General features: G+C 40.6%; 1 protein-coding gene and 1 long non-coding RNA gene across 8 annotated transcripts; one reads left to right on the forward strand and one right to left on the reverse strand.

Annotated features, from left to right (window-relative positions):
• Positions 1 to 29,836: 29,836 nt before the first annotated feature.
• TECRL (trans-2,3-enoyl-CoA reductase like) lies at positions 29,837 to 96,561 on the reverse strand. Of its 6 annotated transcripts, XR_015794758.1 has the most exons (14): positions 96,161 to 96,556; positions 93,964 to 94,015; positions 90,141 to 90,185; positions 88,307 to 88,410; positions 81,203 to 81,318; positions 78,639 to 78,744; positions 75,971 to 76,043; positions 74,878 to 74,921; positions 73,481 to 73,538; positions 72,965 to 73,050; positions 72,247 to 72,292; positions 38,407 to 38,590; positions 34,960 to 35,112; positions 29,837 to 34,503 (listed from the first exon to the last, which is right to left on the reverse strand). XR_015794758.1 is itself a non-coding variant. In XM_025174688.2 (12 exons), exons 1-12 carry the CDS (start codon positions 96,392 to 96,394, stop codon positions 35,099 to 35,101), a joined length of 978 nt encoding a protein of 325 aa, XP_025030456.1. In that variant the 5' UTR covers positions 96,395 to 96,537; the 3' UTR covers positions 29,837 to 35,098. The 6 variants fall into 6 exon arrangements, 4 of the variants coding, with proteins under 4 accessions (XP_025030456.1, XP_087989897.1, XP_007440719.1 ...); XR_015794752.1 differs by having other exon boundaries at positions 29,837 to 35,112; XM_025174688.2 differs by lacking the exon at positions 38,407 to 38,590 and having other exon boundaries at positions 29,837 to 35,112; positions 96,161 to 96,537.
• Positions 93,462 to 108,919, forward strand: LOC112542265 (uncharacterized). Of its 2 annotated transcripts, XR_015794824.1 has the most exons (4): positions 93,462 to 93,698; positions 93,911 to 94,034; positions 100,201 to 100,269; positions 108,639 to 108,919. It is a non-coding gene; the product is annotated as an uncharacterized LOC112542265 (long non-coding RNA). The 2 variants fall into 2 exon arrangements; XR_015794816.1 differs by lacking the exon at positions 100,201 to 100,269 and having other exon boundaries at positions 93,475 to 93,698.
• Positions 108,920 to 144,179: the final 35,260 nt, after the last annotated feature.

Genomic DNA, 144,179 nt, shown 5'->3' on the forward strand with positions numbered 1-144,179 from the left:
TGGGTCAAAATGAATTCAATACCAGAGAAATGAGAAAATGTGCTTCTTAAATCTAGGTTAGCTTATGATAGAAATTAATTAATATAAATGATAATGGATTTCAAGGTCCTTGAACGGGGACATGAACTTACTCCTTTTTTTTTTCCTCCTGGTAAGTGCTATAGTTCATCTGCTTTCTACACTAGTAGACGTAGGACATCTAGGCCACAATCTGCATAGGGAATAAGGCAATATCAGTATGAAGAAAAATAGTGATGTGAACTTAAACCAATGAAGCCCAGAGTTTTTCATATTACTGCAGCAAACATCTTTAATACATTTGCAAGCAAGCATGCACCAAGTAATTTAGGGTTACCATATTTGGGTTGCAAGATTCCAGGTGACCACTAGGGACATCAAATAATTTCTGTATCACTTTGCTACCATCTAGTAGTAATGCAGACTTTTGCAGCCTGGATTTGGTAGCTCTAATGTATACTAATGAACATTCTTTTATGTTCAAAAGCTTGAATATAAGTATTATAAATAAGTATACACTCAGAAGTTGCCTGCTGAAGGGAGGGTGTCATATTTCTAAATAGTTGGTGATATAATTTTATTTTATATGTTTCTTTTTACTAAGATAAGCAGCCACACACACACATTCTGTCCTTAAAAATCCCCCAAATCTCACTAAATGAGCCACAGATGATCCACTGGGACCCATTTTTGTAGATATCCCTGCTGAGGACCACCCAAGTCTAAAAATCCAATCAATCAACCAAATGCAGAAGTTGGCTGAAAAAGGTTGCTGGAAAAAAACAAAAATAAGAAAAAAAATACAAAATATGGCAACGTGCAAAGACATTCTTTCATAATTCATTTGTTCTATGATATTCATTTTGTAGCAAATATAAATGGAACAAATACTTTGTGTGTGTGGTGTTTCTTTTGTATGTTCTGAAATGAATTCATATTCGTAAATGCATTCTTCACTTGCAGAAGTTCCATGCTTCAATTTCCTTTTGAAAGAAATTCAGGTTGTGGAAGTCTTGAAAAGCTGCTACTATTCAGAACAGACAGTATTGCTCATGTTGGCAGTGTCAGGTTCGGTCAGCATGGGGCTTCAGGGAAGCTCGCAGCCAGACCACGCGGAATCCACCGACGGTAGCTAGCGGGGAAAAGAGGAACTGAAAGCGCCGCTAATTAACGGGCCACCTGCGCCCAGCCAAACCGGAAAACCGCAGCGGAAGCTTTTAACTATAAACTGATAACGGCGCGAGCCAGCAATGAACGGGGCCGCAGGCAGCGAAACAAGATCGCAACGCAGCACAGAACCCGTGGGCTTGCACGTAACGGGGAGGAACCAACCCAGCCGGAGGGGGACTGGCAATCAAGGACAATAGACCCTGACCGATCCTGCCATCATGAACAATCAAGGGGGATTATTGGGGGCCCATAATCCGCAGCTGCAACGTGATCGCGGGGCGGGAAAAAAGCGCGGGAAGGGGGGAATATAACAAGTGATGCAATTGTACCAAGCCAGTCCTGGCTTTGCTTGTGACTACTACGTTACGCATGAGTAAACCTTCTTTGTGAACCACACGTGTCACGAGAGTTTCTCTGTCGAACGGGGCAAACCTTACATAAATCCAGGACTCACCGTTAGCGCTACCCGGTACCACCGAGGAGCGTTTCCTTTTCCAATACAGGCATGACCGACGAGGAATCCGTGGGTCAGCTGGAGCACGAGGAACCCAGGCTCGAGGAGGGACTGTCGGAGCCACCCGGGAGCGACGGGACAGCGGCCAGGACCGGGCGCCCTCCAGCCGAGTGGTGGTCGATGGGCGTGAACCAAGGGCCAGACGGTTCAGGCGTCATGATGACCCGAGGTTCAGGGTCCCGGAACCGCGAGTGGGACGAGAAGTTCGCCCGACTAGAGGAGAGAGTCGAGCGGCGCCTAGACGCCATGGAGGCGATGCTCCAGACCCTGCTACAGAGAGTGGGACCACCTGCGGTGAGCGAGGGGGCGAGCAACAGGGGTGATGGTCCGGCACCTCAGCCGGCACCGCCCACGACGCCCCGGTCGGTGGACCGACGGGCGGCAGACGCCTGAGACTTCGAGGTATCACTGGGAAGTTCTCAGGGGACCCTGAACAGCTGCCGCACTTTTTGACGCACGTTAGGGGGTTCATGCAGAGGGGTGGTCACCTATTCGCTAGGGACAAGGATAGAGTATCCTACGTGGCCGAGCTGCTAGATGGTCAAGCAGCTAGCTGGGTGATCGGACTATACGATGACAACGCGGTGGAACTACGGAGTTTCCCGGACTTCATGCAGGCGCTCCGGGACAGATTCGAGGACACATTGAGCGCCAAGCGGGCGGAGGACGACATCCTGCAGTTCAGACAGCGGGGCAAGTCAGTATCAGAGTACGCCCTGGAGTTCCGGAGATTGGCAGAGAAGCTCACGGATTGGCCGGAGTCCCTGAGGGTGAAGTATTTTAAGAGGGGGCTCAATCCAGAGATCCTGGAGCGGGCACTGGGGCGGGACGACCCGTCCACAGTGAAAGATTGGATCTGGCTGGCCGGAACGGCGGAATCGGCATGGCGGCAGATCCAACAGAGCGTGAGGCGACGGGACCAGACAAGGGACCAGCCGAGGGAGAGAACCCCCGAGGAAAGGCGGAGCAGTCGGCGGCAGTCCACCGGGGTGCGAGAGGCGACCAGAGCCCCGAACCTGTGCTTCCGGTGCGGAGGCAGAGGCCACCGAGCGGCGCAGTGCCCGACGGAGCGGGAAAGAGCCCCACCACGGCCTGAAGTCAAGCCCCCGCGTGCGACTGGGAAAAGGGCCGGCGACCGACCGCGGAAGGGGGCAGTGGCGGCGGTGACCGAGAAAGGACGCGGGGGGTGGTCGACCCCGGAGACGGCGTCCTCCGGAGAGGACTCAGAGCTGGCGGGAAACGAGGCGCGCTCGCACTGAACGGCATCCCAGTGCGAGCAGGGGAGTCGAGGCACACGGACCCAATAGGAGATGAGGACTGCCCTCCATTCCGGGTGAGAATACACATCTGGGGGGTGAGATCCGGAGGGGAGGCACAGCTGCGGGCGCTACTGGATTCAGGCTGCACCCACTGCTTGATGCACCCAGCTGTGGTCTCGGGGCTCGGACTACAGCTGAGGCGCCTCCGGGAGCCCATTGCATTCAGCCAGCTAGACGGCACGCTGGCGGGGGGGGCCAGCTCAGTATTACACCGAGCTGGTCCAGATGACGATCGGGAGTCACCGGGAAGAACTGAGATTTGTGGTGGTCCCGGTGGCCGACTACGCGGTGGTACTCGGCTTGGCGTGGCTGCGACGACGGAACCCACGGGTCGACTGGACGGCGGAGGCAGTGCGGTTTGGGGTCGACAGGCCAGCGAAGTGCAGGAGCCGAGGGGACCGAGCCGTGGAGACGGGTGTGGCCGCAACCACAGACGGGCAAGTGGAGGGTCCGGGACACCGGGAGACGGGGCGAGAGCAGACGGAGCCTGAGACCCGGCCGGCAGCAGCAGCAGCAGCAGCGCCGGGACCCCGGAGACCCGCAACGATCCCGAGGCGTGGGGAGGCAGCGGCGACTGGCGAGACAACCGCAAAGAGAGAGGCCGGGCCCGGGGAACCCACGACGGGCGGCGGAATCCCGAGGCAGTATCGAGACCTGGCGGCAGTGTTCGGGGAGAAGGAGTCCGACCAGCTCCCACCACGCCGGCCCAGTGATTGCGCCATCGAGTTAGAGCCAGGGGCGACCCTGCCTAAGCCGAAAATGTACTCCCTGTCAAGGAGAGAAATGGGGGCTCTGCTGGAGTTCATAGACAAGAACCTGGCGCGGGGATTCATCCAACCCGCGAAGTCGCCATTAGCGGCCCCGGTACTATTCCGGGAGAAGAAGGATGGCTTGCTTCGAATCTGCGTGGACTACCGGGGGCTGAACGCAATCAGCACGGAGTACAAATACCCCCTCCCCCTGATGAAGGACTTGATGTCGCATCTGTCTAAGGGGAGGGTGTTCACAAAACTGGACTTGCGCGAAGCTTACTTCAGAGTCAGGATCCACGCAAAAGATGAGTGGAAGACGGCGTTCAACACGCCGCTCGGAAGCTACCAGTTTTCCGTGATGCCGTTTGGATTAAAAGGGGCCCCGGGGGTATTTATGCAGCTAATAAATGAGGTGCTGCACGACCTACTCTATCGGGGCGTCCTGGTCTACCTGGACGACATCCTCATCTACACCGAAACCCTGGCGGAGCACATGAGCCTGGTGCGCACGGTGCTCCAGAGACTGCTGAAGGCACAGCTGTACGCGAAGCTATCGAAATGCGAGTTCCATCGAGAGCAACTAGACTACCTCGGCTACCGAATATCCAGCCGGGGAATTGAGATGGACCCGGCGAAAGTGAAGGATGTCCTGGGCTGGGAAGCGCCGCGAACCCGGAGGCAACTCCAAAGCTTCCTAGGGTTTGCGAACTTCTATAGACAGTTTATCCCGAACTTCGCCCAAATCGCCCTTCCCCTAACCGACCTGCTAAAGACCAAGGGCACTGGGAAACCCCCCAAGCCCAGCATGGCACTTGCATGGACTGCAGAATGCCAGGGGGCGTTTGAGGAGCTAAAACGGCGGTTCACAGCGGAGCCGATCCTGCGCCATCCTGACCCAGATCGGCAGTTTATAATCCAAGTAGATGCGTCAGACGTGGCAACGGGGGCAGTCCTGCTCCAGCCCAGCCCGGAGGGGGCCATCCACCCATGCGCCTACGCCTCCCGCAAATTCACCGAGACGGAGAGAAGGTGGATGGTGTGGGAGAAAGAGGCGTACGCAGTCAAGTGGGCACTGGCCATGTGGAGGCATCTACTGGAGGGGGCAGCTGAACCGTTCGAGGTGTGGACGGACCATAAGAACCTCGAGGCCCTGAAGACCCCGCATAAGCTATCCCCCAAACAGGCGCGGTGGTCCCAGTACTTCGGGAGGTTCAGGTTCACCCTAAAACACATCCCCGGGAAGTGCAACTTCCTAGCAGATGGACTGTCTCGCATGCCCCAGCACGCCAGCCTACGGGAGGAGATCGTGGACTCCATCATCCCTGCCAGCAGACTGGCTGCAAAGGCGGTGACCCGAAGCCAGACCAAGGGGGAGCGACGGGACACGGCGCCTGAAGTAAGGCAAGGGTTCGCGGAGGCGGCGGAGCGGGACGCTTGGCTCAAGCAGAACCGAGAGGCGCTAACCAGCCAAGAGGGGTTGTGGTGGCACGAAGGAAAGCTGTACGTGCCCGAGGGTTGCCGACGGGAGGTCATGGAAAGAGCCCACGACAGCCGGAGCGCGGGGCATTACGGCTTCGTAAAGAAGCTCCACTTAATCCGGCGGCAATTTTGGTGGCCCACGCTCCGTAAGGACGTGGAGGCGTACTCGGGGGGTTGCCCGGTGTGCGCGACGGCGAAAGGGGCCAAAGGCAAACCTAGAGGGCTACTCCAGTCGGTAGCGGAACCCGACGGCCCATGGCAAGAGGTCGCCATGGACTTCATAGTAGAGCTCCCGGAGAGTAAGGGGAAGACCGCCATTTGGGTGGTTACGGACTTATTCTCTAAACAAGCGCACTTTATAGCGTGCCGGCGAGTCCCCACGGCAGAGGGGTTGGCGAGACTGTTCGCGCAACATGTTTACCGGCTCCACGGCGCGCCCCGACGGGTCGTCAGCGATCGGGGCGGCAACTTCATCGCGCGGTTCTGGAGGGAGTTCCTGAAGCGGGTGGGGACGAAACAAGCCCTTTCTTCCGCGGCGCATCCGCAGATGGACGGAGCCACGGAACGCCTGAACGGGGGGCTCGAACAGTACCTGCGCTGCTACGTGGGGCACCAACAGGACAATTGGGCAGAGCTACTACCATTCGCGGAAGTGGCATACAACAACGCCGTCCACAAGAGTACCGGGTTCTCTCCGTTCAAAGTAGCCACCGGGAGAGACTTCGTCCCCATGCCGGAGTTGCCTCAGCCGGAATCCCAGATCAACTCCCTGGACGCCTGGTTCGCCCAAATCGATGCGACCCGGCGAGCGGCGCACGCGGCATTGCAAAGAGCCAAAGCCGACTACAAGAAACACGCGGACCACAAGAGGCTCCCCGAGGAGCAGTGGAAAGTGGGGGACCAGGTGTATCTGTCAACCAAAAACCTAAAAACGCACCAGGCATCGAAAAAACTCAGCCCGAGGTTTGTGGGGCCGTTCCCCATCGCAGAGGTCATCAATCCAGTAACCGTCAGGCTGACACTCCTGAAAAGCCTCGGGAAGATCCACCCGGTGTTCCACTGCAGCCTGCTAAAGCTGCACCAGCCGGGGAACGCCTGGCACAAGACAGAGGGAGTCCCACCACCCATCATGGTCGGGGGGGAGCAGCATTTCGAGATCAACCAGATACTGGACGCCCGAAGGCACAAGGGGCAGACCCAGCTCCTAGTGCAATGGAAACATTTTCCCAAGTCCCACAGCGAATGGGTGAGTAAAACCCACATAAGGGCACCGGACCTAGTGCGGGACTTTTACAAGAAATACCCCGGGAAGCCGAAATAGAGCCGGGGGGGGGAATTGTCTTCAGGGGGGCGGTATGTCAGGTTCGGTCAGCACGGGGCTTCAGGGAAGCACGGGGCTTCAGGGAAGCTCGCAGCCAGACCACGCGGAATCCACCGACGGTAGCTAGCGGGGAAAAGAGGAACTGAAAGCGCCGCTAATTAACAGGCCACCTGCGCCCAGCCAAACCGGAAAACCGCAGCGGAAGCTTTTAACTATAAACTGATAACGGCGCGAGCCAGCAATGAACGGGGCCGCAGGCAGCGAAACAAGATCGCAACGCAGCACAGAACCCGCGGGCTTGCACGTAACGGGGAGGAACCAACCCAGCCGGAGGGGGACTGGTAATCAAGGACAATAGACCCTGACCGATCCTGCCATCATGAACAATCAAGGGGGATTATTGGGGGCCCATAATCCGCAGCTGCAACGTGATCGCGGGGCGGGAAAAAAGCGCGGGAAGGGGGGAATATAACAAGTGATGCAATTGTACCAAGCCAGTCCTGGCTTTGCTTGTGACTACTACGTTACGCATGAGTAAACCTTCTTTGTGAACCACACGTGTCACGAGAGTTTCTCTGTCGAACGGGGCAAACCTTACAGGCAGCTCCATATGTTCAACTGTTGTTACTGAAATTCACTTTGGTAACCAATAGAAAAACAAGAATTTCTCTTGGCTTTCAAATTGAGTCCAGCTATAAAAAAAACTATTTATCATAATTACAGTCTCTACACCCTAGAGACATCAATTTTAAGTCCCCTTTAGTTAAAATGAGACAATTTAAATAAATGCTTAACTCATTGTAGTCAATAGTATATAATTTTGATTTGACTGAATGTATTATTTATTATTTGTCATATTTAATGAATAGATTTGTGAATTCATAATTCTGTTCATTACTTCATCAACCAAAAGTATTATGAGGTATAAGTTCACACTAGAGTAGCTAGACTACTCTAGTTTTTGACACACTGCAGAAGAAGGAATCAAAATTGTTGGGGTATATTCCTGATTCAATTTCTCCAATGAGCTTTTTAATCCTTTTTTTCTAGACAACTTATCAACATTTTTCACTTGTCTTCAGTACATTAATGGCCTTCTAGAGTATTGGATATTCTCTAAATATCATCTGGAATATTTGCCATATGTAATAATCTCAAGTATTGTAATCTTGTTCCTTGGAAAATGCCAGATGAATTATTTGATGTTGGAAGTGGGAAAGTCAAGCTACTGTAGTGTGAACTTATACCTCATAATACTTTTGGTTGATGAAGTAATCAACAGAATTATGAATTTACAAATCTATTCACTAAATATGACAAATAATAAATAATACACTCAGTCAAATCAAAATTATATACTATTGACTACAGTGAGTTAAGCATTTATTTAAATTGTCTCATTTTAACTAAAGGGGACTTAAAATTGACGTCTCTAGGGTGACATTTAGTGAGGACTCTTTCCTTTATTTCTGACCAATTTACTGGTATAAAATACCATGACAATTGCTATAAAAATTATATTAGGTTTATGTGCCAGTTTTCCTTTACAGAGAAAGGGAACTTGTTCAACTTATATGTTCATCATTGATGCTATGTAATGTGAAAAACCAGTCACAGAAAATTATTTTTAAAGAAACTGCTGACCACAATTTACTATTGGATATGTCTCAAAGTAAATGTTTTAATACAAGTTTCATTTAATGAAGGAAATTTCCACAAAGTTGAACTGTCAAGTTGCAAGACCTCACTGTACATAGGATTTTCCTCCCCACCCTACCTCCATTGCTGACAATATTTTAGGAGTGCTCCACAACCAGAGAAAAAACTGAGGAGTGTTTTCTTGTTGACGTGCTTTTGTACATTTCAGCTTCTCATATTAAACCTATAGTCTTGTCTGCTCTTCAGACTTATGACAAGTTAACCCAAATTTGCATATAGATGCATTCTCTCTGTTACACAAAAGAGGGCAGGAAGAACTTTTTAAAATGTCAGTAGTGAGGTCAGAGGGGTATGAAATGTATGAATTACATGACTTTTCACAAAGTAGTTCTGATTCACCATCTGAACACTGATAATTAATACTTCTAGTTGGATGAAACCCCATACTCTTGATTTGAGCCAAAGGTGAGAGAACTGATAAATGTTGTGCTGGAGTCTTCCTTGGAAATATTTTAATGCAATAACTCCTGACTTTAAGGTAATGGTGACTCTCCTGAGAAAATGAAATCTTTTACTGGCCTCTGAATGTTGCTGATTCTGATAACTGATTGGTTTTATTGTTTACTATAAAGAAATGTCAGAAAATGACAGACACGGGTTCGGTTGTCCAGTAGACAGAAGTTTTTTAATTGGGCACGTTTGCAAAGGTGGGTCCCTCCCGCAGCAATGGAGGAACCCCGAAACAAGGTCTGACAGGTTTTTATACCCCCTATCTGTCCTCCCCTCCTAAGAGGGCTTGGCTCACAATCTCACCTTTTTTTACCGCCCCGGAGCGCCGCTAATTAACCGCAAAACCGCAGACATTCCACTTTCCTAATCCAATCAGCGCAATACACATTGCAATACCCACTTGACCCAACAGCCGCCCCCTGCCATTTCTCTTCACTCTGGTGCGAACGTGCCTCCTGCCCACAGTATTTCCTCCCTCCTGCCGCCCCTCTTCACTCTGGTGCGAACGTGCCTTCTGCCCACAGTATTTCCTCCCTCCTGCCATCCCCCCCAAGGCTGCCCCATGGTGCACAGCACTCTCCCCTAGCAAACATGGTTCGTTTGAGGCCCTCACTTCTCCCTGCCTTCTCACAGAAAGAAGAAAGATACTACTGCTGACACATCACTAATTTCATCATGGACAATAAGCAGATCAAGGTAGCTTGACATTTTGACTGTCCTGTAGCAGTGTTACTTTAGACGTTTTGGGGACAGAATCAACATCTGGGCTTATTGCAAGATCTGCCCTCTGTCTCTGTGACTTTATTGCATAACTTATTACTGGTGAGCAGCTCTGAGATTATAGGTACCGAGATAGCTTGGACCCAACCCTCCCCCCCAAAGTTGGAGCACAGCCAACTTTAAAGGCATGGCAAAACAATTTTCCCCAATTTATCATTTCAAGAATGATGCTCTGACTCTGTTAATCTTCTGTGGGCCTTTAGGGTAACTGAGTTTCATGTAGAAAGCATTAGCTTTAGCTTCATCTGACCATGCCACAATGAATGTTATGGGTGGCAATGAATTTTGAGTTGCTCTGATAATAATAATTGTAGTTCTCTTTGTGGGTTTCATTGTCTGTATTCCTGATTATTACCTGCCTTGAGTTTCCTATGGGTACAGCAGATAGGCTAGTTATACATGGAATGAATGAATGAATGAATGAATGAATGAATGAATGAATATTTGGAAATCCAACATAAAAACTATACAAATACATTATGCCTAAGTTTTTGGAGAGGAAAACTAACTTAATCAGACCTGGCTCCTCTATTGCAAAATATATTCCTCAACAACAGGATTCTGATTAGTTTCCCTGCCCCGTCTGTCTCCACTGCTGTTAGCAAAAACTCAGTGCTCCACATATTCTTCAACAGCAGTTTATATATAGATACTGCAGGTGTTAAATCAAACTGGATATATGCCTTGGAATGAAATGTAATTTGATGAAGTCAAGCTCAAACAAATTGAATGAATTAAATGTTCACAAATAAATGTTAGGTGTAGAAATGTTCATTAATAAAACTGAATTTCTCAGTTGGCATTCAAAGAAAGGCAAAGTGATTTCCCCTTATTTTTTAATTTCCCTTTCTCCTTTGTGAAGTATGGATGTACTTCATTTACAGTATCATAGTGTCACAGTTTTACTAATTTGTGAATTTCTTCCCTGACCACTCTGTGGTTGATATAACATGGAGTTGGATAACTAATTTTTGAAGACTTAAAAACCTCCAAAATATTTTGGTACATTGAAGAACTATGCTGAAAACAACAAAATGAGTATTAAGAGGGCCAAAGCAAAGGTCTTCACTTAAGGAAAAGGGAAAAAAATGTGCAAGTATGAAATGGAAGATCCTTGGCTTGGTAACAATCCATGTGAAAGGGATCAGGACATGCCTGCTAAAAAGACATATGCAACTTTACTCTACATCAAAATTAGTCTCCAAAACATGGAAAATGGAGTTCTGTTCTGTTCTGCATTTATCAGACTCCACTTTAAGTCCTGCCATTCTGGAGACCATAGTTTATGAAACCTTCAGACAAATTGGAAGAAGTGAAGAGAAACCAGGATGATTCAGACACTGGACTAGTCATGAAATCCTATGACAGAGAGAAGGGAGAGAGAATGAGAATTAGATGTGTGCATGTATGTTGTATGTATGTGTGTGTGCGTGTGTGTGGGTGTGTATCTAGGCTATATAGGCTATACACACAGAGAGAGAGTATGTACGTATGTGTATGTATGTGTGTGTGTGTGTGTATGTATATGTGTATATATGCCTTGAGGAAAGGTGACTCTGGGTCAATATCTGTCATCTCAGAATGCTGGACGCAGAATAATACTCTTAAGTTATGGCAAAGTAGATTCTGGCTTAATGTGAAGAAAGAAAATCCTAATTAAAAATTCCTACCAGTAAAAGCAGTTCCTAAGTGGCACCAATTACCAAAGGATGAGGTTGAGCTCCCCATCACTGGGGTTTGTTTCAGTAGAAACTTGGCAGCCAACTGTTGAGGATGGATTCATTTAGATTCACTGATATTCCTCCACTAAGCAAGGGGTTAAACATGGAATTCTTCTATTTCCATATTCTAGTCCAAAGGATGCAGGACACAACCAGAAAATAGCAAAAATATAAAGAAAATTGCAGGTGTACTCACAGCCTCTCTAGAAGCACCAATCTTTTCATGGGTATTACAATCCTTGAAAATGCCAGCTGCTGAAGGCTGAACTGGAGAGGCATGCCACACCACCGTGCCCTCAGCATTAAAGAAATAGAGAGGACTTCCTAGCAATCAAAAGTATAACCAACTGGAACTGTGTGCAGTTCTCTGTTTAAGAAGCAGCAATTAGAATGCTGCTGATTTAAACCTGCTCTAGTATAAGATGCAGGAAAACTGGGGGTGGGCACCATCTGACTCTTTCTTCATGATGGGAATTGGACTTCTCACTGATATTCCAGAAACAGAAAAAGAAATTATGTGGTGCGTATATACCAAGCCTGAATAACTTTGAACTACCATGACATATATTGCCCATCAACCATACATGACAGCTCAGTAATGGCACAATAAATCTCAGGCTTTGGAGGGACTGCAAATAGGGAGTGGGATTGTCAAGCAACCAACAGGCAACAATATACAACTGGTTGGCTGCATTTGGCTTGATAGGTCGTATGATACTCACAGAAAGCTCTCTACGTGTGTAGTAAAAGCTGACAGAATGTAATCTAGAATGAATTTTGGGCAGCAGACCCAAGAGCTGACTTATAAGGTTCATATGTTGTCAAGCTGTTTTCCATCTGCTGCAAAAGATGGCATATTCCAAAGCCTGCCAGCTATTACACTAGATTTTCTTCAGTTCAATTACGTTACACTATTTCTACATCCCTGTTATTGTCTCATCTCAAATCCATGAATCTACTTATCTGCAATCTGACATGACAAAAGCCAGCAACAAATATGACACAAACACTTCCATAGCTCAGTTTACTCATTTATAAGCTTTCTAGCTTGCAGAAGATAAAACAAAAACAAAAAACCTATTGTTCAGCCCACTGAAACTATAATGAAGACATGGAAGCTTATATAGCAAATTTCCCTATCCTGGTCCTTTTCAAATAGGTTGGAATTACAATCACCCTTGCTAAATACATGGTTATTGTAGAACATGAGATTATAGAGCCAGCCTAAATAAAAAGGAAAAGTTTATTGGGAAATTTAATACGAGCTGATTCACATGAAGGTCCCCCCCACCAAAAATGTTATATAATTGTTTCATTAAACAAAATAATGTAGGAACAGTTTGTACTGCTAACATCCTCTAAGTTCGATGTAAAGAAATGTTTCTTAATTACAAAAAATCACTACACTAGCCTCTTTTCTACAATCAAAAGCAGTAATGGACATGTTAATCAAATCCCATTCTGACAAACAGTCCACAGAGAAAAGGTGGCTAGCATAATACTCTAGAATGAATTTTAACTATTCATTTCCCTAGCTTATTAGTCACCATGGAGGTTTTGCCTCCCTATGTTTTAGTAAGGAAGTGTCTAAATTACAATAACCATCACAGTTCTAAGTTCTTAATGTTCCCTACTTGTTAAAATAGGGTGGTTGCTGCTTGTAGTAATGTGCGATCTGTGTTCACAATAACAGCTGCTATTGGCAGCAGCATTCTATGTTTTTATTCTTCTGACAGATGAGCACTGTAGAGTTCATGGAACATCACTAATTAATTTTAAATGAACAAGACATGAAGAATGTGCAGCTTTTTGCTAGTAAAATGAATGCAAAGACCTGATCTGAATCAGGGTATTGGCTGAATAAAACAAAAGGACTATTCTGAATACATTAGGAATGCCACCACATAAGAAGAAAGAAAGATAAAGAAAGACAGGATGTAGGGAGGAACCCTGGTTGTCAGGAATGAGAGAAGATATTACAGCAGAGTAACAAATTATAACTCCCCAAAACTTAGCCCAGCCTTTTCAATTTCCTTTAGGTGCAGAACTTGGCTTCCATTTACAAAGTTTCCAGTTTTCATCATTCAAATAAGAACTGCAAAGCAACTCCAGGTTGCTCTAATGTTTCTTTTCAAAGCAAGAGATTAAAGAGATGCAGTTCAACTTTTGTAATAGTTTAGAATTTGAACTATCTCTACAATTTTATGGCATGTTTCTCAGTGATAAAATTCTGATATGCTAGTGGAGGGTTTGAAAAATCCCCTTTGCATGTATGCCATGTTATGCGTTCCTGCTGTCCACATACAAATGAAAACAAATAAACATTTTCTGAAAAATAAGCAAAGTGAAATCTAACTAATCAAATTAAAGAAGGGAGAAAAGATAACAAAAGATGGTAGACAAAACACTTTTCTCTTTGGTCCTGGATTTCTTTTCAGTAAATATCTAATTCCTTCAATTAACAATTTGAATGTTGGTATATGAGTTACCAATAATCCTTTCCTGACCTTTGGACATGAATCAAAGATTTTAATCAGTAAGGTACTTAATCAGCTGAGCAACGTCTGTTAACTTGGCAAAAACCTCTAGCTCCATCTCTTGAGCTGTGATGCCTATGCTGCTTCTGAGAAAGCAAAGCAGTTCATGGAGCAAAGAACATGAAAATGTTACCCAGAGAAGCCACAGTATTGTCTCCAAACAAGGGCTAATGGTTGTCAGGTAATAGAAGCACCTTTGCATCCTTAAGCCTCATGTGTTCTCAACCAAAAGAATGCCCTGTGTTTTTTAAATGATCAGCAGCTATTTGAACCTAAAATTGAAAGTAAAAACCCTTCCTGAATTCTTTCTGGTTTTGCCATGGGCTGACTCAAAATCATCCAGTTCTTCATTAAAAATGCAAACCTTTTCCTATGCTCTTTTATCTGCAACAAAGGCTCTTCTGGGGTTTGGGGTCTGTGCAGCACCAAGAGCATTCTTGAGGAGGAAAAGGGGCTATCCGAAGTCATGACAACCCTCACTCATGAACAGTCCCCATTAAAAACCAGTTCACTCAGGACATTCTCTGGAGAGGGCAAGAGATGGCAACCAACAGTTGGCAACTCCTGCAATAGTTCCTTATCATATTTGTTAAAATTTAGATAATTTTAACAAATATAAAAAGGGAAGAAGCAGAGGGAACAAATACTAATGCTCAGGCACTGACTGCCAGAAAAGGTAAATGTGTCTTCATTGAGCCCTTTAAAAGTAGCCTCCTGAGTACTGTGTCTGCTTCTCCAAATTCATCATCTGCAAATGAAATCTTTATTTCATGTTTATTCAAGGCTACTTCAACTTACTCTGAATGAGGTTATATGTCCTAAAGCAGGCTTGGAATGATGTAGTTCTTTGCAGCCTTAGTCAACATGACTAATTTAGAGTAGAGCTGGGCAACTATCCAGATTCAAAAAGCAAAATGTGATTGACAATATACGTTGGACCAAACAGACCTTTTCCATGCCAAGTAGCAACTGTGGAAGGCAGCTGTGTGAGATGCAGCAGCTTTAAGTTATTCTTGAACCCATGACTAAGTCCATGTGGGCTCCAAATCACATGTTGGCTTTGAATCCAAATCTCTGTACAGCCCTAACAGAGAAGTATGCTAGGAGTAATATTTAGCATGCAACATATTCTCTACTTCTGTCCTCAAGCCTCACAGCTACATTTGGTGCTATAGTTATATTTGGCCTTGTCATGAGTACCTGAAGAAGCTTCCTGGGTCTGAGTAACTTCAAACCACTTTGGCTGGTATGCCTGCTATAATCACTCCTCAACAGAGACAACCTGCCCAGTTATTTAGCCAATAACATTTTCCTATGCCCATTAAAATTAGGATGTGACCAAAGAGTGGGTCTTGTTGGATGATACAGTCTGTCAAAACCATTTTTAGTACCAAAAGAAGAACTTTTTACAATTGCTGGGTTTTGATGTTTTCTCTTCTTTTTCCCTTCATGTTATTGTTTTGCTTTAATTGTTCAATGTCCCTTGTGTTATTTTTGATATTTGTGGTAATGCTATTACTGATGACGTTATTATTGTTATTGTTGTTTGGCTATTGACTGGCTTTGGTGTGTAAGCTCGATTTGGCATCACTGTAGAGCTAGTATAAATGCTATTCTATTCTTGATTTAGATTTAGACATTCTGGTATGAAATCTGGAATTCAAGAGAAATTACACACAGAGCAAAGCATTACCATGGAGCAATAGGTGAACATAATTCACTGGATTGTCTATCACTGGTGCTGAGAGCACCTAGACCTTCTTGTGTCCTGTAGATGCTCTGGAAACTACAGGAAGAGTTCTGTCTTTTCTCATTCCCTGTCAGTCTCCCCCAACTAGGTCCAACATTAATTCCCATCTCCTTTTACTACATAATTGAACTCATCTTCTCAGCTTGACTTGGCAGTAGAATCACTGGAAAGTCTTAGCTAAATAAGAATGTTTATTGCAAACAAAAATGAAGTGAGAATGTACAAGTGATTTTTATACTCTCAGTAGTTTACATTCTTTGTTTCTTCTTCCTTCCCTTCCCACAAATTAATGGAGTCATAGTGCAGTGCTTGGTAGCTTTCAAGCAGAGTAATCATCATATGTTTTCATAGCTGTCATCTCTGACCTGTGAGCCACTGGTTCCTGCTTCATTCCTCATATTCCCTACTCACTACAAGTAGGGATTGTAGTGGATGTAAGGTTTGCCCCGTTCGACAGAGAAACTCCCATGACACGTGCGGTTCACAAAAGAGGTTTACTCATGCATAACGTAGCAGTCACAAGCAAAGCCAGGACTGGTTTGGTACAATTGCATCACTTGTTATATTCCCCCCTTCCCGCGCTTTTTCCGGCCCGCGATCGCGTTACCGCTGCGGATTATCGGCCCCCCAATAATCCCTCTTAATTGTCCATGATGGCACGTTCGGTCAGGGTCCATTGTCCTTGATTGACAGTCCCCCCCCCGGTTTGGGTTGGTCCCCCCCCGTTACGTGTAAGCCCGAGGGTTCTGCGTTTCGCGGTGCTCTTGTTTCACTGCCTGCGGCCCCGTTCATTGTTGGCTCACGCCATTATCAGTGTAGAGTTAAAACTTCTGCTGCGGTTTTCCTGTTTGGCTGGGCGCAGGTGGCCCATTAATTAGCGGCGCTTTCAGTTCCTCTTTCCCTCAGCTAGCTAATGCTGGTGGAGTTCGCGTGGTGTGGCTGAGAGATTCCCTGAAGCCCCTTGCTGACCGAACCTGACATACCGCCCCCCTGAAAACATATCCCCCCCCCCGACTTTATTTCGGTTTCCCGGGGTATTTGTTGTAAAAGTCCCGCACTAGGTCCGGCGCTCTTATGTGGGTTTCGCTTACCCATTCGCTGGGAAAATGTTTCCATTGCACTAGGAGCTGGACCTGCCCCTTGTGCCTCCTGGCGTCCAGTATCTGGTTGATCTCGAAATGCTGCTCCCCACCGACCATGATGGGTGGTGGCACCCCCTCTGCCTTGTGCCAGGCGTTCCCCGGCTGGTGCAGCTTTAGCAGGCTGCAGTGGAACACCGGGTGGATCTTCCCGAGGCTTTTCAGGAGTGTCAGCCTGACGGTTACTGGATTGATGACCTCTGCGATGGGGAACGGCCCCACAAATCTCGGGCTGAGTTTCTTTGATGTCTGGTGTGTCTTTAGGTTTTTGGTTGACAAATACACCTGGTCCCCCACTTTCCACTGCCCCTCGGGGAGTCTCTTGCGGTCCGCGTGTTTTTTGTAGTCGGCTTTGGCTTTTTGCAATGCCGCGTGCGCCGCTCGCCACGTGGCGTCGATTTGGGCGAACCAGGCATCCAAGGAGTTGATTTGGGACTCCGGCTGAGGCAACTCCGGCATGGGGACGAAGTCTCCCCCGGTGGCTACTTTGAATGGAGAAAAGCCGGTACTTTTATGGACGACGTTATTGTATGCTACTTCCGCGAATGGCAGTAGCTCCACCCAATCATCCTGTTGGTGTCCCACGTAGCAGCGCAGGTACTGCTCGAGCCCCCCGTTCAGGCGTTCCGTGGCTCCGTCCGTCTGCGGGTGCGCCGCGGAGGAAAGGGCTTGCTTCGTCCCCACCCGCTTCAGGAACTTCCTCCAGAACTGCGCTATGAAGTTGCCACCCCGATCGCTGACGACCCGTCGGGGCGTGCCGTGTAGCCGGTAAACATGCTGCACGAACAGCCTCGCCAACCTCTCTGCCGTGGGGACTCTCCGGCACGCTACAAAGTGCACTTGTTTGGAGAATAAGTCCGTAACCACCCAAATGGCGGTCTTCCCCTTACTCTCTACTATGCTCTACTATGAAGTTCATGGCGATCTCTTGCCATGGGCCGTCGGGGTCCGCTACCGACTGGAGTAACCCCCTAGGCTTGCCTTTAGCCCCTTTCGCCGTCGCGCACACCGGGCAACCCCCCGAGTATGCCTCCACGTCCTTCCGGAGCGTTGGCCACCAGAACTGCCGCCGGATTAAGTGGAGCGTCTTCACGAAGACGTAGTGCCCCGCGTTCTGGCTGTCATGGGCTCTTTCCATGACCCCGCGTGGGCACCCCTCGGGTACGTACAACTTCCCTTCGTGCCACCACAAACCCTCTTGGCTGGTTAGCACTTCTCGGTTTTGCTTGAGCCAAGCGTCCCGTTCCGCCGCCTCCGCAAACCCTTGCTTTACCTCGGTCGCCGCGTCCCGTCGCTCCCCCTTGGTCTGGCTCCAGGTCACCACCTTTGCAGCCAGCCTGCTGGCAGGGATGATGGAGTCCACGATCTCCTCTCGCAGGCTGGCGTGCTGGGGCATGTGAGACAACCCGTCTGCTAGGAAGTTGCGTTTCCCGGGGATGTGTTTTAGGGTGAACCTGAACCTCCTGAAGTATTGGGACCACCGCGCCTGTTTGGGGGATAGCTTATGCGGGGCCTTCAGGGCCTCGAGGTTCTTGTGGTCCATCCACACCTCGAATGGTTCGGCTGCCCCCTCCAATAGATGCCTCCACGTGGCTAGCGCCCACTTGACCGCGTACGCCTCTTTCTCCCACACCATCCACCTCCTCTCTGTCTCCGTGAATTTGCAGGAGGCGTAGGCGCATGGGTGGATGGCCCCCTCCAGGCTGGGCTGGAGCAGGACCGCCCCCGTTGCTACGTCTGACGTGTATACTTGTATGATAATCCGCCGATCTGGGTCGGGATGGCACAGGATCGGCTCCGCTGTGAACCACCATTTTAGCTCCTCAAACGCCCCCTGGCATTCCGCAGTCCACGTGAGTGCCATGCTGGGCTTGGGGGGTTTTCCACTGCCCTTGGTTTTTAGTAAGTCTGTCAGGGGAAGGGCGATTTGGGCGAAGTTTGGGATGAACTGTCTGTAGAAGTTCACAAACCCCAAGAAGCTTTGAAGTTGCCTCCGGGTTCGCGGCGCTTCCCAGCCCAGAACATCTTTTACTTTCACCGGGTCCATCTCAATTCCCCGACTGGATATCCGGTAGCTAAGGTAGTCCAGCTGCTCCCGATGAAACTCGCATTTTGATAGCTTCGCGTACAGCTGCGCCTTCAGCAGTCTCTGGAGCACCGTGCACACCAGGCTCACGTGCTCCGCCAGGGTTTTGGTCTAGATGAGGATGTCGTCCAGGTAGACCAGGATGCCCCGGTAGAGTAGGTCATGCACCACCTCATTTATTAGCTGCATAAACACCCCCGGGACCCCTTTTAATCCGAACGGCATCACGGAAAATTGGTAGCTTCCGAGTGGCGTGTTGAACGCCGTCTTCCACTCATCTTTTGCACGGATCCTGACCCTAAAATAAGCTTCGCACAAGTCCAGTTTTGTGAACACCCTCCCCTTGGATAGGTGGGACATTAGGTCCTTCATCAGGGGGAGGGGGTATTTGTATTCGGTGCTGATTGCATTCAGCTCCCGGTAGTCCACGCACATCCGGAGCGAGCCATCCTTCTTCTCCCGGAATAGTACCGGGGCCGCTAATGGTGACTTCGCGGGTTGGATGAATCCCCGCACTAGGTTCTTGTCTATGAACTCCCGCAGAGCCCCCATCTCCCTCATTGACAGGGAGTACATTTTCGGTTTGGGCAGCTTTGCCCCTGGCTCTAGCTCAATGGCGCAGTCACTGGGTCAGTGTGGAGGGAGCTGGTCAGACTCCTTCTCCCCAAACGCCGCCGCCAGGTCTCGATATTGCCTCGGGATTCCGCCGCTCGTCGTGGGTTCCCCGGACTCTGGCCCTAGTTTTGCAGTTGTCCCGCCAGTCGCCGCTGCCTTCCCACGCCTCGGGATCGTTGCGAGTCTCCAGGTCTCTGGCACTGCTGTTGCTGCTGTCGCCGCCCGGGTCTCGGGCTTCGTCTGCTCTCGTCTCGCCTCCCTGTGCCTTGGATCCTCCACTTGCCCGTCTGTGGTTGCGGTCTCGCCCGTCGCCACGGACCGGTCCCGCCTGCTCTCGTGCTCCGCCGGCCTCTTGACCCCGAATCGCACCGCCTCCGCCGTCCAGTCGACCTGTGGGTTCCGTCGTCGCAGCCACGCCAAGCCGAGTACCACCGCGTCGTCGGCAACCGGGACCACCACAAATCTTAGTTCTTCCCAGTGACTCCCGATCGTCATCTGGACCGGCTCGGTGTAATACCAAGCTGCCCCCCCCCCTGCCAGCGAGCCGTCTAGCTGGCTGAATGCAATGGGTTCCCGGAGGCGCCTCAGCTGTAGTCTGAGTCCCGAGACCACAGCTGGGTGCATCAAGCAGTGGGTGCAGCCTGAATCCAGCAGCGCCCGCAGCTGTGCCTCCCCTCCGGATCTCACCCCCCGGATGTGTATCCTCACCCAGAACAGAGGGCAGTCCTCATCCCCGATTGGGTCCGCGTACCTCGGTTCCCCTGCTCGCACTGGGACGCCGTTCAGTGCGAGCGCGCCTCGTTTCCCTCTGGCTCCGAGTCCTCTCCGGAGGACGCCATCTCCGGGGTCGACCACGCCATCCGTCCTCTTTCGGTCACCGCCGCCACTGCACTCTTCCACGGTCGGTCGCCGGCCCTTTTCCCGGTAGGATGCGGGGGCTTGACTTCGGGCCATGGTGAGGCTCCTTCCCGCTCCGTCGGGCACTGCGCCACTCGGTGGCCTCTGCCTCCGCACCGGAAGCACAGGTTCGGGGTTTTGGTTGCCTCTCACCCCCCGGTGGACTGCCGCTGACTGCTCCGCCTTTCCTCTGGGGGTCTCTCCCTCGGCCGGTCCCTCGTCTGGTCCCGTCGCCTCGCGCTTTGTTGAATCTGCCGCCACGCCAATTCCGCCGTTCCGGCCATCCAGATCCAATCTTTCACTGTGGACGGGTCATCCCGCCCCAGCGCCTGCTCCAGGATCTCCGGATTGAGCCCCCTCTTAAAATACTTCACCCTCAGGGACTCCGGCTAGTCTGTGAGCTTCTCTACTAACCTCCGGAACTCCAGGGTGTACTCCGATACCGACCTGTCCCGTTGTCTGAACTGCAGGATGTCCTCAGCCCGCTTGGCGCTCAATGTGTCCTCGAATCTGTCCCAGAGCGCCTGCATGAAGTCCGGGAAACTCCGCAGTTCCGCCGCGTTGGCATCGTACAGTCCGATCACCCAGCCAGCCACTTGGCCGTCTAACAGCTCGGCTACGTAGGATCCTTGTCCCTAGCAAATAGGTGACCACCCCTCTGCATGAAACCCCTGACGTGCGTCAAGAAGTGCGGCAGCTGTTGGGGAGAGGGTGGAGCTGGCGTCGCGGCGATACGGCGGGCGATTCTGGGCTCCCAGGATGGCAGCCGATATCTCCTCCCCTGGACGGTCCCAATGGACCTAAGCCGTCCCGTAGAGATGGCGATCGCAAAGGGCACGTCCCGCGGATCTCAGGGACGCTGCAAGTCCCAGATTGATCCCGGGAGAAGCTCTTGAAGCCGGCGGAGGAGAGCCAGCCAAAATGGCTGCGAAAGCTGGGACAGCTCCAAAGGAAGAAGGAAGAGAAGGGTGTCAACTGGGTGAGATGGACTTTTACTATTCAACTATTCTTAGAGAATACCTTAAGTAACTTAAAGAGATTTTTAAAAGTGAAGAAAAGTGGATTAAGCAGCGAGATCGAGCCTTATAAAAAAAGGGGGGGAAATTCTTTTTTTCTTTTCAACTTTCCCTTTTTAGTGGAATTGGCAAGATGTTTTTCTCTTAAAAAAAAAATATTTTTAACTGGATTGGCTTTTTCTTTTTAATACTCAATAACTCTTTATCTTAAGCCTTTTTTTTTACTAAGATTTCTTTATTGTTATAAGAAATTTATACTTTTTGATTTTGAAATGGGGAAAGTGGAGTTAAGAGAAAGTAAATGAAAGAAAGTTACACTGCCATCTAGAGGCTCGACATAGTGCTCTTTTTCTTCTATTGTGACGCATGCTCAAGGACCCTGTGCTTTCTAAAAAGATAGTGGGATGTGCATGTTTATACAGGTGCCATCCGTAACTATAAACAAGAAAGTGGAGTTGAAAGCGATTTTGAAAATATTAAGATGGAAAGTTTGAGCTAGTCACAAGAGCCCTGATTAGTGGCAGTAGCTTTTCTTTCTGCTAGAAGCTCTGCTTTGCTCTCCATTCCCCCCTCAGTTGGATTTTTTCCCTTCCTCTCCTTTTTTTTTTTTTTTTTCTTATTTTTGGCAAGAACAAAGATAAAGAATCCTTTGACTCAATGAAGGTTTATCAATATAATAAACTATACGAGAAACACAATGCAGAAAAAGATCTTTAAACTATTGAGGATGACTATAAAAAACTGGAAGAAGAGCTGCAGAAATTCCCGCAAAAAAAAAAAGAAAAAAAGATATTAAAGCTAAAATGGACTTAATTAAATATAAAACGGGATCAATGGAAAAGGAAGAAATAGTACAAGAAATCAGAAACATTAAACAGAATTATTGTGAGGCTTATAAACTGAGAATTAAAAGGGTTAATCAACTGATAAATGAAGAGGGACAGACTTGTTCTTGGCACTGAGGGTGAGAAAAAGATTATACAAGATTATAATGGAAAATCGTACTAAGAGAATGCACAAAAAGAAGAAGTAAAACAATATTGAAAGAAACTACTTCAGATGTTTAAAGAAAAAACGAGGGGAATACAACAATGATGGAACTGACAGAAGCTTCAAAAAGCAGAATGTTTGAAAGGACATTTATTATTGCTTTCTCTTATCCAATAATATAGAAAAAGGAATAAACAGCTAGATATTTTGGGATATTGAATGAAAAGGGTGAACTCAAAATTATGCAAGCGCTGGAATAAAGTATAAATCTGAGATGTATAGTTAAAAATTGTATTTGATTGTAAATGTCTTAAGAGATTAGACTAAAATTTATATATGGTTGAATATAGTAACATATAGATTTTAAACTAGAGATATTTTTGTTGAAACATGTAGTGAAGAATCTGGTTAGAACTGTAACCTGGTTAGAACTGTAACTGATATTGTAACTGATACTGGTTAGAACTGTAACTTTTAAGAATTGGAAAAATTAAAAATTACTTATGCAGGAGGAAGTTATTGAAAATTATGAAATGTGCAGAGATGAGTTAAATTGAGATTTGAAATTAGAGTAAGAAGATAAGTAACTTGTTTTTATTAATGATTGGATGAGAAAATATAGTAATGTAATGGATTAGGAAACTTTATAATAGAAATTTGATATTAATTATTATATATATACACATATAATCGATAGATGAAAATGTATTACTAATCCTATTGAAAGTTAAAATTTCTTGTAATAAATGATTCTATAGATTAGCTATGAATGATTAATAATTGTTAATTGATAAGTATACAAGTATATTTTGAATAGATGATATGAGAATTTAAGATTATGAAAGGGGCACCAACGAGTTGGTAACTGGTTGACACACGCTATAAAATGGAAGATGCTTTTTTTTTATGCCTTTTTATGGTTTTGTTTGTTCATGTATGTTTTGTGTTTGTTGTAAAAATAAAAAAATATTTAAAAAAAAAAAAAGAAGTGCGGCAGCTGTTCAGGGTCCCCTGAGAACTTCCCGGTGATGCCTCAAAGTCTCAGGACGTCCGCCGCCCGTCGGTCCACCGATCGGGGCATCGTGGGTGGTGCCAGCTGGGGTGCTGGGTTGCCACCCCTGTTGCTCGTGCCATCACTCACCACCGATGGCCCCGCTCTCCGTAGCAAGGTCTGGAGCATCGCCTCCACGGCGTCTAGGCGCCGCTTGATCCTCTCCTCTAGTCGGGTGAGCTTCTCGTCCCGCTCGCGGTTCTGGGGCCCCAAACCCTGGGTCATTGTGACCCCTGAGCTGTCTGGCCCTTGGTTCACGCACATCGACCACCTCTCCATTGGAGGGTCCCCGGCCCTGGCCGCTGCCCCGTCGCTCCCGGGTGGCTCTGACCGTCCCTCCTCGAGTCCGGGTTCCTCGTGCTCCAGCTGACCCATGGATTCCTCGTCGCTGGTCATGCCTGTATTAGAAAGGGAAACGCTCCTCGGTGGCACCGGGTAGCGCTAACGGTGAGTCCTGGCTTTATGTAAGGTTTGCCCCGTTCGACAGAGAAACTCCCGTGACACGTGTGGTTCACAAAAGAGGTTTACTCATGCGTAACGTAGCAGTCACAAGCAAAGCCAGGACTGGTTTGGTACAATTGCATCACTTGTTATATTCCCCCCTTCCTGCGCTTTTTCCGGCCCGCGATCGCATTACCGCTGCGGATTATTGGCCCCCCAATAATCCCTCTTAATTGTCCATGATGGCATGTTCGGTCAGGGTCCATTGTCCTTGATTGACAGTCCCCCCCCCGGTTTGGGTTGGTCCCCCCCCGTTACGTGCAAGCCCAAGGGTTCTGCGTTGCGTAGCGCTCTTGTTTCACTGCCTGCGGCCCCGTTCATTGTTGGCTTGCGCTGTTATCAGTGTGGAGTTAAAACTTCTGCTGCGGTTTTCCTGTTTGGCTGGGCGCAGGTGGCCCATTAATTAGCAGCGCTTTCAGTTCCTCTTTCCCTCGCTAGCTGCCGCCGGTGGAGTTCGCGTGGTGTGGCTGAGAGCTTCCCCGAAGCCCCGTGCTGACCGAACCTGACAGTGGAAATGCACATATATACATGCAGGACTGGGCACAGATTTTAAAGTACAATAGTACTTTGAGGCCAATCAATGACTACTAAGATGTGTTTTGTTTTGTTTTTTTAAGCAAGGTACTTCCAGATCATAACTTATGTTTTCATTCAATTCCAGCTCAAATAGTCCAGAAAACCCAGTTAGCCCAGACAGTCAAAAAGACTATAAGGAAAAAACATTATTTCAGTTTTATATTTCAATCCTGAGGTCAGTTCTGATAATCAAAGTTCCATAGCGAATGTCATAATGCAATTAAAATAAATCACTTGAATTCTATCTGCATTCAGCTTCAAAAATATTATCTTGAGAAACATGAGATCTTAAAGTGTAGTCTTAACTTTCAAGATTTAGTCACTTCCTTAGCAACTCTGAGGTAAGGTAGCAAATTTCAGATTGAGATGCTGGGGGAAAAAAAAAGTAGCTATTTTTTATCTGTTTCACTTTAAAAGCTCTGTTATTATGGCCTTTGCATATATAGAATATTCTTCACTTTGAGACAAGTCAGTCCTCTGTTCAACCAGATCCCATCTACTGCCAATGCTAAGTTCTGTCCCATCCAATCAGTTCCCCCTATGTAGTCCTCTTACCTATTCCTTAGCTTTCTAATTTCACTTCTGCATCACAGCGTCAAAGTCGTGGGAGTCTCAAAGTCTATCATCATCCTGTCATCTCTTTTCAAATTAATTAAAATAATGACATTTTTTCCCCTGGCCATTAAATCCAAATTCATAAAAAATAGATTTAATTCCAGTAACAATACAACTTTAAAGATTCTATGTTTTAAGTAGAATGGCACATTTATTTCATTCAATTTCTGAGTCAGAACAAGGCAACTGCAATTTTCTTAATTCCAGTCTGCATAATAGACTTGGTTACCCATTAAAAGGCATACAACAGATTGTTTAGAGCTAAACTTTCTTCGTAAAGCTTCTCCATGAATAGTGCAACTTTCTAAGCAAACAAATGACATAGTGTGAAAAAACAAAGACTACAAACTTCTTTTCTCAGATGCTTGGGGCTGGAGGGATGGGAAGCTGCTTCTTCACCCCTCAGAATCAAGGAGAACAAAGACATAGCTGAAAAAACAGCAAGTCAAGCAGAAGAAACATTCAGGAAATGTTCTGAAATTGCCCAAACAATGGTGGTACTCAAATGCATTTTCTATTTGAGCTCAATACGTTTGCACAAGGTGACAGTTATCCAAAATATCTAGTTGAATGTACTCATTTAGCTTTTTTTTTTTTAAAGGGTCTTATGGACCCTGAACCTAACCAGTGCTGTTCTGTATTCTTCTGTAGAACAAACCAAGGCAAATGCATTTTCTTATGGAAGAAGAGGAGCAGGAGCAAGAACAGGAGCAGAAAGAACATATAGTTGCTCAAATGCTGTACAATTATCTATAATAGTGTATGTAGGCAGGTACAGTTAAAAAATTATAGACCTTTAACTTATGCCCCTCTCCCCCACTTCTTTGGACATCCAGTGATACTTAGGAAGAATAACATATGCTTAAAATATCTTGATATTGAAAATATCAGTATATTGTAGATATCTCCTGTTGGTAGGCTGCAGGCAACAATATGCTAGCTTGCAAGGCAGTCTCTAGATTAGATGCATGCATATACAGTAATAGCATGAGATGCTTGGAGTAAAAGTTGGCTTTGGTTGCACTTGTGACAGGCTGTCAAAAATATGCCAAAACTTACCAGTGCTGTCCTTATCATTAGCACGGAATGCTTCATGTGGCACCAGTACAACTAAGGCTGGTAATGTAGCCTGCATCTTCTCTAGTGTATTAAGAAGTTTTTTTATGAAACCCTTGATACTGTAATGTAGTGAAGCTGCTGATGTCAGCTTGACTTCCCTTCCTCTCTATGGAGATGTTGCTAGACCCATCTGCTGACAACTATGGCACAGGAAAATTACAACTTGAAATGTAAGAGAAGTAAATGGTAAAAAGCATAAGATGAAAGGAAACAAAAAAATATGATGTACCTATGAAATTAGAGGAATGGAATGGATGTCTAGTTTGAAATGAAGGTAATCTGATCTTGAGGAGTAAAAGGATGAATACATACCAAAAAGTGAAGGTGTGGATTTCATTATGAATGAAAAGCCTAAAATGTATGTCAGAAAGTATGTATGATATGATTCATACTATGCTGAAGAGTGGAAATGAAACAACTGCTATAAATGTTAATATCCAAGAAAAAAATAATAAAAAAGAAAGTCATAAATGCCATAAGAATGTTGAAAAATAGTGACTGCAGGTATAGATGGTGTAAGTGGAGAAATGTTAACTTTGTATGTGGTTCAATTTATGGAGTGGCTGTAAACTTCTTTGAGATGTGTACAAAGGTTGTATCTCTGCCTGAAAATGTAATTATTATTCCCCAATACAAAGGGAAATGTAGCAGGAGTGAATGCAAAAACATAGGGCAGGGAGGGGATATAGTTTTCCAAATGTCTCTGGGAATGTCTTTGGCAGAATTGTGGCAAGAAGTGACAATCAGCAAACTTTGGGGAGTGCAATGTGGCTTTATTCCAGGTATAAAATTTCAGTCTTCGCTCTGAGAAATGTGTGAATGCCCTGGTAGAAAGAAATATGTGGTGCGTGGCACGTAATTAACATTTGTCAAAATAAATGAAAATGACTATTTATAGGAACATGCTTCTGTCTACCTTCTAATATGGAAATGAGAATTATGTATGTCAGAAGGAACAAGAAAGTGAGTTGAATACAATGGGAATAGGGTAGTGTTGCATACCCATTCTGTTGTAGGGATCCTTTTATTTTTCTTTCTTTCCTCAAAATTAAAATATAGCCCCATTGTTTTCCCCTGATGCTCTTAGATAAAGCAAAAAACGCTATATCCGTTAGGGATTTCCCAGAAAGAGCTGAAAGCCAGTATGATCACAACAAGCTTTATTAAAGGTAAATACTTACAGGCGTAAACACACAATGCTCCCTGTGATGGACAACAGGTACATGTGCTGTGTTCTGCCATGGCACATCCATATCCAGGGGCTGGTTTGTAAAGTTTTATAACCATGCACTAAACAAGATGTCTGAGAAACTAGCATATCAGTGAAATGCTCTTCCTGTGGACTCCTCAGTATCTCTGAACCTGGAATTACTCCCTCAGGCATTCCCAGATATAGTCTGTGTCGTTCTGTGCATCTTACTATTTTTTTATACTAAAAGTTCATGCAGCAGTTAAATATGGTGTTAGCTTGGGTCAAGGTATACACCGATTAACCCAGGGGGATCTTGAAGGACCTCTTGGTTTTCTGCCACTGCCAAACCATTTCCTCATCTGAAAGTTCTTTTGTTTTTCTCTTCTGTTTCTTTATATATGAGGTGACATGAGTGGGGGAATGTGGGGAAGATACAGTCACTTTGTTAACATTTAAACAAACATTGAAACAACTTTTAATAAATAATTTAATTTAAAATGGGTTGTAAACAGGTTCCCTTTAAATTTCCACATATCTATCAGCTCCCTAGCTGATAGATAGATGAAGGTTTCTACTCAATTTCCACATATACTTCTGGAATATGAGGGGAGGTATCCTATGTTAGCATGTTTTGACAGAAAATTCAAATACCCAATTAAGTACTTAAGTGTATGTAGTAAAATATCAGGAGATAGAGTCATGAATGAATAGGTGTTGAATTAGTGCAAATTGAATTCAAAAGTGAGGAATCTGAAAGAAAAACTTGAGGTAGTTTGGTTATATAGAAAGAATAAATTGAACCCAATATACGAAGGAAAAATGAATACAAGTGGTCCTGGATTAATGACAGTAATTGGGACCAGAATTTCCATTGATAAGCAATGCGGTCATAAAACGCAATGTCTTGTGACCACATTGCTTAGCAATGGCAATCCTAGCATTCCCCGTTGCCATCATTAACCAAATCCCACTGGTCATTAGGTGAGGAGCCACTCTGATCCAAGCTATTCCCAGCTTGGTCCCTCCAAGCCCCAAGATTCAGTAAGGTAAAGGACTGCCTCCTCTGCCTCCTCTTGAACTCCCCCCACCTGCTTATCTCCCCACCATTTCTGCCCTTTTGGCCACCCACCTACCCACTGCCACCAGCTACCTCTGCTACCCAGCCCTGCCCTCTGCCACCGCACCCACTGCATCATGTCAGATTCAGCCGGCACGGCATGGCAAGGCGATGCTCAGCTTTGCCTAGTCAATTTCACCGCCCCAGGTGCTAGCAGCAAAAAAGGGGAAGTTAGCCAAGACCGTGAACTGATTACTGGCAGGTGGCGGCGCTTAACTCAAACCGCAAGCGGATACTTTGTATCAGCGCCGGCTTCCCTCAAGCGCTGGAGACAAAGGAATGCGCAGAGACTCTGAAGCGAAGCAATCAATGAGCGATTGAGAACTCCCGGCTTTGCGCGCAAACAGGGAAACCAACAAAGACAACAACAGCACAACCCATGGACAGCAATCAGAAAGACAAAAGCCCTGGACTGAATCTGCCATTTGGGTGAGGGGGGGTTACTGTGGGTAAACTGTAACTAAGCAACAGGTAAAGCGCGGGAATGGGGAAGCTATAAAATACCATGTAAACTATGCCAAGCCAACCCTGGCTTTGTCTGTACTTACTTACCATATTTTTCCGACTATAAGACGATACTTTTTTCTAAAACCCTTACCCTAAAAATTGAAGGGCGTCTTATTCAAGGAAGTCAGCTGAGGAAAGAACCTCGCAGTTGCAAAACTGCCCATACTTTTTTTCTGCAAAGAGGCTTCCTCCTATTGCTAGCCTCCAATCACGAGTGAAATAGCTTGCTCCCAAACAGACTTCCTCCAATCACAAGCCTTATGTAACTGATGCCAGCTGATGCTGAACAAACCAATTAGAGGAAGGCTGTTTGCAGAGACAAGCTATCGGCAGTTTCACTCATGCTTGAATGTAATCAGTTATGCAAAAGAGCATGGAAATAGGCTGCAGAGAGACGGTTTGGACCTCCTCCCACCGAGTGTATCAGGTAAATGTTAACTAATTACTAAATAAAAATGTGTTCTCCACTATCTTTAAAATATTGATTTCTTAATTTTGGGTTGGAAAAGTAGGGGTCGTCTTGTACACGGGGGCGTCTTATTGATGGAAAAATACGGTACTGTATGTTACGCTTGAGTAAACTTCTTTGCTGAACACACGTGTCACGAGGGTTTCTCTGAGACGAACGGGGTAAACCTTACCACTACTGCACCAGCCAGGACCTTCTTTTGCACCACGTTTTTTATGCTGGTGCTTCTCTCATGCCCCGCCCAGGGGCTCTGTTCACATGCTACCCAGGGTCTCTGTTCATGCCCTGCCCAGGTCCTTCTTTTGCAAAAAAAACCTGGTACACGAAAGAAGGTCCTGGCTGTGCTGGTGCAAAAGAAGGACCTGGCTAGAAAGGTCCTGTACGCCAGCATAGCTGGGACCTTTTTTCACATGCCAGGCTTCTTTTACAAAAGAAGGCCCTGGGCAGGATATGAATGGAGGCCCTGGGCAGGGCATGAGAGAAGCCCTGTCTACACTGATGTGAAAGAAGTTGACACAAAAGAAGGCCCCAGCCAGTACAGGAGTGGCGGGTGGAGCAGCAGGGACAGTGGCGGGGGGCAGGGCTGGGCGACAGAGTAGGTGGCAGCAGCAGGTAGGCAAGTGGCCAAAAGGTGGTGATAAATGCAGGTAGGCCCAAGTAGGTCCAAATTTTATTCATGTGACTGTGGGGGCTCTGCAACAGCTGGAACTCGAGGACCAGTCGCAAGTCCCTTGGTTCAGCATTGTCATAACTTCAAATGATTGCTGAGCCAACCAAGTTAATGGACATTAAGCGAGGATTACCTGTAGATCAAGAGGAATGTGTTTGGATCTGGTAAAAGCAAAGATGATATGTAAAGATAAAAAGGTATTGCTATGAGTATGAGAGTATAAGAAAGACATTGAATGGTGCCACTGTAAACTAAGATTTAGCCTATATTTCCTTTTCGTTTTTGTTTTCTTATCTCACCCCTTTAACTTCTTTGGGTTATCATTTTTTCTTTCTCTTTTTCTATAATTTGCATGATGTTCCTTCCCTGAGAGAGAATAGTGTGATGGGCAGGCATGTACTTATGCAAGTATATAAATTAATATTAAAAAAAATTAAATGAATGGATCTCCCCAGCCAGCTATGCTCTGGATACAGAATGTTTAAAATGTCACAAGATAAAGAAAGGAAGGCTGTTGTGGCAAAAGAATACCAGTTGTGGTGGACCTTAATATGGTCATGCCAGCTCATGTGTTGGTGTCAGGACTGCTTCCAGCAGCCCTTATTTACTGACATGTCTAGGTCATCATCTGAGATCTCTTGACTGCATGGACCTAGAGGCTCTCACTTAGTTTAAAAAGAGCAGCTACCTTTCCAACATGCCATTAAAGGACAATATGGGTAAAGTAATAGAAGTAGGTACTAAAGAGATACATCCCAGATGGTCTTTCAGTTGATAAAAAAAAATTAGAAAGTAGTTCTCACTAATAGTAGCTCCAATCATCCCATATGATTTACAGATTGCAAAACTTTGGACCTATTCTGAGGAATGAAATTTTCTCTAGGGCATCTATTTCATGTGGAAGTTCTGGTTATAACCAACAATTAATTGCTTGCATCTCCATATGTTTGATTCCCAGTCACTCCTGGGGCTAAGGTATTTCACAGCTGCACAACTGGCAGATTGTTTGACTGCTTGCCCAGATTAAAATGCCCAGTTTATTAAAAGTTGGGATGGGGGAGGACGATAAAAATAGATTTTCAGGTGGGAAATGCTGTTTCTGAAACAGAATGTATCAATGCACTTTCATTTGATCTGAAATACTAGTTGGTTTAGGAATGTGATGCAAACCATTTTGCCAAGGCACAAGCTTGCTTACTGCTTTATGAATGTGTTTCATTAGATTTCAATGCTGATGAGTTATTGATCTAATTGTTGCATTATTGGTTTTATTGTGTTGCCCAAACAAAAATAACCATGACTACTCCTAATAAACCCTGGCCCTACAAAATCTCACTCAGATGATATCAATCTCCTATGTGCTCAGGGCAGATGTCTGCAGGAGCAACACCTTGGGGCATAGAAGCATATATTGGTTGGCTTCAACTCAAGCAAGCTCACGTTGTTTATCAGCAATGATCACATAGTAATTACTCTTGATTCTGTAAGGCTTGAACAAGGCTATTATTTTTTCCTGAAATGCACATTGCAAACCTTTGTTAAAAGCCACATTATACTTAAAATAAATAATTGGACCTTCCTGGTCACACTTTCTAGTTAATCCAACTGGTTTTCCAAAGGTAGCAATCCAATTTAGAGTTCTTCAGGCTGCTATCAGGATGACTAAGAAACAGTCATGAACACTTAATGAGTCACCACACACCTGGTGGATTGGCTAGACATCTTTTCCCAATGCGTTATAGGAAAGTTGGCTTTCTGTTAGGGCCAAATTAAGGCCAATGATGTCCTAAGCACAGCCCAACAATGGTGCCCTTTGGCTCTTCCATGCTTAATTGACAAGACATTAAGATTCAATAAATGCCGAAAGTACAGTGAAGTATGACTTAACAGTGAAAGAGTTAAGGGCCTGATAGCTAGGGGAAAAAACGCTGTGGTGCCTTCCTTCTCCTAAGTACCCCAAGCACATGCTTATTTGCTTAATGGTTAATCCAGGGCTGGACTCTGTAATCTGGGAGAGAAGCAATTACCACAGACTGCTTATTGCAGCCGACATTGCACATATGCACATATTGCTTTGCTGTCATGATGCAACTGGCAGCATCTCTGCCTCCATCATTTGGATGAGTGGGCAGGGGACATTCCTTAGGTAAGGTAGTGACAGAACTGTGGTGAAGTCTCAGGACAGAATTTTGTGCGAGGCAGCCTGCCCTGGCCAGGCCCCTCATTAACTTGCTTCTCTTAGAGGTGATGGAAGAGTTTCTCCCAAGTGCCAGCAAAAGGTCTTGGATTAGCTCTGGCTGCAGAATACAACACTCCTTACCCATGAAGAATTAGTTAGTGTTAGCCATCCATGTTGCTGGTTCTAAATTAGAGGTTGGGGCCAAGCAGCAATCTTAAACAATGGGTTGCTAATGGCTACATGCAAGCTTCCCTTGTTTTCACAAGGATATTGTGTTATTTCCTTCTCTCTGCACTTACCTCTTATTTCTCAGCAAGGAACTATCATCATCATCATCATCATCATCATCATCATCATCATCATCATCATCCTACAATTTAGCTTCATCAAATTTGCTGCTCAAACTTGGAAACTAAATTAAGAATTCTTTTTGTTGTTAATTGTGTGGGGTGTTTGTTTGTTTGTTTTGGTTGTTAATGGTTCCTTGTTTGACATAAGATATTAGCATCTTTTTGGTTTACCAATAAACTACATGTGCAGAACAACCCAGTAATGTTCTCTATGGGAGTAAGTTCCATTGTGCTCAATAAAGCTTATTCCCAAGTAATTGCAACTGGCCAACTTTCGAAAAGCAATATTGTATTCATGTGTAAATGTGGTTTTATTTATTTAAACGTTCATGGGTATTATAACAGTAAGAAAATGGACATACAAAATGTTTTACAGCAATTTTTGAGAGCAGGTTAAAGTTAGGTCATTATTTTTGCATTTTATAACAATATTAATCCCCAAACTGACACACTTCTGTTTACCTGTCCTGAACTGCGTGACATAATGATTCAGTCCATTAACCTCTGCCTTAGAGCGATTTACCTATTGTTCCCTTTGTGCTTAATGATGTGGACTAAGGTTTTAGCAGAGTTGCCACAAGCAACTATCACTTGTACCAACTGAGTCTACCAGATGGTGACAATTGGCTTATATAATCATGAAGCAGTTTGCTTGTATTTCAAATGATTTAATAACATGCAAAAAGATGTGAGTGCCAACAGAAAACTTGCTGCATAGTAATAAGCAGGTTATATGTGTATAGAAAACAAGCTGATGGGTAGGTTCACACAATACACCAAGCCCAGGCCCCTGATTAACCAACTATTATTTCTATATCCAAACAATATTGTGGCTTAACATTCACACAACATGCTAAAATGACTGCATCCATATATCATACAAAATTATAAGCTACCCCAACCCATTTTAGCCTAGCTTGTAGGAACCTGGTCTATGAACTTGTGCTGATTTAGAAAAAAACATCATTGAATTAAATAACACTTACTTACTGCTAAAGTTGTGGAGTACAGCTGAGCATATTCCAGATGTCCTATCAGTTTCTACATTTTATTCATTTATTTGTTTAATTTCTACTCTGCCTTTCTACTCAAGCAAGTACTAAAAGCTGAAAATCCTTTTGGTGCAGTAGTTGATCTGGTATCCCACAATGTAACAGTGCCCAAGAATAAGGAAGAAAGGATGAATCAAGAGCTCTTTCCAACTTTAACTATGGGGAATTAGTTTGTTAAGTGTGGCCTTTGTGTGGGTATACACAGGAAGGGCAAGTGATGACACATGTAATCATGCAAATGTCAGACAAACTTTATTGTGGATCACTGACCTAGACTTCATTAATTACACAGATACCACAACTGTGTACTTGCATCAAGAGTTGTGATAAAAGTGTATAATTGCAGTGTTTGTGTGATAAAATCATAATGTGTCATCATATTGTTACAGACACGGCTGTGTGTATGGCAAAATTATACAGGAGGAGACAGTATAGTATGGCTTTATTTTGGGCTAGAGCACATACAGACCAACATTTTGCTCTTCAGGAAGTCATTGAAGAATGTAGAATGTGAGATAGAAAGTTTCTTATACCTCTAATGACTAAGTGTTTGACCAATGGGTAGGCTTGAATTATGGAATGTTTTGCACAAATATAGAGTTGAATGTTGGTTGCTGAAAGCGATAAGAGTGGTATGATGGAAGTAAAGCATATATGATAATAAAAGGAATTTTTAGCAAACAGTTCAACATTGAGGAAGGAGTAAGACAAGGATGCATGATATCCCTTTAGTTGTTTAACATATTTATGGATAAATGTATAAGGAATGCTTGTGGTGATGTTAGAGGTGTGTTGGTTGGGGATGTGAATGTATGCACCGTGCTGTTGGTCCCTGCATAGAAAGAGGAAAAAAGACCAGCATAATAAGTATGCATGTAACAGTAAACATTAAATAATTTCTTAACATTTTAAAAGCCCTTTCCTTGATGGGCAAAAATCAAATTAGCAGATTATGTATAGCCATGGGAGTACAGGCTTCATAATGATTCTTAGCCTCTTAACTGCACTACTGAAATCCTGTTTTTCAAAAGTACCGTAATTCTGTATTGGTTAGTGAGGGACAACTAGTTCAAAAAGCTGTTAGATTTGCATATGCCTCTTGAAGAAAATCATTTATAATCCTTTTGGTAGTTTCTGGGGTTTTTTTTGTTTTTTTGTTTTTTTTTTTAATTAGGCATCTTTCATCCACATATACTATCTACCTTTTCCTTATTTTCCCTGGATATTTTTTCTTTCTCCTTTGGTCGTACAAAAGAAAATTTAAAAATAGTTACATAAATATTCTCACCTTGTATAGATGTATAGGAAAGGGAATTTAGTGCAGGAATGTCGCTTTTTCTGAGAAACCTTTGCCTTACCCTGTGGACAGCCTTGATTACACTTCCTGTTGCCATCTTCAATTCTGTCTTAGTCTCCTCTTTCATTCCTTAACCTTTCTTTGCTGTACATGAACAGACACATAAAGCAATTAGCCAATAGTTATACTTCTATTAACAAAAAGAGAAAAGAGAAAAAGCTTTATCACAGTGAGAGGCCAGCAAAACAGACAAACAAATATACAGAGAAATACAAAAAACAGACAAGGTTTATGAGTCGAACTTGATCTTTAGGAGGTGTATTCTGCCACACTGTTGAAGCTAAGTAGCAAATCTTAGAAACATTCTAGGTGACCTGGACGTTTTTGTCAGACAGAAGGAAAACTACATAGTAATCATCTGACTATTCTGGAATTGTTGCTAGAAAAGAATGAATTACATTTTGGTGTAAACCTAAATAAAAACTGAAGTGTAGTAGCATATGTGTGATATTTTCAACTTCCTCCATGACACAAGAGCTGAGGCAGAAAGTTAGCAGAATATTTTAATATCTCCCTTGCAATAATACCAAGGGAAGGGCATTGAAACATGTCATTTTGAAAGTCCAATTACAATGCTATTTACATTTGAACAACATTGAGTCCCTGGTTCAAGTCCCAGAAGATCACAATAAAATTGCATTAGTTACCGTATCTATCTTGCCACATCAGTGAGACCAGTATAATCTTCAGTATCATTAACTGTTGTTTCTGTGGCTTTTTTTTTTTAATATGCCTTCTATTGGCAGAAGAATGGTGATATCAAAGCAGGGACCTCAAGGCAAAACTGTATGAGTAAGTTGAGTGGGGGGTGGGGGGGGGGAAATTGACATCAATACCTTTTACCATTGTAGGTCACACTACAATGTATAATTATCCAAATACATATAATTGAAATGCATGACAAGGCACCAGCAGAGGTAATCAGCAGAATACAATGGGATATAAGTGGTGGGTCTGAGTTCTTTCTTCCCTCCCACACACCAATACACATATTTCTTAGAATTAGCATTTCATGCACATAATGGAGTTTTTCTAGAAGGGAAAAGTGCTTAAGCTATTGCCAGCATGGTCTTTTGAAAATGAATCCCACTCATGGCATCTGTTTGAAAGCTTTTTTTTTCCTGGTGTGTTATTAAGTTGCTATGGTGATTATCCATCTGTTTTTGCATCAACTCAGTGAATTCTATCACAAGCCAACCTGTTTGTCAGCAACTCTCATCCTGTGAACACAAGGTTATTGGATATGGGAGGGGCTGTTTAGGATTTCCAGTTCATTGAAACTTCTCCCTTTGTCAAAATATAATTTTGAGCTATTGGACTCATAAATGAGCTACAGCATCTGTACTGCTGCAGTTAGAAAAAATTAAAAGGAAATCATTAAAAAAAAGACACTGCGTGCATTCCTTGTCTCAGTGATCATTCATAATCTATGTGTCAGGAGCATCTGGATGAGTTTTCTATGTGTTGGATTTTTCCCTATACCTGGAAGCAGCAGCATACACAATGCATAATGGTAGATTCATCTTTCAGAATCAGCCTATGTTAGAGCAGGTTGCTAAAAAGTCTTTGTGATTCAGTGTAGCCTCCAAGTAATCCTACAGAATGAATTGCCCTTTCTGAGACTTTCAAAGTAAAATAAACCTCTGAGATGGAAGTGCATCAGTAGGCTCCACACATGTTTCAACATCTGAAGGCTATGTGGACATGTGAGTAGGTCAGGGCCAAAACCAGCCACAGTGATCCACTCCTCGCCCTTCCCATGTGCAATCGTAAGTGTCATTTTGGGATTGTTTAAGCCTGAGTTCTGCAATTTTAATATTTGGCTAGCACCAACTGATGTGCATCATTAGCAGGAATAGCAGCATGTACCCTCCATCTATTGCCTCAGGAAGGAGAGCCCCACAACTTGCATACTGACATCACCCAATCTTAGATCTCTCTGAAGTGGTGAGTGGAGCATTTGCCATGTGACCCCAGTTCATCCCAGACAGCCACCCCATGACTCCCAGCCCCAGCAGTACTATCCTTCTCTCACCTGTGCTGTAACAAGCCCTCTGTTAAGAAATTGGCAGCACTAATTGAACCCCCAAAAAGAGACACCTAAGAATTTCTTCCTTTGAGGAAGCCATTTTGTGGGTGGAATGAGGGCAGTTTTACCACTCAAATCCACCTGGAAGAGTCTTCCTAAAAACTATGGGAGTGAGGAGGGGGATCCCCTTAGTGTACATAAGGAACTATAGCCCAATAGGTTGGAGACGTTGCCAGACTGATATAGGTTGCCAGGTGGGTTAGATATGTTTTCTTTGTCTTTTCTTATGGTTACTCCCTCACCCAGATGATCCCCACTTATCTCCAAAATATCTGGGTTTGGACAGATATTTCATTGACAGTGGATTGCACGGTCCCACTTAACATTTCAAGCTGGAGAAGAACTTTTGGCGGAAAATGGAAATTAATTTGTAACCAAGCAAATGATATGAGCCATACATGTTTCTGTATGGATTTCAGCATGGCTACCATTAATAAATTACATTTTTTATCTGTTTTATATATTCAAGTACAAAGGAATAAAAGATCGGAAGAACCTTGGCAAGGCAGAAGGAAATCAGAATGGAAATCTGTGCGTAGCATTCATTTTCTGAACACATACTGGTGTGAAGGCAGAAGTGTACTAATGTCACAACCCCATCTGTTTCACAGTGATCCTAAGGGCCTCTTTGAAGTTGTCAGACACATCTTTTGATGTGCAAGTGATGCAATATACCTTCTGAGGGCAATTGTGGCTATGCATCTCAATACAGCTGGATTGTTCACGAATTGCTCATGTGTCCCCTGCTGCCCCACTCCCACCTCTGCTTTCTTCTTCTCTTTTTGGAGAAAACCCACTCTTTTAGGAAAGGAGCTTAGGAGGAAAGATTAAAGCACAGAATAGCCAGTGGTGTATTACACCTTCAAAATAACTAAGATGAGCGTACAAAATAGAAGAATGAGGCTACATCTAAAAAATTATTTAAATGAAGAATTAAATTGAATTTAATGATTCTGGTTGATTGCTCTGGCCATTAGGCTTTACCCTTACCCTTGTAGAGGCTGTATGATTATTTTTAATAGTTTTCAATTACCATCACCAATCTCCTTTTGTCTTTTTGGTCTTTGACCATAAATGGATAAAAAAGCAATTTGATAAGTATCTTCTCCACACACACACACACACAAACACACCTCTCACGCTATTTCTTTTGGGATAAGAAACATTATGCAGAGTGCAAGAAAGGAATAAGAAATAGTAAAGAAATTAAAGATATGAAATAAGAAAAAGAAAAGGAAATATAGCTGAAACTAGTGTGCATCATCATTATTCACTATACCTCTCCATACCTTCTTATCCTTGCAAGCCATCCTTGTTTTACCATGTCCATACACTCCTTCATACAATGCCTTTTGTTCTTTCTCCCCTCTCTCTTTCTGAAGAGAGATCAACCATGATTTTCTCAGCCTTCACCTTCCTTTCAACCTATTTATTCTTCATATATTTCTTTTGAAATTTGATCCTCATTCTTCTCTGAATATGAAAAAAAAACCACATTAACTTATTTCTTTTGTATTCATCACTTAGTTTTGTATTAAATCCACATTTATTCAGTGCACATTAAGGTTAGGACAACAATCTCTTAGCATCAATCCTCTTAGCATCATGTGTTTTATGCTATCATTGTTTATATAAGAAATAAGTACTAAATAATAACATATTGTTGTAATGCAAAGAATAATTAATTAAAAAAGGAGTGCTGATTTTCTTCCAGATTTGTTCAGTGATTTGGATAGCCATTGTCTTCTTCCTTCACTTCATAATTAACTTCAATTAAGTTTTTAACCAACCATAGGATAATATGATCCAATCTGTAATCCAGGACAGCTATGTTGATAATGCAGTTTGGGGCTGCTAGACTGTCTCATTCTTTTGAATCAAAACTAAGTAGGAAAGACTGAAAAAAATAACTTAATTCTATGATGCTTGTAAATTTCATGTTTATTCACTTTGTGTTTTATTTTTTATTTTTTATCTCTTTTTTTTCTTTGTTCTTGTGTGTCTATTTTTCTTTTCTTTTTCTGAAGAAGGAGGAGGAGGACTGTTCTTATATGTTCCCAGCTTCAAATAAGTTCAGAATTATTCAGAATTTCAAGATTTTATGCCCATTGTAAACATTGTTTTTAGACATGCCCATCCCTTAAGACTCTTCTTCCTCTTTCTGGTGCTAGTTGCCACCTGTAGAAACACTAAAAAATGGCACCACAAAAGGATTAGGAAATGGAGGAAGAACAAGTGATAAGTATGGGCCACAGGTTGCTGAAAGAAACACTGTATTTTGGAGTCTGCCACATCTTCACCTCCTTTAATACATTTGTCCATGTAAGTGAACTGTCTGGCAAGGAAACTAACTGGTGGCATGAAAGTCAAGGCTGACAGGTATGAGTCTTCTCCTTATACTGCTATCCTGGCCCCCCAGGGTGTAGTACAGAGATGCAAAGAACTGGGAATCACTGCCTTTCACATCCAACTAAGGGCTACAGGTGGGAATAGATTAAAGAATCCTGAATCTGGAGTCCAGTTAGTTCTTCAGGGTTTGATTCCCTCTAGCATGAAGATTGGGGACTGAGTGTAAGATTTGCCCCGTTCGACAGAGAAACACCCGTGACACGTGTGGTTCACAAAAGAGGTTTACTCATGCGTAACGTAGCAGTCACAAGCAAAGCCAGGACTGGCTTGGTACATTTGCATCACTCGTTATATTCCCCCCTTCCCGCACTTTTTTCGCCCCGTGATCGCGTTACCGCTGCAGATTATCGGCTCCCCAATAATCCCCCTTAATTGTCTATGATGGCAGGTTCAGCCAGGGTCCATTGTCCTTGATTGGCAGTCCCCCCTGGCTTGGGTTGGTCCCCCCTCGTTACGTGCAAGCCCGAGGGTTCTGCGTTGCGTGGCAATCTTTTTTCGCTGCCTGCAGCCCCGTTCATTGTTGGCTCATGCCGTTATCAGTGTGGAGTTAAAACTTCCGCTGCGGTTTTCCTGTTTGGCTGGGCGCAGGTGGCCCATTAATTAGCGGCGCTTTCAGTTCCTCTTTCCCTCAGCTAGCTAATGCTGGTGGAGTTCGTGCGGTGCGGCTGCAGGCTTCCCCAAAGCGCCGTGCCGGCCGAACCTGACATACCACCCCCCTGAAAACAAATCCCCCCCGACTTTATTTCGGTTTCCCGGGGTATTTGTTGTAAAAGTCCCGCACTAGGTCCGGCGCTCTTATGTGGGCTTTGCTTACCCATTCGCTGTGGGACTTGGGAAAATGTTTCCATTGCACCAGGAGCTGGACCTGACCCTTGTGCCTCCTGGCGTCCAGTATCTGGTTGATCTCAAAGTGCTGCTCCCCACCGACCATGATGGGTGGTGGCACCACCTCTGCCTTGTGCCAGGCATTCCCCGGCTGGTGCAGCTTTAGCAGGCTGCAGTGGAACACCGGGTGGATCTTCCCGAGGCTTTTCGGGAATGTCAGCCTGACGGTTACCGGATTGATGACCTCTGTGATGGGGAATGGCCCCACGAATCTTGGGCTGAGTTTCTTCGATGTCTGGTGTGTCTTTAGGTTTTTGGTTGACAAATACACCTGGTCCCCCACTTTCCACTGCCCCTCGGGGAGTCTCTTGTGGTCTGCGTGCACCGCCCGCCGGGTGGCGTCAATTTGGGTGAACCAGGCGTCCAGGGAGTTGATTTGGGATGCCGGCTGAGGCAACTCCGGCATGGGGATGAAGTCTCTCCCAGTGGCTACTTTGAATGGGGAAAAGCTGGTACTTTTGTGGACGGCGTTATTGTATGCTACTTCCGCGAACAGCAGTAGCTCCGCCCAATCGTCCTGTTGGTGTCCCACGTAGCAGCGCAGGTACTGCTCGAGCCCCCCGTTCAGGCGTTCCATGGCTCCGTCCGTCTGCGGGTGTGCCGTGGAGGAAAGGGCTTGCTTCGTCCCCACCCGCTTCAGGAACTCCCTCCAGAACCGCGCGATGAAGTTGCCGCCCCGATCGCTGACGACCCGTCGAGGCGTGCCGTGCAGCCGGTAAACATGCTGCACGAACAGCCTCGCCAGCCTCTCCGCCGTGGGGACTCGCCGCCATGCTACAAAGTGCACTTGTTTGGAGAATAAGTCCATGACCACCCAAATGGCGGTCTTCCCCTTACTCTCCGGGGGCTCTACTATGAAATCCATGGCGATCTCTTCCCATGGGCCGTCGAGGTCTGCTACCGACTGGAGTAACCCCCTAGGCTTGCCTTTAGCCCCTTTCGCCGTCGCGCACACTGGGCAACCCCCCGAGAATGCCTCCACGTCTTTCTGGAGCGTTGGCCACCAGAACTGCCGCCGAATTAGGTGGAGCGTCTTCACGAAGCCGTAATGCCCCGCGTTCTGGCTGTCGTGGGCTCTTTCCATGACCCCCCGTTGGCACTCTTCGGGCACGTACAGCTTCCCTTCGTACCACCACAAACCCCCTTGGCTGGTTAGCATGTCTCGGTTTTGCTCGAGCCAAGCGTCCTGCTCCGCCGCCTCCGCAAACCCTTGCTTTACCTCAGGCGCCGCGTCCCGCCGCTCCCCCTTGGTCTGGCTCCGGGTTACCGCCTTTGCAGCCAGCCTGCTGGCAGGGATGATGGAGTCCACGATCTCCTCTCGCAGGCTGGCGTGCTGGGGCATGCAAGACAACCCGTCTGCCAGGAAGTTACGCTTCCCGGGGATGTGTTTTAGGGTGAAACTGAATCTCCCAAAGTATTGGGACCAACGCGCCTGTTTGGGGGATAGCTTATGCGGGGTCTTCAGGGCCTCGAGGTTCTTGTGGTCTGTCCACACCTCGAATGGTTCGGCTGCCCCCTCCAATAGATACCTCCATGTGGCTAGCGCCCACTTGACTGCATACGCCTCTTTCTCCCACACCATCCACCTTCTCTCCGTCTCTGTGAATTTGCGGGCGGCGTAGGTGCATGGGTGGATGGCCCCCTCCGGGCTGGGTTGGAGCAGGACTGCCCCCGTTGCCACATCTGACGCATCTACTTGGATGACAAACCGCCGATCTGGGTCGGGATGGCACAGGATCGGCTCCGCTGTGAACCGCCATTTTAGCTCCTCAAACGCCCCCTGGCATTCCGCAGTCCACGCGAGTGCCATGCTGGGTTTGGGGGGTTTTCCGCTGCCCTTGGTTTTTAGTAAGTCTGTCAGGGGAAGGGCGATTTGGGCGAAGTTCGGGATGAACTGCCTGTAGAAGTTCGCAAATCCCAAGAAGCTTTGAAGTTGCCTCTGGCGCTTCACGGTGCTTCCCAGCCCAGGACATCTTTCATTTTCGCCGGGTCCATCTCAATCCCCCGACTGGATATATGGTAGCCGAGGTAGTCCAGCCACTCCCGATGAAACTCACATTTTGATAGCTTCGCGTACAGCTGCGCCTTCAGCAGTCTCTGGAGCACCGTGCGCACCAAGCTCACGTGCTCCGCCAGGGTTTCGGTATAGATGAGGATGTCGTCCAGGTAGACCAGGACGCCCTGGTAGAGTAGGTCGTGCACCACCTCGTTTATTAGCTGCATAAACACCCCTGGGGCCCCTTTTAACCCGAACGGCATCATGGAAAATTGGTAGCTTCCGAGCGGCATGTTGAACGCCGTCTTCCACTCATCTTTTGCACGGATCCTAACCCTAAAGTATGCTTCGCGCAAGTCCAGCTTTGTGAACACCCTCCCCTTGGATAGGTGCGACAATAGGTCCTTCATCAGGGGGAGGGGGTATTTGTACTCAGTGCTGATTGCGTTCAGCCCCCGGTAGTCCACGCACATCCGGAGCGAGCCATCCTTCTTCTCCCATCATAGTACCAGGGCCGCTAATGGTGACTTCGCGGGTTGGATGAATCCCCACGCTAGGTTCTTGTCTATGAACTCCCGAAGGGCCCCCATCTCCTTCATTGACAGGGAGTACATTTTCGGTTTGGGCAGCTTTGCCCCGGCTCTAGCTCAATGGCACAGTTACTGGGTCGGTGTGGAGGGAGCTGGTTGGACTCCTTCTCCCCGAACGCCGCCGTCAGGTCTCGATATTGCCTCGGGATGCGGCCACTCGCCGTGGTTTCCCTGGACTCTGGCCCTTGTTCCGCAGTCGTCCCGCTAGTCGCTGCTGCCTTCCCATGCCTCGGGATCGCCACAAGCCTCCGGGTCTTCAGCGCTGCCATTGCTGCAGTCACCGCCCGGGTCCCGAGCTCCGTCTGCTCCTGTCTCGTCTCCCTGTGCCTCAGATCCTTCACTTGGCCGTCTGTGGTCGCGGTCGCGCCCGTCATCGCTGGCCGGTCCCGTCTGCTCTCGCGCTCCGCCGGCTCCTCGACCCCGAATCACACCGCCTCCGCTGCCCAGTCGACATGTGGGTTCCGTTGCCGCAGCCACGCCAAGCCGAGTACCACCGCATAGTCGGCAACCGGGACCACCACGAACCTTAGTTCTTCCCGGTGACTCCCGATCGTCATCTGGACTGGCTCGGTGTAATACTAAGCTGCCCCCCCCCCCGCCAGCAAGCCGTCTAGCTGGCTGAATGCGATGGGTTCCCGGAGGCGCCGCTGCTGTAGGCTGAGTCCCGAGACCACAGCTGCGTGCATCAAGCAGTGGGTGCAGCCTGAATCCAGCAACGCCTGCAGCTATGCCTCCCCTCCGGATCTCACCCCCCGGATGTGTATCCTCACCCGGAACGGAGGGCAGTCCTCATCCCCGATTGGGTCCACGTGCCTCGGTTCCCCTGCTCGCACTGGGACGCCGTTCAGTGCGAGTGCGCCTCTTTTCCCGCTGGCTCCGAATCCTCCCCGGAGGACGCTGTCTCCGGGGTCAACCACCCCATTCGGCCTCTTTCGGTCACCGCCACCACTGCACTCTTCCGCGGTTGGTCGCCTGCCCTTTTCCCAGTAGGACGCGGGGGCTTGACCTCGGGCTGTGGTGGGGCTCCTTCCCGCTCCGTTGGGCACTGCACTGCCCGGTGGCCTCTGCCTCTGCACCGGAAGCACAGGTTCGGGGTTTTGGTTGCCTCTCGCCCCCTGGTGGACTGCCGCCGACTGCTCCGCCTCTCCTCTGCTGGTCTCTCCCTTGGCCGGTCCCTCGTCTAGTCCCGGCACCTCGCGCTTTGTTGAATCTGCTGCCATGCCGATTCCGCTGTTCCGGCCAGCCAGATCCAATCTTTCACTGTGGACGGGTCATCCCGCCCCAGCGCCCGCTCCAGGATCTCCGGATTGAGCCCCCTCTTAAAATACTTCACCCTCAGGGACTCTGGCCAGTCTGTGAGCTTCTCTACTAACCTCCGGAACTCCAAGGCGTACCCCGACACCGACGTGTCCCACTGTCTGAACTGCAGGATGTCATCCTCAGCCCGCTTGGCGCTCAATGTGTCCTCGAATCTGTTCCAGAGTGCCTGCATGAAGTCCAGGAAACTCTGCAGTTCCGCCGCGTTGGTGTCGTACAGTCCGATCACCCAGCTAGCCGCTTGGCCGTCTAACAGCTCGGCCACATAGGATACTCTATCTTCATCCCTAGCGAATAGGTGACCACCCCTCTGCATGAAACCCCTGACGTGCCTCAGGAAGTGCGGCAGCTGTTCAGGATCCCCCAAGAACTTCCCGGTGATGCCTCGAAGTCTCAGGGCGACAGCCGCCCATCGGTCCACCGACCAGGGCACCGGGGGCGGTACCAGCTGGGGTGCCGGGGTGCCACCCCTGTTGCTCACGCCATTGCTCACTGCCGATGGCCACACTCCCCGCAGCAAGGTCTGGAGCATCGCCTCCACGGAGTTTAGGCACCGCTCGATCCTCTCCTCCAGTTGGGCGAACTTTTTGTCCCACTCGCGATTCCGGGGCCCCGAACCCTGGGTCATCATGACCCCCGAGCTGTCTGGCCCCTGGTTCACGCACATCGACCACCACTCCATTGGAGGGTCCCCAGCCCTGGCCTTTGCCCCATCGCTCCCGGGTGGCTCCGACCATCCCTCCTCGAGTCCAGACTCCTCGTGCTCCAGCTGACCCACGGATTCCTCGTCGCTAGTCATGCCTGTGTTAGAAAGGGAAACGTTCCTCGGTGGCACCGGGTAGTGTTAACGGTGAGTCCTGGCTTTATGTAAGATTTGGCCCGTTCGACAGAGAAACTCCCGTGACACGTGTGGTTCACAAAAGAAGTTTACTCATGCGTAACGCAGCAATCACAAGCAAAGCCCGAGGGTTCTGCGTTGCGTGGCAATCTTGTTTTTCTGCCTGCGGCCCCGTTCATTGTTGGCTCGCGTCGTTATCAGTGTGGAGTTAAAACTTCCGCTGCGGTTTTCCTGTTTGGCTGGGCGCAGGTGGCCCATTAATTAGCGGCGCTTTCAGTTTTTTCCCCATTTTGTCAGTCATAGTTGAGGTATACCTATGATGAAAATTACAGGCCTCTCTCATCTTTTTAAGTGGGAGAACTTGCACAATTGGTGGCTGACTAAATACTTCTTTGCCCCACTGTATCAGGTATCCATTTTGGTACCACACATGCCCTACTGCTCCAGCTTTCTAGATGGTACAAATTGATGTTTCTATGTGTAAAGATGAAGTGATATTGCTCTGTCAAAGTGCCACCGTGACATCCTCCTAGCCATTCCTTCTTATGGTAGGTGCCCTGATGTCTCCCATATCAGGCTATAACTTGTTGCAGGTGGACTCCAACTTTTTATAGGCAATTATTGTTTCTGCTTTTCCCCCTCTGCACCTTACAAACTACTTGATCAGATCACTTCCATAGGGGTTGCAATATCATGGCTCCTTCTTCCAAATCCCAGTAATTCTTTGTATGCTTATTTTAACTGAGTCCTGCCTTTGAACTCTCCAACTGAAGAGTTCTGCTCTTCAGATAGAGCAGAGTTGGCACTGCTTTAATGCATTTAATGCAAACTCCCATCCAAGATGATCTTACTGACACAACTGCTCATGTACCAATGTTAAAGAACACCCTGAGATCATCAGTAGTGTTCTAATCTCAAGAGTCATTCTGAATTAAGGTTAAATGAATCCAATCCTTACCCTTCCTTTCTTCTCACATGGTGTATTACACAACTAGTGAAAAGGTTTGGGGGTTTGGGAGGGATCACAGAAGGTGGGGGAAGGAGAGATTATATATTTGCTTTCAGTACAATTACACATCGGTATGTTTGTTTGTTTAATGATTCTATGTGTAATGGTATAACCTATTGTGAATGGCCAATTTATTTTTTTTCAATTCATCATCTTCATTTGCATTTGACCCCATCTCATTTGATCCTTCTTCTGTTAGTTTTTTTAATCCAACTTTCCATTCCTCTCCTCTTCCATCCCTTCCTTTCATCCCAGCCTTTCACAACATAAATATTTTATTCCAATTTTTATTTTAAAACAATAATGTTTTAATTATACTTTTTACATACTTCTCTTCATTTATCTTTCATGCAAATCATTTATTATTCTCTATTATTCTTTTGTGAATATGAATCAATAATATAGCTTTGTGTGTGTGTGTTTTCTTCCCATTAAGTATTTCCACATCTAGACAGGGAGTAATACAGGTAGTCCTTGGTTAACAACGGTAATTGGGGCCAGAATTTCTGTCGCTAAGTGATGTGGTTGTAAACGCAATGTCACATGACTGCATTGCTTAGTGACGGCAATCTTGGCAGTCCCTGTTGCCATCGTTAAGCAAGGACTTTGTGGTTAGTTAAGCAAGGTCCTCACATGACCATGACATGGGAAGAAGCAGGAATCCAGAAGTGTTTGCTTACGCCACTGAAACCATGTCGCAGGCCAGCAGGCTAGCAGGTGAGAGCTATGGGCGGGTGGTTTGGTGCTATGGGGTATGGGCAGGCACTATGGAATAAGGGCAGTTGGGCACTGTGGAGTATGGGTAGGCGGGTGGGTGTCATGGGTCTAGAGCTGCAGAGTTTGGGCAGGTGGGTAGGTTCTGCAGGTGGCCACTACAGAGTACAGGCAGGCTGGTGGGTGCTATGGAGTATGAGATCCCCATGCCACCCCGGGGCTCCTCAGGAGAAAAAGCAGGGATAGCAGGAACAACTTGTAGAAACAACTTGCAACCTCCTGCTGGCTTCCCCATTGACTTTGTTTGTGGGAAGCCAGCAGGGAAGGTTGCAAATGGTGATCACGTGACCCTGGGATGCTGCAACCATTGGAATTGTGAGCTGATTGCCAAGTGCCCAGATCACAATCATGTGACCACAGGGACACTGCAATGGCCACAACTTCAGGGATTGGTAGTAAGCCCCCCTCATTCAGCACCATTATAAGTTCAAATAGTTGCTGAACAAGGGGTTGTAACCCAAGAACTACCTGTACTAGAAGTGTGTGTGGATTATGGACAGGCTGTTCACAGACAGTATAAGAGTGGAGGGAATGTGAAGTGGAGCTAAGTCTCAGTCAAACTGCACTACAAAAGATCAGATTAGAAGTGTACAAGTGGCTGAAAGAAGTAATTGATACTGTCAACAAACCATATACTGTACATTGAAAAGGCCTGTATCAATTTCTATGGAATTTGGTGCCTTTGAAGCATAATGGTCTAACTTCTGAAAAAAATTCTCCCTTTCTGTTACACACTTGATAGGAGCTACACTATTACCTTTTTCCTATGTGGCAAAATGGGATAGAGGTCTGTTTTTCCTGAATCATGGTTCAGAATTAGAAACAAGCCAGGATGAGTTATTGGATGCTGTATGAAGCATCTTGTTACAACAATGCACAACAGCACATGTTTATATCATAAAGCATTGCACAAAACATAATGTAATTAAATGTATGCATTGTTTAATGTACTTTTTTAATTTTTTGGTCATTGCACATGTGGAATTATAACATAGGGTACGATGATGCAAATTAGTCAAAACAACAGAAAAATCTGATTTTTAAATTCTGAGATTGATTTTAGTCTGATTATCCTAGAAAAATAAGAAGATGAGAGAAGGAAAACACAAAATAGAACAAGTTTAAGCTACATTTAATAACAGAAAGAAGTTTTTTTTAATCTCTTCCTAACTTCAAACTGTATGAATATGATTGCAAAATGTAAAGGTTTTCATTACTCACTTATCAAATGCATATACCAGTTTAACATCCCATTTATAGGCAACAAATTATTTCATTCACAAAGATGCATCCCTGGAATTTCATTCATCATATTATTCATATTTTCTTTTACATTCAACCCATATATTCTACTCATATAAGTCAAGATAAGAGTGATCACTGCTATCAATACTTCCTGCATTGTTTATTTATATGTAGTCACAACAGGCTTACATAGTTTTGGCCATCAGAACATAGAATACATTTTCATGATACACATTAATTCAGACATTGGTTTATTTATTTATCTATTATGCTGCCCAAAAGCCAAATCTCTTGGGTGGCTTAAGATTGAATTTAAAACTTGGAGTGTGCATCAGTTTCAGATGAACCAAAAATCAAATTGAGTTGATTCTGACAGAATCAATAGAGGTCAGAAGCTTGATATGTTGATCCCTAAAGTTCATGCCCAACAATTTGTAAAGCTACTGACATCTGGGACTTGATCTGATTCTCCCTCCAGGTTTAGATTTAGATAAGTCTGTCTAGAAACTAGTTTTGATCTAAGGTAAGTCTCATTGCAATGTGTACAGTATTAAATATTATTTCAAGATATACCCCTCTTTCAGATAAAGTGCTAAAAATGTAGGCAGTGCTTAGCATTCTGGCTGTACATATTTGATAAGGAAAATAACTTTTATTTATTTTTTTAAAATGCACGCAGATTTAGTTATTACCACAATGGCTTTCTGTTGGTGACAGTGATGTATAACTAATGTGTACATCATTTAAGTACAATTTATTAAATTCATATTTTGCATTTAGACAGAATATTTATCTTTCTGACTATGTTAGTCACAAAATTCATTTTAAAAAAATAGAAAAATCCCTTAATTTTGTTATCCATAGAAGATAACATTTTTCTTCTACGTTGTTTTTCCAATGAGACAAAGTTACTATTTCTCTAACAACCATGCTTATATTAATTACAACTTTCATTAGAAAAACAATTTTCAATGCCTTTGGAATAAGAATAATCCTGTCTTGTATAACTACTATATTATTTTGTAAGCTTATTGTACTACTGAATTTAAAGCTAGCTATTGTGTTTTTTTGAAAGGATGATCCTCACTTTAAAATGGCCCCTTACCTCTGCTGATCAAAAGTGAACTAAGCTATAAGATATAGGAAATAACTAAAATTGAATATTACTAATACAAAACTGTAAAACTATGTGTAAAACTTATGAACACCATGACAAATGGGCAGAAAAATGAGAATGTATCCATGTCTACCAACTAGTACTCAAAGACATGAGTCTCCACCCAAACAACCTAGGACATAACTTCAGCTGGTAAATAGCAAAACTTTTAGAAGAAGCCAGATCAATAAATGCAAGCAAATTCTAATAAGCATGGGCCTCCAACAAAGTCATAATCAGCAGATGTGTGAATTAAAACCTATCAAATTGCCTATAAAAAATTCACAAGCAAATTAACTGCCACCCATGGATCTCCCCCACCCAAGTATATAAATAACTGACATGATAGAAAGATACATGTTACCCTTGCCAGCCAACAAACTTCACTAGGGTCATAATAATGTGACACAGCAAAAAATACAATAAATGAAAATAATAGGAATTAAAAGAAAATTATAAAAAGAGTGCTAAATATACGAATACTGGATCAAATTAAAACCAGGGCTACATTTAAAAACTTAAAACTTCCTTTTTAAGTTTAAATGACAGCAAAGCAAGTGTAGCAACTGGACTGCTAACTACCAGAAAGAGGATAATTCAGTTGTTCAGGTTCACCTACCATCAATAGTTTGGTTAAGATTTCATTGGAGATGGGGCATTAGAGGACATAGTAAGTAACATCCTCCACTTGACCAGCACCACATTGACAGAAATGTTTTTCAACAGAGTGCTTACAAAAACTCCCTTCAAGTTATCCCTGCAGTCCATTCAAGGTCTGCAGGCAAAGGGGTGTAAAAGTCTTTCTCAGTTATTAACCAGATACTGGGAGAGGGTTCTGTGTTTTTATAATAATGGTATGTTGTTGTTGTTCAATTGTTAAGTCGTGTCCAACTCTTCATGACCCCATGAACCATATTGTGCCAGGTACAATAATAATAATGATGGTATGTACCAGGATGAAAATTTAGATGTCTGTACTGCAACAGCATCTTTACTTGCATCCTTCTCAAGAAGCCTATCTCTAAATTCTCCCAGAGGGGGTAGGGAATATGTACATTTGGAGAACAGGAGACAAAAGTTTGGTCCACTGATTCTCAACTGTATAAGGAAGAAAACAAAATCTGGTTATGTGGGATTCTTGAAGGCTTTCTAGTTTGTTTTTTTTTAATAAGAAACCAGTATGGTAATAAAACATTTGCAACCCAAAAAGCTACCTCAGAAACTCTGACAACACAATACACCAACCCCGAGCTCTGTACATAATTTCACCACCAGGGATTGCTTCCAAGAAGATTGGAATCTCTCCTCCAAAATGAGAGGATCTGGGACCAAAGGAAAAAAATATAATTTTAGCCAATATTTATTACATGTATCCATGATCCAGCCCAAACTTTCCCTGTGTGAGCCTCTAGGCTCAGGCTGGCATTTTTAATACAGTGGGTGACCTACATTGCAATCTTAAAAATCCAACTTGGACTTGGTCCAATGCACCAAAGTTAGGATGAGGACCTAGCTGTGCACTATGGAGCATTTGTGCTAGTGTTTTTGCTTTAAATAGTCTGCAAGAATTTAAAGATGGCAGGTGAGCACTTAGGTAATTCATCTAGTCATATCTATATCTATTTAAAGCACCAATAAACCTAAAGCAGATACCTACTAGATAGAGAGCCAGTTTGGTCTAGTGGTTAAGGCACCAAAGTAGAAACTAGGAGACCATGAATTGTAGTCCTTAGGCACGAAGCCAACTTTGGTCCTGTCTTGAGAATATTCTTGAAAATTTAAGAATAATTGCAGTGCATCCACTTTTTTTCAGGACTGCCGTTTGTAGGAAACTTTAATTCCCCCCCCTCCCCAAACCAGGATCGTGGGCTAGTCCCTGTGGTTTTCTAGGCCAGATATAGATATAGATACTGTATAGATATAGATATAGATATAGATATAGATATAGATATAGATATAGATATAGATATAGGTATAGGTATAGATATAGGTATAGGTATAGGTATAGGTATAGGTATAGGTATAGGTATAGGTATACGTATACGTATACGTATACGTATACATACATTAAATAATAATAGAGCTAAGATATAGTGTCACTTGTCCCTTTTTGGGTTGGTACAGCAACATGTTAAATAATCCTACAGATTTCACCCAACTTTCTTCATTGTTTCTTCATGAGAAATGCCTCTCCATCCATAGAAAAGATAAAATATTTTCCCCTTCAAAGGCATTATTTTGGGGAGAGGAATTCATCTTTCTTTCAGATAAATGGAGTATGAATAGATACATAAATAAATAAATAAATAAATACATGCATCACAGCAATGCACTTATCTAGATATCTGTTCAAATATAAAACTCATCAAGTTAGGAAAAATGGCAGAGAAGCTAAATGTGTGTGTGCGCACGTGTGTGTGTGTTTAGCATTTACCTTGTAATGAATATGGATTTTCAAATGGTGTACATAGTGTACCTCAAAAATAAGTTAATAAGATAATTTAAAGCACCAATAAACCTAAAGCAGATACCTACTAGATAGAGAGCCAGTTTGGTCTAGTGGTTAAGGCACCAAAGTAGAAACTAGGAGACCATGAATTGTAGTCCTTAGGCACGAACAACTTTGGGCCTGTCATTCTCTCTCAGCCCTAGGAAGAAGGCAATGGCAAACCATTTCTGAAAATCTGGCCTAGAAAACCACAGGGACTAGCCCACGATCCTGGTTCGGGGAGGGGGGGAATTAAAGTTTCCTACAAACGGCAGTCCTGAAAAAAAGTGGATGCACTGCAATTATTCTTAAATTTTCAAGAATATTCTCAAGACATTTATGTGTATACTACGCATATAATATAATTTCTTATTAACAAACCATATAGTTTATTGGGCCAATCACTAGGTTTGCAAGAATCGCATTTTCAACCAGAGATTCTGCTTCCCAATCCAGACCTGAGGAGGGCATAGCTGTCATTCTTCTCTTGTTCTCCCCTCACCCCAGCAACTTTCAGGGGAGAAGAATCTGAAAGAAGCAACAGCTGAAGCAAGGCTTACACGGCAAATGAGGTCACTTTTCTCTTTATTATGATAAATGGCACACCAGAAAGTAAAGTTTGAAATAAATTCAAGACTAGTTGCTCTATGACAATTAAACAGGTGAAATGATTATTTTAATCAATCTAGTTGCAATTAATTTACTTTCCTGATTGGGGTGGATGTCCCCATTTTCAAAATCATAATCCTCAGACTATTTGCATTTAGTCCAAGAGGCTTATTATTTTGTAATACATGAAAAGGGGCTTTGGTCTTTGATTTACTTTTTATTTTTTTAATGATCTTTTTAAAAAATATATTTTTAGAGAAAGCTCATTGTTTCATTTTCAGTCATTGCCTGATTTATAAATGTTACTTCAATGTCTTTTTTATTACCTTCCATCCAATACATTGACATTTAATCTCTCAGTTTTTAAAGTAACCTTTAAAAATTCTCATCGCAACTTCTAATCATGTATTGCTTCAAATCTTCTGGAGGAGTGTGAGAGTTAAGAAAGAAAAATAATTAATTACATTGTAATTGTAAGCCTGCTTTTTAATAACAATAAAAATAAAATATGGGATTCCCAATATTTGCATGGACTTTTTAAAATGAAATTGTGGCTGTTCTAGTAGACACGGTAATTTTTTTGAGAGCAACATGCTGTTATTCTGGTTCTCTGAATATTTAAAATCACTTTGCAACTATTCCCATAAAGTACACAAGCAAAAGCAATTGAGCAAAAATAGCAGCCATTAAGTCTCAAGATGTACTAAGCACAGCAGGTAACATATCAGATTCAAATTCAAATTCAAATTTCTGCTCTTCAGGAAGCAAAGACTGAAATATAGTTTCAGAAATCAACACACAGATTTAAAAGAAGGAATTTGATAATGAAAAAAGTAGATTGTTCCAACAAACCTTTGTACAGACATTTTCAAAAAATAGTAAACTGGAGGAATATTAATAGCATTCTTTTGGGTTACATTAAAAAACCCCAACTTTTCCAATACTCTGGCTTGGAATTTTTTTTCCCCCCCATTTATATAAGAGTTATTCATTTGGTGTCATTTTAGTGGATCTTATTTGGGACATTGTCATGCAGGAAAATCTGATTCTAGTCTTGTAATATTAGCTGAGTCTCTGGTTGGGCCACAGAACACAAATGGTCCACCATTCCCTCTCCCTCATCAACCAGACAGTAACACACCACCCAAGACAGCTGGATTTGTCATGCAGCAGCCACTTTCTAGTCCATCACCACTCCTTTCTGAACCTTTTTCACCCTTAGTGTGGTTATAGAGATTGGTAAACTAAGGAAACAGAAATAGGAGATGATGTCATCTTAGTCTTAGGGGAGGGAAGGAGGGAGAGAGAGAGAGAGAAAGACACACACACACAGAGAGAGAGAGAGAAATGTAACAAACAAACTAGCAAAAATGATACATCAATGATAGTACATTAAATACACTATACACGTTACAGTGATTTAAAAAATCAAACATGGGGAAGGGGGAACTATGTAAAAAAGAAAAAGGAGTCCATAAGATATCAATATGAAATTAATTCAATTCTTAAACTTATTAAATCTAGACAAAATAGAAACTTATTGCTCCATCTTCTCATTTTTAGAATATAAAGGCATATTCAAAATATGTTCTGAACACATATCTTTAAGTCATAGCTTAACATCAGGAGTATAAATTTCTTTCTATTTAGGTAAAATAATTCCTTTTGATGAGCCCCAGGCTTGAAAAAACCAAAGTTCTTCATAAAATGTCAAAATCCATATTTCAGACATATAATTCAGCATCACATTTACATCTTCAACTACTGTATTTTTTCCTCAAGACTGTATTAGCATACATTGTAACTTGAAACAGAAAGTTAGCCATGATTGGAGTACCAACTCCTGTGAGTCCTCAAATTTCTTACAACATCAGCTTAAGAAATCTGATATCCAACCTTTAAAAAGCATATTTGAAGAGTCTAATGAACACTAAACATTATCTTCTAATGAATTAACTACATTCTTAAGTCATAACAGATATATTTTACATTTCTTAAAACTTGGACCAAGTGATATTCAAAATTGGATATTCCAGTTGCTCATTCCTCATTTCATATATATTGCAAACACTAACCTTCAACCTATTTTTTAATTTAATAGAAAACTGAATTGTTTTTATTTCAAATATAGCGTATCTTAAAGATTGTAGGATTTCAAATACTCCTAAAGCTGCTAAAGCATCTAGACCATATTGTTTTGTAAATACATGTTTAAATTGTAAATATGTTACCAAGTAGATGCTGCTGGTAACTCATTGTCAGGACATAATTTCTCAAATTTCTTAAAATAATCATTAAATTCAGTTGGTTTAAGGTATTTATCCCTTGTCTACCTTGCAAGTCTTGTAAATTAAAACTGCCACCATCATAGGACAACCTAATTTGGTCAAGGAAATTTGAAGGGTCTTAACCTGTCATAAAATTATTTTTCGCCCCTGTGGCTGTAGCCCCATTGGTTCTCAGAGACCATTTTAAACCACCAATCTTTAGGTCTCTCTTTGGACAGTCATCAGGGTTTAAAAATGCCAGGAATCATCTTGTGCAGTGTTGTCTGGATATAAATTCCCAAACCAGCCTAGGCCTAGTATCCATCCCACAATCCATTGTTTGTTTGTTTGTTTGTTTGTTTGTTTTCCAAATGGGCATGTGCCATTATCTTATATTTCTTCCACTCCAGTTCTGAAATTTCATCAGGCCTTCACCTTGGCCAGGTTGAATTCACTACCTTCTGCAGTTCTGTGGGGACATTATAAAAATCTGTCTCTACATCAGCATTTATCCCCATGTGGGGACAGTTTAGTGGAGTAACTGAGTCACATGATCATCTATTGCTCTCTGTACAGAGAATCTCAAATGACATTCATCTATCCCAGTTTGGAAGAAATACTCTGGCAAAGCTTGTCTGTCTTCTATCTGACTAAAACTCTGATGTATCCTCTCAGGTTGTTTGATTCTGGGCTTCTGTTTAGACAGTAGACTAGAAATCAGGAGACCATGAGTTCTAGGAAGTCAGCCAAATATTCCCCCTCAGCCCTAGGAAGAAGGCCATGGCAAACCATTTCCAAAAATCTTGTCAAGAAAAGTGCAGGGACTAGTCCACGTGGTCACCAGCAGTCTACACTGACTTGAAGGCAGCTCGCAAAAAATGCAAAAACCAAACAAACAAAACCTTGATATACACATTTAATGTATTTTGTGTTTTCTGGATCTAAGGCTATAATAAATATATTTTTCTCAATAATTTATCTACTTATTATCTACAAATAGCAACTGATACTGGAATCCTCTTAAAATATAATCTAGATGTTAATTATGTTAATCTTGCCCTAGAGATTAATGGCAATTAATCAATGGCAATTTTAGTTGCCAATTTATACTGTATCTGCTATAAACATACTGATATATTTAGTCATATGCAACATACAGTACAATCGTTCAAATTCATTTTTTTCTCATTAGTCTACACTCAGTACCCCATAAAGACAACGTGAAAACAGAATTTTAGAAATGTCTATAAATTTATTAAAAAGGAAAAACTGAAATATCACATGTACTTAAGTATTCAGACCCTTTACTCAGTCTTTACTTTGACTTTACCCTTTACTTTACCCTTTACTTTATTGAAGCATCTTTGGCAGCAATTACAGCCTTAAGTTTTTTTCGGTATGACGTGACAAGCTTTGCACACCTGGATTGGGGGATTTTCTGCTGTTCTTCTTTGCAAATCCTCTCAACCTCAGTCAGGTTGGATGGGGACCGTCGGTGGACAGCCATTTTCAGGTCTCTCCAGAGATGTTCAATAGGGTTCAAGTCAGGGCTGTGGCTTGGCCACTTTAGGACATTTACAGAGTTGTCTCCAAGCCATTCCTGTGTTGTCTTGGTTGTGTGCTTAAGATCGTTGTCATGTTGGGAGGTGAACCTTTGGCCCATTCTGAGATCCTGAGTGCTGTGAAACAGGTGTTCGTTGAGGATATCTCTGTACTTTGCTCCATTCAGCTTTCCCTCAACCCTAACCAGTCTCCCAGTCCCTGCTGCTGAAAAACACCCCCACAGCATGATGCTGCCACCACCATGCTTCACTGTTGGGATGGTATTGGGCAGGTGATGAGCGGTGCCTGGTTTCCTCCAGACATAACATTTAGAATTGAGGCCATACAGTTCAATCTTGGTTTCATCAGACCAGAGTATCTTGTTCCTCATAGTCTGAGAGTCCTTCAGGTGCTTTTTGCAAACTCCAAGAGGGCTTTCATGTGTTTTGCACTGAGGAGAGCTTCCGTCTAGCCACTCTGCCATAAAGCCCAGATCAATGGAGTTGTTGTCCTTCTGGAACTTTGTCCCATCTCCACACAGGTTCTCTGGAGCTCAGTCAAAGTGACCACTGGGTTCTTGGTCACCTCTCTTTTTCATCCTCAGTCAAAGAGTTCTTATTTTTCAGGAACCAATCATCATTCTCAAGGGCCTTATTTAGCTTGTTCAACAGTCCATTTTCCGGCACCACTTTTTGCTTTTTGCTCTGTGCTTTTGTAATGCCCAGCAGCACTTCCTGGTTCCTAGAAATTACTGGGGCAACGACTTGCTCTCATTTGCTGTTGTGCTGCAGCAGCCTAGACAAAGCGTCTGCTAGGAAATTTTTTCCCCCAGGAATGTATTTTAACAGAAAGTTAAATCTGCTAAAAAACTGAGCCCAGCATACCTACTTGGGGGATAATTTTCAGGGCACCGTCAGAGTCTCTAAATTTTTATGATCAGTCCAAACTTCAAAAGGGTGGCATAGTCCTTCTAAGAGATGCTGCCAAGTCAGCAAAGCCCAGCAGACCACAAAAGCTTCTTCCTCCCAGACCAGCCAGCGCCTCTCTGTTTCAGGAAATTTTCAGGAAATGTACGCACAAGGTTTCAAGCAGCCCTCCTCCAACTTCTGCAACAAAACTTCTCCGATTGCTACATCAAAGGTGTCAGCGTGAATTATGAATGGCTGGTCGGGATCAGGGTGTTTGAGAATGGGCTTCACCGTAAAAAGGCGTTTTAATTTTTTGAATGCCACCTGGCATTCTTCTGACCAATTCAACAGTGCTCCAGGCTTTTGAGCTTTTGTTGTTTCCTTCCCTTTAGTTTTTAACAAGTCTGTGAGGGGCAAAGCTTCTTGGGCAAAGTTGGGTATGAACTGGCAATAAAAATTAGCAAACCCCAGGAAACTTTGTAGCTGCCGCCGGGTTTTTGGAGGTTCCCAACCAATTACATCTTTCACTTTTGCTGGATCCATTTCAATGCCCTGGTGTGAAATCCTATACCCCAAATAGTCTTCTTGCGTTTTATGGAACTCACATTTTGACAGTTTTGCATACAACTGAGCATCCAACAATTTCCTTAACACTTTCCTTACCAATTTTACATGCTCCTCCAGATTATCAGAATAAATCAAAATGTCATCCAGATACACCAGAACCCCCCTGTACAGAAATTTGTACAGCACCTCATTTATCAATTGCATAAACACCCCGGAGCCCCCAACAACCCAAACGGCATGACTTGGTATTGGAAACAACCCAGGGGGCAGCTGAACGCAGTCTTCCACTCATCCCCTTCCTGGATGTGCACTCGAAAATAAGCGTCTCTCAGGTCCAATTTCATGAATATTTTCCCTTTCGATAATTGTGCCAACAATTATCATCAATGGAAGGGGATATTTGTTTTCCTTGCAAATTGCATTCAAACCCCAATAATCCATACACAAACACAAAGACCCATCTTTCTTCTCCTGGAAGAACACGGGCGCTGCCATGTGTGATTTGGCGGGCTGTAGGAAACCCCTTGCCAAGTTCTTGTCAATGAACTCCCTCAGAGTCTCTAGTTCTCAGGGAGTCATGGAATAAGTTTTCCATTTGGAGAACTTCACCCTGGGCTCAATTTCTATAGCACAGTCTATATCCCTATGGGGGGGGGGGGGTAGCTGGTCTGACTCAGTCTGACTAAAAACTGCTTCCAAATCACGGTATTGCTCCGGGATTGTGGGTTTGGAAGATGGCCATGGACTGTCAGTCCCTACTACCACTACTTCCCCATTTCCCGCCATCTCCCCTGGCCCTGGGTAGACCCCGTCTTCGAACACATTTCTGTCAGTTCCCCAGTCCACCTGTGGGTTCCACTGCCTGAGCCACAAGGCTCCCAAAATCAAACAATGGGCAGCAATGGAGGCCATGAGACATCTTAGTTTCTCTCGATGGGTGCCCAGTCTCAGTTCAAATTCCTCAGTGCAGTATTGCACAGCCCCTCCTCTGGCCAGGGACCCATCTAATTGATTGAACACCACAGGAGTTCCTAATTTCTGCACTTGCAGTCCCAGTCCATTCACCAACACCAGGCTGATTAAGCAGTGGGTGCACCCCGAGTCTATTAAAGCAGTCAAATGGGTGGTGCATGGTGTTCGTAGGGCTCTTACTTTCATCCCCACAGTTAATAAACTCACCCCATCCTCCTCCTTGTCCATTTCCAGCTCCTCATCCTCACACTGCTGCTCACCCACGTGTCCTCCAGCATGCTTTAGGACAGGTGGTTGGCATTTCCCGCTGGCTGAGCCTCTTCCTCCAAAGACCCTTTGTCAAAAATCACCTGGTCTTGAAATCCATCATCCACTCCAGCAACCACAGTTCCCTTTTTCCTCACTCCCAGGCCTTTTGTTGACTTCCCAGATGGTTTAGCTGGGGTGGCCGGTTAAGAAGTACCGGATTTAGGGCAGCCCGCTGCAAAATGCCCTGTCTCCCCACACTTGAAGCAGGTACAGTCTTTCAGCCACTTTTTGGGGATGCCTTCTCTCTGCTTACCAGCTGGTTTCCACTGGGAGGTTAATGGGGTGCTCAGGAATTTCTTGAACCCTGGATCTTGAACAGCCATCCAAACTGTTTCCACTTCTGCTGCCAAAGCGATCCATCACTCAAGGGTTGGTGGGTTTCCCTGTGAGTACACCAGCTGCCATAGGTCCCGTCTCAAGCCCTTCTGGAAATAGGACACCTTGAACTGTTCCAGCCAGTCATGGAGTTTTTCCGCCAGGCTTTGGAACTCCAGGGCATAATCAGCCCTGTGCAGTCTTCCTGCTTGAGACTATGTAGGATCATTCTGGCTCTCATTATTGCACCTGGATCTTCAAATCTCCTTCACAGCACCCTCATAAATCTCAGGAGATGGTGAAGTTCGGGCACTCGAGCTTCGTGCATCTCTATTAGCCATTCTGCCACCTGTCCCACTAACGCCTGGGAAGAAATGACCGCAGTTCTCCATGCAAATGGTCACATGGGCTAGGAAAATGGCCAGCTCCTTTGGGTCCTCCCTGTAGTTCATCATCAGCTCTCATTCCTTCAGCACCTCCACTTGATTTGTGGCCAGCTGTGCTGGTTGGGGTTGAGCTGGCTGCGCTGCGGGTGCCGGCAGTGCTTGTGGGGCAGGCAGAGCTGGCTGGGGTGGTGGTCCTGCCAGGATGCATAGAACCCCTTCTCCAGCTTCCTCCATCATCTGCTCTACCCCTGGCATGCCGGCCATTGCCAGGTCTGGGTATCGAGCTCCCCGCGATCTTTGAACCAGCTCCCCTATCCATCTCAATTCTCCTCTCATGGTAGTGATGTCTTCCTGTACCATGCTCATAGACCCCTCCAGAGCAGTCACCCATGTGGATTCCACTTGACCCGCTGCCATGGACCAATGGTTCCATGCTGAGAAAAGATGCTTCCCCATATTCCTCGGACATCCTCCATGCCTGCGCCTTTCACTACTCCCTGTCCGACCTCAAGGTTAAGCGAGCCATGAGTCTGGGGAGATCCTCTAACTCTTCCTCCATGCCACCAACTGCTCCACATTCAGCGATCTCCTCCTCCATCCCAGACAGCACTCGCTAGCACGGGATTCGGGTTTTCCACGATAGGTGAACCCCTCAGTGGAAACTCCAAAGGTTTGAGGGAGTTTCAGCAAAATGCCAGGCACTGCAACTCTCAGCCCAATAAAAAGAAACCTCTGGAGACTTAGCACTTCCAAAAGAAAATCAGTTTATTGAGGATTAACATACAGTCTATAGTAGAGATTGCTGAAACTGAAAAGCCCGTGCACAGCAATGTTTTCTTAACCCCTCTTCCTTGCTCCCTCTTCCTCCCCTCAGTTCTTCTGGTGCCTTCTCCTACTTTGTGGCTGGTACAACCTTGGCATTCTTGAGAACTAGATAACAAGCCATCTGCTCTAATGGCTATTCACCTAACCTCCCCCCCCGCCCCCCACATTTACTACTATCATGGCAGAACTGAGCAAGCTAGCTATAATGCTGGTTAATCGATTGCAAGGTTCTGACACTTACTAAGACTCTTCTCTCCTGATTGCTCAGTTTGGCCAGGCAACCAACTCTTGGAAGAGTCCTGTGCTCTTGGGAACCTTCAGTGCAGCAGAATTTTTTTTGTAGCCTTCCCCAGATCTGTGCCTTGCAATAATCCTGTCTCTGAGCTCTGCAGGCAGTCCCTTTTACCTCATGGCTTTTGCTCTGGTACAGTATGCATTGTCAGCTGTGAGGCCTTCTATAGAGAGGTGTGTGCCTTTCTAAATCATGTCCAATCAATTTAATTTACCACACGTGGATTCCAATCAAGGTGTAGAAACAGCTCAGCAACAATCAAGAGGTAGTTGAGCTAAATTTCAAGAGTTGTTGCAAAGGGTCTGAATACTTATGCCAATGTGATATTTCAGTTTTTCCTTTTTAGTAAATTTACAGACATTTCTAAAATTCTGTTTTCACTTTGTCATTATGGGGTACTGAATGTAGATTAATAAGAAAAAAAATGAATTTGAACGATTGTAGTATCAGGCTACATAACAAAATTGAAAAAAGTGAAAGGGGTCTGAATACTTTTAGAATGCACTGTACAGTGACATCGTTCAAGAAAAATATAATCCCAACTATTTTATACAATTCATACAAATTATAAAGCCCAGTTTCTCACAAAAGTCTATGGATATTTTTGACAAGAATTAGGAGAGTCAACTAATTCTCCTATTAGTGTGCTGAATTAGTTTATTCCAAAATAAAGTTGGATGTGTCTGGAGCTAAAACTATCCTTCTCTAACTTAGTTAAGTATATCATTTTTGCAGAGTGGAGAGTTCAGATGTCCTGCTTACCTTCTCGCCTAATCCAGGTAGACATGATATGCCAAAGGCTTCTAAGTGATTCACTGGGGTTACTAAACTGACTAATCTTGAAAGTATTCTTTTTTCTCTCTCAGATATATTCACTTTTTTCTTAATTACTTGGTTTTATAATATAACATTATCAGTACAACTAATTAACTTCAGTCAACATGATTATTCAGGAAGAGAAGGATGTCAAAAAAATTAAAACTTTCATGTTTTCAAATGCTTTTCCTCTTAAAATGCACATTTTTATCCATCCAACTCTGTATCTTCCCTATTTTAGCCAAGCCAAATCAATACCATATATTTCAAAGTAAAAGAGAAAATAGATTAGACAAAATTATAGCAACTTTAACCTTTCAAGGTATGATGCACCACAGAGGCTTTTGAATAAGTTAGAAAAATCACCAGCTATGTCGTTGCCTAGCTGTACTTCAAGCAGCAGATCACAGTCTAAAAGTAAAATGCTCTTTTTTGAATTACTTTTAAATGTATAAATATGACTTTTATAAATAAAGTATGCTAATGATCATGAATTTGCTGTTCATCAGTATTCATGCTCACAAACATCTAAATGCTGTTTGTGTATGTGCAAAGCTGTCTTTTTCGCATTACATTGATGATTCTGATTGATTTGATCCATCAAATCAAGTCAGCTATTTGATTCTGATTAAGAGTGATTCAGTCCCCCCTGCCAACTCTTGTTAATTGTTTTGCAGGGTCATAAAATGAAATTGCATGGAAATCTTGAATCTGGAAGGGTGCTCACATCCGCAAAATGTGTTTTCCACTAATTGGAAAGGCAGGAATGTGGGGACTGCAGGTCTGATTTTGAAGAACATCCTACTTAGAACCTGCAGGGCACTTATCCTAGCACTATAGGGAAGGAAGCTGATTCAGAGCATTTATTATAACATTTCTTAAGTTTATAGACATACTCCCACATGCATTACTGTTCAGTGGATGGAAGATGGTATTGTTCACATTAGGATAATGCCTAGTTACCCAAAAGGGGATAAGAAATCCACACACCAAATAGCAAGAGATAAATCATGGGGTTTTGCATTGAATATTCAGCCAGCTTCAATCTGACATATGAGTCATGTGAAGACTTTCCATGATACAGTTTGGAATATCTTGCTTCTGGAGGAGAGATTGGCCCCCTCACTCCTGGACTTTCAGAGGGATCTGAAGACCTGGCTCTGCCATCTGGCCTGGGGCGGGGAGGGAAGTCATCAAGTGTGGGGTTGGCTAGTCCCTTAGAGGCCTGGCGCTGCTGCCCTGAACCATCGGCCTCCTGGACTTTTTCCTTCATCTTTATAACTGTGTATGTAGACTTTTAATTGTATATTTATTTATTGTTTTTAGTGAGTTGTGAGCCACCCAGAGTCCCCCATTGGGGGGAGATGGGCAGGGAATAAATAAATAAACAAACAAACAAACAAACAAATAAATAAATAAATAAATAAATAGTGAAACAACACATTATCTTGCTATTCTCATGATGGGTCCTGAGTTGTCAGGAAATGCTTGGTTGAAACTGTATCATGGAAAGTCTTCACATGACTCATATGTCAGATTGAAGCTGCGCCACACTCGAAGTCTAACTTGGAATGAATCCAAGCAATTTTATCCTGCTGATGCTCTGAAAATTCCTCCACACGGCCTGCAAATGAATCCCCAGATCCCCCCTACCAAGGAGGGAACTAGTGATCCCAAACAGGGCCACCGGGTGGCACTCTGCGGACATGATAAGGGCAGAGAAGTATTGGTGCTTTGCCGCTCTTATCGCTACAATGTAGGCCTTGATAGCGGCTCTAAATTGTGTTCGGTCAGATTCGGTCTTTGTCTTCCCCCAGCGGCGCTCTAGACGTCTCTTGACCCTCTTCAGCACCCTCAACTCCTCCGTAAACCAAGGGGAATGTTGGGGCTGATGTGGCAAGAGAGGTCACACAGGCGCGATCTATACCAATCTTCTTATTACCAGCTGCCAGGACAAATGCTATATTGGGAGAGTCTCTCTCCAGTCTTTCCTTTCTGTAATCCCTTTTTCAATTCACCTTTTCAATTTTTTAAAATAAATTTAGGAATGATAGTTGTGTCAGATTCAGCCGGCCCGGCCCGGCCCGGCCCGGTGAAGGCACCGCTCAGCTTCGCCTAAGTCAATTTCACCGCCCAGGTGTGAGCAGAGAAAAAGGGGAAGTGAAACCGCGAGCTGATTATTGACAGGTGGCTCAAACTGCAAGCGGATAATTTGTATCAGCGCTGCTTCCCTCGGGCGCTGCAAACAAAGGAAAGCGCAGAGGCTTGGAAGTGAAGCAATCAACGAACAATCGAGAACTCCCAGCTTTGCGCGCAAACAGGCAAACCCAGCAAAGGCAACAACAGCACAACCCATAGACTGCAATCAGAAAGACAAAAGCACCAGACTGAATCTGCCATTTGGGCGAGGGGGGATTACTACGGGTAATCTGTAACTAAACAACGGGTAAAGTGCAGGGAAACTAAACAACGGGTAAACAGGGAAGCTATAAAATACCATGTAAGCTATGCCAAGCCAGCCCTGGCTTTGTTTGTACTTACTTATGTTACACTTGAGTAAACTTCTTTGCTGAACACACGTGTCACAAGAGTTTCTCTGAGACAAATGGGGTAAACCTTACAAGTTGCACATATACCATCTATCTTTCAAAATCTTCTTCCAGTTTTACCAGACCCTTATTCCTCCTTTTTTTCTCCCTTTGTTTTCAGATAAAACTTAATCACTGTACTGCAGAGCAGGCAACATTCTTTATATATCTATTTTTAAAGGAAAAACTCATAGTCCTATCCTTCATTTAGCCTATTTTTATATTTCCCATCTCAAGCTATTGAGAATTTGTGCATATATAACTTAACAATGGTTCTTGCTTTAATGTTCATCTCTATTGATCTCACAGAACAGACTCAATAATTTGTTCTATTTAGAGATCACAGGTAGTCCTTGACTTATGACTACTTCTTCAGCAACCATTCAAAATTACAGTGGTGGTGAATGAGAAGGCCTTACGACCAGTCTGCAAAGTTGTGGCCATCACAATGTCCCAGCAATTATGTGATCGTGATCCAGGCACCTGGCTTGCAATTACAATGTTGCAGTGAGCCACGGTCATGTGATTGCCATTTATGACCTTCTCTACTTGCTTCTTAGAAGCAAAGTCAATGGGGAAGCTGGCAGAGAAGGTTGCAAGTCGTTCCCATAAGTCAATTCTGCTGCTTTTTCAAATATTGTTGCTGTTTAGTCACTTCTAATTCTTCATGATCCTATAGGTATCATATTCACACTTACATAATTTAGCACCTTTTCTTCCTTTGGCTTTCTTTTTGATTGCCTTCAGTTTTCCAAACGTCAGAATCTCCTGATGGAGAATCTTATTCTTACCATCACATTATATGCTTGAAGGATCTAAGCTTTAGCATTACTATTGGTGCTTTCAGTGAGAACTCTGGATTTGCTTCTTCTAGTACTGAATGATTTCTCCTCTTTGCATCTCAATGTGTTCTTTGCAATTTTCTCCAGAACCACACTTCAAAACCATCAGTTTTATTTCATGCGGTCTTTCTGAGAATCCAGCTTTCACAGCCATCTATTACAACTGGACAAATCAGGACCTTAACAATGTGAATCTTTGTTGTAAGTGTAACGTTTCTTCCTTTTAATATTGCTTCTAGATCTGCCATTGTCTTTCTTCCAAGTAGACTCAATCTTCTCCATCTATTTTCATTGGGTTGGTGTTGCCTGTTGACTTCTTATTGTTATTATCATATTCAAGCAGCTGACTAACATTTATATATTTTTTCACCCTCATTCAAGTAATATAAATAATTGCAAATAAAATATCCATAATTATTATTTAAAAATGAATTTAATTTTTTTTTTCTGGGATTGTTACCATAGGGTAGCTGGTGACAACAGTTCTGTGGGGAAGGATGAGTCCAACTGAGCAGTCTTTTGGGATAGTGATAAATTTCCTCCCTCCCTCCTTCATTTATCTCAAAGCCTATCCCCAAACAAAATACAGTCCGGATAATATTGTATGCTTATAATAAAAAGCTGTCTTTCAGTTTACTTTGGCCCCAGATTGTGTTTGTATAGAGAGTTATTATGTTAATGATAAATATTTTAATTGATCAACAGTTCAACATTTTAAGGAGAAAACACTTCCAAGAAATTAATCACCACCATTAAATGTTGCAAGATTATTTTTCAATATGTACTACAGTCATTTGTGTTCAGATAGTGACACCCAGTGGCTGCTAGCTTCTGTCACAGTGTGTTAGTTGGAATCATATTCTAATTCTTCATTTTTTTCTCTTTAAAGAAAGCATTAATGTTACAGAAGACCTAAATATATGCAAGTTTCCTTTAGATTAATCAGGGAATAGCTTCATAATGTTATCAGTTACACTGTAGTACTGGGCATGTCTACTCTGAACTAAGTTCCATTTATTTATTTATTTGTTTGTTTGTTTGTTTGTTTGGTAAATGTATTTAGCTGCCAGTCCCACATACTGTACATGACTGAGCAGCATACAAAGTTAAAAACACAAAAAATATTAAAAAATAACAACAAAATCAACTACATAACTCAAGGTATGTATGTATGTTCTTTCCAAATACCTTCCTACTAAAACGAATAGAAGAGACATTATATAAGCCAGGAATCTGATGTACATTCTTTTCTATGTCTAGGGATGGGGAATTATTGGGTCATGTAGATCTCGCAATTCCCCTAAATGTAATGCACCAAATACTCTGGAAGTTACTATGGGTGTTAGGGTGGGGATGTCTGAGATTGGCCTTCCTTTTCTGAAGGACAATCTATTTTTCTACATTCAAAGAGTGCAACTAAACTTCCTCCTCCTCCTCTTCTTCTGATTTTAGGTATATGTGTTTCTCTATGTAATTGATATATGAGAGCCAGTTTGGTTAAGACATTAGGCTAGAAACCAGGAGACCTTGAGTTCTGCAAGTCAGCTGGGTGACTTTGGGCCAGACATTCCCTCTCAGCCCTAGGAAGAAGGTCATGGCAAACCACTTCCAAAAATCTTGTCAAGAAAACTTCAGGGACTAGTCCACGTAGTCACCAGCAGTCTACACTGACTTGAAGGCATGCCTCAAAAACACAAAAAACAAACAAAACCTTGATATATATATTTCATGTATTTTGTGTTTTCCAGATTTAATTTAATTTCCATTATTGTGATGTTAAATATACCAGACAATATTCGTATTTATTAAAGCATCTTCTAAAATTAGTAGCTAAGCATATTTATATTTGTTGATCCTTCTTATATAATTTTGAATACTTTTAAAAAAACTAGAATTAGATGTAAATGGCATATACAGTGTACACATTATTGGGAAGGTTTTTTTTTTTTCTAAACAGGACAGTTAACATTTAGCATATTTTAGGCACTAGAGGGAGGTGTTGACATAGTTTTAATTCACTTGCCAAATGAGCAGTTTAAAGCCTATATTTTTAAAATGCAAAGTATATTAAAATAACAGAAGAAATTAACTTCTTAACTACTACTTCAGAAGGGCTAAGGACATATGAGAAAACTGGCATAGTGCTTTAAGAGTGAATTGGCCTATTCAAAGCCCAAACTCAGCAATGCATGAGGGGAGAGTCCTTAAGGAGGAGGATCAATTCAGCCAAACTGAATTGGGTTTGCTTGGGTTGAAAATTTAGGCTGATAATTAACACATGCTATCCACACCCATTTTGACTGATGCCAGTCCAGCCCCATGCCAAAGCCTCAACAGCCAGAGACAAAAATATTTTCATCAAATATTGTGATGAAATATTGTGTCAATCGGCTAGTTGTACATATTGTTACATATCCTCCCCTATCCCCCTGTTCCTAAATCATAGTCTAGATATATTTCCTTAGTTTTCAAAATGGGTAGTATTCAGACCATATTTTAGATGTATTGTATTGTAATTTTTTCTGTCATGTTCAACAAGTTGATTTAATTATTTGACATGCTAATTGACATCCTGTGTTTCTACTCTGATGAATACTCATGGCTCAGGCCCAGTTACTCGAAGCCACTTAACTCTGAAGTGAATCTGCCTATCCAGTAAGATCTGAGAGACAGACCTTGCTGATGGTCCTGTTCTAGGAAGAGTTCCATCTACAGGAAGTCTGTAGCAGGACCTTCTCAATGGTGGTGCCCCTCTTATGGACATTGCCTTCATATAAACTAATGAGTTTCTGTAAAGAAATAGAAACTTGACTGGGAGAAAACATCAGAGGATATCAAATTTTGGTCTCTACCCTTGTTGGTCAGTGTCATTATAATGTGTACTGCTTACTACTGTTGCATTGTTTTTAGTCCTCTGGTTTTTCTGAGTATGCCTTTCTGTACACAGAGTCATACAACACAGAAATCTGGTAGTGGTCCTGAATGTGTCATTTAGGAAGTCAATATAAATCCCATCTTTGGAAAAAGGAAATAGCAGATTCTGGGCTGATTGTGAGCAGGCTATTCAAACACTGGCATAAAAAATGAATGGTAACTACAACATTTATCTGTGTAAGGCAGATAATCATGTTTTGTGAATAGTGATTGTAAGCTAGAAGGATCATGTTGGATCAGGTAATCTTAGTATGTTTAGAGTTATAAAATCCTAATGCTTAATGGTTAATCCATGGCTGAATGCAGGTCTCTCTTGCCAGAGGAAGTGCATGAAGGTTTTATATGCAAATAAATCTATCCATTTTCCTCTTATTTGGGTCTACTGTAGTCTTGGAATCATTTAAACTGGGTGGAAAGGATTTCTTGTCCTTGGCATGTTCCTGGAGTACAGCAGTGTGGAAATACTAAGAATGAATGAATGAATGAATGAATGAATGAATGAATGAATGAATGGTAATACATGTTGGCTAACAAAATTTAAATTTTAAAAAGGATAGCCAAAAGTTAAAAACATGACTTAAAAATAGCATTAAAATTAATCAACAATTTAAAATCTGGCAAAAGAGATCATCTTCAAATTTCTAAAAATTGAGAGAGTGAGGGCCAGGAACATGTACAACAAGATTATGTTCCATAGCCTGATAGCAGTACAGGATATAACCAAAGTGTGGAGAACTGAAGTCAGTCTTCAAGTCCAGTTGTCTCTTAACCAGCAACACTTCTGTCTTTCTTGGATTTAATTTCAGTTTGTTCTCTCTTATTCTCTCATTCATAGTGTTCTGTTTACCAAGAATTCTTAACCACTGAAAGAACATATTTTCATCCAAAGTGGATTTCTCTACAAATGCAGCTGTTTCCTCAGTTAGCCAGTTGGCTGGATAATTATAAGGCAACATAAGCAAATTCATTGATTTCTAACTGAAGTCAGGTGGAGAATTAAATATGCATAATATTTGGAGGAGATGGAAGGGAATAGAGCTGTGCATCCCTTCATATGCTAGCATGGCCTAGATGAACTTCATAGCCTAGATAAGAATGTGGCCCAGTTATGGACTAATATACATGCATATGAAGAAAGCTGAACCCATGTCCACTTTCTGAATTGAAGCATGTATTAATGATACCTGATAAACCTGCAAAAGAAAAACGCTATGTATTTAGGAATGTTAATGCATGCTGTTTCCAAAAGTAGCATTTTTTAAAATTTAAAACAACATTCATACAATTTCCAGAACAGGTAGGGAAAGAATATGATTAAATTTATTGATTTAACAGTTTCTGTGTCAAATCAACTCTCAATCAATTTAATAAGAAAAAAATACTTGGATTATAGATAATATACATGCAGAATTTACATGAAATAAGCATTATAACTCCATCAAATTCAAATTCCAAACAATATATATTCCATAATCATCTAATCATACCTCATTACTACAAACAATCTCACCTTATTTCTGGTGCTCATTAAACAAAACGTAACTTTTAGGACATGGAAAATTTGCATTTTCTGATCTTAATCTCATTTTCATTCTTTAAATGTCAAACCTCCGTCCAAATGTTAAACCAAATGTTAAACCTACCATATCAATGCAGATATTGGAAGTAAATTACAGCAGGTTCTGGGAGCTTTCTCCCACATGTGTGCATTAGATTCCATTCGTAATTTTCTTTACTATGAAAGTTTCAAAAGTAGTTACAGAAATAAAGCCAAAAAAAAAAAATCCCTCTAACTAAGGCTTATATAGAGTCAGACAATAAGTGTGGTTCAGCAGAAGTGGCTTTATAAGATGTCAGACCGAAAATAAGGAGTGAGTGGAGCTCCAAAGGGGTGCTTTGCTTCTATGAAGCATGGAGGACAACTGTGAAGCAAAGCAGCTTCTCACTTTTAAGCCATGGACCAGCTACCTCATCTTGACTGTGCATGCACAGAAACCATTTTGAGATGAGACAGCTGGTTGAAGCATACTGGCCTTGATTCACTGCTTTGTGAAATGGAGTAGGTCATCTCTGACACACAAACCAAAGCATTGAAGAGGAATCTGGCATCAAGTCTTTCCCACCAACTAGATGTGCTCTCCCACCAATTCGAGCCTTTCATATATCTGAATTACCTTGATACTGATTGTTCAATTTTTTAAAAAGCATACATATGCATGAATATAAAAGCAATGCTCTACTATGTCTTTCTTGAAGAACTGAATGAATCTTATTACACTGCTTCCAACTGACACAGGTTGGGTACAAACCAATTTGGTGTACATTCATAATATAAAGGGAATCATAGCTTTTCTCCACCTATGTGTAATACATCGCCTCAGGTAGAGTTGGTGCTTCTTTCGAGCCCACTGTGCCATCTGGATTGACATTAGTAGCGCAAAAACACCAACTAAAGAAAGAGGGGGAAATTGCTGATCAACTGGGGCATTGCCAGGAAAGATATTTCCTCCCACCCCCACCCTCACCATCCACACAGGATTATTTTAGGATTGGAGAAGGGTTTACCACAGCATGGGTGGAGGGACAAGAGTCCTAAAAGGGATCTAAGCATTTTTGGAAGTAGATTGATAAGCTTTTGTTTGTTAGTAGCTTCTATGTTTGCTGTTTAAATTGTGCCTGGACTGATAGTGCTGTAGCAGATGCCTTATTTGTCACTCAATCCAGACAGTAGAAAACTGTGGGCTTCTGTATGTTCTTGAACTACAAGTCCCAGCTGGCTCAACCAGCATAACCAATTGTCAGGAAAATTGGAAGTGACAATTCAGAAACATCTCAAGGGTTATCTATTCTCCACCACACCTCTGGCATAAATACAGGCTACTGTCTGTGTTGTTATCTATCAATCCAATCAGTTTTTAAAATAGTTATTACTCCAAAAACCAGGCAGAAGATAAGTACACCTTACTTGTTGCCCAGATGAGAATTTTAGACCCAAAAGATCCATGTAAACCCATGTCAGAGTTCTTTCCTGGACAGGTCAAGATTAGGAGAATTTGTCCAGAACGTTACCAGGAGTCACACTGACTCAATGGCACCTAATTAACTAATTTCTTGGAACAGACAGAATTGTAGACAACATTTCTATTTCCATGATTTATTGAGGAGTTTTCATAGAGCAGAGTGAAATAATCTTACTTTTGAACATTGTCCTCAACTTTAGGTTGTGTAATGATAAGATTCTCACTTGGGCAACTAGACAAGGACAGAAACAGCTAGACAGAAAGGGGTGGTGCATAAGCAGCAGATAGGCTGCAAGTAAGAAGTTCTGTAATTGTTCAGTTATTTCAAGAGTGTATTATTATGCATTCATACTTTTCCTTCTTCCTCCCAAATGCGGTTCTGAGTTGGGAGGAAGCCTTATGCTTCTGGACATGTTCTATGCATTTGTTTTTTGTTCAAAACTCATAAGCACTTTTATTTCTACACATTATAATGAAATCTTTAGAGTTCAAAAGTGACAGGCTTTGAGTCATGTATCTTCAGGATGACAACAGTGATATATATGCGTGGTGTGCCAACCCCTCTTAGTCCCATATATTAGAACTGGAGGAACAATATACATCTCCAAGGAAGAGATTTGAAACAACTATATGCCAAATCTTAGCAAAGACTCCTATCTTTTTACACATCTTCATATTAATTTTGGATACTGAAAATCATATAAGAAAATTGAACATCATCTGTTTAAAAGTAATGCTTGCTCAAATTCCCTCATTTTAATGGAAGAAATTTACTATTGAAATGTTTGATCCATTTTGGATGGATCAAAAATTTATTAATGGAGGGAAATCAAATTAAATAGCTCACATACTGCAAAGTAAATGACTAGCCTTTAATATCATATTTTATAAGATATGCTCTTGGCTTTCCTAAGACAAAATTCATCTTTGGAGGGCTACTTCATTTTCTGGTAAGTGGGCATGTGTATTAACAACCATGGCAATTCATTTCGTGAATAAGCAAGTCTTTTTTGGCAGCCATTTTAAGGCCATTTCCATTGTGTTCTTCCAAAATTCCAAAGGTGTCCCTGTCCAGAAAGGCTAACTAACTCTAAAAAAATTGATGTTTTTGCATTAAGAGAATAATAGAAATAAAGCCTAAACTGATATTTATTCTGCATAGTTCTTTGGAAGGTGAGGAGAATCGACTGATACAAAGTTCCTACCTATGCCAATAATATGAGTTCTTACCTGGCAGAGTCTGTGTCATCACTGTAAAGCTCAACCAAGAGCCGATCTGTTGTAGAAAAAAGAGGGGAAAACCTTCACCACATGGCAATAAAAGTAACTCCCTTGTTCTATTCTGACTGAATTGCAATTGTCAATTGGGCTCACATCAACCTTCCATCAGTGGTAGCTGTATCATTTCCCTTGGCACCATCTAATGAATCAAAGACAAGAAGACCACAAAAAAAGCAGAGGTGGGACTCTTATAAGGCTCACTGTTAATGGAGCAATTCCAGAAAGCTGAAGGAGGAGGGTATGTGAAAAGAAGGTTCAGTCATTTGAGAAAACTGATTGGCATATTGGTGGGACTGTAAGTTGACTGTGTAGGCAAAACATTAACATTATCACTTTGTTAACCATTTTTTATAAAATAAATCCATTTTAAAAGCTAAGACTTTTTCAAACACAGCTTCTCTGGAAGACATGAGTAAACTTCTAGATGAAAGTGGAGTTCACAGAAAGATCCCTGCAGAGCTAATTTGAAACTATGAAGGTGCTTATATCTAACAGAAAAGCCTTGCAAGAATTTACACTCTGAGTTCAGTTGCATTAGCTTGGGAGGGAGGGAGGGAGGGAGGGAGGGAGGGAGGAAGGAAGGAAGGAAGGAAGGAAGGAAGGAAGGAAGGAAGGAAGGAAGGAAGGAAGGAAGGAAGGAAGGAAGGAAGGAAGGAAGGAAGGATACCTCGTATGTATAATTTGGACAGGAAACGAGTGTAAAAATCCATGTGAAAGGATTGAGTGTTGGACTTGGAAAAGATACTTTGTTTCCTGTAGGGAAAAAGAAAAAGGCAAATATTAATTATAACAAGTTCAGAAATTAGGAGAGATTTATTTTATTCCATTATATAAATATCAATTAGTCCTTGTATGGAGGCTTAACTTTGAGAAGTGGTAAGGCTTACCTTTTGTTGGCTTCCAAGATTTTTTAAAAAAGTGTTTATTGCCATACAAGTAATAGATAGACAGATTTATAGATAGACTCAAGAAATTCAGGAACTACAAGAGGCAATTGGCAGGCCTCCTGTGAACATTAAGGGAACCTTAAGCAAGACTCTAGAAAACCAGAAAGAAACATTGCTCTTACCCAGTTTTCTGTTTACGTGCAGGTAGTTTATGGCACTCAAACCCATTTCCTGAAGAACAAGAATAATGCTATGAAAAATATCAAAAGTGAGGAACTGAAAAATACACTACAAACCTGATTGATTTTGATGAACTAAAGCCACATTGATAAAATGGTTCCCAGCTTCACATACCTGCAAAATATTTCAAATATTTTTTCTTAGATTTTGTACAGCTGGACACTGTAATTTTGTAATCATATATTAGCTGGTGAGCCTTAGTAAATTTAGATTAACAAAAAATAGGATAGCCCCATTTATGTTCTCATACTGTGCAAAAATATGAATATCAAGAAAAGCAATTATGCTGCTTACAAAATGTAAAAGGTATGTAACACTAACAATATGAACCGTGTCCTCTAGGCTTTCTTCACTAGTGATTTACGGAGTCCTCACTGCTGTTCTCATTAGAGATATACTGCCATTATAGCTATCAAGGGCTAGTGTGCCTGGCCCCAGAGTTCACTAGCATTTAGCAGTAAATATGTTGAGGGTTCACACCTTCAGTTAAATGGACAAAAGGTCCTAACACTATCAATTACAACCATTATAAAGCTATATATTTCCCTCTTTAAAAAGTGGGGTAGGGGAGAGGAGAAGATGGACCAAACAATGAGAAAACAAACTAATGTTCCAAATGGAAGACAGTGACATCTTGGCCTTTGGTAAAATTCTATTAAGGATGGAGGCACAGTGATTTCAAAACAAAAGTCTCATTTGGAAGCATTCTTGACCTATGCAGTTAGGTCACATGTTGTGACTTATAAAGATAAATGCATGTAATTAGCTAAGCATTTTTTGCTGTCTATTGCATGCCCTGCAATCACCCTGAGTTTTCCTAAGCTAGCAAATTAAAACTTCTTAACCTTAAGAAGCTGCAGTTTATAAAGAAACTCTTTGCATGCTGTAATATACTATTTTTCTTGGTTTAAAAAGTTAAAAACTAAAAGCGTTATCTCTAAATCCTTAGTGTTAAAAAAATTACTATTGCATTTATAGTAATAACATCTGATTGTAATTCAACAATATATTTTTGCAGGAGAATTTTTGGTATGTCCATAAGTTATGTGACCGACTATTATAATTTTGGTATCAACATTAGAATGGCAGCTTTTAAGTTCCAATTCAGAAACAAATTCAAGTAATGCAAAACAAGGAGCCTTCAGAAGGAAGCCTTAAAAAACCCTCCACAAGTGAATTAGGGGCATTTGCCTCCAAGTCTACTAGGTATCAGCCACAGGACATTCATGTTACCATCACACCTTTCTGCAAGGTTAAGATCTATAGAGAATTACTTTTAGTTATCCCTTGTTCATCTAACTGAGGCTGAAATTTTGAATTTCCCAAGATATATGCCAATACTCTATGAAACAGTCTTACATTCACCTAGCATTTTGGGAAGGATAAAGACCTTTATATACACTAGATGTTTTCCACACTCATATTTATTCTCCACCTACTTGCCCATACATACCAGAAACCCAAAGGTAGCCAAAGGAATTTGCTTGTTTCCAAATGCTAGAAAACACAATAAAATCATACATTAGGCTTAGACAATTGTAGATCAACTAGAATGTTTCTCTTGGATATATAATGCATAAGGTTTTGTCTGTTTAGAAACTTCATTCTTTGACATCTCTGCGACTTGTACATCTGTCTGTACTCAAAGCTTTGGACTCAAATGTGGTTATTCCTTTTCTACATTTTATTTACATATACATATATATATCAAATTTGTCACTGCGCATCTCATTAAAAAGCAACTCTGGGTGGTTTACATACTTAACTCACAATATTTAACTTGTATTTCTACATATTTAACCCAACAAAAGGGGAATGAAAATACTGATCCACCTTACATACATAATTATTATATTGCTACAGATTTCCCACAGTTTATTAGATTAGTCCATTACAAATGCAGGTAATCCCCGGGTTAAGAACACCTGGGTTACAAATGACCCACAGTTAAGAATGGAGCCTATTGTAGCAAAATTCAAGTTAAATACACAATGATTTGAGTTAAATACACAATGGTTGAGTTCATTACACAATACTACTTATACGCTGTTCTGGCTTACATACAAATTCAACTTAAGGACAGAACTTGGGAACGGAACTTGTTCTAAAACTGGGGACTACCTGTATACCATTCTGGAGTAAACAGATTAATGTATTAGATGTCTGGTGGGAAGGTTCCCCAAAGACAGAGTCCGGATTGGATCAGTTCAGTGAGAGCAGCCATATTTTTCCTATACCAATGTATCTGGAATTATGTTACAATATTCTATGGCCTCTATATCAAAGGCATTGTGTGGTAGCATGGCCGCAGATCAGAGGGAAAATTCTGATGTTGCTTTCCCACATTAGGAATATCAGATGGAGGGAAGTGGGGGATGGGGGATGCTCTGCGAGTGAAATAAATCTTTTCATTGTAAAAGTTATTTTTAAAAAATGTCAGTGCAAAAGTAGTTTGTGGACTTTTCCAACTCCACATTTTTAAAAACCAATGCCAAAAGAATGCTATCTGTATCTATTATTTCAGCGCATCTATCTCTTCTACTTACATGGAGGAGTATACTGTGGGTGGTTGATGTAGTAAGCAAACCAAGAAGTAAATCCCCAGTAAAAAGCACAGCCCTATAATGGAAAATACAGATAAATATAAATTTATTATAGATAGACATGCATAAATACTTCACATAAATCTAAAGAAATACCAGGCTGAAGGTGTTCTACAGAAAGTTTCCCTGTACATTGAATCAAGCTCTTTCTTTTGACTATCAGATCAGAAAGAACACCACAGGAGCAGAATAAAGATCAGATAGTTCCTGATCCTCCCTCACAATTTTTATTTTTATTTTTTTTTACCCAAAGGGCTGCTGCATCTTTATGAGGGAACTCTGAAAACTACAGAAGAGTTCCGTTTTCTGTCCGAGAGTGTATATCCCAAATTAAACTCAGTGGGGCTTTCTTATTTGGTAAGATTGCTATTAAGTGAAGGGAGATATGCAATCTCTCTGAGGCGAGCAAATAGTGTAGATATTATGATATCTCATATTCACCTGCAATGGAGACACTACATTTAATAAATTGTTATTGCTTCTTTCTTCTCCTCCTATTCCTCCACTGCACTGCTGCAATACTTGCACGTATTTGTACAAAATTTGGTAGGTTCCACTCTCAGGGATATTTTCTCTATATATTTCAACCAATCTTGTCAAAATGGCAAAAGTCCAACTTGGATCAGGGCCAAAACACATGATCCTCCTGAGGTTCTGAGATAGCTCTGCAAAAGATAGTACTTCTCCATATCCCCATACAGCCACTGGAAACTTTCAATATGGGGTCCCTTTCTTTCCTGGCTTCAACTAGCTGTTGCTCACTGAAAATATTCATTTCCAAAACTTGATGTTAACCTTGATTTTTCCTTCCCTATCTTTCAAAGAAAAAAGATGATCATCTCTACCAAAATTCCTAAAAATCAAAGCTTACAGATGGCTATTTTTCAAATGGAGCAGCATAGAACTATCCAATATTTAGGATATTGAAGGATTGTATAGAATGAAATGCACTTGATGTTTGAAATTTGATTACAAAAAATATGCATTTCTATTTTTTTCTGGTGTGTTGATATGTTTGAGGCAAGCTGCAACAAGTTGGCTTTTTTCTTTTCCCCCCTTATTGGGTTGGTTCAAGCCCAGCTGCAGTTGCAGCTGGCTGAGTCGGTTCATTATGTGTAAGTCAGGAAGGTATCAGGAAGATTGCTCTTTCAAAAAAATTTTTTTTTTAATTCCCTGTCCTTATATTGTTTCCAGGTCTGAGATAAAAGTCACTGTGAGAAGTGAAACACTTTAAGTGCATAGTGGACCCCAGGAAGAATGGTTGGGGAAAGTAATAAACAATGCATAAGAGTAGAATTGAAATATTTTTGGGGAACATTAAGGATACAGTCCCTGGACTTCTGGGTAGGTATTTTAGCCATCCAGTTCATTCGGCCTATAGTCTTGTATCTTACAGCATCAGGCCCTTCATCACTTCATCACCCACTCTTCCTAAGTAGGACAAAAGTGCAAACATTGAGATGATGATAATGAAAGGGAATCTTTTATCTTTATCAAACCAACTGTCTCCCACAGCTTCTTTGGTGAAGTAGAATTTATATATATCCTGCCAGGAGCTACTTATAGCAAGATACTTTTAGAAAGTTTTTTTTTTCTCAGTTAATAATAATAATAGTTAGCAAATGGCAAGAACTATGATTTTTCATTAGTTACCAACATTTAGCTATTACTAAGCACCACAGGTTACTCACAGAAAAAAATTGCTCTTAGCAGTTGCCCAGTGGTTCTCCCTCCTCAGCCTTCTAACTTTCCCAAAGTTTTAAAGGTCATTCTAAAACTGAAATACAAATGTTATGTATCTGATGGCATCAGCTTAATCAAATACAATTTTAGAAGACTAATCAGCCATACTGATGACATTTTTTATTATTCTTTCACACTTCATGTCAATAGTGTAATGTAGAACACTCATAGTAACTCACAAGGGACACTTTTTCTATGTAATGGGAGTCAAGCAATTAGCAAGAGTAATCTGTATATTTTTGTTAAGCAGATGGAACTGTATTTCTCCTCTTCTCCTGAGTTTGAGGCATTATTACTTTTCAGTATACTTCAGAGAATGTTTTGCTCAGGACTTCTGAAAACAAAGGAAGTCTTTTGAATGCTGAACTAAGATTAAAAAAAAATTGGGTATGAATATAAGTATGTGTGTATGTGTGTATGTGTGTATGTGTGTATGTACATGTCTGTCTGTCTGTCTGTCTATCTCTCTATCTCTCTATCTCTCTATCTCTCTATCTCTCTATCTCTCTATCTCTCTATCTCTCTATCTCTCTATCTATCTATCTATCTATCTATCTATCTATCTATCTATCTATCTATCTATCTATCTATCTATCTACCTACTGTCTGTCCATCTATTATATTTAAACACTGCTTGCAATTTAAGTTCTCAGGATAGTTCGCTGGATACCATTACAGATGACTTACACCAGTCATTCTCTCTTAGCCTAACCTAAGTTGCAGGGTTTGTTGTGATGATAAAACAAGCGTGCGAATATAATATACCACATGAATAATGAAAACCAGGACAGAAATGCAACAAATAGGCTAATAATACCTTTTTTTATGCTTGTTCATTTCTATAGTATATTTTATGCATTTTAATCACCTTGATCATATTTTTCAGGGGTGTATGTCCTTCTGAAATCTTGTGCACAAAGAGGGTCTCCAGAAGATGCCTGATATAATGTAAACAGTGGCAGATGCAGGCCAAACTGCAGAAATGATCAAGAATAGGAAACAAAGATTTTTTTAAAAAAATCTGATGCTATTCAGGCAGTCATGCTTAAATCTTATCTATTGTAGCAAGGAATCTAAGCACCTTGCTCTGTCCATGATCAGTTTGTTAAGCAGCCTAAAGCAAATCACCCTAATTTTGAAAAGCAGAGATTGTTATAATGCTGATATTTTTTTCATTAATAAGATCATGCAGTTGAAACACTTTGAATATACTAAAAAATAAGTAATTTCAAAGTATTGTTATTAAATGAAGAAATTGTCACCAACTTAAAGGTTCTTCAACTTATTTAACTTGGTTACAGTTACTAAAGGTTGCTGAGAGTATTTTATTGCATCTGCTTTTTATTATGTTCATATGCATTCATACACTGAGATAGTAGTTCCAGAGAAGGCGTGCTCTGGACACGTTTGGCCTATGTGGGTCTGCAACAGTCAAAGTACACATGCATGATTTGAGTTAACAATAAGACCATACAGTTTTATCATTTTAAAAAATCCAGTACATTTCTGCTAACTGTTACCTAGATTGATGCAATTTCCAATTTCAAAAATACAGGGGTACAGAATAGCAAACATAGCTTTTTAAGAGAGTAGAGTATGGAACAAGACAACCATATTAATCGTATCTTTCATCTTATTCAAAATGTGTACATACACACACAACATTTCCCAAATAAATTACTTCAAAAATAAGATAGATAACTATTTAGATTTTATTTTTATTTATTTATGAGTTTATATACCTCTTCGGTCGAGGATACTCTAAGAGTGTTCCGAAACAATAGTCACAGCCAATGCCATAATGATATTAGTGAGGTCATTCATTCGGGGTTCAGTATCATCGGTATGCTGATGATACCCAGCTTTATACCTTGATTCTAGGTTGCACAGGTGAAGCTATTGATGTGCTGTCCCAGTGTCTGGAGGCTGCTCAAATCTGAATAGGGTAGTTCGATCCTGACAAGACTAAGGGTCCCCGAGGTCAGGGACAGTTTCATTATTGGTCTTAAGTAGCACTTCCCCATTTGAGACTGGTATACAACTTGGGTGGTCCTTCTGGACCCACAGTACTGCTTAAAGGGCAGGTGGCAGCTGTATCCAGGAGGGTGTTTGCACAGGTTCATCTTGTGTACCAGTTGTGTCCTTTCCTTGACCAGGAGGCACTTCAGACAATTATTCACATCGCACAAACAGATTATTGCAGCGTGCTCTATATGGGGCTGCCCTTGAAGACCATCCAGAAGCTACAGCTGATTCAAAATATAGCAGCGAGAGCAGTAATGGGTGCTTCTCAGTATGCCCATGTATCACCACTACTTTGCAAGCTGCAATGGTTGCCAGTTGGCTTCCAAGTGCAATTCAAGGTGTTTGTCATTACATATAGAGCCCTTCATGGCATAGGGCCTGGATAGCTGAAGGACCACCTATCTCCAACTGTTTCTGCCTGCCTTGTATGTGCTAACAGAGTGGGTACAGTCCACATCCCCTCTATTAAATGTTGTCAACTTGGGAAGTGTGCCTTCTCTGTCGCACTCCCCTGCCATCCGGAACAGCATCCCCCCAGAGATATGGAGAGCACCCTTTCTCCTGGGGTTCCAGAAAACCCTTAAGACCTGGCTCTGCTCCCAGGCCTGGGGTTAATGTGTTTGCTGGGCCTTTGTGGTGATTTTCTCCTGTAGTTATGGTTATGGTTGTTTCAGTCCAGGCTGCTGGTGTTGTTTTATATTTTTTAATTGTCTTCACTGTTTTCGATTTCGTAAGCCACCTAGAATCTGTTGGAAGAGGCAGCTCTAACAAATCTCAATTAATTAATTAATTAATTAATAATAAATAACAAATACAATTTGAAATTTTGCTAAAAATTGGGAGCTCTACAGCACTTAAGCTCCAAATTTTATGAGGTTCTGGAAAATTAGGGAAATAGGAGCTACCTTTGCTGGGGGGGGGGGAACTTTTTCAAAGGGATAGATAGATAGATAGATAGATAGATAGATAGATAGATAGATAGATAGATAGATATAAAGATCATATTTCCTACAATAAGCAAATATTTTCTGAACAAATAAAAACATTTTCACATTCATGAAAGATCAGATAACATTAGGCTGAGTTCAAAAGTAAACAGGAGCATATGCACGCGACACTGTATTCACACACATATATCTACAACTCTAAATAGTTGTAAAACTACTTTGGGGATTGAGGAAATAAAATGGTGATAAGATGGTAATATCATAGACCTCAGTCAGTAGTTCCCAACACCAGCAATTCATAGTTCACTACAGAACAGGAATCTTAGCTGTTTCCAAGGAGGACTGAAGATATACTCCAAAGAGTCTAGCAAAACCTTATATATAGTTGTTTTTCTATGTGTGTGTGCACACATTTGTGTATGTATATAAATAAATCTTAAGTGTAACCATTCTTACTCACTGAACCACAGGATGGCGTAAACTTCTTGCACTTTCTTTTGCATCATAAATACTTGAGAGACGAAGATAAAACAGCAGATAGATTAGAAGAGGACCTGTATATTCAGTTAGGAAAACCTGGGAAAAAAAATCCAACCAAGAAGGAACAGAGAAAGATTGGTTAACACAATAAGAACAATAAAATAAGGGTGATATTCCTGGGAAGTGTTTTTTAACTTGGCTTGCTCTATTTGTTGAGACAGCATAACGTAGGCCAACCTGAATTTGCTCTTTTGCTGTAGCCAGGCTCTACCTTGTCCCAGTCATAAGGCCAGCAAATGTGACTTTACTAAGAGCTCACTGTGGGACAAATTAAAGCACAAGGATTGATGGAGTGATCCACCAATTGCTCTCCTCAAAGTTAGCTGGTGCTATGGCACAGAGAGAAGGCGGGTTAAGACAGCTGGCTAGAATGATATGGCAGCTATCTGTCAGAACCTTTACGATTTGCTTTAGAGAGGTCCTGATCTGCCACTTAGAGGGATCATCCCTCAGTGGATGCCAAATTTGCTGTGAATTCCCGAATACTGCCAGAAAGCCTCAATACAATATTCTGTCTCCACTGGATTATATACAGAAATCCCTCTCATCTGAGAGTTTTTTAGTAGATGCAGTGCAGGAGTCATGGTCTGTATTCAGTTGTTATCTTGTATTTGCTCCTGCCCTTCAGTTAATGCCAGAAGACTGAGATAAATAGTCTGAGCCTCCCAATGAGGCATCACAAAAATATTGTTACGGAGCTGTTCCTAGGTATGTAGCCCTTTCAGACAGACAGGGAACAGAAACCCAAGTAAGCCTATAGGGTGTCGCAGCCCAGAATTTTGCACATAACTCTCTGGCCTGAGAAATCAAAGAGACATGCAAACAGATAATAAAGACGTAGATTTGCTCCTCCACGTCAGGATTCCAGCAAATTCATAACCAGACACTTAGCCTATGCCAGTCCTCTCCCAGTAACAATTATGGGGACATCATACTTCGTCAGTGATTGAATAGAATATTGTGGGTACTAAATGTTTGGGTCTAGTTTATATATAATCCATCACCAGTTTTACATTCTTTTCATACAAGAATTTTGGATGCTTGACAAATTCTGCAGAAATAATGCTTTGCTCAGTCAGAGAGACGACAGATTCAAATTCAAAGTGGGATTGGAATTGTTTATCTCCACTAATTTGTGACCTGAGGCCATAAAGTTACCCTTTTATGGCATTGTTATTCATTCATCTCTATTTACCACCACTGTGTCTTCATTCACATTTTTTGACAAAATAAAACCATGGAAAACAACAGATCAATAAATATAGAACTGTCTAGAATTACATACTCTTAGTTATGTAGTTATGGTGGATGGCCTGTATCCCAAAATAACAACATGGGATACAACATGGACTTTTTGCACATTTCCACTCTTGGCATCCAGATACAGAGTCCATATCAATACTACCTCCTAGGTCCTCAATTTACCTATACACGTAGATGGGTAACTGTATATCTATGGGGGGACGGGGGCTGGGAATTAGGGTTAGATTTACATGCCCTAAAACTGGCAGACAAATATCTTTCTATCTTGCTCTATGCTGATGATGCTGTCACCCTGTAATAATGCAGGCTGGTCTTGGGACAGCTCTTAAAATCTACAGATGGCACATAGATAATCACAACATGGAACAACTTAAAAAGCTGTATATGTCTCAGAGCTGTTTTCCAAGTTTCTAGAAAGAAAACTGCTCAGACTACCTATTCCTCCTCAGTGGTTCCAAAACAAGAGCTGCAGCAATAAAAAGATTCCACTCAAAGCTGGGAGGGAATTTCATTTTAGCAGCTATTAAACAGCTTGTGAAATCAGTCATTCAGTAATTATAATTAGTACATTAGCATAATTAGGGTATTCCAACTATGACCCCTTCAAAAAAAAAAAAAAAAAGAGCCACGTCTTTAAAGATCTCTTTTTCAATCTCTCAGATATGTCCAATGCAATACAAGACTGCAGGTCAGCCAAAATTGAGGCCAAATTCTGGCTAATTATCCTGACAACCTGGCTAAGGCTTATCTTGGCATCAACTAAGTTGCCGCTATTAATATCATCGGACAACTTTACATCTACAAGGTGGAACAGCACCTCATGTAAACATTTATGTGGCCTTTCACCTGGGGAATTTATTGTCCCTGGCACTAAACAAAGCTAAAGAGGTCATTAAACAGAGAATCTGGGACACAGCATTACAGAATGACTTGGGTCAGTTTAAGTCAAACTTCAAAGATGTATTGACCCCTAAGAGATTTCCCAACACCTAGTCCAGCAGCTTATCTCTGTTCAAGTATCCCAAATATTGTTGGAAATTCTCCAGAGCCCAGTTTAGTGCTCTGGCTTCTGCTCTTTTAGAAGGCAAGTTTGAATCAATTGAATATATTCTGCTATACTGTCAGTGTTACTCTGATTCTTGGTTTAATTTAGGCTTTAATAAGAAATTTTCCACATCATTCAAATAAATTTTACATTTGATTCCTTTTAACTGACAGCAGTGGTTTTCAGTCTTTTTCATCTCATGGTACACATCTCCTACGCAGGACTTCTGGGTCATGAACCCAGAATTCTGTGACATCACAGGGCACTGGGACTTGGGAGCAGAAACGGAGCACTTTCTGTCATTTACTTGTGGCTCATTGATATGGCACAACTGCAGACCTTTTGTGGCACATAAATGTGCTGCGGAACAGCAGTCGAAACCCTCTACTTTAAAGTCACATTTTTAGTTGTCAAATTTTGCTTCTTAGCAACAGGGACTTGCTATATGATTGTAACTCTGTAACACTGATTCAAAGAAGGTACTATCTGAAGTGAAAGTTGGTTTGTGTACATTTCTATTGATATTACTACTACTGTATATTTTTGCTTTCAAAACCAGTGTTTTGACTGTATTTTGGTCTAAAACTGTAATAATATTTGACTGGATTTGATCGACAGCTAGAGTGACAGGTTTAAGTCTCTGTCAGAACCTTTTTTGTGGGAAGAATAGTAGAAGTTGTAGTGTGCAAAATTCCTTCCCTTAAACTTTGCCTTCCAGTGAATTCCTCTGTGGGAATAACCAGATCAGTAAAAATCTTTTTGGTTTTTCTATCCGCATTAGTTGGGAAGTCTGCTGAGTTTTAAAGTTGATTTTTAAAAAAGAAAAATCCATCAAAATATTTTTAAGAATTACGTTTCCAAACATCTAACATAGGGATGTTGCTATTTATTTATTTATTTATTTATTTATTTATTTATTTATTTATTTATCATGTTTATATGGCCGCCAATCTCACAAAAAGCAACTCTGGGTGGAGTACAACAATCCCTATGTATCTTCCCCTAATTTATATAGTTCTAACAGCATAAATTTCCACACACCCCTTTTATAATGTACATTCCTTTGTATTTGCCTTTCTCCAATTCAATCCTCTTTAGCATAAATTTTAAAATGTAATTACCACTATTAGTATGCGACATTCTGGTGTGTATCTTCCTTTATGTATTCTTTTTTCTTTCCTTTTTCTTTTTGGCAGATTAAGGGAAGATAATGTTCAGTGAGATTTTGTTGGCTGCTGCCCTCTATGCCATTGTCAGCTGTTGTTGTTGTTGTCAGCTGTGGTAGGGGTCAAATGCCCAAATTTGCTATTAACTAAATCCTTGCTGAAATTTCTCTGGTGATAAACTAGTAAGAGTGTGAAAATTAGCCAAAGTCTGATTCAGATTTGAAACATGACAGAGACAAGATTCAATTCAAAATTTGGATTTGAGATTTTGAGGCAGCAAAATTCAGTTTGAAGCAATTTGAGAGTAAAGACTACATAGAGTTTCTGCAGTCATTTATGATGGGGAAGCATCAAAATGACTGCAAAGCCTTTAATTTTTATTATTTTTTTTACAAAATGGGATAAAAATATTAGAGATGCTGGACTGTTTACAGACCTTAATTCTGCATTTTCAGTTAAATGCTTTCAAGACTTCTGCCATAGTAAAATGTTGAAGTATTGTATCTCATACCTCTTTTAAAGCAAAGATAACAAAGATGAGAATAGAAAAGCACAACATTTTCCATATTGTCTAACAAAGAGTCTATAGAGAAGTAGCAGTGAGCCAATGCAGAAAGTGTCTCATTCCTATATATAAACAAAAACTTTGAAAAACTATTTAAAAAGTAAGTGCTTACTAAAGCTCAAAAAGATCACCACCCTGAGATTCACTGGCCAGCTTCTCCTGGCATCAACATATCGTGTTGCTTGTGCAACAATATTATTAAAAAAGTTTGAAATGTGTTTATTTTTTATTGCTTACATAATATTTTATGACAGAAAGTAAATGTTTGTATTATAATAGTCTAACAGCAATACTATTATTTATTTATATACTGGATTAGTAAATCTGTCTAATCACCAAATGCCTCAAATTCTGACTCAGTCCCGCTCATGCAGTGAATAAATCTGACCTCCTCTCCCTCTCCCTCTCTCTCTCTCTCTTTCTCCCTTCAGGTGAACTTGCTTAATAAATCCTGGAACCATAGAGTTGGAAGGGACAACAGGTTGCTCCCCAGTTCTAGCTAAAGAGTGAGAAACACCACATCAGAACAGCATGACTTTGAGTGCTCTAATAGACAAGTGATATATCAGAAAGCTGATCAGGCAATTTAATCCCTACATTCAGCTTGGTGCATATGTAGAAGGAAAACTGCATGCAGGTTTGAAACTGTATAAAGACAGTAAATCTGTCACATTTATGAATCACTTTCAAATCTCTACAAAACAATTTGAGGGCAGTTGATTTGGACAACAACAAAGCAGCTACAGTAATCATGGCTGCAGTCAATCACAGAATGCATCTACTGAATCTGAAAGTTAATGAATGAAAACAGTGGTGCAGCTTTGCAGCCTGTGAACAACACGCTGAAGTTAACAGAAAAGATTAGGTATGGCTCTAATTTTTTAAAAAAATATTTGGATTCATACAATAATAATAATATCATAGAACTGAAAAAAAAATAGCAAAAGTTGGCAGTGTCACTGAGTGACTACAATGTTTTTAACTACACAGCTAATTTACTATAATAGCAAATTATAATTAAAATTTCTGTTGGCGTCTGGTAGAGGAGCAGAGGAGTACCTTGTTGCTCCTATTTTTTCAAAGAGAAAAATATCTGCATCTTATATTAACTAATACTCTGGACTTAGTTTCCTAACTGCTGAAACTGGAACATGATGGATATTCACAAAAGAGGCCAAATCTAGCTGATACACAATGTACCGAATGCTAAGTATGCTTCTGTATGCCATCTATTTATATATGACAGAAAGATAGAAGGGGGGCAGGAATGTGTCTCTTAATTCTTGATTCCATGAATACCAGAGATAATATTCAGTTCAGACCACAAGCTTCATATGCCTGGATCATTCATTCAAATTCATCATATAGTAATGTTAATGACTCAGCATTTCTGGTTAGCAGTAAGAAACAAATTGGGGACTGGGAAAATCTTTGTTCCTGAATGCTGGGTGAAATTAGACACCTAATACACCTTTCTCTAACAAATGCATTGAACTGCTGAAAGTTCAGTGCATCTGAGACCAAGGCTTAGCAAAAGATCTTATGGCTGTGACATCTGGTCTAATATTTACAGCATCTTCTTCTTCCCCTATTTGGCTTTTTGTAACATCCTTCCTAAGGAAATTCTGCAAAACCTGAACATATACCTACTTTTGTGTCATTTTAATTGATCCTAGTAAAAAAATTAGTTATGTTATCTAGAATGCTCCATTCTTCATTTATCATATTCTGTAGGCCACCTGAGGCTTCTTGTTGTTACTGTTAGCGGCAATTTGGTTTTAAATTTGATAACCTATAAAAAATTAAAAAACACCTCTTGGTGACCTGGCTAGAATGCTTCTGTAAACAAAGAGGGTTTATTTTCTTAATTTCTTCTTCATCTTGTCATATGATATTATATATATGATATTGATGAGCCAATAGAACTTTTCACAGATTAAGAAATTTTGTGGACATTAAAAAGATTAATTCAAGTCCCTCCAATAAACTGCATTTTCACATGGTACCACCTAACATGGCAGTAGCATAATTTTAAAGCACTTACAGGTATGTGCCATCTACCACAATGCTGCTTTAAACTTATAAAACCAGAGTTCATGCCTAATCTCACCAGTGGATTTTTTGAGAATCAATGGGCAAGTCTGCTCACTTTTCAATTTGAAAATTACAGAAATTATAGTTTTTAAGCTACTTTGAAATGTTAGGATTTGGGGTTTTTGCCTTTTGTTTTGCTTATTCTGTCTGTAATATACAAGTTCATATGGTGACTATTCTCTTTGAATTCCTTTCATATTTTGTCATTTATTTTAAAGCTGGTTTCTCTAGTATTTCTATTGCCACTTGAGTGTTCAGAGGTGCCCATAAAATATTGTTTTGTTATAAACTACTCAATAACCCACAAGAAAGGTCAGGATATTGCAGATGGAGAGGTTGAAGAGAAAATAGTTTGCCTATTGAGTTCTTGGTGAAGGTGATGTTTGAATTGGGATTTCCGATTTGTACATCCAATTTTTTAGCCATTAGAGGTTAATTGCTGAAGTCAACTTCTTGAAGCATCTTGTGATAAGCCAGTTCCAATTTATTAAAAATTCTCTCACAGTCAGGTAAGGTTCTGCATCAGTGTTTCTCAACCTTGCAATTTTAAGTCAGGTGGACTTCAACTCCCAGAATTCCCCAGCCAGCATGCTGAGGAAGTGAGACTATTTAAGCTTAAATAGTGAGACTACTTAAGGGGAAGCTGTCCTCAGTTGATTCCTAGGGTCATTGTTTTTCTGTGTTCCTTGGCTTTAGCTTCTAAGCTAAAGTGCATCTTTTAGTGATGAACAAATCTGGATTTAGTAGGCCAAAAACTATAACCAAACATGCAAATAAATAAATTGCTTGCCTAAACAAATTTAACAAAAGAAAAACCAAGCGGCTTTGAGCTGTTTTAGAACTGAACTGTATCGCTGTGTATATTTGTACTTCTACAAAAGTTATACTTACCGTTGTCCAGCTGACTTGCTGTCCCATGTCTGTGAAATACAGAGTAATGATAGAAGATGCTGCAAGACTCTTTACGTTAACAGAATCTTTTAAATAGGGGCCATCTATAAAAGCAAAGAAGCAAGAAGAGGGGACACATAATTTCATCTTGCATAATGTTTCTCTGATAAATATATAAGCAGAAAGAAAGGTGATTTCTGCTCAAAAAAAAAAAAAAAAGCCTAGCAAATGAAATACTGTTTGCTATTCTATGGTACCAGTGAGATTGTCAAATAATATATACACCAGCAGTCCCTAAACCACCATTGAATGCAAGCATGGGGATATAGCAATTCTGCATCAGGGACACGGTATCTACTTGGGTGCCTTTTAACAGCTACAGGACTTTCTGAATGTGTTTCTGGAGAGTACAGATGTGACGTGAGCAAGAATTAGTGCAGCAGTTCCTTGTAACTTTAACAGAAGGAAGGATTATTAAAGGAAAGAGATGGTGGAGTTGTAGGGGAGAGTTGGCCAACAAAGCCTATCTACTTCCTAACTAGTTACATACATCAGGCAGAGCATCAGACAGCAAGTGTGCTGGGAAGACAAAGGCACCCAGGGAAAGTGAGAGATAAAGGCAGTACACAGAGGAAATTCCTGACGTGTTATCTCTACTGTCACTGCCCTTTGTTGTCAGTAGGCTGAGAGGTGCTACAGAGTCAGTGCAACCGAAGTCATTCTTGTAACAATTTTTACCTGGGTAGTATTCACTCTGAGGAACTAGCCCAAGTTTTCCTACCTCTTTTCCTCTCTCTGGACATGTCTTTGTGCATATATGGCAAAGGACTTGTTGAACTGTGAGTGACCCATACTGAATTCTGCCATCTGTATGGATTTCCCCAACCTTGCTTATCTTATGCTTTGTAATTCTTTCTGACTGCTTTCTTTTCTTAGTTTGAATGTGGTTAGTTATATATGCATCTTCTCCCAGGAAGCCTTTTCACATAATTCCCTATTTCTCTATCTCAAATTTCAGCATGAGTCAGGCACAGATTGCAGAAGAAATTGTGCAGGGCTACTTGGCTAACTTGCCTAAAACTGAAGAATGCTAACCCAGAAGGGACATTCCACATTAGTACATACGAGCTAGGAGGGAATGACCTGACACACATATGGAACATACTTATATAGATCAGTAAGAAGGATGGGCACCCTCTTTGTTGACCTGGCTTGCATTTATGGAACACTTTGACAAAGAATGGATAGTGAAGAAGTGATCTCTCTGTCAGATAGTCTGAATGGAATCAGAATCCTTTATATGTTCCTTCACACCTCCCCCTACTATCAAAAGAATTTGAGGTTCCCATGGAAAGTCCAAGGGGCAATCTCAACCCTTTTTCAACATTCTACTTGACCATCCCTCAGTTAAAAGAGACAGAGACAACTGTTGCCAATAATTAGTGAAAAGCTTAGCAATAGAGTTGCAATCTCAAGAAAACTTTTTTCCCCCCGATTCATAATTAATTAGACAACTGAGGATGTGGGACCATTTTTGTGATGGTGGTGGTGGGGAATATAAATATTGAAGAAGGAACACTTAAATGATGTGCTCCCATTTCCTGGAATGCTTTCACAACTGTTTCAATGAACACAAAAATTTCAGTGATTCATTTTTTGGAGTTGTAATTTCTGAATTTTGGCATGGCCTGTTCTACAAAATAGATATTTATGTACATAGAGTTTTCAACAGAAAATACATGTACCGAAATCTATAAGTAGTAATGTCAGGATAAATTATTTCCCTCAGGGAAAAGAGACTTTAAAAAATTTTGATAGGAAAATGAATACTTACTGCGTTCTAGTCGCAGGCCTATCCGAGATGGGTACCATTGTGGACCTGTTCTCAAATAAGCAAAAAATGTACTTTACTCCCAGGCCTTTTTTTAAAGTAAAGATTCCTATTACTTTGCCACGTCAGTCTGAAGTCTGTTCTGTATATTGCAAGATCTTGCCTGGGGGTTAATAATAACATTCAAAAGCAGTGGGTTTGTTTCAATTATATTTTGAGTGCATCTATTAAAATCATCAGTGCTTGAATCAGTCTTCAGTAAATTAAGTTCCATTGATTTCAGTGGGCCAGCTTGAAATATTACTAAGTTGTGGTACATGACAGCTTATTGCTACCTATAGTGTGATCGAACATTTGATAATCAACACATTATAATTGCTTATTATTTTATGAATAATTCAGAAATTTACATTCTGCTTTGGAGACCAGCTTCTAACCAAATTTTGCTGTTGTACTTACAAATTGTTGTTGGTGCTGTACAGAAAATTGGGATGGAAACAATGGATGAAAGGGGTAATAATCTTTCTGTTGTGGATAATTTAAACCATGTCAATATATTTAAAACTATTAATTTGAATTAATATCATACCTATGAAGTAATTTGCTTTTAAATAGTTATGGTGAATTACCTCCCTCCCCAAAAAGTCACTCCAACGTTTATCCAGTTTCATTAATTGAAGAAATTATATCTCTTTAGCAATCATGAAAAATTAAGATAAAAAGTCTATGTCAGCATCCAAACATAATGTTAAAATATGCTGTTAAAATATGCTGCCTCAAAACTTCTTTGGAATTCTGAATTTCTTACCAAAATTCAAAGTGTTCCAAGTCTCAAATTTTGGGAGTTGTTCCAAAAGGCATGGAATGCTATAGTAAATGCAATAAAGAATATATTTGTTGCTGAGTTTGCAACTTCACTACTCCATAGAAAGAACACAGCCCCCAGCTAGCTCTAGAGTATGTGCATCAAAATCCGAAACATTACTGGAATGGTCAATTGCTATGGTGTCACCAGGAGGAGTAAGAACAGAATGAAGAAAGCAGCATTGTGCCTTCACAGTACAGACCCCACTCCATGAAGGATGGAGCTTTCAGAATGATGACCAATGCTGTGTGTGTGTGTGTGTGTGTGTGTGTGTGTGTGTGTTTACATTTTCTTGTTTAAAGACAAGAGGAACAGAAGGTCAATGTCTGGCTGGTAGTAACTAGTGGATTTGGAAAACATTTACTTCCAACATTTTGGAAATCCCATAGTTTTGAATTAAACTTGATTCAGAGTTAATAAATGCTAGGGTCTGTTTGCATCACTATTTTCCTGTATATAAGATACAAATTCCTCTCAGGCAATTCTTGATGACAGCTAGAGAAAAGTGATGACCATACCTATTAGATAGAGATGATTTTGGGGTGGATGGAGGTTGAATATTGCTAGAATTCTTAAAATAATATTAACTCAAAAATATTGGACCTTATATTTCATACTATCTCAAAAACATACAAATTGAAGTTTAAATGAGAGATAAAGGGACCTCAGCACAATCTCCAGAACAGAAGATTTAAGACCCATGCTTCATGTCAACCAGAGCAGATACATTCTCTGCAAATAAAATAGATCCAGAAATGTCAAGTCCTGGTTAGGGCAGTCTGGAAATAGCAAAGGTCATAATAAATGTCCTTTAAGATGGATGAGACTCTAGCGTCTGAGAAGTCTCAAGAACACTTCTGAATTACTGCAAAACAGATAATGATATCACTTGGCAACCCTGTATTTCTTGGTTGCACAGATTGGAAAATGTTCCTGGAAATGAGCTAAACCATCTGGAGGATTTTTGCCCTCTGATTTGTTTAAGCACAAACCTATCAACTTAAGAAAATGAAGCACGTTTTAAGTTCATTGATTTTAACATGGGAGTGTTACACTTCAGCCTAACTTCTGAATGAAATCAGTGGGATTGATGAGATATATTTCACTGGCTGAATTGTCCTTGTTCACTTGCAATGGTGAAATTGACTGATATTCATAAGAGATCAATAAATATGAGACTTGTTTTTACAAGTTTTTACAACTTCCTTGTTGTAATAAGGAAGACGTCACTAGATTCATATATGAAAGCAAAGGGAAATAATTTGGTGATTCATTATAGAAAATAATGGATTTATTGGCTAGCTTCACACTTTGCACTAACATGTAATATGTTTTGCCTGGCTTGGCTTTTATAAGCTGTTGTAGCTTATACACTATGGAACAGCATTGAGTGTGAACCCCTACCACTGAGATGCTTTTTATTAATGTTAAATACATTAATATGTATACCAATTAATGCTTATAATCCTAATTGATAGGTAATTAATTAAAGCTTGACAGGTGCTAATTTGGATTGGCAGGACTAAGAATTAAAGGCACAAGTCTTTTTATATTGAAGCTGCCCTGAATTTTAATCCATTGTTGTAACGGCAAATGAGAAAACATACTAAAGAACACATTTTCTAGTAACAATGAATGCACTTATTTCAGTGTAAAAAATTGAATTTTATCATTAATTCAAAGCATCTGAAACATGGTAATTTGACATGCTAGATCAGGAGATCAGCTTATGTAGCCTAGTTGCAATTCATCTTGGTGGCAGAAGTTTTCCAAAGATTCAGGCAGAGACCCTTTCCAGCCTGAAGTCTTCCACCAGAACTGTCAGTGACTAAACATGGGACTTTGGGGATTGCAAGGCCTGGACTCTGAACTCTGTGCCATCCTCAAAGCTGCTGGTTCGGGAATTCTGGGAGTTGAAGGCCACACATCTTAAAGTTGCCAAGTTTGAGAAATACTGGTCTAAGGGAAGACTGTTAATTAACTTTTAATTAGTTGACAGAAATGTCATTTGCATCTGCCCTAACGCTTATGCCAGAAAAAGCTCAGGGCAGATGCCAGGGAGGATGGATAAAACTGTGAGGCAAGTGAGGCTGCAAGTGTCAGCTCATAGTTAATCAGGGCAGCAAATTCCCTGGATCCATACATTGAATGATGGTTTTCTACAACATCCTTCTTTTAAAAGGAGGACTATCAGCATACCCCTCAAATATGATGGCAAACGTATAGATCAAGCAATGTATCTGTCCACATGTCTGTTCAGGGAGTATTAAGTCAAATTCATCTTTTTGTGGAAAAGAATGAATTTTAATGTTGGTCTTCCTCTTTCTACCTCTGACGTGAGCTGCATTTCAGGTAACAGAGACACGCTACAGTAGTCACATGCATGAAGTGTTAGTGGAAGGAGGGGCTAAGCATTTTAATTCTGCAATCTCACTCCATTGGACTCTTCAGTCCCTGGCTCTAATCATAATTACCAATGGTGTAGCCTCAATAGTCTCAGCAGGGACGTAGTGAGCAAGGGCATGGAATGTGAACAATTTAATCAGGAAGGAGAAATAGAAGTAGATAAGTACTGTATGAAGGAATGCAAGGTAACAGGCACACAAAGAGTTCTCCATGCTGCAACATTTTTTGGAAGGAGCTATTTCTTATTAACAGATAGAATTATGTCCAAGCTAGGCATCATATGTGGAGAGGTGAGTACACTTAGAATACAAACATTGTATTATCCATAATATTGGGATAGCAGTTGCGCAGTTTATTTTCAACATTACTATCTATTCTTTTCCTGCTTAATTGAAAGTACACATTTCCACCACCACTGATAGCCAGTAAATAATATACCCCATTATCTTTACACTAGCACTTTCTGAAGCATACTCAGTCTGCCAATATTCTATCTTTACAGCTTGCTCTGAACTCTCTGAGGAATTTGTTCCAAACAAATAGTAAGATACTTACATATTTTGTGAAACTTATGTTTTACATCAAGAAGTGTTGATGATGGTGGCATCTGAAAAGAATGGGAAAAGGTAAGTAATCTGTGCATGTTTGCATATGCGTACATGCACACATGTGTGTCCATATATATACATATTCAAAATACTGAATTTTTAAGCATTCAGCATCCAGACAGGAGCTGCACAAGATCAAAAGCCTATTTAATTCAATTTGAGCAGTTTCATACTCAGCAGGCAAAACCAGCCAATCTATAACACCTCTAGGATCTACAGTATTTCTTTCAGCTACAAACATTTAAATATTTGTTAGATATTCTGTTAAGATGGGGTTAATTAATCAAATTGCACCAGCTTTACTATTTTAGAATCAAGTTGTCCATTTTTTCACAATGTTTTCAATTTCTCATTAATATCATTCTGCTATGTCCACTTAATTATATTTAGTGTTACAGCCAAATGCTTAAGACGTGGTGAAATCTAAATGATCCCAATGCAGAAAAACTTCTGATTCAATTTTATGTTGGTTCAGTCATTAAACTCAGGAAGTATTTCAGTACTACTTGCTTCCAGAAGGTCTTGAGATAAAGGAAAAATGGACAAATAAATTAAGCATTGGCATTTGCGACATCACATGAGTTTGGCCCCTATAGGCCCTTAAAAGAGCAAATGTATATACATAATACTCATGTAGTATTTTCTACTCTAAATAGATATTCTGTGTACAATTAAATAGTTGTTACAATACAGGGCCAAAATAGATCTTACTTTAAACATAGCTAGTATCTAGCTCATAGCCAGATCTAGATCTTAGCAAAGGAGAAGGGGAATTTTAATCCTTGGCCTTCTGCTGTAGAATGTATTGGGATCTTTGCTTGGAAAGTATTTGGTCCACTGGTCAGTAGTTTGATTCCATGTTGGAGTTACTGTCAATTTTTTTTTACAACTATATATGGCCATGGAGCTTCCATGTCTCATGGATATATGCTTTCCACAGATCTATGAGGAAGTAAATGTGAAATAACCCTGCTGAGAGTCTAAATACTATAGATAAACTGGTCTCCCAGGAGAATGAGAGACATATCATCCTTGCTTTCTCATCTATTCAACACAAATTATTTGAACAGTATAAAAAATGATCATCTCACTCATGCCTGTAGGCTTTATAAAAGAAAATGAGCAGCTTTTAAAAATATTTTAAGTCACAAGGAGATTTACTTGAGATAATGAATTAATTTTCCCACAGAATTTCTCTAGGCAAATCATCCTGTCAAACTCTGCAACTGGAGGTAGTAATTCTAAATGTTTTACACATTTGCTGCTGTAAGGATTTATAAGAGTTCTGAACATTCTAAAGTGCAGTGCAAATTTGCTTTTCTGTCTCAAAAAGATTATAGCATAATTTATGATATGTTTTTTGTTATAAACATGGATACGATTTTCAGAAAATCAACTATATTCTAAAAGTCAAATTTAAAATACTGTTGCTATGAGAACAGCAAATGTTAAATAGAATTAGATATAAAATATTAGCACTGAATAGTGAAGTAGTAATATTAAGGAAATATTACTTATTTAAAAGTATTGTCCAAACACTGTAGGTACTATACGTCAAAATCTAAGGGGAAGGTCTTTTGCTCCATCTCTTAAGAACCAGAGAGCTCCTGCAGATGATATCTTGTAACATTTAATTAGTGGAAACCAAATAATATTAAAAAATCTACATATATATATATATATATATATATATATATATACACACACACACACACACACACACACACACAAGAGACTTCATTTGGTGGGCTAAGCACAATAGGGTTCCTACAGCAAAGTTTTTGCCACTTTCAAAGGAAGGTCATACATTCATATTTGTTTGATTCATAGCCCTATCTAAAAGTCACAGTGACACATCATTAAAGTGGAGTTTTCATCAAAGCCATAGGGGATAGAGTCTGCCTTGTTTAACACAGAATGTTAAACAAAAGCTGCAGTATAAATATCTCCTATTGGCACTATCTGATTCTGTTGATGAATCAGCAGAACAAATCAGAAACATTTGCAATTTCAGAGGAGAAAAATACATTAAGCCACTGCAATGATTAAAATAAAATAAATTAAAATCTTTCAGACAGCAAAATACTATTAAAAGAAAAGACATGTACTCTGCAATGTGCTGTTAAAAGCACACCTAGACTTACCTTATCCACTACACAGATCTGCTTTTTGCTGTGGGCATCAAGAATTTCCACTTCAACGTAAGTGATTTTTGAATGTCTCAGGACTGGCAGTGGTCTTAGGTGTCCAGCAGAAAGTACAAGCTGGGACAAGTTGAAAAAACTTCTCATGCCATTATGAGGTGCAGGCAATGCAGATCCATGGATGGCAAGGTCTTTCTTGTGCTCAAGAGTGCTGGACTTATGTCTCCTGTACATGGCTGGGAAGAAACACAAGGGCCTGTCATGTCAACACTGGACACCTACAACGGGTGATCTGTTGTCCCTGCATCAGTTAAATACAAACACCGGCTGATGAAAGGTCAAGTGGCATTCCATTTAGAGAGTCTAAGTTTATATGGCAGGATTGGAAACAATGGCTTTCTAATCCATTACTATATTTAGCTGGCTATTGTGATATTCTGTACTACTGTTTTTATTTTAAACACAGTGTTTGAAACAACACACCCTGCTTAGTTTCTTATCTTGCTCCCTAATTATTACAATCCAGTTCCTTAAAAAAAAAAAAGTCCAGGAGCTATAAACGAATCAGAACTGATATGCAATGGAATGCCATTATTATCTATAGAAGCTGGGTATACAAATAGGTCCAGTTATAAAAATGCAAGTCAAATGTCACCCACGTGGTACTTGTTTCTTAATACAGAGCATGTCTATACTAAGCTTGTGATGCCAATCAATTAACTAGTCAAATACTGTCAAATGTCTGCCACATATTATCAAGTATTCCATGAAGCTAAAAATATGCTTGTGTAGGTGGATGACCTTCGATTCAATTGCATCATGTTGTCATCCAATACCAAAAGCAAAAAAAGAGTGAACTCCTCTCACTTCTTCACATTATAGGAGTCAAAGTACACACACACTTCATACATACACTTTGTTCAAACTTCAGTACAGAGGGTGTTACATCTCTGGCCTGGGATGACCCAGCATGAAAAATGTAGAAGTGGTGCTTCCATTTGTTGCCATCAAGGCTTGAATGAATACACTTTTCAGAGTAGAATACATTCAGTCACATGTGTCATATAATGACCTCAGAGACATACAGTATTCTAAATAAATGAGGTTTCCATCATTGCATCTCCATACTAAGCTGCCTAGAGTCACCTATGTAGTGAGATGGACAATGTATAAATTTGATACATACATACATACATAAATATTGAAGACACCACATTTTTACAACAATTAACAAAAGAAGCCAAGCTTGACTGGGATAAACAGTAACATTCTGCATGAATGCATAATAATGATGTGCTCTTGGGACCCACACCTAGAGTAAGTTTAAGGAATGAGCAAAATGTTCCTGGCATGGTCCCTGCCCAAACTAAAACATGCATATTTCATATGTTCTTGATTATATATCAATCAGAACTGTTTTGTTCTTGATATGGAATAAAATGCCATTGTTCCAAGTAGAAGTAGCAATGGTAAGTGTGGGGATAAGTCAAGGCTGAAGGGCTTCCTTGGTGACAGTGTGTGCCCATGACACTAATGGTAATGGAGGAAGCAGTGAAAGATGAAAAGGGAGGGGATAGCCCCTTGCACACTTACTGTGATGTGGGGAAGCCCCTGCCTGTTCCCTGCATGTGCAACACCACCGCTTCCCCATTTTGCAATGTAGACCTCAGCAGCAGCAGCAACAGCAGCAACAGCAGCAGCAGCAGCAGCAGCAGCAGCAGCAGCAGCAGCAGCAGCAGCAGAGATACAGAGAAGGAAAGGTGCTAGAAAGATTGAATAGCTTATGTCATTCTGGGAGCTGCAGAAAGGAACTGCTGTCCAGAGCATGTAAAGCAGGCAATGGCGACTCCATGGAGAATAAAGGAAGGGAGAAAAGGGGCTATGCTCATAAACCTTGCTCTACTCACCTGTAAAATCACTCTGGGGTCCTTCTGGGTTCTGTTTCTGCTAAACTATGTCCACCTTGAATGTTTTGACAGTTTGTTCCAAGCAAGATACATTTTCTGTTTTGTGCGTGCCCCTAATAAATGTATTGCATATTCTACTTGAATGGGCTTGTATTTAAAATGGATTTTCTGTGAGATTCTAAAACGTAAATGAATGTTCTGCATTTTATTATTCTGCAGTCAGCACATTCACATCTGTGTACCCTGATAAGCAGTAGTAGTAAAATTCTACCAACCAATATAACAACTACAGTTTTCAAACATTTCTCAGACTTTGAGATTCTTCAAGGTATATGCCTAGTTTCTATGTTTTAGATTAGATCATATAGCTTTCTTAATAAATGTTGTCCTTTTGGTATCAGTGCCTATATACTCTTAATAAATCTGGTTCTATGTACACATCTATACTTTGTTAATTATGGACCCAAGTGAATGAACTGGATATTTCCTACCAAGCACCTCATTTCTTTCCTTTTTATTATATACTCACAAAATGTGTGAGATAGATGTGAGGGACAGAAAGAACATGCATGTGTGACCAATCTCAGCAATAAGATCCAAAAATCCCCCCCCCCCCCCCCGCTTTTCAAGCACAAGGTTCTTTTTGCATTCAGTAGAGCTCAGCTGAAATGAAAAGGGGATTTTCCAGTAACCAATGCTGAAAATATTATTTTGGCTTTCATGAAACTGTTAGAAAATTTTAGGACCTCATATAATATCTAATGAAATGGCTGTTCCACTTTCACCATTCAGGAATGCAGATCACTTGAGAGTGTCACTGTAGGTCCAGTATGAACACTGTGTGGAATGTTACTTAATGGAAGCCTAATTCTTCCATTCCTCCTCTCTTTATATCTTTCATTCAGTAATATAATTTTCTTCCAGTATGAATTGATCTGAAATAATCAGAATTTGTAATCCTTCTTGTCAAGTCATATCAGTAGCTAAGAAATCAGCAGAGTCTTCACTTGCCTCCTGATTAATACCACAGATTATTTTCTTTTTCTGACCAATAGTGTTCTGCTTTTAATCGCTAGCACTTTTGACAACTAAAAATCTTTGTCATTCCCCTGTCAGTGGGAGATCACCCATCGCTATGTCTTGCATACATTCCAAGCTTCTCCTTAGAAACAAGAGGCTTCTTTCTGTACTTTGATAAGGGAAATCTCAATAAATGCAAACTGGGAAATAAATCTGTAAACACTGATTCTAGACTTAAATGTGCATCACTCCTTAGATAAAGCACCTTGATGCATATTTAGGTCCCAGAATAAATGTCCATGTTCACAGCTGTGCTGATCTTAGGGTAAGAGAAATAGAATCATGATAATTAAAAAAAGTGAGCCAAAGAAAGAGTCAATAAACAGTATGACTAGCAGGCTGGCTGGGGAATTCTTAGAGCTGAAGTCTGTGCATCTTAAAGTTGCTGTGGTTGAGAATCACTGCAATAGAGTGATCAAAATGTGGGCTACAAAGATCCAGCCAACAATTAGATGGGAGGGAAGAGTTAAGAGATTTCTATATATCTTTTCTGCTATCTAGTAGTTATCTGTATTTTTCCATCCCAAATCTGGTAGCTCTGAGTTCACATACCTAGAAAGGATTCTGGATCAACTAAAAGAAGCCCTTCTTTTACTTAGTTGAACTATGAAATTTGCTGTTTCGGGGTGGTGCTGATTACCACTAAAGAAACAAAACGATTCATGGATGAACAAGCCATCAATATTTGCTAATCTTTATGGAGCTATACAACCTCCTGAATCACAGGCAGCATGAAATATCAGTTGCTGGCTAGCACTGGCAGAAGCATTCTTTTGCCTCCCTGTCCATGTTTGTTAGTGTCCCAGTGGCCAATGGGGACTGAGCTACATCAGCTTTTGGTTTCATCTAGCAAGGCTACCTTATTTTCTTATGCTTTTCTGACTGAGTGTCTTACTGATATCAGGAGGCCTTGTAGGTGTAGGGAAAACACTCACCAAGAAGAACATAGCAAAAAGACCACCTTCCAGAAATGTGAAATAATATCCAGACATTTTTAATGATGGTGCAAATAAAGGCAGGTTTTTGAGGGAAAAAATGGATTTTTTTTTCCAGCATGAAATGACCCAACAGAAGGATACATAGATATTGGAATATATACTGGACAATATTGGTATCATCAAGGTGAGCACTCCTTATTTGTATCTATATTCTTCTTACTACTTCATTGCTATCTACCTCTAATTATTGTTGATTATATATGCTATAGAAATTGTAATTACCAAAAATAATGCCTTTGATGATTTCAGTGGGAATCAATCAAAACAAAAACAATTGTAGCTTTGAAAGTTTAGCACCAGAAGTTTTTGAAGCAGAATTTAAATACAGTACTGAGAAAAAGTATTAAAAATCACTAATTCTTTATCATTCCCTCCATTTGGCACATGGGAGGTGGGCAGGCATTTAAGTACTCTAGAGACTATGGAAGGTGCATTTAGCACTGGTGTCATGTTGCATTCTCCATCTTTCTTAAATAAGAGGCAACATTTCAGCAGAGCACTATGAAAATCATCTGATAGGAGGGAGAGAACATTTGAGGCCAAATCCTTCAGCCAAGGCATCAAATGTCATTGCTAGCTCAAATTTCAAAAGAACAAGGAAAGGACTTTTGTCCTTTACAGCATACTACACATATACACAAATGTGTATATACGGGAAATTATCAATGAACAATGAAGTGTCACAACAGCATATCTGCATGCTGAATATTGAAATATAACAAAAATGAACTAAAGACAGGATGCATCAGTCATTGGTGATGTGCCAAAATATAGCTTTTGAGAAACAAAGGGGAAGTACTGGTATGCTAAATGAAATTCCAAGGATTGTGGAAATGTAAGGACAAAATAAGAACAACCATATATGTTTGAGGACTAAGCAAATTCTGTGGTTGCTGAATTGAAGGGATTGAAAATTGGAATTGGGAGCAGGCAGGGGCAGACAACATATAGTATTAACTATCTGGAAAAAAACCCCCTGTAGTTTAGTTGGCCGAAACACTGAGCAAAACAATCCTCACTGGAATCCCCCCCCCCAACTCCTCCTTCTTCGTTTCCTTCTTGGAAGTCTCATCCTCAAAGGATATTGGATCATCTGTGGAAGCAAAAGAAAAACAAGCATAACAAGTTCAGAAAGCAATTCTATATCTACGAAGAAAAGCATTCAAATAACTCCAAATTCTTATGCCTGTCTCACACCATCAAGCAATTATATAACAGAATGAACATTTCACTAATCTGGTTGTTGTTGTTGTTTAGTCGTTAAGTCGTGTCCGACTCTTCGTGACCCCATGAACCATATTGTGCCAGGCCTTCCTGTCCTTCACTGCCTCCCTGAGTTTGCTCAGTTTCATGCTCATTGCTTCAGTGATGCTATCTAACCATCTCATCCTCTGCCGTCCTCTTCTCCTTTTGCCTTCAATCTTTCCCAGCATCAGGGTCTTCTCCAAAGAGATCTCTCTTCGTATTAGGTGGCCAAAATATCTGAGCTTGAGCTTCATTATCGATCCTTCCAATGAGCAATCAGGGTTGATTTCCTTTAAGATTGACTGGTTTGACCTCCTAGCAGTCCAGGGGACTCTCAAGAGTCTTCTCCAGCACCACAGTTCAAAGGCATCAATTCTTCGGCGCTCAGCCTTTTTCATGGTCCAGCTCTCACAGCCATACATTACTACTGGAAAAACCATAGCTTTGACTATGCGGATCTTTGTCGGCAAGGTGACGTCTCTGCTTTTTAATATGCTATCTAGGCTTGCCATAGCTTTCCTCCCAAGGAGCAAGCGTCTTTTAATTTCATGGCTGCAGTCTCCGTCTGCAGTGATCTTGGAGCCCAAATAAATGAAGTCTGTTACTGCTTCCATTTCTACCCCTTCTATTTGCCAGGAATTGATGGGTCCAGATGCCATGATCTTAGTTTTTTTAATGTTGAGTTTCAAGCCAGCTTTTGCACTCTCCTCTTTCACCCTCATCAAGAGGCTCTTTAGTTCTTCTTCACTTTCTGCCATTAGGGTGGTATCGTCCGCATATCTGAGGTTGTTGATGATTCTCCCTGCAATCTTAATTCCGGCTTGTGATTCTTCCAGCCTGGCATTTCTCATGATGTACTCTGCATATAGGTTAAATAAGCAGGGTGACAGTATACAGCCTTGTCGTACACCTTTCCCTATTTTGAACCAATCGGTTGTTCCATGACCGGTTCTAACTGTTGCTTCTTGGCCCGCATACAGATTTCTCAGGAGACAGGTAAGGTGGTCTGGTATTCCCATCTCTTTAAGAATTTGCCACAGTTTGTTGTGATCCACACAATCAAAGGCTTTTGCATAGTCAATGAAGCAGAAGTAGATATTTTTCTGGAACTCTCGTGCTTTCTCCATGATCCAGCGAATGTTGGCGATTTGATCTCTAGTTCCTCTGCCTCTTCGAAACCCAGCTTGTACATCCGGTAGTTCTCGGTTCATGTATTGCTGAAGCCTAGCTTGTAGGATTTTGAGCATAACCTTGCTAGCATGTGAAATGAGTGCAATTGTGCGATAGTTTGAGCATTCTTTGGCGTTGCCCTTCTTTGGAATTGGAAGGTAAACTGACCTTTTCCAATCCCGTGGCCACTGTTGCGTTTTCCAAACTTGCTGGCATATTGAGTGCAGCACTTTAACACCATCGTCTTTTAGTATTTTAAATAACTCAGCTGGAATACTGTCATCTCCACTAGCTTTGTTGTTAGCAATGCTTCCTAAGGCCCACTTGACTTCACTCTCTAGGATGTCTGGCTCAAGGTCAGTGATCACACCAGCGTGGACATCAGGGACATTAAGATCTTTCTTGTATAGTTCTTCTGTGTATTCTTGCCACCTCTTCTTAATCTCTTCTGCTTCTGTTAGGTCCCTGCCTTTTTGTCCTTTATCATGCCCATCTTTGCACTAAACATTCCTTTCATATCTCCAATTTTCTTGTAGAGATCTCTAGTCTTCCCCATTCTATTGTTTTCCTCAATTTCTTTGCATTGTTCATTTAAGAAGGCCTTCTTATCTCTCCTGGCTATTCTCTGGAAATCTGCATTCAGTTGCTTATATCTTTCCCTTTCACCCTTGCTTTTCGCATTCCTTCTTTCCACAGCTATTTGTAAAGCCTCATCAGACAGCCATTTTGCTTTCTTGCATTTCTTTTTCTTTGGGATGGTTTTAGTTGCTGCCTCCTGTACAATGTTACGGACCTCCGTCCATAGTTCTTCAGGCACTCTGTCTACCAAATCTAATCCTCTAAATCTATTCATCACCTTCACTGTGTACTCACAAGGAATATGATCTAAGTCATACCTGAGTGGTCTAGTGGTTTTCCCTACATTCTTCAATTTAAGCCTAAATTTTGCAATAAGAAGCTCATGATCTGAGCCACAGTCAGCTCCTGGTCTTGTTTTTGCTGTCTGTATAGAGCTTCTCCATCTTTGGCTGCAAAGTATATAATCAATCTGTTTCGGTATTGACCATCTGGTGATGTCCATGTGTAGAGTCGTCTCTTGTGTTGTTGGAAAAGAGTGTTTGCTATGACTAGCTTGTTCTCTTGACAGAACTCTATTAGCCTTTGCCCTGCTTCATTTTGTACTCCAAGGCCAAATTTGCCTGTTATTCCGATTACTCCTTGACTTCCTACTTTAGCATTCCAATCCCCTATGATGAAAAGGACATCTTTTTTTGGTGCTAGTTCTAGAAGGTGTTGTAGGTCTTCATAGAAGCGGTCAACTTCAGCTTCTTCAGCATCAGTGGTTGGGGCATAGACTTGGATGACTGTGATATTGAATGGTTTGCCTTGGATACGCACTGAGATCATTCTGTCGTTTTTGAGGTTGTACCCCATTACTGCCTTTCCCACTCTCTTATTGACTATGAGTGCAACTCCATTTCTTCTAAGGGTTTCTTGCCCACAGTAGTAGATATAATGGTCACCCGAATTAAATTCACCCATTCCCGTCCATTTCAGTTCGCTGATTCCCAAGATGTCGACGTTCAATCTTGTCATCTCATGTTTGACCACATCCAGCTTGCCTTGGTTCATAGATCTTACATTCCAGGTACCTATACAATATTGTTCTTTACAGCATCGGACCTTCTTTTCGCTTCCAGATACATCCACAGCTGAACGTCCTTTCGGCTTTGGCCCAGCCGCTTCACTCTTTCTGGAGCTACTTGGAAATGCCCTCCGCTCTTCCCCAGTAGCATATTGGACACCTTCCGACCTGAGGGGCTCATCTTCCGGCATCATATCTTTTAGCCTTTTAACATTGTCCATGGGGTTTTCTTGGCAAGGATACTGGAGTGGGTTGCCATTTCCTTCTCCAGTGGACCACATTTTGTCAGAACTCTCTGTCATGACCTGTCCGTCTTGGGTGGCCCTGCACGGTATAGCTCATGGCTTCACTGAGTTACGCAAGCCCCTTCGCCACGACAAGGCAGTGATCCATGAAGGGGCACTAATCTGGTACTAAGGGCAGATAGATTTCAGTTAAGAAAAAGGATTTTAAAACTCATACAAATGAAATTAATCTGATGATTGTAGTTTTGTTGTTTATTTGTTGTTGTTGTTCAGTTGTTAAGTCGTGTCCGACTCTTCATGACCCCATGAACCATATTGCGCCAGGCCTTCCTGTCCTTCACTGCCTCCCTGAGTTTGCTCAGTTTCATGCTCATTGCTTCAGTGATGCTATCTAACCATCTCATCCTCTGCCGTCCCCTTCTCCTTTTGCCTTCAATCTTTCCCAGCATCAGGGTCTTTTCCAAAGAGTCCTCTCTTCGCATTAGGTGACCAAAGTATCTGAGCTTGAGCTTCATTATCAGTCCTTCCAATGAGCAATCAGGGTTGATTTCCTTTAAGATTGACTGGTTTGACCTCCTAGCAGTCCAGGGGACTCTTAAGAGTCTTCTCCAGCACCACAGTTCAAAGGCATCAATTCTTCGGCGCTCAGCCTTCTTTATGGTCCAGCTCTCACAGCCATACATTACTACTGGAAAAACCATAGCTTTGACTATGCGGATCTTTGTCGGCAAGGTGACGTCTCTGCTTTTTAATATGCTGTCTAGGTTTGCCATAGCTTTCCTCCCAAGGAGCAAGCATCTTTTAATTTCATGGCTGCAGTCTCTGTCTGAGGTGATCTTGGAGCCCAAATAAATGAAGTCTGTTACTGCTTCCATTTCTACGCCTTCTATTTGCCAGGAATTGACAGGATTTGTTGTTTATTTTTGTTATTCTATTTGCCAGGAATTGCCAGGATTTGTTGTTTATACAAAGATACAATTATACAGCAAGGGTTTCTGAGATTTGTAATTACTGCCCTCTCCATATTGTGGCTCTTGGTTGTGTTTATTTAATGCAAAGCCTACAAGTTAAAAAAATAGTGAATGATTAATGCCTTAACTGTAAGACTGGCAGATTGCAATCTTACTGTTGAATTATCAAAACTGGACCATTCTCTTCTCCTTTAATAGGATCTAAATGACTCCAATCTCTTTTAGCTTTTTAAATGACTTTGGAAGTGAGGTGTGGTGGGAGACTGAAACTTCAGGGAACAATTTCCCCTCTAGAAGTAAATATTGCATAGGAAGTGGTACATATTTAGAGGTAGAGGATCTTGAACCATAGAAACACTGAATTAACCATTTAGACCATCAGATCCACCCCCGAGAGATGCCTGTCTAGCTTCTGCCTGAACATATGTTGTAAAAAGGAGCCAACAACCTCTCTGGGTAATTGGTTCCACTGTCAAACTGGTCTTACTGTTAAGCTTTTTCTAACCTTTGCTCTGTCTTTCTCTAATTGAAACCTATTATTCCAGAATGGAATGACAGAGAACAGATCTTGACCTTCTGTGTAACTTTCTCTCAGGTATCTAACAAATAACATTGGATCTCTCTTCAGTCTAATATTCTCAAGGCTAAAGATTCTTAACTCCTTCAATCTCTTTTCACAAGATTCAGTTTCTACATTCTGATCATCCTTGTTCCCTTCTCTTTAACCTGTTCCAATTTGTCTAAATCCTTCTTAAAGTATGGTGGTAGAAGTACCTGAAAATGGGGTTTCACCAACACAGTGATTTGGAAATTATAGTTCTGTTTGATGCAGCCTAAGATTACATTTGCCTTTTTGTAGGCCTATCACAACCAACTACTATTAAATGTTTTTTTTTCACAAGAATTATTATCAAACTAGGTACCATCATTATCTTAGCATTTGATTATTCTTCCTAAATAAGTGACATTGCATTTCTTTCTATTAAATTTCATTCTATTGTTTTCAGTCCGTTTCTCTAACCTATTAAGTTAGAACTGACGACTGCAGTTTGTAATGTCTTCTAGGGTATTAGCTGTCCCACACATTTCTGTGACATCTACAGATTTAATAAAAATTCTGTGACATCTACAGATTTAATAAATCCATCTCTTTGTCCAAGAAATTAATGAGGAACCATCAATGAGCACATTTGGAGTACAGTTTTCAAGCCAATTTCATTACAATCCACACATCTAGCTTTCTGAGCAGAATATCATGGGGTATTTTGTTAGATGTTTTGCTGAAATCAAAATATAGTATGTCTACAGCATACCTACCATCCATTAAGTATATTGTCCAATTTAAAAAATGCAATACCATTATTTTGGCAAGATTTGTTATTTTAAAAAAATACTGACTTTGGGTAACTATCATATTGTTTTCAAGGTGTTTACAGACTAAGCTGCTTTAGAATCTTCCCAAGTATTGATGTCAGACTGACTAATCTATACTTTTTAGGATCCTCCCTATTCCCCTTTTTGAAGATAGGGACATTTTCTCTCCTTCAGTCATCTGGCACTTTATCAATTCTCTAGGATTTCTCTAAGATAACACATAAAGCTTGTCAATCTAGTTTTGGATATTTGAATATCAATGCCCTTGTGCTGGTTAATGAGTGCAATAAAGTTATTTCTTTCTTACATACATTTGCAGCCAAATAGTCCACTAATTATTTCAGGATCCTAAAATGCAATTCATTTGACTTTGAAAATTTAAACTCATTCAGAAAAACAGATATTCCATTACCATAACTTCCATCATTCTTAAATTTTTCTTTCTACTTTCTATATGCATCCTTTTCTGTTTTCAGATCTTCATTAAAGATCTCTCCACATTGCCTTATTTTGTGGCTTCATTTTTTTTTTCCATTGGAAGTGTTTCCAAATCTGTTTTTATTTTTATTTTCTTCTTTTTATGAAACTCCCATTCATTTGAGTTCCTTTTCCCATTTACTCCTCCTGTCATTCAATTTACCTAATCATTGCTTTGAGTTTATTAAAATCAGTTGTTGTTGTTGCTGTTTTCTAAATCCAAGAGATATGCTCAATTACATTCTGCTTAGCAAGTGGGGCCACAGCTATCCTCATCCCAAAATACAGAGGTTTAGCATTGCAGATACTGTACTATGCTAACCATGCATTGTAGAAGGCTTTCAAAAGCTTCTTATCAGAGCAATTTCCCAGCTGAGAAGCAGTATTCTAATTCTTTTATTAGGGCCATGCAGAATGAAAACCACAGTTCTTTATTCCAGTGAAATGGGTTGTGTACCATCAACGTTAAATTCTGTGTGCTTGCCAGCTGAAGAGAAGATTGCAAGTAATGCAACTTTATGACTGAGCCCACCTTCATTCAAACTGCTTGTGAGATGCTGGGCTGGAAACTAAGGAATGTTTCCTATATCATGTATTCAGAAGCAGTTATAAAGAAGCAAATGTATGGGAGAATTAAAAACAACTAACATTGTTGCTACTGACCAGCTTTCTTTCTTAATCTGCAGCCACTTTTATCAGCTGACTTGAATATTTACAGGTACATTTAGGGTTAGGGTTTATCTCAACAATTCTGAATTTTTTTTTTTTTAATTAACTGGTAGCAATTCTAGGTAACCTAGAAGCACCAGCCAAAGTATATCAAGTAAGAGTGGTAATCATCTCTTGCTGCCATAATGGACAAGAGATCTCATAAGTGAACATACTGTGTATTTGACAAGTTAAGATCAGCCATGGCTGCAATGAAAACGGAAAACTTGGCAGGAGATAGATGTCATCTAGTGTGACCAACAGAGACAACTTGTCTCTTGACACATTTGGGTGACTGGATGTCACTCACCACCTCTACAGCTCAGACTGAAGTCGAAGACATTTCTGCACTGCACATGGCTTGCATGTGTATTTGAGATGAACAGCCACACACTCTGCATAAATCTGTTGCATTATAATCCTTGAAATTATAGAGAGAAAGAGAGAGTGTAGAATGAATGACAGACACATCTTGGATGAAAATGAATGACACTTCGACAACACAGCTGTGAGCATATTAAAATTGGTACTTGCTTTAGCTATGTGGCATGAATGTGAATTAGACATAGTAAATAACAATATAATAAGTTATTTAATAACCCAATTTGATTTAAACATATAGCCTTACTTTCTTAATTTTTTTTTTTTTCCATTTCAGGAAATTGGAGCCAAGGATTGGAGTTGAAGAGATAATAGCAAAAAGAGACAAAACACTGAATGCCCAACACTTGACTGCCAAAAGCTTATGGAATGTTGTCAAATCAAAACTGTTTTGATTGCCATTCCATTTTTAATTGCCTTTCTATGACATTCTACATCATTTGCTATTTTAGTTTATTTTTAACTGTATTATAGTTTGTCATGCCACATGATTTCTTAGCCAACTTGGGGGTGTTAATTACATGTATATCCCATTTTTTTTCCTAATAAATTGAAATAGCCCTATATGCTTCTTCTTTCTATATATTATCTTTGTAACATCCAACATCTATGGTGAGCTTCATGTTGATCCTGACTAGCTTTCAAGACCACACTGGGAAATAATAGGCAAACACAAATGGTTAACATACTGTGAGATACTAGAATTCTGTCAAGGGGGATATAAAATAAAATCAAGGAGCCAACTGATGGCAGAGGGACATACCTGTCAATGGCTTTCCTATTTACAGTTATCAGAAGCATTCAAAGTAGACAAAATAATTTATGGTATTGAATATTCTAAGACAGATTTTGAAACAGAATTGTGTACAAATGATGAACATGGGATTGCTAAAATGTATAAACTTTTATTGAAATTTTGAAATAGAAGAAGAACAAGTGAAGGAATGTATGATAAAGTGGGCTAAAAAATTTGGTTATAATATACAGATGGAACAGTGGGAAAATATGTGGTTGAAAAGATTGAAATTTACACCATGTAATCTTAAAGATAACTTTTATAAAATGATGTACCATAGTCAAAGCTATGGTTTTTCCAGTAGTAATGTATGGCTGTGAGAGCTGGACCATAAAGAAGGCTGAGCACCGAAGAATTGATGCCTTTGAACTGTGGTGCTGGAGAAGACTCTTGAGAGTCCCCTGGACTGTTAGGAGGTCAAACCAGTCAATCTTAAAGGAAATCAACCCTGATTGCTCATTGGAAGGATCGATAATGAAGCTCAAGCTCAGATACTTTGGTCACCTAATGCGAAGAGAGATTCTTTGGAGAAGACCCTGATGCTGGGAAAGATTGAAGGCAAAAGGAGAAGAGGACGGCAGAGGATGAGATGGTTAGATAGCATCACTGAAGCAATGAACATGAAACTGAGCAAACTCAGGGAGGCAGTGAAGGACAGGAAGGCCTGGCGCAATATGGTTCATGGGGTCACGAAGAGTCGGACACGACTTAACGACTAAACAACAACAACCATTGGTATATGACACCAGAAAAATTATCTAGAATGTATAAAAGTCCTTCAAATCTATACTGGAAATGTGAACAAGAAGGGTAATTTTATCATACTTTGTGGATGTGCAAAAAAGCTAGAAGATTTTGGGTTCAAATGCATACACTGATTCAGAGGATTTTAAAGATTAATATACAACTGAAACCAGAACTTTTCCTCTTGGAACTATGGATAAACAGTTGGAAAAAAGTCATGGAACTTTGTTTTTATATATCATAACCAAAGCAAGATTATTGTACACACAAAGATGGAAAAATGGAAAGATTTGGCAATAGCTACAATGGAGAAATGGCTGGTGAAGATGATAGAACTTGCTGAGATGGCTATATTGGTCTGTTTATGGCTGATTGGAAACCACTTATGGACTTTTTGCATAAAACAGGAAAAAATGAACTTATGATCTATGGTTTTGACAATTAGATAAGATAAATTATAGAAAGAAGAGAGTTACTGTATGATGTAACTTTAGAGAAAAAGATAAATCTACAATTGTAATTATAACTGCTATAAAAAAATAGCAGAAGCCACTTTTTTATATATTTTTCTTTCTTTTCTATTTTTCTTCTACCTTTTTTCTTTTTCTTTTTGCACCTTAGCTTTCTCTTTTATTTCTTCCTTTTCTTTTTGCTTTTTATTCTATTTTAGTTTGTATTAATTTTTACTCTTGTTTTTAAAACTGTCAATAAAATTGTATTTAAAAAAATTTTAAAGGAAAAGAAAAGACTCTGCCTCCACTCTTCAGATGACATGACACCTTAAGAAAAGACTCAGACAAAGGGCTTCCAGGTGAGGTTCTATGGTGGACTAGATGTCTCCAAAGGAGTGGAGACAGCACTGCAGCAGTGAATGGCAGCCAGCAGTGATTTCTGGCCAGCAAAGTCTTTCCAGATAAAGGAGAGATTTTATCACCCACCTGTACCTCCTCGTGTGGAGACCACGGGATAGAATTCTTGTGCTTTCGCATGAGTAGAGTGTCAGAGAGTTGAAGGAGAAACACTGTGCTTGCACGCATAAGCACAGCCTTTTAAAGGACACTAAGTTTGACCAAACCCATACTTTCTTAATTGCTTTTGGATACAATCAATTTACAGTTGAAAAGAGTTCTTTGAAAACAGTGAGTCAAAAAAAATAGTCTCTCAGTGAATCAGCCTTCCTTCCAAATTACAGAAGCTGAAACCAAGAGGGAAATAATATGTTTAAAAGACTTTAAAATGGTAGCAGAGCTTAACAAGATTTTGACTAAGAAAGTTATAAACCGATAAAGGGGACTGTACAAATTTGAAAGATTTATATTCTGGTGAAAGTGCTTTTGTACTGTTTGGAATTAATTAAATAAATAGACCAGACCTTTGCGGGAATGTTTATTGTTGACATCAAAGAGAAAAGACAATTGGTGGAATTTCCTAAACAAGGATATGTGTCGCATGAGATTGACTGTGTCATTAAAACTATAAAAAGATTAAAGCCTTAAGGGTATGGAAAAGGGGAAAGAGGGGAAAAGAAGAGGAGCTTACCTTTTACTTTCATCCTCATAATTGATTTACTTTTACTTTGGGTTTATAAATAAAAGAATGGTGACCTCCAGAAAAGCTGCAAGGCTTGATGAGAGAAGGAGAGGACTGTTGGAGCAACCAATAGAAAAGGGGATTACTCCAGAAATATTATAAAAGATGCTTGAAGAGTTGGGAAAGCAGGTACCTGAATCTGTCAAATCTATTAAAAGTGTCAGGTTCAGCCCAAGAACAACAGCGAGACAGTTCAGAACAGTTTCGCTCCTTTATTAGCTTATACAGTACTTAATAGACAGAATCTTGCCAGACTAAATCTATACCACAACAACAGTAACTATAACCATGAGGCCCTGGGGAGGGGCCAGTTTCATTCTCTTGACTTTCCCACACTCCGGCTGAGGACTGAGGAGGTGCTTCCCCTGGAATGTCTCTCCTCCCTCCTGGCAACCTTGAAGCTCTGTTCCAGAACCTTCCACATTCATGCCTTCCATCACAAAAAGTGAGCTGGTTGCTTTTGAAGTGAGAATGGAAGAAAGGTTTGTAAAGATGGAAGAAGAAATGAAAGAAGAAGTTACCAAAAAAAAAAAAATTGAATCTGTAGGACAACTTGCAGGAGAAGTTAAACAAATTAATAACAAAGAGGATATTTTAGAAAGTAAAACATGGTGAAGACAATGGAACAAGCAGAAATTGCAAAATTAATTTGTTTGCTTAGAGAAAGATCAACTATTACATATATTACTGACCGGAAACCCCTTATGGATTTTTTGCTCAAAAAAAAAATGAATTTGTGATTTATGTGTTTGATGATTAGAAAGGGTAGCTTATGGAAAAGGAAGTTATGATGTAACCTTAGAGAAAGATGGTAAATATAAATGCATTTATAACTGCTGTCAAAAAGATCAAAAGCCATTTCTTTATAATCTTTTCTTCTTTTTTCTTTTTTCTTTTTTCTTTTTTCTTTTTTCTTTTTTCTTTTTTCTTTTTTCTTTTTTCTTTCTTTTTCTTTTTCTTTTTCTTTTCTATTTCTTTTTCCTTTTCTATTTTCTTTCTTATTCATTGTTCTTTTTTTGTTTGTTTCTTTTCTAATATTGGTATTGCTTTCATTTTTTTTTTAATGAATGAAAGATAAATGCACAACAATGTGGTTCAACAAATATTTAGAAACTAAGTGGTGACTGGTTTTAAAGGTAATGAGAACAACTAATATTATTGCTATATGTGGTCAGTATGTAAAAATTTGTTCAATTATTCAAATGTCAAACAAGGTTATTGTAACATTAAAAACTACAAGGATGATTAGATATTTTTCATTAAGGAATTGCCAAGACTGAAATGAAGTAAATTAAACAGAGTCCATTTGGCAAGAAATTAATGAGATGGTTTTAGAGAAACTTCATTTTCAGAATTCACTGCATTTGATAACAATTGCAACAAGCTGGCCTAACCACTTAATGCTTCCAGTACTTCATTCCAGATTAGTAGCTCTCTGGATAGCCCAAGTAGAAATCCATTCCTGGGAGGCAAACATTCATTGAAGAGGCAAACATTTATGAACTTTCTTCTTAGAATTAGGAGTCGTGCTGTGTTAATCATTAATATAATAAATACAGGACACAGCTAATTTTCTGAGCAGTGAACTGTACAATGCATATAGTGCACCTGTTCTGAAAGATCTGTACTGTCTGTCAGTCTATTAACAAGCTAAATTCAGTGTTAATAATAGCACACGAAGTCCAGGTCACCTTAAAGAATATCTCCAGTCATCTCCACATTCAAGAATCTGTAATCATGTAGGGGAGGTTCAGTCTCTCTCTACAGAATGGCTGACTGCTTGGTGATATGGAGAGCATATTGCCATTGCAGTGGTAAGTGAGACCATGATGCTGGTGATTTAAACCTTTGTCTCCATGCTGTCTAGCTGCCCTGTCCTCAGAATATGACAGCAACCATTTTTGAGGACAGAAAGGGATGACATCAGCTTTTACTTACTTCTTTCCCATTACAAATGCAACCTCCAGGTGTTTTCCAACTGTGGTTTGAAAGAAGCCTCTTTTTTTCCCTTACATCTGTAAAGATGTGTGAAACCCTTTTACCCCAAATGACAGCAGAAATGATGAAATGCTGGAAGCCTGCACTTTTTAAAAAGCCTTCAGCTACCCAGGGAAAGCTAGGTAGATGAAATAAAGAAAAAAGTAATTAAAAAAAAAACCTTTTCTGATAGGTTTCAAACCACTACCCCCTTACATATGAGACAAAACCCTTAGTCGCTCTAGTATTTTAGCAGTAATGCTAAAAGGAAGGTCTAGAATTTACTAGAGTGCAAAAGGGCTGGTCGGAAAGGAATTATAACTTGAAAGGTGATATTTGTATGACAGGAAGACCCACCTACCCACAGAAAGGAAAGCAATTGGCCGGTGCTTTCCTGGAAAAAAAAAGCGGGAGGGCACAGCAGCAGAGGCAATATCCAAGTGGAAAAGATGGTAACTTGTAATCTGGACTGAATACTTTGCAAGCTCTTGCCAAAGTGTCTCCAAACTTTCTTAAAATGGTTTAGTCTTAAGCTGTCTTGATCACAGGGCAGAAGCAACTTAAAGGGTCAATGCAGATATGCCCTGACAATGGCTTTCCCAACCCATCAACTTCTGTTAAAATTGGTCTTTTAAACAGATTCCTCTTACCTTTTGTTTTTAATTGACTGATTTCATACTGATATAAATGAATTTAGTTGAGTATAATCATTATTATCATCATCTTCATCGTCTAAAAGTTTTATACTCAAAATTAAAACCAATATCAGCCAGATTCATAAGACTGACTTCTACTGGTTTCTCTAAGGAAGGCAGATAACAAACTGTGTTGGCCAGAAACTATGGAAGTTAAAATCCAACATATTGGAGGTTGGAGAAGACAGTGTTGTGTGTGAGGCTTACTAGCCATTAATTTTCCACCAGCCTAATAGAATATAGTTTCTATTCCTGATAAGGTAAAGCATTTGATCAGAAATTCTTATTAACCCGATAATGGTAAATATTATTTGGGTCATGACAGAGCTGTTACTGACTTTTGAAGAGAATAAGCTTTCAAAATATATTTTTAGTATGAAAGCTGTGCTATAAAATACAGCAGGATTTTTCAAACCATGTTCTATGGAATCCTTGGGTTCCACAAGGATGTGAAGGGATTCTGTGAGAGACTAAGGGAAAGAAGAAAGGAAAGGAAAGGAAAGGGAAGGGAAGGGAAGGGAAGGGAAGGGAAGGGAAGGGAAGGGAAGGGAAGGGAAGGGAAGGGAGGAAGGGAGGAAGGAAGGGAGGAAGGGAGGAAGGGAGGAAGGAAGGAAGGAAGGAAGGAAGGAAGGAAGGAAGGAAGGAAGGAAGGAAGGAAGGGAGGGAGGGAGGGAGGGAGGGAGGAAGGGGGGAGAGAGAGAAGGAAGGAAGGAAGGAAGGAAGGAAGGAAGGAAGGAAGGAAGGAAGGAAGGAAGGAAGGAAGGAAAGGAAAGGAAAGGAAAGGAAAGGAAAGGAAAGGAAAGGAAAGGAAAGGAAAGGAAAGGAAAGGAAAGATCACTCAAAACTAGCCAATTTTGCTAGTTTTTCTGATCAGGGGTTGTGGGATTAGTATTAGTATTATTGACAGGTTTCACAGCCTGAAAAAGTTTGAAGACCCCTTAAATAGATTATTCTGATGGTGAAAACTTTCAAACTGAAGACAGCAGATGCTTCAGTAATCATTCCATTTTAAGTTATGCTAACAGTAATAAATGAAATAATTAAAGGCCGTTAGACAAATCCTAATATCAGATTATTAATTTAGATCTCCAAATCAAGAAGGCCTCAAAAGACCTAGGTGGTTGGGGGTTCCGTTATTGTAGCCCCTAATTCCCTAAAAGACATTTATGAGTTATTATTTTATGTAACTAGGCTCAATAACTAGCAAGAATTTGTCTATTGCTTTATCAGTGCATTTCCAAGAGTCAGACCATAGTAACCCTGCAATGATCTTGGAAAATATGTCCATACAGTATTTTGTATTTGTAAAGAGGTAGAAGAGTCAGCAAAATCCTAAAGCCTGATCAGAAGAAAATGAGAAAGCCAGAGAAAACATTTGATCCAGGGAAAACATTTGATACTGATTGGAAACAGCTATGTTAAATCTGTAAAACACATGACTCGCGTAAAGTAATGCATTTAACACAGGCCACATATTTTCCTGACATTGCTGCCTATCTGGGTCTGCAGTCACAACAGATTTGTCTTTTCTTAGGCACTCTCAGGACAACAATGCATGGTGACGACAACACACTTAATTGGGAGAGTCAGAAGTTCTTACTCATTCCCTTAACCGAACAGAATAGGTCATTTAAGTAGGCATGGCTTTTCATATATGATTGAGAAAAGCAGCGCTTGCTAATTTTCTCTCTTCTATGCAGCTACTGAAGGTACCAGAGATCAATCGTAACTTGCACTTGTGACCTTACATGCATAGCCCACACCGGTATTGTAATTTATCCAGTCACTTGTAAGATTTCCTGTTTTGGCTGCCTGTCTACTATTGTAAAATTTGTTTTATTGTGAAAATGTTATGGTAAAATCAGGGAGCTTGTCCAAGGTTTGGCAGAACACAATATACAATATAAATACCTGATGGCTGTATCAAGTTTGGTAAGGCAAAAACTGATTAATTTTGTCTTACGTTATTGACAAGACAAATTTGTAGATGTAAATGATGTTCTAAACACATGCATGAATACAAACAAAACCAGGTACCCAGAACTTCAGTGAAACACTTTAAAACTTGTGGCTGCATTTCTCTTTGCTGAGTTGCATATGTAGATTTCACAAAGCAATCCCATGGTGATCCTATCCATTGTTCCAAGGAAATCAGTAATAACGGGTTACTCCATTTATTTTACAAAAGAAGAAAAAGAACTGGGAATCTTTGTAAAACATGCAAGTTTCTTTGGATTTGAGACATAGACACTAACAATGTGATCCCATAGAGGTCAAGTTAGAAGTAAGTTTGATTGGTTTCAACAGGGCTAACTCTCAAGCTGTATTTACCCTCCAAAGGATTAAAATTTGCTATTTTAATTAATCCCTTTAAGTGATTAAAATCTGCTATTAGGAATCTTAAAGGGAGAGCCAGTTTGGTGTAGTGGTTAACACATCAGGATAGAAACTAGGAGACCATGAATTCTAGTCCCACCTGAGGCACAAAGCCAGCTTGGGCCAGTCACTCTCTCAGCCCTAGGAGGAAGAAAATGGCAAATCACTTCCAAAATCTTGCCAAGAAAACTGCAAGGACTTGTCAACACAAAGTCAAAGGTACACAGAAAACAAAGAAAGACATAGGCTTGGAGAAAAGTACAGTGGTACCTTGGGTCACGAACGCTTCTGTTCACGACCAATTCGGGTCACGAACAGCACCGCTCGCAAAATTTTGCTTCCGTTCGCGAACTCCGCATCGGGTGATGAACAGGATCCGTGGCCATTTTCCCTGCTGACACACGTGGTCGTGGCTTCCTGTAGGGAGGGGGACTCTCCCTCCAAACAATAAACGCCTCCCCACCCGCCTTCCTGTCCTCCACGCCTCAAGCAAGGTTAGTGTTCTCTCTCTTCATACTGTACTGTACTGTACTTTGTGTCATATTTTTGTGGTTTAAAAAAAAAATACATATGGTTCAGAACGGATTAACCGTATTTACATTGAACCTTATGGGAAAATTTGATTCAGGTCGCAACCAAATTCGTAGGGGTCAGAACGGATTAACCATATTTACATTGAACCTTATGGGAAAATTTGATTCGGGTCGTGACCAATTCGGGTCACGACCAGAGTCGCGGGACAAATTAAGTTCGTGATGCGAGGTACCACTGTACTTTCTAATCTATTATCGCTTCTGTTTATATGGTTTCTTCTATTCATTGCCACTGTTTAGATTTACATTTGCAAGATTTAATCAGTCAACTAAAGTTTTAAGATTATTTATTTATTTATTTATTTTCTAGCCTACCCAATAAATAAATTTCTTAGATGAACTAACATTTAAATATAGGTACTGATGTACACACACTCACAGACACATACACCAGAAAATAATGACAGTATGGAACAATAAAATATAATGAATAGAACAAGAAACATAAAATTCAGTATGCAGTGCAGGGGGAAAAACTGTTTACAAAACTATACAAATGCTAGAGAGAAAAGAAATGTCTTAGCCTGGTCCCCAAAGGACATCAGTGTGAGCACCAGAGTTACTTCTTTATGGAAGGACATTCCATAAACTCCATAACTGAGGGAAGGTCCTCTCCTTTATTTGCAGTTCTTGCTTCACTCCCCTTGATGATCCTAATCAGGGGTGACATCAGGATGACCCAGAAAGGGACCTTTAAAGATGACTGAAGCACACAGGAATGTATATAATGGAGGTGTTCCTAGAAATAATCTGACTGCAAGCTGCTCATAGTTTCAAAAATCAACATGACGCCTTTATTTCCAGTGATGATGATGAATCCAGAAGCAAGCTACATACAGTACCTAAGTTTTCAACAGAGTACAGTGTTCTCTAGAACAGGTTAAGCACTGCTTACCTGGGCAGATGGGCCACACATCAATAGTACTTCCATCTCCTCTAGAATAAGTTTCAATTTCTTACATAGTCTATCTGTTACTGTGCTCCCTGCTATACCTGAGTTAGACAAAAAAAGAGAGAGAAAGCTGAGTACCATTTACATATTGATGACAACTTAGCCCATATCCATATATATACAGTATCTCTCAATGATTTCACATGGATCATGGATGTGGCCCCTAAGGGCCACACCATTTTTTCAATGGCACCTTGGGAGCCATTCTGATGTGGTAGGGGTCATATTAAAAAAATAAAAAATAAAGCAAGGTTAAATATTACATTAATTAAATATTATATTTAATTGGATTGTTAAATATGAAAACATATATTTGTATATTCACAATGATTCACACCCCTTCATACTTTAGTTGCTTCCTAGGTCTACAAAAGGATATCATTTTCCAGTCCAGGTTTGGGAGTTTCTTAAATGTATCCAGTTGGCCATTATGTGGCAAAGAATGATGGACAAGTTAGGCCTATGGTCTGGTCCTGCATGCCTCTTTTTATGTTCTTATGCAGACCACTTTCTTACTCCAGGCAAGCTGTCGGATAGGGATTAAATTACATATGTGCCTCTTTCCCATAATTATCTGATTGTGAGATATTCTTGAACAGGTCATAGAGTGACTCTCTTGAGCCCATAACCTTAAATCCTGGTTTACCTTTTGAATATTGTGAACTCCTTCATTTCTCTGCTGATGCAGACTCAAAAGCTACATATTCTAGGGTAATAAGCAAGGAGGCTCAAATTCAATAAATTGGCAGCCATTGATCAAAGCTGAAAAATATGCATATGATTTAAAGAAAAGCCAAGCATTGTAACAAAATGGGTTTGGACTCATCAACATTGTTTTGCCTGTCAGGAAGCTTTAATGATAGTATCCTCTTTTGAACATATTTGATTTTGTTTTTCATTGTTGAAGCAACTCAACCTATGCATTAAGGAAGCTCTAGCACTAGCTCCAGCAATTTTGAAAAGACTAAACAAAAATATGAAGATGTTGCTTATGTTCACAAAGTTAACTTATTGGGGATGTGTGTCATTGAACAGACCGACATAGTTTACATACAAGATGCTTCATGAAAATACTTCCCTCACAAAAAAGAAGAGAAAGATTGGATATTGATATGCAATATATAACCCACATGAACTTTATACTACAGCTAAGGGGTGAATTTATTCAATGTCTATGGAAAAATGTTACAAGTCTTGATAAGGTGTGGTGTTTGGTCAAGGCTGCCAGAACTATTTGATATATGCAGGTATTTATTTACCTACTTGCTTGTTTGGTGTTCAGTGATATGCCAAAAGATAGATCAGATAGATAAACATATATATTTATTTTTCTTTCATTCATTCATTTCTTTCATTTCATTCATGTTTTTTAGAAGGTAGTCCTTTACATTCCAAGTTGCAAATTTTCTATATAGCATCATCATCCAGATGAACCCATAGATATTGACTTCTGCCATCCATAATGTCTTTGTTCAATCTAAATTTTACTTAATGCTGTTAGGTAAGAGAGAGAAAATGTTTATCAGCCTCAGTGTTACCCATGTCATATGCAGCCTTCTCTACTAATAATAAAGAAACTAGAGCAATCAAGGCTCTGTCTTACTGCAAGCATGCTCATATTTTTCTGTGCAAGCTAGGATCTCTAATCTAGAGACCATAGTGCAAGCCAATGTACTATTGTCTGTATCTTGCCAACTGGGAGGTACACGCATGTACTGACATTCCCTCAAGATGTACAAAATTAGATGACACTTGCAAAGATAGCTCTCCCATCTGGAGAAATAAACCATGCCAAATTTCAGGCATATGGGCAGAGAAACAAGAACGGAATATAATTTCATCCTTTCCCTATTGTTTGGTGGACAATGCTCATGAAAATACTTGACGCTGTACATGTGCCATTTAGCAGGAAACCAAGTATAAAGGAATAGTTGGTTGCTTTTTCCCCCCCTTTTCAGAGGTTTTACAAAACTCCTTCCATTTTTTTTTCTTTTTAAGTGAATTTGAAAAAGGAAAGGGCCTATAACTGCTTCTTTTGAACAGAATTAAATGACATCCTGCTGCTCCACAAAAGAAGAAAAAGAATGCAGCATGCTGGGGTTTTCTTACTTTTATTTTTCTATCTTTATGTAGTGCTCAGAAATGCTGAATCCTGCATAAAGTTTCTTGATGGTTCTGATTCAGCTAATTCCATTAAGGTTACTGTGTTGAGCAGGCCATTATTTTAAGTCATAATAGTTGGAGTTATAATGTCATTAAGCACCCCTCCCCCGTGCCCAGAAAATAAAACAAAAATAACACATACGTTTTGTACCCACAAGGCCTAACCCAGTCATATGGCATATTCCCACCTTGATTGAGGATTTTGAAAGCTGAGAGGTCCGAGAGAATTGGATGGGTTTTAATCTCTCAATCCAGTTTCTGGTGTAAGGCTTTCATCAATGTGACCAAAGCAGACTCAGTATGATATTGTGGACAAAATCCAATGAAAACGGATCAAATAATCAATTTCATCCAAATGCATCTGGAACTGTGAAGCCACCACTTTCTTAACCACTTTACCCAGAAATAGAATATTTCAGACTATAATTACAAAGCTGTTCTGTGTCCAGGGAAGGCTTTCCCAGTAAAGTTCTTAGAACTGTGGACTTTCAGCAAGCAGGAACACATCCTGCACATCAGGAGGTATTGATCACTTCCTTTAACTATGGAGCCAGTCCCAACCTGGCCTATTTATATCATCCAGGGTGGGCAAAAGTCAAACAATTGAGCAGTTCCCACATCCTCAAGGTCTATAAACTGAGAGGAAGCTACATAAATAGGACACGTGTTTGCCACCCTTTGGACCAGTGTCCAGTGTTACCCATCCATTTCCCATCAGGGATAGAACTGATGGACAAGCCTTCAAGCAAGAATAATTTAATTGAACATTCATCTAAAAATATAGTGGCTGCACATTTTGCCTGTTTTCCTTGAACGTGGGTGCCAATTCAACAGTTGAGAGGAACTTCACCAGTTAGGTGTTGGAAGGCAGGGAGAAAGTTACTTCACCATCCTGGCATCCACCCCACCCCCCGGCCCTCATTATTGTAGGAGTGGACAAAGGAAACCAAGCGAGGTACATGCATGTTAACTCTCCTTCTGACAATGCATATGACTTCACTGCAGACTCTTCAAGCACAGTTTGATCTGCTCGATGGAATGATGCCCTGGATAATGGGAAGATATTTGCCAAAGCCTTACCCAGGAAGAATAGGGAGATTTAGGATACTGCAGTACAGAGACAGAATATTCTGCTCAAATTTCAGTGTGATGTAGCTGGGCAGATGCACTAGTGGAGATGCTGCTTAACATCTTGCAGTAACAAATGGGGGACAGTTCTTGGCCATTTTCCCTGCTATTGCTGATGCCAATAACAGGGATGATAAATGTCACCTTCTTCAAAATAGACTTTAGCCTATGGCAGCAGATCTGTTCCTTATTGTTCTATCTGGTAAGTACTGTAGTTTGAGTTTCATTAACTTGAAGCCTGTTATTCAGGAGAAAAACACTTTTAACACAGGTGTCCTAAATGAAGAAGAAAACAATAATGAACCTCAAATAGTTTTCTTCCTTCTATTAATGAAGCTGAAATTACAAAAGCCTTTTAGAAACACTAGATGGCAATGTTGGTACATGGCAACATTTTGATCTTTTAGTGAGAAACAGTTTAACCAACAGAGCAAAAACAGCAAGTTAAGACACAGCTTTATAATGTGAGTGGCCTTTATTCCAGAATGAAACTTTATTCCAATTTTCATTCCATTTACAGCACCTGTAGTAATTATTCAAAATTATGACCAAAGCTTCTCCATATATGCCCCCTTGGCTTAAATGGCAGATTGATTGGTTTCAGACATTGTGCTAAGCCATGGTTCCCTTAATCACAATTTCTTCATAGATCCAAAACTGGTAGGGTTCACATAATGCTGTAGGCCATAAGCAATGGTTTATAAACCACCATGATGGGCTTCAAGCTTCATACTAAGTCAAAACTACACAAGAAATTTTCAGTTTAGTCTGTGAAACTAGCCAGTTTAGCAGAAAAAAATCACATTAACAATTCAGATTTGTAAAACTTTCTCAGATCAAGGATTCCCCATTTCTGTTCTTGTTCTGAAGGGGAAAATTTGCTTCTCATACTGATTTTCACTCATAAGTAGCAAATCTAACAAATTGTTCCATATTCAATTTCAAATTCTTTCCAACCTCTTTAAGAAGATATTTGTACATTTTGATAAAGTTGTTATCTAAAAGAACATGAATAAAAAACTGGTGGTTTGAAATTTGAATTTGAACCAGCAGTTCCTTTGGAATTTCCAGCTCAAGCCACAGGAATTACAAAGCTAAATCAACTACTAGTGTTATGTACTGCCACCAACATTAATAAGGATTTTAATCAGAAATGACGAACACTCTTATTTTGCAATTTCAGTAAACAGAGATTACAACAAAACCAAGAGACAGTCCTCGTTTAGTCATGAAAGCCATCTTGTATAATTCTCTGCCCTTAGTCATACTGGTTGGGAATTCTTGGAGTTCCTGCTTCAATTCATCTTTCCCCAGGCTATGAAAAGATGGTGTAAAGACTTCAGTAGTGTTCAGTTTCAAATGTGTATCACAATGAAGAAAGCATGTATGCTAATAGCATGATCCAGCCAAAAGAAAACGCATTCAAGCCCCTTTGATACCGCTGAGAGAAAACAAAGTCCTTTGTCAACTCATCCAGTTAAACCAGGGTAGCCTGAAAATGCTCATATTTTGCTCTTTCTGTGGTTTTCTGGAAGCACGCTTGCATTTGGATCACCAATCCTCATCCTGAAATATATACATCAATGGTAAGAGCTATAATAATCAGTAGCCATTACTGAACCTTTTAAACATTCTGTATTAAATAATGACTGTTAACTAATTAGAAGAGGCCACCCTAGAAAGAATAGGTTGGGGAACTCTACTGAAAAAGGACAAAGGAACTAAGTAATGTATAGACAGTTTATAAATGTGGCATCAGGATGGGGAAATGGTTGTGAGTTTGATGGAAATGGGATAGAATAGAAATGTGCAAAATAAAGGAGATTCTTGTTAGAAAATGTATGAAAGGACTGTGCCAGCCTTGACCACATTCTATGCGTTAACAATACTGTACTTTGCTTAGCATTGCTTACCCTAAAAAAAAATTATGTGAAGGATATGTACTGCTTTATATGGATTAATTTATTGTGGATTGGTTTATTTCAGTGTTGTCCAAACTTGGCCACTTTAAGATGAGTGGACTTCAACTCCCAGAATTCCCCAGCCAGCATGACTATGGCTGGCTGGGGAATTCTGGGAGTTGAAGTCCACTCGTCTTAAAGTGGCCAAGTTTGGACAACACTGGTTTATTTATTTATATTCCACCCAGGCCTATTCTTCAGGAGCTCAAGGAAGGCTGCATAACACCCCATCTTCCCATCATTTGCATAACAACCCTGTGAGGAAGGCCAGGCTGAGAGATAGTGACTCACCCAAAATCACCAGGGAAGCTTCCATGGCTGATGGTAGACAAGAATCTGGGTCTCTGGGTACCTGTCTAACATCTTAACATTAATACCTGGCTGGCTGGGGAATTCTGGGATTTGGTGTCCACACATCTTAAAGTTACCAGGGTTGAGAAACACTGATCTAAAGTGTCCATTTCTTCTTAGCAGATTCCAACAGTTACATAAAAGTTTATACTGCAGCTCAGCTCCTTTGTGCGAATAAGCTCCTTCACAGTTACGAATTTTCTACAATATTTTTGTTTCTACTACCTGACGCCTTGCTTTTTGAGATCCTTACCTCAGCTCCTTTGATGGAAAATGCAAAAAAGCCTTATTAAACAGCACCCAAAGAAAACAGCATTTCCTGTAAAAATGATCTTGCAGGGATTGGAAGTGTTTTCTTGAATGTCAAAAGCAAATATTCTGGGATGCAGCATTTGGAATTTATTCTTAGGGATAAATGAATCTACTGGGTTCAAACATACTGAAAGACCTTTTTTATTTTTGTTTTAACTTTAGTTGTTAAAGGCAGACCCCTACATTCAATAAGCATTATTGTTTACTCACCAGTAAAGGAGTAAGAATTTTTACATTTGTAATCTTAAAAGCAGGCATTGATGCCTATTTATTTTTTTCATTCGTGTATTTTTTTTCATGATTTTTTCTGCCACAGTCAAAAAGACTCTTAATGGTTCACAATACAAGCATCCAACAATATTACATCCATGGTACAGTAAATTGCAGAAACCCTCTATAGACTTAAAAACTATGGTGACATCACTTCAGCCTCCAAAACTCTCTGAAACAATTCAATTTTTGAAAGCTTATAGAAAGCAAATATTTTGCACCAAGAGAGTTTCTGGGAGCTACTCCATATACCAGGGTGCACCAATAGAGAAGCAAAGCCTGCAAGCCTTGCCTCCCCTTACTTCACCTAAATGGGGAACTAATAGCAGTTTATCCTGGGGTTTCCAAATTCAGAGGGATAATCCAGTTGGGAAAGACAGTCCTGCAAGTACCCTGTTGCCAACCTATGTTGGGGAATATAAGTTAAAGCCAGCACATAGAATTGAACCTGGAAGTTTGTAGGAGACAGTAAGGGCTCACCGTACTCATACAACATGCCCCTGCTGGTTTATACCAAACATCATCTGAGCCTTTATCTTCTAGACTAACTGTAACTTCTGGGTGATCTTCAGAGGCAGTCCCACATGAGGCACATTGCAGTAGTCCAGACAAGCAGTGATGAAGGCATGAGTCACTGTTGCAAGGTTCTCCTGCTTTAGGTAGAACTGCAACTCCCTTAAGTCCTGACCAAGGATCTTGGTGATTCTGTTATCTTTTTATTCTTGCCCTGGAGGTAGTAATCCAGTCCAACACTGGAGTCTAACACTGCTGCAACGCCCCATCAAAAGAACCACCAAGCATCCAGGAGACCTCATTCCACATAGGTCTCCATTCCATGCTGCTATACTGGTCCTGTCTCAACTGTCCACAGCCCTAGCCCTGCAAACAGAGCCATCTGCTCAGCTTGCAAAATGTCTTATTTACTGTTCTTCCACAATGACATCTTCTTTTCCTCCTCTCTTTTCAACATCAGCCATCTAGTCCCAACAACACTTCATCCTCAATCTTCTACCCTCCACACCCCCAGTTTCAAGTTTTTATACATGGTGAACTGACTTAATGTTTTCCAGAGAGACTGAAATCTTCCTGCTGCGGTTTTGGCTCTAAATCTTCTTTTCAGTAGATTAACTTCTCTTTCTTTTCTCCCTTTCCCTTTCCTTTTTTATTATTTTATTCTTTTTTCTTTCAATTGCTACATTTTATTTCAACACCACTTCACAGCTGAGCCTTTTGCCATCAGATTCAACTCTGACTTTTAGCTCCTTTTCAGGCAGGCTCTCTCAGAAGTGACATACTTGCCTCTCTGTCAAGGAAGTTCCACATGAGATGATTTCTGCTTCTTAATCCCTACCTTTGTGTGGCTCAATAAAAAACCAAAAGTCCAGACAAGGGGATGATGATAAAAGCATCCTGAGGGGCTAGGACAGGTATCAAGGCATAGCCCACCATGGCAATGATACTGATGGAATCAGTGCTATACTGTAGTTTACTAGTTTTGCTTAATACTATATTTGGACCTCCTCTGCAGGAAATTATTTGAGCTGTAATTGGGCAGACCATGAAATTCCCAACACTGCAGAAAAAGAGAAATCACCATCTCTTTAGGGTAAATATACATGATGAGTATTTTTCCCATTACATATAGCAAGCTTGTGTGGGGTAGAGATTCCAAAGAACAGAAATGGTAAAAGGAAGGAGTTAAAGCCTCGCCTCCTATACAGCAGACTCTATCCTTGCCTGTCTCCTCTCATTTGCTGGCTGGTTATTTAAACAAACAACTTTCAAGGGTAAACTGCAATAGACGTTACATGCATCTAGTTTCATTTTGTTCCAGCTGAATTAATGAGTGTGTGTGTGTGTACTGCATACAGCAACTCTATATTGCTATTGCTTTGAGTATCTGTAGTTTGATCTTTCTCTCACTGGTTTCATAACAAGTCAATAAACAAGGAACCTACCCTACTAGACCTATCTTTACTAGTTCGCTGATATTCAGAAGTGCTGGAATTTGCACCAGTTTCTGCAAGTGCAACTTCATAGTCCAAGGACCCATGGCCCCTTACTGTTAAATGCTGCAGAAGAATACAGTGATGACAGCTGCGTTATTCTATTAAAGGGGCTGGTTCAAGAGTTGCAAGCCTCCTGCCCTGCAACTGTGTGTTTCGCTTAATACAGGACTGGGTGTTTTCAGTATTTTGTGCATAGACTTATAAATATAGCATGCAGTATAATGATGCTTCTATATCAAGGTTGACATGACATGAATTTACGACTCAGTAAGCATATGCTTAATTACATGTTTGTATAAAGATGTTTCAGATCGTTCATAGTTGCTTTGTTCCACCTTGCTAATTAAAACCTAAACTAGAAGAGGGACATCCGGGAATAAATTGCCTAGCAAATAGGTATTGCCTATTTAATATGCAAATCATTCTTCGGCAAGCACAGATTACCAGCCTCCTTTACAGTGCAAGGCTGCCTTCTCATCCATACAGCTAGAGAAAGAGGTTGTGCTTACTGTGTTCTTACCATTCCCCAGAGAATCACAGGCAATTGGGGGGGGGGGCGGGGGGGGGGCCTCAGCCAGCACACAGACTGTCTTTTGCAGTGTAGCAGCAAGGCATAGATCATGTAATAATCTACTTTTCTCTAGAAGAGGCCCCTATGTATCATACGGTGCTAAAGACATTATGTATAAAATAATGTAGAAGCTCCTACTTACAAAATCTTTAAAAAGAAATACCCTAAAACAATTATAGCTTTTCAGATATGCTGCTGTTACGCCTGGGAGAGCCTCATTATACATGTTACGTGAATAACTGCAGGAGCCCTTAAGAAAAAAATTGCAACTATCATAGACCATCATTCCTCATCAGTGGGTTTTGTTTTTTTTTTTCCTGGAGGGAAGGAAAGCAAAAAGAGGGAAGATAAACAGTGCTGTTTTGAAAAGCTGCCCCAAATAAAAATTATTCAATGTGGATTACTTCAGTAATTAGCCAAGGTATTTTTCCATTATTTTCTGAGCTTTGTGGAACTGGTCCATGTCTAACATAAACTTTTCTCCTCAACCAAAGTGTTGAGGAAGAAAGAAGGAAGGGCAAGAGAGGTTTGGAGGGGCAAATATTATTCAGAATACTTTCTCAGATCCAGCAGATATTTCTGAATTCTGTCCCAGCTGGAATAAATTCTATGCTAAATAAAAGCTGAAGTTTTAGGAAATGGAATAAGAACAAATTAATCAAAACCAACTGTGTTTAAGTTCCAAAAGACACAAACAAAGCAAAGACTAATCTTTATTTTAAAAGTTCAGGCAAATCATTGTGCTGTGCACCATAAAGAGGAAAAACGTCAAATGATACTTTCTGTTGCATTGGTAGGGTGGGTGATTATTGATTTCAGGTCACAATTGGCCTGTCCTCATATCAGAATGATCCAATTGGTTGTCCCAGTCCCATCCTTTGAGATGACTAGTGAGAAGAGAACAGTTTTGTTGTGATGTCTGTATGGGTACGGGTATGGTGGCATTCATTCTTGAAAACAATGAATTACTGTATTTTTTTCACCATTTTCTTTCCATTTTTACTTCTCATTTTCAGTCATTTTGTCAAACTTTCTATTCCTTTCCTGTTCCATCTCTTCCTTTCACAATATTTTCCAATCTTTATTTTGTTTAAAGGCAACAATTTTCAATCGTTTTAAGTTTTTTTGCTAGATCTTCCTTCCTCCCAAATTATTATAAATTATTTGTGCTCTGCAATCAGCCAGGGACAGTAGGAGGGAAAATAAATTGAAACTGCATCCAGGAATGATGGAGATGCTCATTATTAGGGACCACAATTCCAGAAAAGGGTAGATCTGCCTCTTCTGAATGGGTCTGAACTCTCTCCAAAACGATAGGTGCACAGTTTCAGGATGCTTCTGGCCCTGAATTTTTTTCCTAGCTTCCAGGAATGTCTTTTGGTTGATAATAGCACTGGTTGAGAAGCCAACGGCATCCCATTCTGGAAGAAAATGACCTTAAAATGGTGACAGATGTACTGGCAACTTCCGGGCTACACTTTTATAATGCACTCTATATGGGCCTGCCTCTGTTCCAGAAATATTAGTTAGTACAAAACTCAGCAGGCAGTTTGGCCTTGAGAAGAATGCAGAGATGGTGCTAGTTCTGAGCTTAAAGCACAGCACTGGCTGCCAATTAATTTCTAGACAAAATTAAAAAATTGTGTTGGTTGTTACTTTTCAAGCATCTTTCTGTATGAATCTCCATACTTACTGACATCTTCTGAAGGGGATCACCTACAGTTGCTGCGAGCATGTCTGATGGTGGCCTTTTCTGCCACTTCCCAGTTCCTCAGAAGTCACTCCTTGCAGAGTAGAGGCTAGGATCCTGATTACCTTTTAACATGTTCCTTAGAATCTGTCTTTATGAAGAGGCTTGTAATTCTTGATTAATGGTTATTTTTTAAGTATTTATTTTATGTTTATTGCCCTTATGAATGGCTATTTTCAAATAGCTATTTTAGCTGATTTTTAATTTTGATTTTAAATATGTTTTCTTGTAAACTGTCAAGATACATAGTATTAAGTGGTATATCAAGTTTTAAAAAATATATAATTCTGTTTGCCTGCCTTCCTCCTTGACTTTCATCACTGTAAACAATATCCTGCCCCCACTCCATTTTGGCTGTACTGAATGGGGTATGTATGTGTATGTTAGTATTTGAGGCAGTGTTACTGAGAAGAGCACCAGTTGACCCCCCCCCCCAGTATGCCACTTGGGGGCAAGCATGACCATCAGCCTCTAATGGTGTCCACACATGCTGGCCCCCAAGTGGCCGACCGGGAGGGAGGGTGCAATTGGTGCTCTTCTCAGCAACACCAAAGTGGCACCAAAATGAAACAAGCTCTGAAATAATTTAAAGGGGCCTGCTTCCCAGTTGTAGACAGGGCTGGTTTCAGAGAATGAGCAAAGTCTATTCTAAAGAATAAAGAATTCCTGCTTCCTTTTTTTAAAAAAATAATTTTATTGAACATTACAGTTAAAAAGCTAAACACTAATTCAAACTAAAATAAAAAGGAAAAAGGAAAAAAAAAATAGAAAGTGCAGAAAAGAAAAAAATAAGAATAAAGAAAAAGAAAAGAAATATATAAAGAAATGACTTCCCCCTTCATCACAACAAGTATAAACAATTTTAGTAACTTATCATCTTCTCTTAAAATACAGCAAATGATATCTTCTTCCCATATCTCATCTCTTATTTATAAATAAATCTTTAAAGCCTCATTGTTCACTCCTGGTCAGCAAAAGTGCATTAAGGGTTACCAGAGATAACAACACATCTATTTTAACCTTGATCAAATAACTTTATATTCCTTCCTTTTACTTTTAACAATCTTGATCTTTAATCCCTTCAAATAATGTCCTAGAACTTGATTACTTTTCATTTTTCCTTTGTCTCTTTTCACAAAATCCTTCAAAAATTTAATAGGTCACTTTTGTAAATCCAATAAAGGAAAATTATCCAGGTCACTCTTTTAGTTTTGTTATTTGTATATTCTCTTTAATTATTAAGACATCCGCCAGTTTCATTTGTATATCCATTGTAGCATCTTTTTCCATATCATTCTTGTAGCCTGTCATTTTTACATCTACTTGCAAATCAGTGTCAGTCTTGTCCAGTAAAACTTATTCCTCTTCCATAGCATCTTTTAAACACAGTCTATCTATAATGGCAGACACTCTTAAATTAACTTTTGGGTCCATTGTTCACAAATATCCTTCAGTACATCCAGTGTTAAAGTATTTGCTCCATTCTGTATTAGTAAGTCAAATTTAAGTGTTCTTCTCCTTTAATTGTAATCTTTAGTTCCTTCTGGTTCCCTCTAGTGTCCAACCTTCAAAATCCCATCCTATCCTCCCACAGGAAGGATTCTTATAATTAATTTCAAAATCTTATTCCAAATCCATCTGGACCCTTAGTCCATTTATAACTTTCCAAAATCAACATTCTAATCACTCTTTTGCTGTTTATTCCAAAAAAAGAAAGAAAGAAAGAAAGGATTTTTTAAAGTCTTTAAACTTGTATTTAAAACTTCTTTTGCTAAGGATTGAAGGAAACTCACCAGGTGCTATAAAACCTGTAATTCCAAAGGTTCTTAATAGTTGAAAAGCAGTTAAGAAGCAATTTCTGAAAGTGATTAAGAAATGAGGCTCGCCAAGCTTTATGTCTATATAGGCTACATTACAACTGTGGGTGTAGTTGGAATCCCTTGACTCCCAGCCACTTAACTCATGTTGACCACAAAAACCTCAGTTCCTGCAGTCTACTCATGAGGAACAGCTGTCTGGAGCACAAGTGGGCAATCTCACAATTTCTTCTTTTTCTAGAGAGATTTTGCTGGCCAGAATTTGCTGTCTGGCTGCCAATCTCTACCGCAATGCCATGCGCGCTCCTTCAGGGACATCTAGTTTGCCATGAATCCTCACTGGAAGTGCAAGAATTCCTGCTTCCTGTATGATCCTTAAAGGCAAATAGTACAGTAGTAAATTTCTGAAATTTGAGCAGACACTTTGATTGAGCTGTTCCATTAAACAATCTAAACTGAGACAACCAAATACTGAAAAAACCCTGGTGACTTGAAAGCCAAGAAAAAATTCAAAGGGAATATTTGAAGGTTATGTGGTAAAAATGTTCAGCTTCTCAAGCTAATGAGGGCTGCTGAGATTATGAGGCAATAGACCATTTCTAGGTCACAGTAAGTTTAGAGGCCTCTTTTAAAAAACAATTACAATATAAAGTTTAGCTGAATAGTTTTACAGTTCAGTAATTTCTAGTGCAGGTCATCTATTTAAGTTTATTATGGCTATACAGAGAGTGTGTAAAAACAGCAGGGGAAAACATGTTATGGATATTAGAATCTCTTGCTCAGGTGTTCTGAAGTAACCCTTTGACTATCTAGGCACAAAGGATGGAGTAGGCTCTGCCCCTGATTTATCGATGGGATTTTTTGGGGGAAGGGGATGCCAGAAGTCAGCATGCAACTGTTCATTTGGGATCTTTGTTCATTCTTTAGATTAATGTAGTTAAATCAGGCTGCAAAGCCTAATGTTCCATGTGTGTTCTCTCTACATATGAAACTAATTCTTAAAATTAGGTATTTTTCTGATGGCATTTTTGAAGTTTTTCCCCTGTCAGTTTAAAATTAAACAATAAACACAAGGATAATTTGAAGCCATGGATCTGCTTCATTTTAGTTTCCCTTGTATAGGCTATCTCTCTCTCTCTCTCTCTTGGTTCAGGTGAGAACATTTGTTTATCTTGCTCATGATCCTGCATTATCTAGAGCTGAATTATAGGTTGTATTCAATTTGTAGCATGGAGCCTCTTCATAAAATAAAACACAATGTGAGGAGTCACCGTTAGGAAATGAAAGATAATAATATCCAGCCTGTGTGATGTGATCTTATTTTGAATTGGCGAGGTAGATATAAATACACTTCCATATGTAATTTGATTCTAGGTATGTTGATAAATCACCCCTTAATCAACACTATCAATACTTATTGGACACTAAGTGCTTTCATTCATCATTCCTTGTTCTGGCAATTTACAAGTTATAATGATCTTGCTGGTGTAATTACATCTTGGGATAGAATATTGAAGTTTAAAAAAGTATTGGCAATATTGCATTGTCATAACCCATAAGTCACTGTACAACACCATTGTAATTATAATGGTATAAAAGTGAGGGAAATTAAGAGTATGATAGGAAGGATCAGACAGATGGCCAGCCAAGTTCACATTTTTACTTTTCCAAGATAAGGTTATGCCTGTTTCCCCCTTCATTTAAAGTTTCAACAGGGAAAAAAATCCCAGATGTATTAGTGCAGAACTAGATCATTACCCAGCATAAGCTAATTCCTGTACATTGGGACATATAAAAGTACAATCACTCACTGATTCAATCAATCAGTTAAACCAATTTAGTCAATGGTGGGATTACCCGGGATTCTAAATAAGGTTTTATTGTGGAAAACTGGAAAAAAATAGGCCTGATATTAAAATACAGAAATATGTACGTATATCAGCCTAAATAGGACCCCATCTACTTATTATAAGAAGCAAAGGCCTGTTGCTTGGATTTGTGTTGCATTTTGAATTGAGATGCTCCATTCCCATTTGAAGTTACAAGTTCCAGACAACCCAGCAGAATCCTTCATTTGTTGTTTCCCACATATTCATCATCATCATATATGAATGTAAACCTTTCTCTAAGAATTCAGAGCTTCCTTAGAGGCAGAGAAATTCTCTTAACAGGATACAAGAGGAATAATGAAGGACAGTCACAGAAGGTGCTCAGTTCACTATCCCTTAACTCCAATTGATCAAGACGAACAAATGAATGTCTCTTGTATCTGTCTTTCTGATACAGGTGCAATGGAGTGGCTGTGGTAACTTACATGATCAAACGTTTGGATGATCAGACTGAATTTTCATTTGATCTCTTCTGGTAGTATTTATGGGCTTCAGATAATATTCCCTACTTTCTTGAAATATGAAAAGACTTAAGACTGAGGCTGGGCAGGTCAAGAGCTCCACTCTGGGGGCTTTGCCGAAATGTCCCTATTATGCCAGCAATTCTGGGCTGCTAACACAACCTAGACAGGCATTCACATAACAAAGCAGCAAGTTATATTTTAACTATGAAAACTCTGTTTGAAGTTTGATGAGAGAACTAGTATAAGACTCTGCAGGTGCATGAATTGCATGCTATCACTGTAGATGTGCACTGTCTCTGTAGAAATGCAGTTTCTCAGTCATTAAATATTTCAGGTTCACTGTGTGCTAATTGTGGCAGATAGCATGGTAACCCTGCCTTCAAAGCCCTAGTGGATAGGAACATATATTGACCAATCAATTGATTTGCATTATACAGATATTAAGCTGTCTTGCTTCCTGCTGTTATGTAATCTATCTGAATTTTTCATGCCACTAAGCTATAATAATACATCTACCTGTTTCCCTACTGCTTGCTATGTAATTTGTTTCTTTCATTTTATGTCTACTCAAATAATGTTCAGTGCTGCACCACATCTAACCTACAATGTGCAATGTTACTCACCCTTTGCAGAGATTGATCTGACATTTAACCTTCAGGAAAAGATTAATTTAATTAAACATATATTAGAAATACATTGTAATGTCCTAACAACAAGGCAATGTGTTGCAATGGACTTATACTTTACCTGGCTCCCTTGAACATGAGTACCAGATCAACAATTGAGAAGAACTTAATCAACTGGGCATTGGAAGGCAGGGAGAAAGTTACTTCCTCACCATCATTGCCCCAGCATTTCTATCCCTGACTCAGCAAGATTAAACAAAAGAAAAGCTCCACATTTTGACTTAGTTGAGGTCATTCCTAGTTTGAGGAAGAAAAGCCAAATCATTGAGATGGGTATCTTCCATGGAAAGTAAAGTTTGGAGTTATAGTCTTGGCCACTATGATATTTTTTTACTGAAGTGCTGGTAGGAATAGAGGAAACATGTGTTGAATGAGTTAATAAACAGACAATGACAGGTTAATAAATTGTGCTGGAGTTGGAACCTGATAAGGAATACATGCATAAAGCTACATAAAAGTACAAGATATGTCAAGGTTGAATATGAGGGGATAGAGAATTTTTGTGATAAGTTTCTTGTAACCCCTACAGTCATAAGAAAGAATGTTTATCAAATGGACATGATACTTGATCACATGTTCTGTGATGCTGGGATGATCCAGCAGTCAAGCCAAGGCAGTCCAGCATTGCTTATGAAAAACAATTGGAGGAAAGGAAAGTTTGAAGTCTCATCTGCCAATCCATCAAGATTCATCTCAGATATTGCTCTCTGGGGACTTCCATTCCCTTTTGTCACTTTGCCAATGACAAGAAGGGCCTTTTAGTATGTATGATCTGAGTGACTGAGAGAGTGATTTTTGTTTACATTACTAAAATAAAGCTTTTAAAATCTGGGAATCTTCAAAAATTGTTGGCTGGTATTCACTGACTTTGCTTTACTGTTGTATACAAAGATTTCTAATTCTACAGGATGGGGCCAGCCACTGGTAACACCTGGCACTCTTATAGATGCCATTAGGCAGAACTGTGCTTTGTGTATGCATGAATGACTGCAGGAAGTTTCTTAAAAATGTAAGAAGGACTATAAAATGTTTTTCTTAAAAAAAAAATCCCTGGGTACAATATCAGACATGATTAATATTTTTTTATGAGATTTGACTGGTTCCAACCCTGTTAGCTTTCAGGAAAAGTTTGAGGACCTGGTTGTTCCCTTGGCTTTGGGGCCAGAATGTTAGATAACCCTTAATTATCCCTGTGATCCTAAATCCAGACATGGAACTTTCTGTTCTGAAGCCTTCTCTATCTAGACATTACTCACACATGCTACTTTTCAGTAAAATTCAGCAATAACACATCCTAATTCCAACTCTAAATCCATTGCTGCTATTTAATCGTCTTCTGTCTTCCTTAAAACAGATAATCCTTAGGGTTCATATAAGAAGACAGGTGATATCAGTCTCTGCTTATTTGGGAACAGCACTGCTGGGGGCAAGAAGTTGGAATAGTTAGTCCCAGTCCAGCCCACGCACCCTGGATAGACGATAGGCCTTTTTGTCTGTTCTGAGCCACAGGGCTGTCTGACATTTGAAGGGTCTTAGGTGTCTGACACCTGTGCAGGTGGTGTCAGAGTCAAAGCTGGGGCAGTTTGCCTTCTTGTATTTCTACCATCTTTTGTGCATCAGCAGCATTTCTGACTCAAGGCTTTTCTCTCCCCATGCTGACATTCCATTTTACATATTCAGCAGTTGTTGGGAAAGGATGTATAAACATTGAAGCCACAGTGATACAAAAACCCATTAAGATCTATTTAGAGGCAATGAATTGGAAGCAGGTGTTTGCTACATATAGGGGCAACAACCTTAGAAAGCGAGATGAATGCTGAAGAGAAAGAAAACAAAAAGAGCTGACTTAAATTCACAAAGAGAACTATAATCAAGCCTTATCTATGTCTATTACGAGGAAAAAAGACAAGAACAACAGCTATTGAAAGATTAAAACTGACTTTGTAAATTCCCTGTTTCCCCCTGCTGTTTACTTCGGTGAAATTTCTAAAGAATAATTGGAACATTTACGGAATATATTTATAATACCTCATTATCCAGATCTGCTTCAATTCACTGATTTCAATTTTCTTTTAGACAAGTGGTGTTTATCAAAGGACTTAGCATATGAATGCAAAGGCAGGGACCGACAAATGCAAAATATATACTTCAGATTTCACATCTTTGGTGGTGGAATACCCATAAAAAGCAATTCTTCCTTAAATGGTGTGCAAACCTCACCTCACATGTTGACCCCAATCTGAGTAATTAATCTCATAATGAAGTCTTTCATGGTGCATGTTGGCTTATTATTGCCTTTACTCTAAGTTAATAACATCACATAATTATTAGCATGGTATGGAAATGTTTCTATCTTTTTAAACAACATGGGCAGAAGATAAAAGAACATCAGGGATAATGATGATAGCACAATATGGCAGCTGCACTAAGTGGGGCCCACCTTCACCCCGGCACCTGCCAAATAAGCCTATTTAAAAACTAAATATTGTTTGAGATCATCCCTGCACATCCCACCCCTTCAATTGACTGCAGCTGTTTCGTTCCTTCTAAGAATTACATTCTGTTGTGTTGGGGACAGGAGATTAGGGCCTGAACAAATGCTATCTGGCAATGGGTCGGACCCATGGGAGCACTCTGTCCACATGACTGTACCGAACTGTAGCTATGCCTATGTGAAATATCACCATGCCAACCATGAGCAGTCAGGCAGCGGCAGGGGGGAGATATTTAATGCTACACACAGATTTGCATGTTAAGGACAGTTAAATATGGAAAGGCACATATGGGATGTTTCCTATCTGGTTCCCAGCATGGTCTGTGGTAAGAGGTGCTAAGAGTTGTAGTTCAGCAACATCTGGAGGAGTAGAGGTTTCCCATCCCTGCCTTAGAAGCTCATCTTATCTGTGAACTCCATAAAGGAATGCAAGGGCTTTTAAATTCCAGGCAGTCTTAACAGACTTTCTGTTTCTGCTAAACAAGGCAAATTTAAAAACTGCATCTTTCAGTGTACATAGTATCGGGGGCCGGGGGGCGGAGCTGAGTACAGAGTAGTAGAGGCAAAAGGACAAGGCTTCCTATTATCCTACACTTCCACAAAACAACTGACAGATAAAAATGTAGGTGGCAAATAGCTTTCTTCACTAGGCATTAGAAGCCCAAGGTATAATTTCTACCTTTAAAAAAGTAGCTTTGAAGGACTCCATTTTTCTCTCTTCTTTAACTATGAAAGTGGTCTTGCCCAGCTACTGCAATAGAATCAGACTACTTTTTATTCCTGCCCTCCTGGTCATGCAACTCTTCAGGATTTCTGGAATTGTTGGACTACAGAGAGACTTTAGCTTGAGACAAGTGAAGCCTCCACCACATGACAGTGCAGAATTTAATCCAGATCTTGCACGAGAAGCAGAAGAGGCTGGCTGTGGGGAAGCAGGAAGGATGGGATTGAGATTATTCTCCCAAATCTCCATCTTGATGCTTTCCCAACCAAACCATGTGGTAATTATCTTAACATACCAACCACTATATCAACAGTTTGTGGATAGAAATATCCTAGTAGATGGGAAGTTCCTTAAGTTCCTTAAGAACTAAAGGTTTAATTCACAGAAATATCCATTCTTGATAGAACAGACAATGCTAGGGGACTAAAAGAGTGGGGCAGTTCTTTGATAGAGCCTAGTAAGTCATAATGTTCCTTGTACATATAATAAAAATTAAGCTGAAGGATAAAAGAATAGATGAAGCAGGAAAATGAGAAAAACTGACTATCAGAAATTAATTCCATGAACTGAATGAACTAAGAAAAAAAAAATTGAAGAGCCCAGTTTAAGGGACACGTTTTCTAAGAATTAGAAGAAGTAAAAAAGTATGTTTCAGGTACTACTGTGCTCGCATTTGGTAGTAAGTAAAGGCAGAGGTTTGTATACTGAGTGTAATTCTGAGTGTAATCAATTATAAAATGAAAACCCATGCACACTCAGAAAAAAACATGAAGTTACATGTTTTCCAATACATGAATTATGGTGACTAAGGTAGCTGGTAACAGGACATATGGGTAAGGTATTCAAGAACATAAAAAACCAAACCCCTTTGCCAAAAAACAAAGACTTTCTCTAAACCAGAGTTTCTCAACCTTGGCAACTTTAAGACGTGTGGACTTCAATTCCCAGAATTCCCCAGCCAGCTGGCTGGAGAATTCTGGCAGTTGAAGTCCACATGTTTCAAAGTCACCAAGGTTGAGAAACCCTGTCCTAAACTAAAAAAAAAAAAAAAAGCAGAACAAGAAAAGACTCTTTCTCCAAAGCAAAGAAGGTCTGTCCCATTCCTTGTGCCCATATATGATGCAGTCCAAGAATCTACAATCCAAGCTTCTGGACTTTGTTTTGTTGCTGCTGCTGCTGTTTAATATATGGAGGGAGTCTCTTTAGGACACACATATACACTTCATTTTATTAAACCGTTTTTCAGGTTTACACAGCTGGCAGGATATTCATACCAAGTTATGCTTGGTTATTTATTTATTTGTTTGTTTGTTTGTTATTAAATTTGTATGCCACCCATCTCCCCCAATGGGTGACTCTGGGTGTCTCACAATTAAAAATCAAAAGCCTATAAACAAATTAAAATATCCCATAAATAATTAAATACTCAATCCATTAAAATCCTATAAAACAAACCCTATACATAAATATTAAAGACATTCAAGATGACGGGGGGGTGGGGGGGTGGTAAAATCAATTACCCCACAAGCCACTTCCACTGATGCAAGCCCCCATCCGGCCCCCAGGCTTTCTGGCATAGCCAGGATTTCACACCTTTCCTAAATACCACACCTTTGGTATTTATTTACCAAATGTATATAGCCACCCATCTCATGACTCCAGGTGACATGCAATAAAAGAAACAGTTAAAAATAAGTTTAAACAACCATTAAAAACAATTAAACATAATTATAAATAAGACTGCAGAAGAGTGGACCAACATCCTACATCCGATGTAATCATCTTGCAAGTTCCCTGTTTCCCTGTGCCATCCTAGGGGCAAACATAACTGCCCACACCGCTGCATTTTGCACCAGTTGAAGCTTCCAGATGCTCTTCAAGGGCAGCCCCATGTAGAGTGCATTACAGTAGTCCATCACCCTTCAAACATCAAAACACGCCATATTATCATGCAACGAAGCATAAATATAAGTGTTTTCTGTTTTCAGTTCCAATCATATTTTATATGGTAATATGTTATGTCCCAAGAATATTTAGTAATATATTGTGTCTCACTTTTTCTCCAAGGAGCTTAAGACAGTTTACAATGTTTTTCCCCTCACACCATTTTATCCTGAATATCCTGAGATAGTTTAAGAAAAAGAGGATGGTGAATCTGACAATATTAATTTATACTGTGTCCAATTTTCCTTACCATACTCTTCGTATATTTTCATAACATTTCTCAATGTAATGCGAACAAATATATCCTTGATTATTTATTTATCTCTCTCTCAGAGAGCGTACCTGACTATAATTCCCTTGGTGTGTTTTATTATGTACACATTTATATCATTGTAGTATGGTTTTCTAAATAAGAAATACAGTAAAACCCAATTTCCACAAACTTACTCTTCTGGATTTTTTTTAAATAGTGGACAATGCTCAGATTTCTTTTAAGATGTACTAAACTTTTGCCTGCATTAATAGAGTTAAGGTAGTCAGTTAAAGCCAGAAAAAATTATTAATTCACATCTAGCCACTTGAATTTCTATCTCTAGATAAAATTGGCACGTACAACTTATTTTAACCCAGGAAAGAAGAGATTAAAAAGTTCACTTCATAATGATTAGGGAAAAAAGAATTTTGAAAAATATAGGGAACTTCTCAATAGATTGTGTATCTTACAGCAAATTTGTCTTTATCCTACTAAGCCATTTTTCATGGCACACAAACTTCATAAAGGACTCCATCTTGCCGCTGGGCAAAGAGAATGATCCTGCTGTGCTTGGTTAAAAAAACAAAAACAAAATCCAATCTATTAACAGCAGAGTAAACTACTATTTATACTGGTGCACTTGATTGTGAATTTATAGGTTGAGCTGCCAGAACTTCATCTATTCCTAATACTGATGATGTGCACTTTTATTACAAGAAAACACTGCTACATGTAATTTATTTTCTTAAAGAGTTCTTTACAAAATAGATTTGATATGCATAGTTGGCATCATATCAGAAAGTGTAATTCTGTTCGTTTCCACTAGAGTGTGCTACTTGCACAGGCAACAGAAAATGCAGCCCTTTTGCATTTAATCTTACTTCAAAACCCACACAAAATAATAGCTGGATGATACCTTCATTAGGGTTGATCAAATGAACACAAGCCAGGTTTCTTCTCCTGCAGAACCCTGCATCAAACATGGAGTAACAAAGATGGATGTTTAAAATGATACTTCTAGTTCTGTCAGCTTTCACATAATAGACAGTTGACTAAATGCGGACTATTTAATTATGTTTTGTATCAGATTAAACCAAAGGACAAAGGACAAAAGAAACAGCAACTCAAAAACTCAGCATCCATAATAAGTGAGAGCATAAAACTTGCATGCATTTTTCTGTTAGTTAGACTGGCCCTGATAAAGACCCTAATAAAAGTATGTGATAATGTGAGTAACCTTGAATTCTGAAATCTTTTGCATGAATATGGAGGCGAAGATAGTTGCTGCATGTGATAAATGTACTTATGATTAGAGTAAAGCCTGCATGAGGATAAACTGAATGCTTAGGAAATGATTCAACACTGAGACAGCAGGAAGATAAGGATATATGACATCCCTTGGGTGCTGAATGTATTTATGGATGCCTGTATAAGGAATGCTTGTGGCTCCATTACAGGTGGGCTGGTTGGGGACACAAATGTGCATCTGTTTTTGTATGTAGGTGGTGTCATGTTGTTGGAGCTAAGAACCTGAACGATTTGCAGCAAATTTAGACTGTATAATGCAACAAATGCAAATGGATTTGAATGTCAATGAATCAAAGACCAAAGTGGTTGGGCTTGATGGGAACAATTGCAGATTCTACAAAAATAGCAAAAAAGTAGAGCATGTGGGTGGATTGGTCTACCTTGGTAGGATGTTTACTAAAATGGGAAGAAGGATGGATGGAAATATTTTAAGATGGGCAAATGCTGGTAGAAGAGTGATAGCATATGGCCTCTTGTAAAATGCAGACACAACAGTTGAAAGAAGCACTAGTAGCTATGTACATGAGAAGCGGGCTTCTGCCCCCATTGTTATATGAAAGTGAGAACTGGGCATGCCAGGAGAAACACAGAAGTAGGTTCAGTGCAGTGGGAATGGGGAACTTAAATGTGTATGTGGCAGAACAAGAAAAGATAGATCAGGAATGAATGAGTGTTGAATGCGTATGGAGTGAATATCAAGGTGAGTGACCAGTATGAAAGAAATACACTGAGGTGATTGGTCATATATAGACAGAGCTATTTTCTATGGATTTTGAGTCCTCCCCCCCATGGAGCAATACAACTATAACTACTCATTATTCCTATTTATTTTATTTCATAATTTATTTAGCAACTATCATTAGTAGTCCTTGAGACAGAGACAGACAGACAGATATGATTCTGAATTTACATAGGGCAGAAACCAAACTTTCTGAGATTTTGGGGGGTAGGGTGGGGGTGAAGTATATCAGATAAAGCTTTCAGCAATACACCAACCAGTATTTTGAATCCAAGTAGTTGCATACTGTGTACAAGATAGGATTTTGGGATGACCCATGCATTAAAAAAGCAATTAATTAGGAAGACATTTTTCTGATTCAGCAACTGAGCAAAGCAAACTCACTGCACAAAAAATATAAATTAAGGAAAGGGACTTTTAAGAATTTAATTTCCAAACGAGAGAGGCAGGAGATTCACAAGCTTTGGACTTATAATTGTTTGTAAAATTAGGAAAACAAAATTATGGAAAAATACTTCTCTCTCTCTCCTCTCTCTCTCCTCTCTCTCTCTCTCTCTCCTCTCTCTCTCTCTCTCTCTCTCCTCTCTCTCTCTCTCTCTCTCTCTCATGCTCTTTGCCGAAAAAGTGATTGGTTAGGGGCCAGATCTAAGCAAAGGCCATGCTGCTGACTGTATCAGCGGTCATTCCATCCCATCCCATCAAGGTCCTGCTATTTTCCCAATCAGTTTGGGTATTAATTTCCACATATTTAATGGAATGGGAAGTAGGAGAATTGCACCATTTTCTAATGTCATTACTGCTGCCTGTCTTGAATGTACCTAACCAGCCAACACATTTTCACAGTAAGTACAGCAACAAACAGACGCCAGAGGCCTCTTTAAGCAATGTTGCCCCAGTGCAGCAACGTATCTGCCATACTGAATGGACATTGCCCTGGATAAATTGTTGAGGGTGGTACTGGAGTGAGAGAGGGTGGTGGCTTCATTCTTCCTTAGGAAACAAAATTACCTCTGCCTGTCTTTTCATCAAGAACTCAAATTCATTCATGTATATTCTCATATTCTTTTAATTTCATTTAACTTTCATTCTTATCTTGTTATGTTATGTTATGTTATGTTATGTTATGTTATGTTATGTTATGTTATGTTATGTTATGTTATGTTATGTTATGTTATGAGTTGTTGAGAATCAGGTGGTATACAAGTTTTATTATTATTACTATTATTTCTGGCATATATATACTGTTGGCTGGAGATCTCTCTCTCTCTCTCTCTCTCTCTCTTCAGCCAACAGTATAGGTGCCATAGTATCTTTGAGCAATACCTCTTTATTATTTAGTTGGTTGGTTGGTTGGTTTATATGGTCACCATATAATTGCCTGGTAATTCTGCATGGCTAACAAAGATTAAAATCATCAATTGCAAAAGAAAATAAAACATAGTAAAATAAAGCATACTGCATTGGGGACCAGACATACAATTAATATAGTTACAACTGGGGCTGGCACCTGGTCTTCAGGGCAGTTCTAAAGGCCGATAGAGTCAGAGCCAACTGAAGTTTGGGGGAAAAGGATGAAGTTGGTCCATAAGACAAAGGCTATGATAGAGAAGGCATAGCTCCTGGATCCCATAAGGTAATTGATGGGACTCAGAGCATGCTAACTGTGTTGGATCTTATTGAACAGGAGAGATAATGGGAGGCACATAGTTTCACAAATATGCAGCCCTGGTTCCACGAAGGGCTTTAGATGACTCCCAGCACCTTGAATCACATCCAGAAGCCCACCAATAACCGGTGTAGCTCATGCAGTAGCGGAGTTACATGGACATACCAAGGTGCACCACCATATTTTGGACTACCTAGACCTTCTGAGTGGTCTTCAAGGGCAGTCCCATGTTGAGGGCATTACAGTAGTCCATGTCAGGTTCAGCTGGCACTGCACACCTAGGAACTTGCCCAGCCGCGCTTTAGTCAATTTCACCGCTCGAGCGCTAGCGCAGAAAGAGGAAATGCGAAACCGCAAGCTAATGAATGGGCCACCTGGCGCCACTTCACTAATCTGGAGTGGATGCAGAGGGCCGCCGGCGCTATAGACAAAGGAGAGAGCCGCGGAATTGAGGAAGAGATCAGCGCGCGAGGGGATGCCCCGGCTGTGCGCGCGACAGAAGCCCCAACGAAGGCAACGACCACACCACAGGCAACAACAATCAAAGAAACAGGAGAACTGGGCTGAACCTGCCATTCCAGTAGAAGGGGGGGATTACAGGGGGCAATCTGCAAGCTAATTTGTAATATGTAACCTAGCAACGGGGCCGCGGGGGGGATTGAGACAACTATAAAGGAGTAATGTAAATGTACCAAGCCAGTCCTGGCTTTGCTTGTGACTGCTACGTTACGCATGAGTAAACCTCTTTTGTGAACCACACGTGTCACGGGAGTTTCTCTGTCAAACGGGGGGCAAACCTTACAGTCCAGACGAGAGGTAGCTAAGGCATGAATGACTTATTAGGATGTTTCCTTCTGCCGACCATCAGATTTTCAGAAAACAAAATATCAAATAGAGTTAAAAAATGTCCCATTTGGCTAATTTTTGGAGAACATTTCTACTATAAGAAGCATGCCATTGCAGTAATAATTCTCCTGAGTGAAACTAACATATAGGTAAATTTGAGTGCTTAAACCAAATGCATAGGTATGTATTTATTAGGAGGGCACAATCATGGCCTCCTTGATTAAAAATGAACCATGGAGTTCCATCCTCTGTTTTGTACTCTGAGCATTTGATTACATTATACAGTTTCTAATATAAAAGTCAAATATTTCAGACCATGAAATATGTATTGGCCACATGCATAGAAGTTTGCTCACATATACAGATTTTCTTACCAGATAGAGTGAAAATGTTAATTCAGTTACTTTTTTGCCTCTGAAACTTAAATTGTTTTATAAGATGTGAAATAATATGCTCTGCTTTTAAATATCACTTTTTATATAAACCACTGCATTACTGTCTATGATTCTGTAATAATTGCAGTTAACTGCTTGATGTCCTGTTTGTTTGGTCCCATTAGTAGCTAGACCACCCATACTTTGCCAGAATCAACAGGAAGAACCTTATGCCATGTTCCAGGGTAACTCTCAACTTCATATCTCTCATTCTTCTGCAAAAATTGCATGTAGAACAGGGATGAATTTCACTGTACCCACACTTTATCTAGATACCCTTTTATAAGCTTGGGTGCAATCAGGCATTAACTTTTGT

This window comes from Python bivittatus, unplaced genomic scaffold (genome assembly GCF_059951505.1).
Source record: "Python bivittatus isolate LINGU-HERP-01145 unplaced genomic scaffold, Pbiv_v1 ctg000000_np1212, whole genome shotgun sequence".
In the NCBI taxonomy this organism is placed as follows: domain Eukaryota; kingdom Metazoa; phylum Chordata; class Lepidosauria; order Squamata; family Pythonidae; genus Python; species Python bivittatus.

Excerpts from the sequence above, each read along its gene's own strand:
- TECRL (XM_007440657.3), bottom strand. The coding sequence starts at position 96,394 with ATGTACAGGAGACATAAGTCCAGCACTCTTGAGCACAAGAAAGACCTT. Across the intron at positions 78,745-81,202 it reads TTACGCCATCCTGTGGTTCA|TTTGGCCTGCATCTGCCACT; the intron begins GTGAGTAAGAAT and ends TCATTTCTGCAG. Across the intron at positions 73,539-74,877 it reads TGGCTACCTTTGGGTTTCTG|GTATGTGAAGCTGGGAACCA; the intron begins GTATGTATGGGC and ends AATATTTTGCAG.